The following is a 144,179-nucleotide window of genomic DNA, read 5'->3' as shown; positions in this document are numbered from 1 at the left end:
CACACATACTTATACGCATGGACGCAGGGTGAAATATTTAGTTGGCATTGTGGCGCAAAAGTTGGAAAAAATTAAATGAAAGCGTGAAGTGTTGAATACACAAGCGAGTGGGTCGGAGGAGCGGGAAAGTAGACAATAATAATAGGCGCAAGAATGCGGAAAATAATTTAATTAAGAAGATAAAGTGGGGAATGCATGCACATTTCTAGTTATATACATGTACATAGCGGAAAATTAAAGCTGCAACCGCAAATCTTGGAAAAATTAAATTAATTTTTTTGCATGTTTTGATGCTTATGAGTTGTACGCGGTAAATTAAATAACATTTCAACTTAAATTCGATTTTCTGAGTTGGTTCATTCGATGTTAAAATGAATTAAACTCTTGATCAGTCGAGGCTTGCTTTTTTAGGAGAATCTATTTAGAAATCTAAAAATACTTCAATGAACTAATTTTCTTTCGCTGAAAAACTGCAATATCCAGTCTGAAAATTACAAAATTTGTGTATTATGATATATCATTTTTTCAAGTTTTAGAACATAGCAAGCATTTATAAAAATATAAAAAATTTTATTTTAGTATTAGCTTAGTTATCCCCACTATACGTACAGAGGTCTCACATACCATAAAAGGACGGCTATGAACTCACTGGCATCGTTTCTCAGACGTAAGTAGAAAGAAGAGTTTTAAAGCAAATGAGCACATATTGTATATACTATACATGTATGCATATACCTTTATGCAGAGCATTGCGGTTCTAACGATGTGTCTGTCGTTTTGTGTCTTGTCATTTGTTGCTCATAATTACATATCAGCATATTTGCATAAATTACTGTTTAATAAGCCAGCTAGTAAAGCAGCCAGGCAGCTAACCAGCCATAACGGCAGTTAGCAGGTTGTTGGTTAGACGTGTTAAAACTGGCAGCTGACATTGCGTGACCCGTCTAACAACCACCAAAAAAAGTAGATTAAATAATTAAATTTATAATGAGTGTCTGACGGGACACACATATGTATGTATAAGGTCATATGCTGTTAAATATTTATGATGTGAATAGATATACATACACACATATATACACGAACGAGTGGGATCGAGAAAAAATGAATGAATAATTACTTTGGCCAAGTGATAGAAAATTACACGTTTGCTTTTAGAAAGTAACCCTATTTGGTACTAGACTTTGTTGATTCAACTTATACATATATACATACATATACAATATGCCTAACGGTGTTCTTAAAACTTTAAAAATATAGCGGTAGGTCATAAAGTTCTTTAGAGTTTCCAAAACTATTTAATTTATACTGCTCGGATCTCTTCCTAGGTTGGGTTAGGTTATGTGGCTGTTCAAATATCGCACGTGGACTACTATATGTTGTCTTCTGTGAGGTCACAGAAGAGAAAAACTCGTGGATTCGAATTTCTAGATTAACAAAACGCTTAGAAGCCAACACAAATATGCACAGGTGTCTAATTTACATGCCCGCCAGCTCGGTGAAATGTCTGAAGGTATGCGCTTCAAAGTGTTTATGTAAGTGTTGACTTCGTGAACTCGGCACAGTCAATAAGAAAGTGTTGAGTTGTTCTCACCTCATCTTCTTCGATATAGCTTCTGTATATGGGTGTCTGGTAAGATTCCCAGTTTCACTACGTAGACGCCATTAAGGCAATCAGCCGTTAAAAGTTCCAAACCAGGGGCAGGCTAGCCTTACTGAGGGCAAAGAGATAACTAGATCTCTTGCGTTTGATCTTGAACCAAAAAGCTTTTGCGACAGCGCATGCACCGATGGGGCTCCGATCTACTGATAGAGGCTCTAGAATGCCTTTTGTTGCTAGTTCATCGACTTAAGAATTTTTTGCGATTCCGCTGTGGCCTGGCACCCATACCAGTCTTATAATAAAGACACTTCATGCTATTGACACTTGTTGGACACTCTTTGACCAGTCCTGAATGCACTGTTAATGAGTTGAAGGCTAATATCGCAGTTTTCTTCCTAAGTCGGCTATTAAATGTTCAAAAATAAGTCCATAAGTATCTAAGTTAGGGGGATCCGGCTAAACTATAACTAATAGGAAAATTCACTCAGCATACAAAAAAGCAAAGAAAATCAAGGAAATCTTCGAAATTTATTGAAAATTGTTGAAGAAATATATATCTTAGGAGCAAAAATCTGTATTAATATTAGTGATCAGTATTATCACAGAACTTTATCGCGTCCTGTGAACAATGTAAAACATATATTCTAAAAACCGTTGTGAAGTGAAAATTATGAGATATTTCACCGATCATCATTTGAAACCTAAGTCAGTCCAAGTTTTTGAAAAAAATTACAAATGTTTTTTGGCTGAATGTACATTGTATTTAGTTAACGAAATTGTAAAGAAAATTTTAGGCTGATGTAGGATATTCCTTGACCGTGTTAGTCATTGGACATCTTGCATACCACACAAGAGTTAGTTGCTCCTTACACAAGTATATCGATTTTTTTTGTATGATTATAAGAAGTTTTGTTGAGCTCCATACAAATATCTTTAAGAGCCCCAAACTCGTTTCTGGTTCGGTGCGGAAACGATCGGCCAAGGCTATGTGACAGTTTTCCTACTTATCTATAAAAGCAATTAATTTTACTGGTAATTTACTAGTTTTGTTGAATAAGTTTTCTACTTAAAAGAGAAGCAACTTCCATGAGTGAAGTATTATACAAATTTGAAATATCTTCTGGTTAGTATCAATGAATTATTGCAATTTTAGCTATACTAAAATAACCACAATTTAATTATTTACGCCTGTAAACAAAATGTATAGTCAAGTATGCCAGGAAAGTTCGTCTTAGCAAGCAATAGCACACCTCTCAATATATTTCGGAAAAAAAGGCATTTTATAAACACCAATAGCCGATGGTAAGACTCTGTGGGTCGGCTTGCACCGGGATTTGCATTGAGTGGGGAAAAAACGAAAGTAAACTCTTAAAAGAAGTAATGATCTCTAAAATGTTCATGTGTAACGAAAAGCTTCAATATGATAGTATGAATCGAACGCGTTCACTTACTGATCTTTGCTATTATGTGCGGTAGAATTAAGCATGAAATTAACTGATATCTCTATTAAAATTTCAAATTTAATAACTTGTTCTAACTGTCGAGTAAGTATTTGCAAAACTGTTCGGATCAATCACAGACCTTGCCATATTTGTTGATAAAATTAATTTCCAATTAAGCTGACATAACTAAACCAAGCACAGTTTAACTTTTCTTTCGCTTTTAAATTCAAATTTAAAGACATTCGCATTGACGAAACAACAACACCGTTGCGTGTGCCGTTGTTGACGCCAACACTAGGCCACAAATTTATGCCAATGCTTTGTGGAGTTTCTACGCGTAGGCAGTTGGTTAACTATTTTTCTGGCATTTAAGCTGATGGTAAACTCGCGGGTGATTGCCATCACAGTAAGCATTATCCCTTGCAAATTGCACACCCTCACCACATTGCAACAACGCAGCGCACAGCCTGAGTCTCCTCCACACGTTCCATATTAGCCGTTACTTTGTATTCGCTGCCTTTGACGACTTTCGCTCATTCCTCCTTGCTTGCTTGCTTGCTCATTTGCTTACATAGCGCTGCTGCTACTGATGTTCGTTCGTTAAATTTTAATTTAATTACCCCTGCCCTGCTCTGCGTTGTAGCGTAACGTAGCAGCCGCAGTGAATGCGTTGAGCTTGAAGCTGCGCGTTTCCGAGCTTGTTATTATCCTTTCGCTGCCAGCTCTTATTGCCTGTCGTACAGTCGTGTTGGCTTGCCGCCCCTGACCGTTCCAGCGAAATATCTCATTTTTAATTGAAAAATCAATGTCAGCGCCTGCTCGTGTTTGTGCGCTGCGCCGCTATTTCGTTGATTAGTTGTATATTAATTATAGCCTAAAGTTATGCCAAGCGCTGCGCACATTTTCAGCCTGCCGCTGAGGCTTTCAAACTAAATTTGACCCTAAATTGCGCAAATATGTGTACCGTTCCGCTTGCGGTTTGACGCTTTGTGTTTCAGCGAAAAATATTTTGTCTTCAAATTTTGTTGCCCGTGTGGTTTGGGCGCGTGTGTTGACAATTGTGGATGAAATTGTGTATGTATAGATGATAGGCGCCGCATAACGCTCGGGGGCTCGCGGCAACATCCAACAATATAAATATGTCCATATGTATATTATGAAATTACAACAACTTTGAATTGGAATTTTCAGTTTTCGAAAATTCCTTTATAATCTATGTGCACCGCGAGCGTCATTACCGCGACCATGGTCGGAATTGTTATTAGGAATTTAATTAGTACCGTTATGTCAGTCTCACCATAGTTGGTCTATGAGAAATAGCAGTTTGCCTTGTAGCATATTGCAATGAAATTAAATTTCTGAGAAAAAAGCGCTGGATTATGTCCTTCAAAGCAAATATGTAGATTAGTTGGAATACTCATATACACCTACATACGTATATAACAGTGCTTGGTTTTAATTATAATAATTCTTAATTGAAGGGTATTGAAGACAGTGTGGACAATTTTGGAATCAATATCTCTCAATCTGTGCTCTTTATTTATTCATTATAACTAATTACAGTTTGATATAATGAGAGCTGGATTTATTGATTGATACTTATTAGCTTAACGTAGAGCTTTAAATAACAACTTTTGTGATCAAGGCTTTTGGGATTATTACTAATTAGTATAATAGTATATTTAACTATTTGGTATTAATAGTTAATTTTAGGAATTTGTAAGCACAACAACAATAGTTTTCTTTTCAATTAGTAGAGATTTCAAATATTTGCGGAGGCAGTGCCGTTAGCCATACCCAAAACTACATCAGAAAATATACCGAAAAGTATGCTAACTAAAACTATAACCAAAATTATACCCAAAACAATATAATACACAACAAAGTGACCACTTTTGTTTCTGTATAGTTCTCATCCACAAACACAGCTCAATACTACATTAGTTTGCCTTCATATCAAATCACTGCTCAATTCAACTTGGCATTGCCTTAATAGTCTTAGCCACTTAACAACTTATGTTCACAATTGGAAAATCACTCATTCATCATTAGCCAAGCGTAAACAATTTTCACATTCAACTATTTTCCTCAATGCCGCCAAGTTACTATAGTTGCACAGGTGTTTGCGTGTCTGGGAATGGCGTAAGGACATTGGTTCGTGTTTGACAACGCTGGCGAAGTATGCCAGAGCCTAATAAGTTTTATGAGCATTGTGCGCACACAACAAAGCATTTATGTTATTGGCAAAACAAAAACGGCCAAAGATTGAAATCATTATGTCACCAATACATACATAGTAGTGGATACTTGTACTTGAAGGTTCCATATTGGCGGCTAATAAAGTCTCACATAAACAGTTGCTTATGGGTGGCGGATAGTATAAGGCGGGCAGTCATCGGCTCTCATTAGTAATTTTATGCCGATTGACAGCGACTTCGTGAGCCCTCAATGACAGTCAAGCAAACGTGTGTGTGTGTTTCAAATATATGCAGACAATTGTGCGACCATGACGAGTGCCATTTATGAACTCGTGTATTATCTGTCATGTGAAGGTGTCATTGAAGTTGGGTGTTATGGTTGCCAATCAATCTGTAAATAATCGTACGTCCCCATCTTATGTTCCATTCCTGCATTTGTTTCCGAGTGCAGACTGTCGTATTTTATCTGACCCGTGCTAGAGCGGGAGAAAATAAAAAATTTAGACTCTTCCTTGTTTTTATACCCTGAACAGGGTATATTAGGTTTGTCACGAAATTTGTAACACCCAGAAGGAATACGTCGGAGATCCTATAAAGTATATATATAAATGATCAGTATGTTGAGCTGAGTCGATGCAGCCATGTCCGTCTGTCCGTCTGTCTGTCTGTGTGTCCGTCTGTACGTCTGTCAGTATACATACATATATACGAACTAGTCCCTCAGTTTTTAAGATATCGTTTTGAAATTTTGCAAACGTCATTTTCTCTTCACGAAGCTGCTCATTTGTCGGAACCGCCGATATCGGACCACTATAACATATAGCCGCCATACAAACTGAACGATCGGATTTAAGTTTTTGTATGGAAAACTTTCACATTTGACAAGATATCTTCACGAAATTTGGTAGGAGTTATTGTTCAAAGAAATAATGTAATATCGGAAGAAATTGTTTAGATCGGCTCACTATAGCATATAGCTGTCATACAAACTGAACGATCGGAATCAAGTTTTTGTATGGAAAACTTTCACATTTAACAAGATATATTCACGAAATTTGGTACAGACTATTTCCTAAGGCAACAATGTCATCTCCGAAGAAATTGTTCAGATCGGTTAATTATAGCATAAAGCTGCCATACAAACTGAACACATAGTTACTAAAAGAAATGCACCTGTGAAGGGTACATTAGCTTCGGTGCAGCCGAAGTTAACGTTTTTTCTTGTTTCTCACCAATATTTAAATAATATGCCAACATTTTGAAAATCATTCGAGTTTGTGACTCCAGCTCCAAGCTTAGCTTCCAACTAAATTTCTCAGAACACAATTGAGTGGTATACATTTATATATATATATTTGAGCGAAAAATAATCTGATTATATTCAAAAACTATAAATCATATTTCGTTTTTGTTCAAATCTCAAAGATAGTGCAAGTATATTGAGTAATCGGATTGCGACAAATTCTAAGCTTAGTAAAAACGGCTTCAAAAGTTTTAATATAATAAAATATGTAATAGATGTACGTTTTAGAGCGAAGTTGAAAATCAAGTGTGTCCACCATCTCTACAGTTTCCTCACCAACCATCGAATATGCCAGCTGCGATGACCCCAATCCCACTCACATACACGCAACAGTAAAATGTTGAAATAAAATTCTTAATTGCCTTAAACTGGCAAAAAAAATCTTTATTTTTATTTTCATGCTACTGTGTTAATTGGCAATCGGGTCATCGTCACGACTTCGTCGCATCAACGCCATTGTCTTCTTCAACATAGGCAACATGCAGCCATTGTTGGTGCAGCAAACAGAAAGAGCTCCAAATATCCAGCCATTCAGTTCAACTGTCAATGAGTGGCACACTTGCAGTCACACACACAAACATACATACATACATACCTCTTACATATATACATACATGAAAACTCAAGCGCGCTATACGGCTATGCCATTTCGAAAAGCGGAGGCTGTGAGTTGGTACTGCTGATTTTGACGCTAACCGTTATAGTTGTGGCAAAAAGCGTTGAGTGCCTGCTGGTGTAGCGCAACCTTCGCTTTGGTGCCTTGTACTTGGTGTGCTCTTTAATTTCTTCATTCCTGTTGTGAGTTGATTGCCGCCAAGCTGCAATTTGCCTGCTTGCATGGTTCGCTCTATTTTATTTCATCTTCATTGCCTTGCCTCCACTTTAGTTGATTTTATTTAATTTCTTCGTATATTTCTTGCTTTGTATTTACCTTACAGTAGCTGCTGCTGTTGTTGCTATTGTTGCTGCTGCGTGACGAAAAGCATGCGAGTGCGAATGCACAGAAAGTGAGGGAAAGAGAGGCAGATAGCGTGAGTGAGCGGGAGCAGAGTGGCAGTGGAGTGCACTGAAGTGCAATTATACAAACGGAAATTGCAGCAAACGGCTGTAGTTCGGGTAACGGTAAAGAATGCTGGTTGAGTATGCAGGTCCTACAGGCAATTGCAAATTGCAATGCTGCAAATGTAACAGTGCATATACAGCGGCATATACATATATACATATGTTCATCAAAACTATACACACATATAGTTTTAGCTTTGCATGTGTGTGTGGCTTTTGCCACAATATTCGTACTCCTTTGTGGCAGTTACATATACATATACATATATGTATAAGTACTCGCATGTTTATGTATGTGTGTGTGTGTGCGAAAACACTGCGCGGCTGTCGCAATAAAAACAAAGAGTTAATTAAAGCAAAACAAATTTTCAATTATCATATTGTATGTAGTTAAAGCCCTGCAGCTACGTAAAGCACATATCCACACTCACGCATATACACATACACTTCCAACGAAGCATATGTACATATATAATGACGTACACAAATTGGATCACTAGACAGATATGCCAGAAAAAATATCTGATTTTAAATTATAAAGCAGAAGCTAATACATATTTTGAGTGAGTTCACGTTGAGAAACACCACGTGGGAAATTGAAAATGTTGCGAACTAAATTTCAGAGTCGAGGATCTACTTTCTTAAAAATTCAATTTTCTTAGAATTTGTGGAAAAATCGATGTTCTGCCTCCTAAAAGTTGCATATTTCTGTTTTATTTTGGTTATTTGGAAGACCAGGGTTGCCTCATAAAAGCCAACGGATTTAACAGTGTGTTCTAGTCTAGAAAAAAAATATATTTTCAAAGCTTAACTATTCTAGAATATGTCTACGATAAAATTTTGCCAATTGCGTATTATTTTCGGAAATATTTGGCCCGGCATGCAAACTGGTTCGGCCGAAACTGAAACTTCAAATGCGTTTTTCGAGAAATTGCCTTTCAATACCGTACACTCGATTTCTCAGTTTTTCTGAACTGATTTACCTGAAGTTTTTAAAGAGTCTTCTATATAGTCTTGTCTATGTCTAAACTAGCCCCAAATTTCAATTAAAAATAAAATCGAAACAGTCAAAGAAGTGGTAGACATTTTTTTATTCCATGGAAGTATCTTCTTTCAATCTTTTTTATGGTTCCAGATATTGCGACTTTATTCTAGATCAATAATTTTTTTTGGTTTCAGCTTAACCCTGCAAGGGTTGAAATTATAGATATGGTAACGTGATAATTTTTTGAAACTCTTCTTTTTATCAGATGATAATTTATAAAAGTTTACCTTTTTTATTTTCTCCTGTATTGTTGTATGACATGCGTTTTGGAAATTTCGAAAATACGATTTACACTAATAAAAGATTCACACTAATGGATTAATCTCTCTAGCGAAAAAATGACAAAAAGTGGTCGACCAAAACGGTACATATTTGTTCACGTATTTATTAGTATAATTATATAGTAAGTTGAAGTTAGTTTACAAATACGAAAATACTTTTTCGACTACCCAATATTTGTACTTCTACGAACATTTATTTCGCTAAAATCGCTCAAAATTCAGTTCCTTTGTTTTGACGCAATAACTTTCCTAGTGGGTCACGTCGTTTCTACTAAATTAAATTTTTAACTAGCTATTGCTATACTTTTATCACAGCACTAGCATATATAGTATGTAGTATAAAACAACCAGACTTATGTGTATGTATTTCTAAAACAATGTGCCGTTGATCCTTTGGCAGGTATAACCAGAAGGCTGTTTTTATTTCCACTCGGTTCATCGGCCGCAGTGCAGTTATCATTATGGCCGTTGAGGCAAAAATAACACTAAAAGCAATGACATTTAATTGTGAAATGTCAGAAAGCAATTAACCCAACCCCTTCTATTGAGCTGGAAATTGCATTACTGTGAAATTTGATGGTGTTATAATGGTGGAAAGGCAACTTGTATGTTGTTGTTTTTAAATTGTTTTATATATTTACGTTTATGTGCGTTTGCTTATTTCGAAAAATAAATATTAGGTTTTATAGTGTCAATTAAGTGAAAATCGAATGCACTTTGCTATTAGTCTAGTAATTGAAGGGGTTTTTTCAATAATTTAGGGATACTTAGGGCAGTTTGGTGTTAAAGAATGCAGCAACAGCTGGAACTTATTAACTTAACTTATTATTATGATCACGATTCATTATCAATTTAGATATTGCCAAGTTGGCACTTAGAAATTAATTTTAATACACAAAATCGCAGGTTTAGAAAATTTAAAAAAAAAAACTTTTTTGTCAGCCAAAATTACCCTCAATAGTTATAAACCCAATACTTGCCAAGACCAAATACTCGTACAGCCGAAAATTACACTCAAAAGTTCGGCCATAATTGCGTAACCGGAGTCTACGCCAATAAGGAAGAAGAAGTTATAGACCCATAGAGCCGAGGAGGTAATAAATTTATTCAGAAATTGCAGTGATCGTGATATAGAAGCCCTGAAAGAGAGAAGAACATGGATAAATATTCGTTGAACATCAGTTTATGACATGAAACCAAAATTTGCTCATGCTGCGGTTACAGTTTTATTTGTACATGAATCATGTAGAGAAGTTAAAGAGAACTTTCGAGCTGCATGGCACCTTCGAATATCTGAAAAAGACTTTTGACTTTTAACTCACCACTAAAAAGAATGCCGCCATGTTCTTTTCATTATCACACAATTTTTTCTTAGATTTTTGGTTGCGGGACTAAAATTTAAGATATGCGCATAGTTTGGACTGGGCTCACTAAAGCCAGTGTTGTCCAAGCACCCTGATAACTTTCCATCAACTAAACGTTCACGATTATTCCATCCCCGTAAAAATTCCCTACTTCGTTTTTGCGCTAAGAGCGATTACTCAGATAGGCGAATAAAAGTGTGAGTGATTAAGTTGACTACTTTGTATATCCGACTTTTCTCCGACTACACATTCTTATTTTCTTATTGCTTTCTTTTGTTATTGTAATTAATTAATTCCACTCGTTTGTTTTTGCAGTTTTTGTTACTTTTTGCTACCTTGTAGAATGTATTGTTTTGTCGTTGCTGTTAATTAAAATGGACAACACTTAATCACGTTGATTGATAGCTGGATTGATTGATTGGCTGATTGGTTGCTTGCCAGCTTACCCACCTGTTCATTGCTATAGGCTGCAGACCACCTTTGAATGCGATTTATAGTACATACATATACATATACCGACAAACCTGAATACTCTCACTGCATACCGACATATGTATATATGTATGTATGTATGTAGTGCCACTGGTGCTCGTGCTCATATGTTAGCAATCGTTTATAAGTCCTACAAACTACGCGTAACCCAGTGAACGTTAAGAATCACGCTTTAAGTTCGTTTCATATTTAAAATAAGGTTATGTTGAAGTAGTTGGTCAATTAAAGGTATACATTTCACTATAACACTAGAAAAAAAGTTTAATTTAGCTGCACCGAAATTATAACTTTTAGTATATAAACCTTCAGTAGTGCATTTTTAAGAGAAAGAAGGGTATACAAATATCTCTGTCTCCATTTTGATTGAATGGTGTCGCACTATAAACTTTACTAAACACGACAATCCTTCAGATTTCTCTGGAACTTTCACAATAAAGAGTATTCTAGATTTTCTCTCTGGCTTTAGAAATTAATAATCCATACATTTTTAGCTATGGAAAGTGTTTCGATTTAACATTTTCACTTTGTTATCAATTTTATTTTGTTAACTGGGAGACTTTATATGTGTTTTCCCACGCACACGCATTCAGGAAGGCGTTGTATATCTACAAAGAGAAGGCAACATAAAAGCGCTGTCCATTTCCATGCGCCTTCGATGACGACGCATCAATAACGAAAGTCGAATAATTTATAGGCGCTATTTCATTACGACCTCACTAACGAGTGGCTCTTTGGTTGTGCAGTAAAAGCAAATTGCGCGAAACAACACAGCGGGGATACTGCCATATTTCCACACACACACGAATGTACGGTGCATATACAGAAGTATGCAGATAAGCTGGTACATTAGGGAGGCTCGTAAAAATTCCAATAATGAAAAAAGCTGTTATTCTCAGGTTTTATTCACTTTTTATATACTTGTAGTAGACCAATTTAATGAAGAAATGAAAAATGAAAATATTAATATTTTTATTATAGTATAACAAAAACATATAACACTTTGATTTGAATTCTATATGCAAACACAGAAATATATAGTAAATTCCTTTTATCAAAAATATAATATATATAATCACTGAAAATATTATGCTAATCCATTACTTTAATTGTTTTGTGTCCTGAAAGAGTGTTCAAAGTTGTATGTTGAGGAGTAGCCGCAGCAAAAAGTTAGGTTTGATGATTTTCGAGTTTCTCCACACAGTCGCTCGAGCAAGTATAAGTAATAAGCAATTGAGAAGTTACATGGGTTAATGGGTTTCATAAAATCTGTATTTTTGTTGTATCATTATGTTGTACAATACCTCTAGCATATTGTCCTCAATACTCAAGTTGATCCGAGTAAGAGTTTCGGGGATACAGCCTAAAGAACTTGCGCGCTCGAGGCTAGTCAGGCCAAGTGCGCTGTCTTTAAACGGGTTTTTCTCGAAACTGTGTTTTTGAAGTCAGTTGGCAAGATTTATCGAGAACTACTCAGCCGTTCTTAATGAAATGCACAGTTCTAATACAATTCTTAAATACTTGGACAAAGATTTTTTTTTCGATTACAACCTTTTATGGGGTCAGTAGGGTAATCTGGTCTGTTTTATTGGACATTATTTTATAGAAATTTTTATTCTACAATAGAATTTTTTTTCACATATCATGAGGTATATCAAGAAAAACGCGTTTAAAATTTGAGGTGTGCACTCCGAGCGCTCCGAACGTCGAGCGATATTATTATTTTTGTGCTTTTTTCGAAACCTTCTTCTTTCTACATTAATTCTAAGGGTATAGGGAACAGAAAATGCAAAAAAAATTTTTTTTTTTGAAAAAAGATTACCCTACTGACCCCTAACAAAATGTCGCGAAATTTTCACTTTTTTGTAAAAATGTCTGCCGAAAATACAATTTTCAGTTATTTTTCCTCTTCGTCCAAGTTCTAGGTTACGGTTTTAACTAAAACACGTAATTTTTCACTTTAATTTTTTTATATAAGAAAAAAAATGTGGATGTTTTTTGCCCGAAGAAACCCTTATTATCCGTTAAAAAAAAACAACAGTGATTAATATTTTCTAACGGCATGGTTTGCACAAAAAACTATAAGATTCTTCTTAATTACCCTAGCATACAATGTATACCTATGAACGTATTTAATTAATGCTGTTGAATACGTGAGTTTCTCCGTCAAAGCATGTCTCTCTCTTATTAATCTGCTTTCGTACAAAGATTGATACCACTTTATTTATTCATATCGAAAGAGAAGCTCTTTTAATATGTTATAAGGCATGACAGTCATCTGCAATATTGAAAATTCGATGCTCGAAAATGCCAAAGGCTGAACACTAACAAATCTCAGTTGAGTTTTGTAAAACGAATTTTAGCCAAGTCAAGCACCAGACATTTTATGTGATATTATTAGTATACTTATGTGACTCAGTTTTGTAAAATCACGCCTGTTGGAAGTTGTTTAGAGTTATGTTATATAGCTTTGGTTCGAGCATAAGCGTCGAATTTGTTTTGATGTCTTCAATTAACTCAAAACGGTATCCAGGGAAGAGCGGTTCTTTGAGTTACAAGAATAGCCAGAAGTCACATGGAGGTCAATCAGGTGAATATGGTGCTGGCTCAATGATATTTGTTGAGTGTTTGGCCAAAATTTAAATTTAACACAAATAAGTTAAAAATTTTTGGAAAATTCGACAAACACTACTGAGGTCGACTGACATAAACAGCTACTGTAAATACACTGGTTAACAGATCACGCTAATTTTTGGCATCATAATTAAGGACAGTTGTACAAACCTAGGAAAAAAATGTATCTGTCTTCCATACAAGCGGGAGATGAGAGGGGCAAATGAAGAATTCCTGGTGCTTTCTTGACAGGGTGTATGATGACTCCTTACAATTCATCTTTCAAAACTCTCAAAAACCCGCTTTTTTGCAGTGAAACATTAAAATTATGCGTTTTGCGTGGCCACAGTAAAAATTTTTACAATAAAAGCAATTTGTGGAAATCTGACAATCAAAATAATTGTATAATGTCTTTAGCTGCCATAACATTTTTTGAGACATATATTTTCTTATTGAATGGAATGGTAGAAAACTTACAACAGATATCAACTGACTCCGAAAACCATTTGGCCACCTTCGCATTCTATGTACATATGTATAGCGGCAACTATCAAGTGCTGTCCAAACGCGTTAAACTGTCTGCTGGCATTTAGTGAGATTTAAAATGCCGCAGCTGTAAAATCTACATACGCCACCGACAGCGTTAATGCCAGTGTCGGCATCGTCAAATGACTATATAATGAGACGTAGTGTGGAGAAACGCCAACACTGCTGGCTGGGCGTGCACAAATTACGGAATACACACGGTCGGCGGTAAATACGAAATGTCCAGTTTGGACAGCAGCGAAAGCAGGCAACGGGGCGCACGTAAACACGGGGTAAAAGCCTCATTAAAAGCAGCGCACTTGGATTAGGTATACCGCGATGAGGATAAAATTTCAGTTCATTGCTGTTAAGGTAGGCGAATATGAGGGCAATGCTAAATGACAGCTAAATGCTGTAGCATACCATTAGGCGCGCAGGATGAATGCAGTTTGAAATTGGATTGGGGTTAGTGGATTGCAGCATGCATTTATCTAGTGAGCAAAATTATTTCAACTATTTTCTGAATGCAAAAACAGAACCAGCAGTCAAGTAGCTTGGTTTATAAAAAGTATTTGCTTTGCATAAAAAATGCGGAAATAAATAAATAAGTTCAACTGTTCGTTCACCGCATTTTTGTGCCACCGGTGGCGGTTTGGCATAGCAGCATATGCAACCGCCGATTTCTGCTGCTTCTCACTTCATTCATTTAAAATTTTAATAATTTCCACGTTGTTTTCCTGGCGGATTACGTTTTTATTTCATGCGCACAGCCGCACAGCAGTGCCGTGGCAATTTTACGGTTCACTCATTTAGCAGAAATTCCAACAGATCTACAGCCGCGCAATACACGTCAGACCAAGTAAACACTTTAGAACAAATAAATAGCACAATCAGGCCCTTTCGCCGCGCGCAGGCAGTACAAGAGACCGTTAAGTAGTGATGGTGCCGGCTGGTGCTCGGCGCTTGGTTTGCTCAGTCGCAGCGCTTTGTTGGCGTTGTTGTGCATTCATTTGTGGCCCACTAATTTTTTCAAACCATTTCGTGAGCCTTACCGGAAACGGATATATTTGTTTAGTGCAGCTCGCTTCGTGCTCGCGATTGTTTGTATAGCTTTGGATCTTTGGAAGCGCATTTGTATTGGTGTGCGCTTAGGGCCTCGACAAGGTGTTGGTGTTTGTAGTGTGTAATATTGTTTTGCCACCGCTAAAGAAAAGAAAAACACCCAGCTGGCACTCATAAAACCTGGCAACCGGAAATTGTTGTGGCGCTCAGCGAAATCCTTGTGGAATTTCACCGCCAAGTGGCAGGAAGCAAATAAAATCCGGTCATAATTTGCATTTAAAAGAAGTCATCGGTTGAATAGGAAAAATTTGTGCTTAAAACGAATTACTTTACTGGAAAGTTTCGCTCACAAAACTCATTAAACTTAGCCAGATATTTTACTTAAAATATTTTATTAAAGCAAGGGGCTATTCATACTTTTCATTACTTTAGTGGTGATTTCAAAATATCCATAGAACTTCGTATACATATGTATAGCGAGAAATATGAACTTGCGATGCATTAGTATCTTGTTCGTGAAACCGACGAAAAGCCATGGATGCCAACTATACATTATAGTAACTATAAATATGTGTGCACTTTATATTTAAACCAATGAAGTTTTTGAAGAATTTAGGCATTATTTTCTCAGCACAATTTGGAAGTGTTATTATTTACTAGTCTAGCACATATTCTTAGCTGAAGTTTATATCAAGATTTTAACTACTGTCTAGCTGGGAATATTCGCTATAAGATAGCCAGGCTGGCAAAAGTCGCCTTGAAAAAGCATATTACTTACTTATATTAGAAAGTGATAAAAAAGTGGTTTTACGGTTTTCGACTAAATTAAGTCATGGTGGTTTCAGTTGTGATTCGACATGTTTTATACCTATTTCTGTGCAGGAGTTCATCATGCCAGTATTTTTTTCTAATTCGAACTAAAATCCTAACCCAGAGTTAAGAGACATAGAGTATAGTTAGTTATATTGAACTAACTTGAACTTTAGTTATAGAAACAAATCATAAATTTTCAAAGCATTTGTGACCAAGAAATTAGCTGAATTTCTGTTGTCATCCGTGACCTTACATTGGAAAAGTTAATATTGTGTGCGTAAATGGTTATAATAGCACCCAAATTATTTACCACGCTAAACTGCATGCCTTTTCATAGGGTTGAATAACATTTCGGAACACTTTTTTCAATCCGTCTGCGACAATTTCGAAAAATGAATTCTAAATGCATTCTAGGAAAAGACGCTTTATCTATTAGGTTCTGTGCTCAGAATTTTTTTAAACAATGTAAAAAAGTCTTGCGGTATGTTCGCTCGCTGGCGGTGAAAGCGCGTAGTTCTAGTTTTATTCGTCGCATCGGATCATGCTGTACCTTTTTGGAAAGCTCATTTCACGCGCTAACACGTGTTTGATTGATTGTCGTTTCTTTTAAGTCGTTCGTGAGTTATAGCGTCGCAAGCATGGAGCAAAATAAAGAGAAACTACGGCATATTTTACAGTACTGCTACGATAAAGGCAAAAATGCATCTCAAGCCGCCAAAAAAATTTGTGCAGTTTATGGACCCGATACAGTTTCCATTTCCACCGCACAACGATGGTTTCAACGTTTTCGTTCTGGTGTAGAAGTGGTCGAAGATGCGCCACTCTCCGGAAGGCCCGGAATTGGTCGAAAGAGACCGGCATAGTAGCAGCCGTAGCATCGGTCAAGAGCTGGGCATGATTCATCAAAAATTCATTTCAATTTCAATAAAAAAAAATTCAATAAAAATACCGCAAGACTTTTTTGACAACCCATTATATATACAAAAGCTTACATTTCAATGCTTTAAAGATAGGTCTCATGTAAAATGTGTCACCCTTTGCAGCGAGAACGGTCAACTTCTTCTGATAAGCCTTTATAAATCAAAAGCCATAACTATAAACAGAGAGAGAAATTGTTGTAACATGTTAATCAATATAGTAGGTTGGTGTGGAGTAAAGACATAACTTTGAAATTTAATAATTTCTGGCTTACAAGAAGGGGTTCACCTGACCACTTGGTCTTCTCAGCGTTGATCTCATGACATATCTCTAAAAGAAGCTATCTACTAGCTCAGAAGTCTAGATTGTTTCAAAATATGTCGACACAAGACATATAGCCATAAAGTGAATAACAAATAACCAAAATGTTATTAGATGTTGCCAATATGGTGCTTCATTTTACAAAACTGGTTTATCGAAAAATTTCAACGAGCTTGGCATATCTCATCTGTTACCGAACACGAAAAGACTTCCAAGCGAGTTTTTGCTTCAGATAAGTTTCCAAATAACTAGCGTTTCAAAGTCAGTTACAATTTCTTACTATTGACCATTTTTTTTTTTTACAGTAAATATTCATGCCGACACATGCTTGCTTAAAAAAAAAACCGACGCAATCGCTGCCCGCTTTACAAACTTTGCGAAATATTTACCAGCATATACGCTGGCAACTCGATTGTGCTGACATTTTCATTATTCGTTTGTGCAGTTGACTTCCGATAGAATATCTGTGCATGTGCATATGTGTGTATTTGTGCCGTTTTTGCTTTCTTTGCGCTGTCACCCTCTTCCATTGTTGCCACCAGCACACAATCAGTGGTCAACAACACGACTGAACAAAGCCATTGATGGAAATTATGTTAGTATATGTGTGTATGTATATGTGCAGCGCTGCGTGTACAATGGGTTGGCATGGATTGGCAACAGCTGGATGAACAACTGGCAAAGAAGTTGGTGCGAAAAAAATTGCTAAATTATAAAATAATTCAATGGCAGTGCTTTGGATCCGCATACAGTGTTTACACATATATATATACTTATATGTATGTGCATGTGTTAATATATGCATATGTATGTGTATTGTGGACGCGAGTGTGCGACTGTACCTCGTATTGTGGCGAAATTGACATTTTCCATTCGCACATAAGCGCCTTTTCATTTGTTCGCCTTCACATGTGCCACACACACATACGCACATACAAATACATGTGTATGTGTGTGTCAGTTTTTGCTCACAATAAACCGCAAAATATGCAATCGACAGTCTGGGACATTAAATTCAACTTTCAATTCTATTCATTTGCCCGCTGGCTAACCAGCGTTTTTGCTGTGCAACTGGCGGCAAGCGGCCAGCAAAGCAAAAGGAAAAAGTTCACCATTTGCTGTGCAAAAAATGCGACTAACCAAAAGGCAAGAACAACAACAAAATGCAAAGTGAACTGAAACAACAGCGCTCAAGCGCTATTTAGTAGACAAGAGCGCGTTGCCGGCGCAAATGGCAATCATAGTAATACTAACAGCGTGCATGGAACAACAATAACAACAGCAAGCATGTAGTAACTGTTTATCCGGCAGCCGTGAATATGTGCAAGCGAAAAAGAGGACATTAGGGAATTCAATGTGATGCTAAATTTCAAATTGCATGCCACACACACACATATATGTACATGTACATTCACATTTGTTTTTTACAATTGTACGAGTATGTGTGTATTTGCACGAGGAAAGTCGAAAAAACTGAGTTCAATTATTGCAATTGCCCAAGAACGTATGTTTCTTTATTGTTGTCGTCTGTTGGCCATTTGTGACTATTGAATATTTAGCAGTTGTTTTTTCAACATATACATACATATATTATGAACTAAGAATGCCTGCTTTTTGTTCGGAGTCAATTGAATGCGACATCGTTTTTGCAACTAGTTTGTGTTGTGTCGTTAGTTGTTTTATTGATTGTGCGTTTATATAGTATCTACTCATAGCAGTTGCATCTTTGGTTGTAAGGAGTAGCAAATCGATGGCTAAGCACTGATTAAATAATTTTAAGTTTATTTTCAATAATTTATAAATTGATATAGATAAGTATAAAACTGGTTTTTATATGCAATTTCTAAATTAATTTAAAATAATTTAGTTTAAAAATAGCTTGGCGGCATTTACTCTGTTAAAGAATGTTATGGGTTTCCTCAAAAAACAGCTTATTTCCAATTTTTTTTTTCATATAAAATATCAAATAATTTATGCAAGCAGTTAAATTTAGAGTAATTTATGTATACGTACATAAAAGAAAGTTGTGTTAGTTACACCATTTATAACTCAATAACCGCTGAACCGATTTGAAAATTGGTGGGGAGGCAGCTTAGAGCCACGGTAAATACATAGGATACTGTTTATCTTTTCATGTTAAAATTCAATACAATTCATAAATACAAAAATTATATTTCAAGTCATAAATGTTTGTTAAAAACTTATGCAAGAAAATTTTAGTAATTCAAATACAGAAAGAAACAAGTAAAAATTTTCATATCCATACATGCATTTCGTTATACTGATTGTGCTCCTGAACCAGGCAGTTTTTTAGTCATCCTCTAATCCCGTCGGATTTATTTAATACCACAACTAAAAATGGCATTGACATTTTCGTCGTCAAGGCATTGCGGATACTTTGCTAGATTATGGGCGAAGGACGCAAATGCATTCATAACAAACCAAATGCGATATCTAGCATAAAAATAAAAGGACTAATAGGAGTGTTGATGAGAAGGTCTATTATAATTTGATATATACAGAAATATTTAATAATATAAAGCTTGGTATTAGAGGGGACAAAAACAAAATAAAAAAATAAAAATAATAAAAAAGCAAATTCTTGGAGAAAGTTTTTCGACGTCTTTTTTCTTCATAAATAGTTGTAATTGAACAAAACAAAGAACCTTCTTTTAGGATCTTGTAAATTTTATTTCGAAGACTTGTCTAAATTTCATAAAGATCGGTTGAGTAATTCTTGACAACAGTTTGGAGGAAACGCGCTCAAGGTTTTATGTGACTCTATAGCTGACCGTGATGAAGCAAATTTTCAAAGCTGTATCTCCGAAACTGTTACACGCATGAACTTCAAAAAACTAAGACAATATGCTGGATATATTACAGAATTAAATGCGATAATAAAAAAAAAAAATTTTTGTTTTTGTTTTGTAAAAAAAAAAAAATTTTTGTTTTTTTTTTTTTTGGAAGCCTTAATTCGTTGTAAAATTGTTTTTGGCACATTTAGAGCCTTTCTCCACTTAAAGAAGAGGCGCGATGCATTTGTGCATCCGTCATAGAACATGCTAGTGCAAGGTTAGGGTGTAAGTGCTGACATTCGGACTGAACGCCGGGTATAGTTGATTCGATTCGCCACTCTCTAACCCGTGGTTAATCGAAGATAGTGTTTTTCTCTGGTATCTATTTTATGACACCTACATGTGGACATTTAATCATTGTTTTGAAAAATTCAAATTTTTTCGAAGTAGACTTTTCACATTTATTTTTGGGATTTGATTGTTATTTTTACAAATATGAAGAATTAATTTTGGAAATATATTTCATTCAGGAGAACTTTGTATTTCAAGTTATCGCTGCGGGCTCAAATCCAGTCAAAAGAGTAAACTTTATTATTGTTTGGATGATTTAATCTCCAATCCAGATAATATGTTGGATGAAGTGTCATACCTGAAAAATCACACTGAAATGCAAAAAATGAATATTTCGATTTTGAAGTGTGGTATATTTCAATTACTCCGTCTACTGAGCATTCCGTCCTTGATCTTGCATTTTTACAATAACCTGCTCCGCACAGCAGTAAATGAATTTTAAGTCAGCACTTCATTTCTGTTTACATGAAAAATGTTAAGGAGAAAGCCAGAACAGCCAGAGATGCGATTTTTTTCTAAAATAGGCCTGTATATATGTAGATAATGGAAATCGAAATTAGCTTGCAAAAATCAAAGTATAATATTGTCCATTATGGTTGCACTCACATTTCCACAATGTTCGTGACTTGCGTGTATTTAAGCTTTTGGTTGTCCAAAATTTAGCTCAACTAAAGTCTGCAACAAAAAGGCAAAAAACCATCCAGCTAATCTATTATCTTCGCACTTTATTATTTAATATTTAATATGGTGTCCATCCTTCCGCTATGTAATAAACATGTACATATAAGAAAATATCCCTTCCAATAGGTGTACTCTTCTTTGCCCCAGGGGTGTGACTTGATTTTCTCCGAAAATTAACATAGCAAAACTTCTGCAAAGTTTTCGAGTGAAGTTTTAGTTACGCACCAACTTAAGTCCTCTAACACTTTACGTTGCGCACATACATAAGCACACCTGAAACACCGTGCAGGAAAATTTTTCACTTCGCCATAGAGTACAAGTGGTATAATTTGACATATTGTTTGAGCTTTGAAAAGTCTGAGAGTCAATATTACTACAGTAAATGAGGAATAAAATCGCGCATGATTCATAAGACTAAATGGTTGAACTAGAATGGGTGTTTACTAGGTTGTTAATGATGATACGGGCATGGACGTATGACCCAAATCAGATTCCTCCATTCGATCATTCAAAAGTATTGGAGTGCATATTCGAGGCACCAGTGTTTTCCAGTACTGAACCCAAGTGAAAGGCTGGATTTCCCTACACGGTTGTCATTATAAACCCATGTCCATTAGTGCTCACACACATACATATATTGTTAGTATATAAGTGCGTTTCATACATCGTTAGCATTCACTTTTCTAATTTCATTCTCACAATCTAACCACGTACTTAAATATGTGCTTGGCCCCGTTGCTGTTCAGTTAAAGTTAGCACAAGTGTTTGTTACTTCTTGTTAGTTTTGCACATATGCTTGCTTGTATATGCGTAGGTATGTAATTTGTGGCAGTATATGATGCAGGTGCTGAGCAACACCTGCTGCAAAAACTTTTACGAAATGTAAATAAGGTAATTGACTCATAGATTTACCTATATGTGTGAATAAACGTTAAGAGAGCGTTGCACATATGCTCTCGCGTGACTGTAGAGACGAACATTCAGTACAACATTAAACTTAATATTCTTCTTTCGCACTATAATCGTGGGTCGGTCTGGCTCGAGAACTGAAAACCTTGCCATTTGACTCTATCCTTTGCGAGGTAGCTATGCTCGAAGTTCTTTCCTGGGATACGTGGGGACCATTTCTCCAGCCATGGATCTCGAGTCGTAAGAGCTTTTCGTTGGAACGTCATTTTCTACGTTAACAGCATATTATAAGCAGCGCATTTGTCGGATTTGTAAGCGCTTAACTATATCCTTGTCGCCGTAGACCTCAAACAGTTTCAGTTTCTTCGATATTCATGGATCACGTGGACACCTCTAATAATCTTGCACAGAACAGTTTTCTCGAATACGCCAAGTGCTTTCCCGGCTTATTTCGTCATCGTTCCTGTTTCTGCATTGTATAATTGGACGGAAATAATGAGAGACTGATCGAGCGTAGTTTTTGTTCGTCGAGAGATGGATCTGCATCTCAATTGCTTACAAATCTCAAAGTAGCGCCTGTTAACAAGAGTTATTCTGCGCTTGATTTTCAGGCTCAGATTATTGGTTGGTTGAAGTTAGTTTCTTAAAATATGTGGAAAAAATGCTATGTGGTAGTTAGCCATAGTTCTGCTACCATACTCAATATTTATACTTGCGTGCGTGTTGAACACCACCGGCCAACTTTGTGTGAGATGTGGTAAACAACCCGTGTGAATCTGAAGGTCACGTCTAAAAGAGAGGGAACCTTAATGGGGTCACTCCGAATCAACTAAGCGATTTCCAAAGACATCGGTGAGGATTTACGGCTCCTATCTGATGAGAAAAAAATGTTTTGTGGCATAGGTTATAAGGTTTGGTACTTAAGCATAAAGCAACCCCAATATCTATGTATTTAATAAGCAGCATAGTCACTGCTAAGGGATCTTCAACCAGATGATCGGCCAAATTATCTTAAAGAGTCGCTTAGTGCGAATAACTTATTTTCGCGACGCCATTGCATGGTTCCTCTCCTCAAGATGGATACTAATTTAATACAATTTTGACAAATTTGTACTAAAATTATTAAAAAGTTTAATTTATTTCATTTATATAGCTTGCTAACACGAATAAGTGTTGTTATTTTGAAGATTTGAAAAATGAATAATTTTGTAAAACAAAAAAAAAAAAAAATACGTTTACAAAGCAAAGCGACGAGTGTAATAGCATTCGACAAAAAATATTCAACGAGTGAATGCGTAAGTAAAGGCATCAACTTCCGCAGCACCGATTTACTTTTCGCTTTCAGGCATTACTAATGCCACCGACCGATTTGGCCAGCTATGGCATTAAAAGCAAATGGCATTGTGGTGGAGCTTATCTGCGTGCACACACACACACACATATCCATATCAGCGCAATGGTACAGAAACTGCGAGTATATATTATTTTCATTAATTAATCATGCCCCCGAGGAAGACCTCTTATCACCAGCCACGATTCGCGTAAATGTGCAGTGTAAGCCAAAAACGCACACAAACACCTTTATAACTTAGCGCATTTGTATGTACATATATATATATATATACTTGCTGTATATATAGCCTAGCACACATATACAATAACATTATTATTGTTGTTGATATCACATACATATTTAATAGATTAAAGAAAGCTGCAATGAAATTAGAAGAAAAATGTACGAAAACAACAACACAATGGGCTAAATAAAATAAATGAATCGCGAAAAAGCAGCAAAGCGGTGCAGCATTATTATTGTTTGCTTGCGGGTGTGTGTGAGCAGCGTGCGGGAGGGGGGATGTGCGCTTGTTGGTTTGCAAAAATCCCCGCAGTGACAATATAAATATGAAAGGAGATTTGCTGCAAGCTCGATTGTCGCTATAAAAAGCAATCTCACAAGCGCACTCACACACACACACACACACACACACATTCAATGTGTGTACGTATGTGCGCGCTCTAAATGAGAAATGACCCTGGTCTTGCTGTGTAATTATTTTCATTCTTTTTTTCGAATTTATTTACATTTTATTTCTTTGTTTTGCGAGGGGCTTTGACTTAATCGCTTTTTATGTCATATTCACCCTTTCTGCCATTGTTTTAACTCGTTGAAAAATATCTCTGCACACTTTCTGGCGTATTACGTTTGTTATTTATATTTTTTTTTGTAGTTAGCAGTTCCGTTATTTTGAATTTAATTATGGTGTTAGCGCACAGGTGACAACCTTCGTAAATAAGTACTTTTGTGAAATAAACAGTATATTTTTAGCAAACAAATAAGTACAACTTTTAGATTTAATGTTTTAAAACAGAAAAATAATATTTCTTAATATAGATACAATAATATTGACAACATACGAGGTATGTTCAAAAAGTTTTGCGAATTTTGTGTTTTTTCAAAAATTATTTATTTATTCATGAATATCTATTTTGTCCCCTTCAAAGTAATCCCCATGAGATATTATACACTTGTGCCAACGGTTTTTCCAATCTTCGAAGCACTTCAAAAAATCATTTTTTTTCTTCTTCAGCTCCTCCTTCGATGCCGCCTTTATCTCGTCAAGAGAAGCGTAACGTCGTTCTTTCATTGGCCTCTTCAGTTTAGGGAACAAGAAAAAGTCACAGGGGGCCAGATCTGGAGAATACGGTGGCTGCGGCATCATTAGTGTGTTGTTTTTGGCCAAAAAGTCGCGCACAAGCAACTATGTGTGAGCAGGGGCGTTATCATGGTGCAAAAGCCAATTTTTGTTCTTCCACAAATCCGGGCGTTTTTGGCGGATTGCTTCGCGCAAATTGTGCATACCTTGCAGGTAATATTCTTCCCTGTGGCTAGAACTCATGATGCACCACGCCCCTGTAATCGAAGAAAACTGTCAGCAAAACTTACGCGATACTTTTTGAACACACCTCGTATGTTTTTAATAAGTATTATCGGCACAAAGGTATTTAAATATTTTTCTTTTATTTATTTCCATAAATTCGCTTTTCAGCACTGACTTTTATTAATTGGTCTAACAAATACCTTTATCTTTCTTTACTTGCAGATTGCCGTACATTTTGATTGCGCAAACAATAACGCAAAGCGAACCAACGCATTTTCCAGCTTAACACTGCTTCAACAGCGCTCATACACATACATATTAGTGCAAATAAGTCCACCCACCAGATAGCATCGCTTGAAAAATATCAACACGCACGCGCATGTCAACGCTAATGGGCACCAGTGCAGTGAATGTGTTAATAAAAATTTCATTGTGTAATCAAAATGAAATTACGAAAGCTTACCGCTGTGACCATGCCATAGATTGGAGCTTTTGAATGTCGCAAATGCCTGAAGTTACGTGCGCCAAGGGTTGTGTGCTGCACCCTTTATAACAAAACAGCATTTCGTTATGCAAAACTTGCCTGCACGCATTTCTGTTGCATACCTTTAGTAGTGTTGGAGATCAGAATATGCGAAATGGTGCGGTATTTTGTATTTTGCTCCTTAATATTATGCGGAATATGAAAGGCTGGGTTGATGAATAGAACAACAACGTTTTAGAAATGCTATATTTTCGCTAAAACGACATATATGTATGTATCTCTGTAGGCTGGTATGCATATTTTGAAGTTAACACCTACCATATTTGTTAAAGGTTACTTGATTTTTTTAGAAAAGCTGTCGAAACTCAGATATGCAATAATGGGCGGAATGTAGGCAAAATAAATCGACTTTTTAGCGGTATTAATGAAACACACTTTCTGCACGATTTTTGGCAAAAAAAAGTATTATTATGAAAGTAGAGCAAAATTTTTTGTATGACGTCATTTTAGCATACTTCTACAGTGCGCTGTGAAAGCGATATTGATCAATCAATTTTTTAAATAAAACTGTGTGAACTTAAGATGTGAGTTTGATGTTGTACTTTAGTAGAGCTACTTCTTGCTCTACATTGTCATTTATATTTTGTAAGTTTGGGAACAGAAGTTCACTGGAGCGGGTCGATTTACTGGGAGCTAAAAAAAACGGAAACATCGTATAAGCGTGAAATATTCTACTGATCATTGTGAACAACTTTCCCGTAGAAATAATGGTGTTAAAATATTTCGGTTTCGAGCCAACGTTTTTTAAGGGAAAGTTTTACAGAGAATATACAAATCTGCTCAACGGTTTTTGAGACATCCCAATTTAATACAAAGGTGCATTTTGAGATTCTATTGATTGTTTGTGGGAATCGACCAGATGGAACATCTATACCACACATCTCCCATACAACCGATTATTGAGATTTTTAAAACTTTGCCCTAAAAATCGCTGGCTCAAAATCCGTTTTAGAGTCATAGTCTCTTAGTCAAAACTGTACAGCAATATTCGTAGAACGCTTCCAACATATGCGATTTTACAAACAAAAAAAATTGGCAATTCACCAACTTCTCCATATTAAAATTTCACAGAAAACTCGATTGAAAGCCTGATCTTCAGACTAAGGTTATGTATTTTGCAAACACCAGGTATTTAGGTATTCTTCTGTATATTTTTCTACAAATAATCGGTTCACCTTTCTTACACAAGATACAAATTTGTGAGCTGAAATTTTCCAATAGGTCCTGAACCATATTTACGTTTAGTAAAATGAAATCAGTGGAATGGACTTGAAAGAGTTGATGTTCGCTACAAATAAGCCACAAGACTTGAACAGTGTCAGGCTATAAACAATTATGAGTGGTAAAACAGTACATGCTTGTAGAGCAAGGTGGTGGAAGTTGTGTGGGTTTTTGTTTTATTTTGAGGTAAAAAGTAAAGCTAAAGGTCTTTTCACGAAGTATTAGACCCACATACAGATAATCGCACACATGCGGGGTGTCAGTTAACTTCAGGCTTTCGTTAAAGTTTAATTATTATGAGAATATGGGGAAATGAAAGTGGAGCAGTAACGTAAATGTATTAAGTGGAGGTGAAAACCTTTTCTGTGTTGCATATAAATACACATGTTCCTGTGTGTGTATGTGTCCCTGTGGTACCGCTGGGTGTATTGTGAAATTTATTTATGCATGTGTTAGTGCGATTACTGTGGCACGTGCGAATTTTTATGGGACATTTTCATGAGTGCCAACATTGCCACTGCCTGCCTGCCTGCCTGCCACATAACTTAAATGCCACATATACGGCATATGTAGCATTGCACCCGTTAGCCATAATATGTTAATATGTGTATGTTTTATTTCTTACAGCATGCAAGTGACAGCGACAGATGCACAGGCGGGCGTTTGCGCCACCTAAATGTTTACACTAAAAAGCCAGCAACAATGCGGTTGGTCGGACGGTGCAAAACGAGCAAGTAAAATTTGTGAAGAAGAGTAAAAAAAATTGTTGAAAAATAAATAAGATAATGTAAAGTGTGAACACATATTAAAAATTAACAATATTGTGCTGACACGTGCGCAGCACTGTCCCTTGTGGAACATAACTAAACCAAAGTAATGAGCGAGAGCAGAGGACCAGCTGTAAGCCAGGTGTGCCACAACACGTATGTGACATGTTGAACGCATGCGGCAACCCACAACCGTCCAGCAGTGCACTAACAATGCATTAATATTAAAATTTCAAGTAATAAAATAGAGCAAGAAGCAGCAGTGCATTGCAGTTGGGACACAAATTGTCGGATATAAATTTCAAAAATTTCATATAAAATATATTAATTGTATAAAGAGGAAAAATGTTGCATTAAATAATCACAGAAAAAAATTAATTTAATTACAATAGAAATTAGCGGTAAATGCGCAAGTGTGCATAATGCAACAGTAATCTCTAATATAAAATAAGTAAAATGCAATTAAATAAATTAGAAAATAAAGGCGTAACAAAAACACAAATTTAATTAATGTAAAAACACGATAATAACAACAACAACACAATTTAGTTAATTAAAATTGATGTAAACATAAAAATAAAGGCAAAGTAAATATTAAAACATACTAATATTAAATAAAAACAACACAAAGCTAATTAAGAATTCGGTTTGAAATTTCAGTCAGTTTTTAAAAAAGTTGCAAAAATTCAAGCTGCTACAATAACTTACACACATTTACAGCAACATACAATTTAAAATCCTGCTGACAGCGTGTATTTTTTGTGAAACGTCAACTTAACAGCAGCTAACAACAACAAGAGCAACATTACACGCAGTCATGGAGCGCGTTTTGTCCATTCTGTTGTGCCTCAGCCTAACAACTTTGCAGTTTATTTCGACACATGAGCATGGCGATGGCTTTAAACCAGGTGAGTGTGCCAAACGTATAAATAAATGTGTATGCCACATACCCTACATACCTATTCAGGGTGTTATATATAGTATATATTAGTGAAGTTAAAAAAATATATTTATTTTTCGCTTGGTACTCCCAAAATTATGTTCTTAGAAACCGCTATGAATATGTTATGAGCTCTTAGTTCTAACATGTTTCTATTTTTTCTTATTATCAGTTAGAAAAATTCCCATTTCTATTCCAACTACTTGAATATATGTATATCTCAGTTCATAGATTTTGTAAGATCGAAATGCTCTTTAAAATGATCTCTCATGTTTGAATATATTAACAGTTTTAATTTGATCAATTTCAGGTAATATTTTTTTTTTAATTTAATAACTCAATGAAAAAAACTTTTGATATTGCAAATTTCACAGTTTCGTAGAAAATTTACTCCATTTTTTTTTTATATTCTTTTATTATTTTTTTCGTTGATTTTGAATGCTGAATAACTTGTTAACGTTAACTTAATCGAAAAATTATCAAAGACGCTAATGTAACGTCAAAAAGAACGAAATGGTGCTATATGAACCATGAGAGAGGGAGAGTGACGTCACAGTCATCTATTAATATTGCTCTTCCAAGCTTTGAATTATAAATAATTTCAGCCTAAAAATGCTTTCCTGACTTTTGTATAAAATTACTAGTCTAGTTATTCTCAAATTATTCCTACCAAACCACATTGTTTTCCGCTGATAACCTTAGCTCATACAACACTGAAAACTTGAAAACCTCTAGCACTTGAAATAGCATGACATTTATATAGAAATATGCGATGTTTACAACATATTAAAAGTAAAGATGTATAAACCTGCCAAAGAAACTTGCCTTTGAATACACCCAAACTCCGACTGATGAAAGATCGTTATCGTCTGAAGCTCGTAACCATGTAATAGGACGATAAGAATAATTTCAGTTAAACATTTCTTTGATATACAAGGTGTTGTTGTTCTGGCAATGGCATAAAATTTTTCTCAAAACTTTGTAGAACAGGTATAAATCCCATTGCGTCACAATTACCCGACTGTCATGGCATGGAAACTCAAGTTGCTAATTACAGCGAATGAATATTACATGGATTATAAAATTATGGCTACGAAAGATTGCCATCTCTGATTTCTGTTTCTCCAAAGATTTAAGTTTTGAAAAAAAAAAACTATTCTATTCTGAATAAAAGTTTCTAGACTAAATTGTAGATAAAGGACTCGCAGACATTACTTTTTTCGAAAACATATCACCTTCGTCATTTAAAAATATTTTGTATTTAAGTCTTCTCAATACATATGCATTTATATGAAAATTTATGATTAAAAAAGTCAAAAATGTCTTTCTACAACACCGTTAACAAAAACTTTTCATATAAATCCCTTCTGGATACCCGCTCCAACTATGCGCACCTGCCTTTGCGCTGCCGCTCACACCGCGCATATTACCATATAATCATGAATTAAGTTAAAAATTGTTGCTTTTGACAACAAAATACGGTAAATAATATTGTGAATAAAGTCTCCCTTGTGAACGTTGCACTAAACCATTGCGTCTTCGCGCTGACAACAAAATCTAATTAACTCGGCTAATTCCCAAAGTGGTTGCAAAGGTTGCCATAACAGTATAACGGTAAACACACTGCACAACCGAGTGAAGGTAAAACAGTAATTTTGCGTTGTTGACCCTCGTTGCAAAGTGTTTGGAAAATATTGTGAAATTAAAATGAAAGTAGCAATGCGGGCCGACGGTGGGAGGCGATGGCGCCGCAGAAATTTACACTCGCCTCACCGAGTGTTGGAGACATTTTTAGTGCTATATAAAGCAGTTTGTGTTGTTGCGATGTGTAAAAAAAGATTTAATTATTTTCTAAAGTCTTTTGATCCACAATTTTAATTAAGTGCGTATTTAATATTTCGTAAGACAATTTCTTTTCTAAATTCTATGGTGCGCAAAATATGTATATATTTCATAAAATTTGTACTTTATTTTAGAAATTTGTGATTATAAAGAGTGGCTGTCTCTTGTTACTTACGATTTCATTATGATTTCACCTGGAATAGGTCGATTGAATTGCGTTCATATATTTATTTACATTTTAGTGGCAAACAGGCTTTAAAATGAATTAGATCAAGGAGGGTACATACATATATTAGGTAGTCGAAAAAGTCCTTTCGTATTTCTAACCAAACTTAAATTTTCTTTTATTTATTCAAAAAAATAAACAAATATGTAGCATTTTAGTCGACCACTTTTTGCCATTTTTTCACTAGAGACATTATTCCATCAGCGTGAAACTTTCATCAGTGTAAGTCGAAATTTCGTAATTTCCAGAACGGAAGCGAACCACTGTTGTGCTACACGAACTGATACAGCGTTGTCTTCGTACACTTCACAATTTCGTTGGTGGCTTGCGTGGCATTCTTCCCTTTTTTATACAAAAATTATAGCGAATTTCATTATTATTTTCACTCATTTTTGAGCAACTGTAACTTTTTCTCAACCTCCCCGAATTTAATATTTTTTTGTTAAATGAAGCTTAAGATCTCGCCTTTCCAACACTATATGGTATGACACAATTTGATTTGTAGCACTGGAGATATACGACTGCAACGACATATATTGACAAATACGAAAACTCTTTTTCGACTACTCAATAATAACGACTATACTAAGTTCCTTAGCGATGTCATGGCTGCTTATGTGACGGCCCTGGTGAATCTTTTTCATAATTTCATCGACTTTCACAACGATAGGCCGACCTGAGCGAGGTGCATTTTTCACCTTTCCAACACTATATGTTATGACACAGTACGGTTAGTAGCAATGGAGGTATACGACAAAATACGAAAAGAGTTTTTCGACTACCCAATATATATTATTTGCGTTCCTAAAAGTAAAAAACAAAAAACACTTCTGTGAGAGAAATACCAACTACACTGATCTACAAAAAATAATTGTGTGTGGTGAAGCTCTGTCCATATCTATAGTCGGTAAAGTCAGCTGAGAGCTCTGGTTTACATAAAATATAATATTTTCGTATCAGCTCACAAAATATAACCAAAGTCAGGTCTAAAATCTGTGTTATCAAAATGAGTGTAGTACAGTGCTATCTTTGAGGTCACAGTTTTCGCCTTACAAAGGATTTCTGGTTGTATGAGTAAAAAGAGATTATTTTTGAAAACTACCCCGTCGAACATGGTTGTAAAGCTGCTGCCAATCGAGAAATATTTTCCAAATATGCATGCATAAATAAATGTTAAAATGCAAAATATGTCTTTTTAATTAATTTCAATATTAAATTCGCTTTTGCGCTTGCAGCAAAAGCGCTTTTTGCTTTTAAAGGTAAAGCAGTTGAAAAATGACTTTGTCAATAAATAAAATCGCCAGAAAGGACACGTAGAAATATTCAAATAAATACGCGCATAGACTTACGTATGTAAGTTGAATGTGTGCGTGTATGAGAAAAATACATAAACCAAAGAAAAATATGGTTCGTTTATTTGGCATGCAAATAAAAGTACAACAAATGCCAACAAAAAAGTCGGAGAGCAGAGCATGCATGCATAACATATACAATATTTATGTACATAAGTACATGCAGTTATTTACCCAAGCAATATGTACAGTGCAAAACAAATAAGCAACGGGAATTCATAGCCCAAGCACGCACACAAACGCAAAAGGCAGCGCTGGGCAAACAGACGCACACACACACACACCGGGTTTATATGGGACACTGGAGACAATGCGATGCACAGGTTCCCTCAGCACACACACACACACACACACATACGTACACATAAATGCATATAGTGAGAGGCGCTTGTTGGGTTGTGGATTTGACATAAATACATATTTTTTCTTTTGTTGTGCTGTGTATTTGTGTGTGTGTGAGCATAAAGCACATGTCTAGCCAGGAAATTCATTTGTGCTGTAAATTTGATGCTCTGCACAAGAGACTGGCCAAGATGATTGCTTTGAAGATATTTACTCATGCTGTCTTTCTGTCATATGCTTGCGAGGTGTTAGAGATTATCTTAGTCTCACTCACAGATTTTTTGGAAACTTTCGAGACTCTCCAGCAATATATGAAGTTGTTGCATGCGCGTGGCGTTCAAAACATTCAGCCCCATTCACATACAACTTTCCACGCTTTGAGTGACAGTTCGCACTCAAACGATAAAGCGCACGCTTTGCTTTCACTACTTGCCTCTAATAAAAAATGGCCACTGTTGCTTGAGAATGCGTAAAAAGATGAGAGTTGACCAACATTTTGTTAGCTTCGAAAACTTTGTATGTATGGTAAACGTACTCTTAGAAAAGCGTATGTCGAAGTTTTCTGTAAAAACAAATGTCTGACGCGAAGCGAAGCAAAAGTTCTCAGTGAATTGGCCAAACGTTTTTGAATTCTTTGTAGTTTTGAGAGTTGTACTTATGGAATAAGAATAATGAAATGTGATTGCAGCTTTAAGTGAAAAGCGGTATTCGACCGTACAGTAGATTCCCAGGATTGTCACATATTTTTAAATTTAATCAGTGTGATCGCTATATACAATATTTTTTAGAAGAAGAAATTTATGTCTTATTCTCTTGCCCTTGTCTGCCTTTGTAGCACTTTTTATAGCACATTTTCTCGCAACAATTTTTAACATGTTATTCTTCATCTTAAGGGTTCCTACATATACTATATATATAATAATATATCTTCTTAAATAATCATTGACATTGCACTCCAAATTCTTCAATTTAAAATGTAACTTTTCACTGCAGGGTCATCTTCAGTGCAGGGGCACCATCATTGTTAAAACACTAAATAGCAGCAGTTTGGTAGCATTATTAATATTCGACATAGCGTTGGTACTTTTATTCCCAAACAGCCACAGAGGCACATCCACTACTCTGACACTGCAATGTCTCCACAACCTTCTCTCAAATTGTATGAGCGCCACAGCGCACTGAAAAATAATAGGCAACCATATACGTTGCCATGAATCATCAGAATAAACCAACAGTAATTCTGCCAGTAGAACCAAAAAGTAAAACTAAAACTATGTTTGTTAAAGGAACGAGGCGAGGGTTTGCTCGCATATATGTTTATGTATATGTATGTGTAAGTAAGTGTGGGTGCGCATCAAATAATACACAACCAGCATAAAAAATGACACAATTCACACAGAAAGTTTGCACTAAAAAGCGCTGGGGGTCCAGCAGCAGCCGGAGACACGTGGCAAGATGCACCACTATGTATGTGTACATGTGTGATTGTGTGGGAATACAAGCCAAAATATGATCTTCTCGTAAAATAGTGAAAAGTTGTAAATGGAAGCAACGGGAAATATGAAATGTGATATGACAAGGGAATGTTATGGAATATACGGTATAGCAGATTAGACAGCGCAGAAGCAGAAGGCGTGGTTGACTGTAAACTGCGGGTTACTCTTGTACGAAATGGTTACAACTTATTCTGGCTGTAATAGTTTCTATTACAGTAAACATTTCGCTTTTAAGAGTCTAGGTTTATGTACACTAAATACTTTAAATTTAAGATATTCTAAATACGGTTATTGTCTAAGAGTTATTTAATAATATTCAGCTTTCTCTAGGTGTAAATGCAACCAAAGATATCGTTGTTAAAAAAAGGCACTTCAATTTATTTTATCAACTGATAGGTGTTCCAAAAGTAGTACTACATATCTGTGATTCATTCGTCCAACATTGTGACAGTGAGGTTTGAAATATTAGTGGCATAATATCATCTGCTGCTGGCTTTCAGTTAAGAGCATAACCTGAATGAGTTTCCCCTGTTGACCTTCTATTTTCTATGAATTACCTCGGTAACCGATCAAGCATTTAGTAATACGATATAAGGCCGAAGCTGCCACTTTCTGCCTCTGGTATTATTAAATACTAATTATTTAATTAATTAATTGCTCTAGTGTTAGTTAACTTTAGCACAATTAGTTACTATCCAGTAACTACCCAGTTTGAAGAAGATATTAATGCAATTGGTATCAAAATAATTTCGGCTCCAGTTATAAATAGCAAAACGAGTGGCTACTGTGTACTAAAAGGCAAAACCAGTACAGTCTATCGAAAAGTGCAGTTCTTAAAATGTTTACGAGGAGCTTGTTAATATGACGCGCCCTTACTTTCTAACTCTTGGCGCATATTCACATTGACCTCAAGGCCCAGACTTACAATTCGGTAGTTCCTTTAAATGGCTGTACTTCTACTTGGCACTAAATGAAAAATAATTCCACTAAAGACACTTATGTGTGAAAATAAAAATGCTGCAATAAAAGGGATGAGATGCTCATATATATTTTTATTGGATTTTCGTTAACCCTAAATTAACGACACGCCCTTTAAAATACACACGCATTTAGGAATATATATTTCAAAAGCATAATAACAGGAAAAAATCATCGATTTTCAGCCCTTTTATTGCGTGACCAAATGCGCTAATTGCAAAATAATATTCAATAATTACAGGTTATACTTTCGTTTGAGATTTCCTTTGAGGTTGTCAGGCATTTATTATTTGTTATTTGATGAAAAGAAGTAACTAGGCCTATACAGAAAGCGCATAACGCGTGGGTTCGTTGGAAAACTTTCTTGCCTTGAGAAACCGTGGCGGAAATATTAGAACAAGCGTTCCAGCGTTGTCAGCACTTTTCTTACTCAGCTTATAACTTTTGAATTTGGTTTTAGAAAATATTGTCTACACCCTCGTAAGCACTAACAAATTGATCAGCTGCGTTTTCCCACATTCATCGCCCGCAGTAATGTCATGCAACAGTGGTTTGGAATATTTACTTCTGCAATAACAACAACCAAAACGTGATTTTACCGTTTTGTTTGTTTGAGAAATGTAAATAAAGCGAAAAAGTCAAATAAGAAATTGAAAAGCTGATGAGCTGTATGAAGAAAAACGGCTATCGCGAAAAGGTAACGAGAAGTTAGAAATAATTAAGATACACAGATAATTGGAGAAAGTGAAGAAAATAAAAGTTTTGTTTATTTTGCTTTTTAATATCTTGGCAGCGCAATTTATACTGAGGGTGCAAGTAATCAAAGGTTTTATTATATATTATATATATTATTATATATTTAAAAATACTATTTTATTTATTATTGGAGATTTATGAATTCTACTTAAAATCGAAGAAAAATCTGTGGAAATACATATTAAGTATTTAAATATATGTATTTCTACAAGGTCCATAATGTACAAAAATGGTTTTACTGACTTTTTACCTGTTCCTTTTTCGTCGAAGATCAGCCCTTTTCTAAGAAGATTCATGCTTTATAATCAAAAATCTAGAAAGTTCTCTAGAATTATTCATGCTTTATAATCTTCCTAGACAACGGCTAGTTTTCAACTAATAAGGACAGGTGTTCTCGGCTACTCACTTTGTAAATGAAAAGAGAAATATCGGCATGATTCTTAGAGCTGACAATGTTATATGGGCAGATTTTGAGGTAAGATGGGTGGTTACTCAACACTATCAACAACGGACACCTGGCAGTCCAGAAAGAAAAAAAGGTCATCAAAATGTGGAAATTTTTGAATATCAATAATTTAAAAATATGGAAGCAATAAAGCACATACCTTCACTTAAAAATTCCAGTCCTCACAGAAAAACAATCGATATTTTATGCAAAGCCATGCATCTTTCTTAAGCTCACATATACATTGTGACAAAAAAGTAGCCGGAAATTGTACATTAAGCGCAAAATATTTTCTTCTTCTTCATAATTGGCGTAGACACCGTTTACGCGATTATAGCCGAGTTAACAACAGCGCGCCAGTCGTTTCTCCTTTTCGCTACGTGGCGCCAATTGGATATTCCAAGCGTAGTCACTTGGTCCTTCCAACGGAGTGGAGGTCTTCCTCTTCCTCTGCTTCCCCCGGCGGATACAGCGTCGAGTACTTTATTATTCATTAATATTTAATTTTTTGCCTTCAAAGTAATCCCAACCAGGTGCAATACCCTTACGATAACGATATTTCCAGTTCTCAAAAAACTTTTCATAAGCAATTTTGGGTTGGCTTTCAGCTACTTCAGAGAATTTTTTTTTTATCGCTTCCATCGAATGAAAACGGATTCCATTCCAATGATTGTTGACTTGTTTGCATGTTGAACTCATAAATCCATGATTTATCGGCAGTTACAATGCTCTCCATGAATGTGGCATCGGAATTCACACGGTCAAGCATGTCAAAAGATATCTGTTTACGGTACACGCTTTGAAAAAAATTTAGCTTTATCAAGATTAGTGCAGCCAGAACGCGTTTCATACACAAAATGTCCAGCAAAATCATTCGAACTCGCGAGAGATGTTAAGCTCTCTTGTTATTTTTCTAACACTTGCACTACTGAGTATGCCGACTAAAGCAGCTGCTGTAAGCAAACTGATTCACAGATCCGCAGATCAAGTAAGGACAGTCCCACCAACTTAGCAAAATACAATTTTTTGAAAAATCATTAACCCGGGGAATTTAAGTACAATTTCCGGGTGTTTTTTTGTCATAACGTAAATATTACCAGGTTGAAGTCAGAGTATGGAAAAGTGTTAATAAATGTGGCATGTGGGCGTAGCTCAATATAAAAATTGCCGGAAAACTTTTGCTGGCATTGTAATAGAGCAAGTTGCCAAAAAGTGAATATAAAAATAGAAGAATGCTGGTGGAAATAGTTCTTGGGGAAGTGATAGTAAGCAACTACTATCTAGATTCTACAAGAAAGCAAATGCTGTTGAAAAGTTAAAGCTTCGAAAGCAAATAAGGAAACAAAACAGTATAATATACATATTTGAAAAAGTATCCTCAAGTTATCTAAAATTTCAGAAATTAATTTTAAAAATTGAATTACATTAGTGCTTTCTAAAATCGCTTCTTATTTAATCATGTTTCAACGAATAAAAATATGGCACTGTTAGCCAATGTAAAGTTGCGAAGTGATATTGAAAGCTGAAAGCTATTAGTCTTTTGCAATTTAAACGACGTCATTACACTTCCGGTTGCCGTAGCATACTTTCTTTAAGGCGTGTAAGCGCTATTAATGGTTTGAAACATATTTTTTAATCGAATGGTTACACCATTTCGTAATTTCAAGTCTAAAAATATGCCAAAAGGCTAATTGGTGTAAATAATATTTACTCTTCACCACGAAATCATACCGAAAGCATTCTATGGCTTAACGAAGACCGTGAAACCTGCTAATTCCATGAGCCAAATATTAAATTCAAAAACCAAAAAAAAAAAAACAAAAACATACTAGCACAACTGTATGTAACAAGGACCGCAACCAGTTTCACTTGAATTAAAACCTGTTTAGTCTGTGCCTTGCGGGGAAATGTGCTAAAATGCCAAATGCAGCAACAGCAGTGACGCTTCATATATGCCAAACTGATGGCAGTTCGGTGCCACACGAACAACTGCCATATGTGGCATGTAGACGTGTTTGTTTTTGTGGTATGTGTATTGTGAATTGCTGCTGGCAGGGCAAGGAGATGAGCGTCATGCTGCATGTGCTGAATGTCAATCAGGCAATGTGTGACTTTAAAGTGGTAAGGTGAGCTGGCTGCCAACGGATGAATAGGGAATTGACTCTCACCACCGGTGTTTATGGTTGAATATATTTCTGTTACATTTATGTTGCAATACAAAGAGACGAGTGTAAATACATACATATATATGTATGTATGTCTGATACATGAAAGTTGAACAGAAACATGCGGAATCAACAGCGAATATAATTTACAGTATTTTATGAGCACAACTCTGAGAGGAGGGTAAGTTAGGAAAAATGTTAGAGACATTTGTGCGGAGATCTCTGCGTAGCGCAGTTAATAGAAGTTGGTAGTAATTTGGGTGAGAGACATATTCTACTCCAGCGGCGGTTATAATACCACACACGACTTTTTTATTTTTGTTAACTTTGAAAATGACTGAAATATTGTTGAAAATTATACCCTGAACAGCGTTTATTATTTCATTAATTTGTCGCGCAGTTTGTAACAGCCAAAAGAAAACGTCGGAAACTTTATAACACATATATATATATATAAATGATCTTCGTTACGAGCTAAGTCGATATAGCCATATCCGTCTATCTACACAAACGCGAACTTTTTGAGATATCATCCTGAAATTTTGTAAATTGCCTTTCTTCACAAAAAGCTGCTCATTTCGGTCGAAATCGATAATATCGAATCACTAAAGCATATAGCTGCCATACAAACTGAACGATCGGTGTAAAGTGCTTGTATGGAAAACTTTTTCATTTGAAGAGATATCTTCACGAAATTTGACAAGGATTATTATCCAAAATATCGCAAAAACATTTGAAAATATTGTTCTGATCGGACCACTATATCATATATCTCCCGTATAAATTGACCGACCAGAATCAGAATAAAGATCTGTTTATATGCTTTTATGGTATAAAAAATGTACCTGTGAAGGATATTATTGCTTCTGTTTAGTCGAAATTAACATTTTTTCTTGCTTTCTTGAAAGGATACAGTCTTTTTGAAAATAAAATTTTATCCAATAGCCCTGAAATTGGAGAGTTAGCACTAAATATTTATTGCCACCAATAATGAATGAGAATTTCTTAAATTGTCTGGATCTTATGAATATATATATTTTTTTGATAAAAATATAATTTTGTATGCCATGTGGTTCACTAATCAATTACTCAAGTGTAGCAGAAAACCTTTCTAAAATAAGTTTTGACAAACTGTTTTCAATATTCTCCTTGAAAGGTTTGAAATTGTACAATCTGCGTAAATAAAACCTCAATAATATGCGACACCGTAAAAATACTTGCCATCGAAGCAGCTTGCATGTGGTAGTGTGTCGATTGCGTTTTAAAATAACATTCATACATTTGCATATCTCTGCATAAATTGCAACTATTTTCGACTTTTATTGCCAAGTAATTGGTGCAACATGCCAACTTGCAACAAAACGAATGCTTCATTTCATTTGGCTGCCAGAGCTGAGTACAGTTAGATGGGTGGTTATTTTAAATGTCATTTATAGTCTGGCATGCAAATTGTGCTATGAAAACTTGCAAATATTTGTATGTACTTCCATCAATATGATATGCAGTCAAAGCAATTATTTTACATGCCAGGACTTCTCGATTTAAAATTTTAGTTCATAGAAAATAGTCGAGATTGCTATTAAATTAACTCGTATGTGTTTGGTTGACTGATTGTGGGTTTATATATTAAATTACTTCTTGATATGTACGTATGTATTTGTAGGTATATTAAACAGACACACACACATATATATATATATAGTAGTTAAACCATGAAAGGTTGACATATAGTTACATTTATCTGTTTATTGGGCTTTATAAGTATTGGCTTTTAAAAGTAAAAATTGCAGCGCACAAAAGGACTGTAGAGAAATAAATTGAAATTAATATTAATATTGCACATCTGGCTCAAAGATAAAGATATAGGTAGTGCATACGTACGATAAGAATACAAACTTTATAAGAGAACTGCACAAAAAGGCAAAGCATATGAATGCCTGAATTTCTTGCTACTTACATTACACCAAACATTTCTAAACCATTCGCGAGATATACTTAAGAAATCAGTAGCAAACGTTTCAATATTCCACTCATACTTTCGATCATTATATTTCTGCACACACACATTAACACTCATCGTATTGCAAATTTCACCCTCAAATAGCGCTGCCAAGGCTTAAGTTGTAGACAAACAATAAGACTCACGCATTAAGGCAAATAAGTCGAGATTAGCACTAATGAAGTCTAACAATACACGAGAAAACGAAGCTTAAAGTAACTTGGTAGAGAGAACAACAAATAAGAAGCAAACAAGTAAGGAAGGGCTAAGTTCGGGTGTCACCGAACATTTTATACTCTCGCATGATAAAGTGGTAATCGAGATTTCATTATCCGCCATTTAAATATTTTTTTATTTTGTTGTAAAATTAATTAGATTAGATCAATTTGTGTACTTTGAGTATTGAATTGTATTTTCATTTCCTAATGTATATATTATACAGAGAAGGCAGCAACCGATTTCACCCATATTTCGTACATGTCATCAGGGTGTTAAGAAAATATTATATACGGAATTTCATTGAAATCGGTCTAGTAGTTCCTGAGATATGGTTTTTGGTCCATAAGTGGGCGACGCCGCGCCCATTTTCAATTTAAAAAAAAGCCTGGGTGCAGCTTCTTTCTGTCACTTCTTCCGTAAAATTTTGTGTTTCTGACGTTTTTTGTTAGTCGGTTAACGCACTTTTAGTGAGTTCAACATAACCTTTGTATGGGAGGTGGGCGTGGTTATTATCCTATTTCTTTCATTTTTGAACTGTATTTGGAAATACCTGAAAAAACGACTCTATGGAGTTTGGTTGACAAAAAACTTAGTAGGGGGCGGGGCCACGCCCACTTTCCCAAAAAAATTAAGTCCAAATATGCCCCTCCCTAATGCGATCCTTGTGTCCTTTATAGGTTTTTGGTTTTTGCCATTTTGTGGGCGTGGCAGTGGGCCGATTTTGTACATCTTCGAACTTAACCTTCTTATGGAGCCAAAAAATACGTTACCAAGTTTCATCATGATATCTCAATTTTTACTCAAGTTACAGCTTGCACGGACGGACGGACAGACAGACAACGGGATTTCAACCTTACTCGTCACCCTGATCACTTTGGTATATATAACCCTATATCTGACTCTTTTAGTTTTAGGACTTACAAACAACCGTTATGTGAACAAAACTATAATACTCTCCTTAGCAACTTTGTTGCGAGAGTATAAAAATAGATATAGAGAGAGAGTGCATAAATACGGTATGTGCTGAGCGTTTTATATCTAGCGTGTGTGCTATTAGTACAGATATTTTACTATGAATAGTTTTGGAGGATGGAGGATGGGGTCATGTGTAGAAGTTCACGCAAGTGAGGAAAGTTCTCTGAGCGCCATTCACTTGGGAATGGCCAGAAACGATTATTTTTCATATGGCTCAAGCAGCTCACGACTTCCGGTCTTTGACCAAGTGTCCTCTGGGTAGTCTGAAAACATCCGTTTGAAGGCGAGCTAAAGTGAGACGGCGAAACATCCCCCACGTAGGGTTGTGCGTTGGGTTTGGGAGCCGCCACGTAAAAAACACCCCCAATGAAAGGAAACAACAAGCCTCGGATGAGTGACCCCCCTTTTGATGACAACCATGGCAAACGTTGGAAGGACCAGGTGGAGAAGGATCTGGCTACGCTTAGAATATCCAATTGGCGAAACATAGCGAAAAGAAGAAACGACTGTCGCGCTGTTGTTAACTCGGCTATAAGCGGTGCCTACACCAATTACGAAGAAGAAGAAGTTTTGGCTACTCTAACAAGAAAACATTCGAGTTTAGAGCAATTTTCAACAACTTTATTTGGAAAATATTTTCTACATATTTAGTTATATTCCAAAACCTTACTTATAGACTATATTATGTTTGCCACGATGTATGTAACACCCAGAAGGAAACGTTGGAGACCAATGAAATATTTATGTAAACGAACAGCATGGCGAAATGAATCGATTTAGCCAAGTTCGTCTGACCATCTGTCTGTATATTCTCGAACTTCTCCCTCAGTTTTGAAGATAACGATCTGAAATTTTGAACACATTATTTTCTCTTGAAAAAGCTGCTTATTTGCCGGAACCGCAGCTATCGGATCAATATAGTATTCTAAACAAACTGAGCTGATCGGAATCAAGTGTTTGAATTGAAAATTATTTCATTTGACGAGATATATTCATGAAATTTGTCAATTTAAGGCAATAATAATTCAAAGAAATTGTTCAGACTGGATTACTAAAGCATATATGGTAGATGCCATATGAGCTGAAAAATTGGAATTAAGTTTTTGTAAAAAATCTTTTGTATTTCTGAAGGGAATTAAAGCTTCGCTTTTTTTTATTAAATTTGCTACCTTTTATCCTGTAACCGTTCCAGAAAAGTATCGGTATTTTCTCTAACGTTTTACTAAAACCTGAATCTTCTAAGCTTTTAGAAACAAATAATGAATCTGCAGCGCTATAGTATAATATCAAACTGTACTATAAAAACACCAACAGCAAACTATCTATTCAATCAGAAGCATAAAAATTTAGTACGTGTGTATGTATATGTGACGTCTGGTATTTGAGCGCGTGTGTTTAAATCCCAGCTAAACAAAACTCATTACTGAAAGCTGATACACACGAGCGATAATATTCGCTACACTTCGTGCGTGTGTGTGCGCATGTGTAATGATAATCTTAAGCTTGCAGCTTTGTTGAACAACCATGCTTGTGTACATTCATTCATGTACAACTTCGTATTTATTAAATAAATACCTGCAGATGTAGATATGTATGTTAGAACCGCTCTAATGTATGTATGTGTACATACGAAAATATAAATCTCGTACAGGTGCTTAAGCGCAGTTAATCCTACTTGTATTCGTAGCACAACTATAGACATACTCAAACCCACACGAAAGAGCAAACGTTCGTTTTGAGCTTTATAAATGACTTAAATTGCAATAGTTAATGAGCGCTTGAAGAAGTGTTGCTAAAAATTAGGAAAATTCATGAAAACTGGTTCCCAACTAAAACTAAACTAGAGATAGAGATCTAGATAGAGACAGAGATAGAGATATCTATAAAGATAGAGATGAATATAGAGATAGAAATAGAGTTAGACACAGAGACAGGGACAGAAATAGAAACAGAGTCAGATACACAAATAGACACAGAGATAGAGACAGAAATAGAGATAGAGATATATATATAGAGATAGGGATAGACATAGAAATAGAGACAGAGACAGCGAAGTGTAATTTTTTTGCCTTTCCAAATATGATTACACTCTAATACAGAAACTATTTAATTAACAAAAAATAAATAAATAAAATAGTCAGATCTAATGCTGCTTCTTCTCAACGATAAGTAAAACTTTAATTTTTTTCTCAAAGCTGCATAATAGTATTATATTTACAAGTTTCAATCATTCCTTCCTTTTTCGAAAATTCCTAACTTAACTAAGTTTGAACGCTTCTGTACCTTAAATTAGCAAAGTGTTTGGGCGGATATATTTAATATTTTTCCCGGGTGCTTGGATTACCGTTATAAATAACCTTTCATCCACATTTATGGACGGCAACTGTTCATCTTTCTTTACAAAATTCACCCTATTATTTTTATTTTTTGCAAAAATAACTTTTCACCTACGCAGCCACTTTAAAACACGCCGTGAGCTAAGAAAAAAAAACTTCCCCTCTATAGAAAGCTTTTAAACACAACGCATGTGGTGGATACTCTTCAGTTGATTGAAAATGTTGACAACACGAATGGGACATGAAGGTGAGGAGAAAGAAATAAAAAGAAATTTAATGAATGGCACACTACCAGAAGGTGGAATAAAGGTGCGAAAATCCCAAACCGAACAACACTTCAATAAATGCAGACATACAAACACACTCCAAGAAGAGAGAAAATTTTATATGTGCTGGCGCATGTTAGTCTTCACCCTCACCTTGTCTGTAATGCTCAAAAATTACTGAATTGCCTGAAGTGTACCATCTCAGCGAGAATCCGCAGTCATGAATGAACAAACCAAATTGACTTCAGTGTCTCTGCAGTGACTTCTCGGTGCACGCAACGCAGGTTGTGGCATCAAGCACTAAGCGCTGTGTAGGCAGTTGCCAACATGCGTGACGCTGACTACCATTGAGTACACACTACTGAATCCGCAGCGTACCATGAAAAGGAAATCAAAGTGCGACTCTTTAAGCTGGAGTTATTTAAGACATGGCGTCTCTGTTTCTTTACGATGATCCCTGTGCAATGGTGTGAGTTAGAGGGTATTCAACACCTGCTCACACAATGTACTGCGGTATTTGGTCACCCATATACCTATATAAGAATTTATGAATGTATGTACTTGTAAATGTATATTAAGCATTAACTTTCATGCGGGGAAGAATCCTCGGTAGTGTGTTCAAAAGATTGTGTTGTAATTTTCCTGAAAACATTTTTGGTGAATCGTTAAATAGCTACAGTTTAATAAATTTAATTTTTTTTCCTCACACAGTCTTGAAAGGTCTTTATTACGGTTGTTGCTCTAACAAATTATTATTTTCAGTGTAAAGGAAAATACAAATATTCTTTATTTATTATAGTGTTTTTTCTCAATTTGATATTTTAGAATCTTTTTGTAGGATGAGTAAACGCTTTTTTATGAATTGTCAGGGAAATAATTTTTGTTGTACTATTCTTCTGACAACGGAATAATGTGTTTAGATGCCAAAAGTATGCTTGAAGTAACGAAAAAAATATATATAGGTTGGAAAATATCTCCCTTCCACCTTTTTGTCTTTTGCATTTCGCTACTAGAGAAACGTTCCGTGAGATTAATGTTGTTTTGTGGGATGGTCCTCTATCACCTCGAACTGCGGAGGAATGGTTTCGAAGATTCAGAGCGGGTGAAAACGACGCCATGGATAAGCCAGTCGGAGAAGACCTGTGATCATGAATACCGATCAAATCATGTTAAACATCGAATTAGACCGACATGTGACATCTCGTGACATCGCCCAGAAGATGGGATACACAAAAAAGCTTGATGTTTGGGTGCCGCATGATTTGAAGCAAAGAAACCTTCTGGACCACACCAACGCCTGCGATATGCTGCTGAAACAGAACGAACTCGAGCCATTTTTGAAGCGGATGGTGACTGGCAACGAAAATTGGATCACATATGATAATATCAATATCGTTCTCGAAGGCTGGTGAAACGTCTCAAACAGTGGCCAAGCCGGGATTGACGGCCACGAAGAATTTGCTAAGTGTTTGGTGGGATTGAAAGAGAATCATCCAATATGAGCTGCACCCATATGGCCAGACACTTAAGTCTACCATCTACTTCGAACAACTGGACCGCTTGAAGCAGGCGATCGACCAGAAGCGTCCATAATTGGCCAACAGGAAGGGTGTAGTGTTCCACCAGGACAACGCCAGACCACACACTTCGTTGATGACTCGTTAGAAGTTACGGGAACTCGGATGGGAGGTTCTGTCGCATCCAACATATAGCCCGGACATAACGCCAAGTGATTACCACCTGTTTCTGACCATGGCGAACGCCCTTGTTGGTGTAAAGTTGAACTCAAAAGAGGCTTGTGAAGAGTGGGCTGTCCGAGTTCTTCGCAAATAAGGAGGGGGGCTTCTACGAGGGGGTATCATGTAGTTAAGTTGCTGTCTAGATGGAAACAGATTATCGAATGAAACGGTGCATATTTGAACTAAATCCGATCACTGTAAAACCTTTTCTAATGCATTGAATAAAGAGCAAAAAAGCGGAAGGGAGATATTTTCAAACCTAACCAGCCTAAAATATACAAGCCTTAAAGTATGTTTGGTTCAACATATGTAGTACCTAGTTTCAGGCATATACTACATATAATTCCGAAATTATATACTATCTATTGTTATAATATTTAATACTTTTTGGGCCAAGGTGTGAGCTTTTCATCAGTGTACACTCACTTTGGGTTGCTTATGTTTTCAAAAATATTGTATTTTTAACCTGTGTGCTAAACTTTTGATATCACAATCCGCCTTTATATGTAGTTTTTAATTTCATCACATGTATCTTAATTTAGGTATGTATAAGCAGATATTCTTAGTATTATTTTTAATCAGAAATGAAATCTGTGTAAAGAACTACATAACGTCGGTGGCTTACTCTTCATTTTGATATTCGTTGCAAGCTATGCCTCCTTTACTGCTCTTTCCAACTCATTCAAGTACATTCAATATTTCCTACCAGCCCTGCACTCTGCAGCTACATTGCCACCATATACTGCCAGCCGCATTCCTCAAAGGGTTAGTGCGGTAAATTCGTAATGGAAATTTTGTTTACCACAGCAGTTGGCTAGCAGTCTACCAGAAGCAAATCGAGAATTCTTCGGTTAAGCAAAGATGCCATGTTAGTGCAGACACATGAACGCACGCACGTGATATATGCATGTGTTGGTGCAGATCTTTGACAGAAGCATTGGTTGCGGTTGAACTGCTCTATTTGCTGGTGTCACCGTAACACGTGCACATCAGGCGAAAGGCATTTAGTGCAGATATTTATGTACATGTGTGTGTATGTATGTTTTTTGCATACCAATGCATCACACATATATACGGTTAGCTGCTTATTTGTGCCTGTGCACGAATGTGCTATTCGGTGGCGCTTTTGGTGTTTTTCTGCCGCCTACACTAGCTCCTACCTTTAGCCAGGCTTCTGTGCTTAACGAATTTGCAATAGGCCACTTTACAAATTTTGTAGTTTTACTTGCATGTTCTACTCTATTTTCATTTTACCACTTAACGGTATTTCAGTCGAACTTTTTATTAGTTCAACTAGCAGGCCTGCTTGGGCTCCGTAGGTTTGTGATAAGTACTAAAGTGGAGATTGTTGTTTTATCTGCAGCAGATAGTGTTAACTGTGAATATGTGAGGCAGATAGGTGCCAAAATGTACAACATGTCTGTACTTTATTACTGCTTAGTTAAGGTGTGATAGGTTTAGGGACTACAGCTCTCTTACTTAGAGTCACCAAGTTGCCATCTTATAAAACATTTTTGCAGAAAGTATAAACCGAAAGCACCGAATATACTGAAAATATTACCAGAAATTTCACCTTATGGTGAAATATATTTCTTACCGAAAAACTTAGCAAACAATTGAGCTGAAAGCGCAATTCAAAGTTTCTTGTTTGTAGTTTGTAAATTAAACAAATTGTTGGTGATTTAAACAATCTGAATATTCTTAAAAAATATAATTTTGCCTTTGACCCAATATCGTACAGAATCCATAATTTTTGATGAAATGGCAATTTGACAAATTTCTGTTAGTATTAGTGGCAAAAAGAGTTGGCTTGGGAATGCAAACACAAACTGGTTGAAAGTACAGTTCTTTATCAAGTATAACGTCATTTATGCTTTTATGGTTCTCCATAGAAAAATAATTATCTATGAGACTGTGCAAAAACTTCTATTTAATTGACAAATAATAAATAATACCAATCAATTGCAAATATAAAAATATAAAATATTCATATTTATCTGTAAATATTTGAACATTTCACAAAAAACAGCGTTATGTCAATGAAAATTCAGTTTAAGCACTTCAAGTGCGCTAAATTCAATCAGTTTCGAAATAAAAAATTTCGAATATTTTGCAAAATAAAAGTATCAGCCATTTTGTAGCCTATCAAAAGGCGCACAATCACTTTCACATGGTTTCTATCCACTTAAAATATAATAAAATATCAAATAGATGAAATTAAAAATTAAATATGTGAGCTTATACTGCTGACACACAAAATAAAAGGAGATACAAAAAAAATAAAAGAATGCGTCCAACGCCAAATTGATTTTAAATTGATGAACGATTTATAAGGCTTGTGCGACCACTCATCCATCTTGCTTTGTTGAAAGCAACGAATTTCACTGAAGCAGCAAAATCGCAAATGTTAGCGAAATGGCAGTCGTTCAAATTGTCTCCATTGACCGCCTCCGGCAAAATGAAGCAGCAGCAGAGAAAGCACAGCTGCGTCTTGCACATAATAATCATCATAATAAAGCGTTATTCAGAAAAATCAGTGAAATCTAATAAAAAAAAGAATTTATGCAATCAAAAGATTATTACTTTTTTGGGCTTTTCACTTGATATTTGGCAGCCAGTGTGTAATTTAAAAATTACTCGTGCGGAAAATTCAATGAGTGGCGACGAACACGTTGAAAATCGTATAAAAAACTGTTAGATGGTTTAGAGAGAGCCGTTTGGAGGCTGTCAAATTTTGAATGAGTCCAGGAGCTTGCAATGTAGCTGGCATTATGTACCTGTCTCTATATACATACATATGTATATAAGAAGTCTACAATATGTGTTGTATGTTTTCATAAATATGTAAAATATATAAAAAGTCAAAACTTAATTACCCATTACACAGAATATTCACACATAAAACAATTCCCGGTTTTAGTAAATTATCGCATCCCAGAGTAATTTCTTGGTATCATATCATTAATATTACTAATAATTATGTTCCGTCGCAGTAATATGCCTGCTTCTAGACACATAACATCACATGGCATTATGTAATACTAATTTAATACTAAGGCATATACTAAATTCAATCTAAACTATATCACATCATCTGCATATATCATATCGCACCACATCTTGACAATTGCAATACATATTCCATTTACATATATTATTATTGCATCATATTGAGGATTACTCAAGCTTTTCATATTGCACTCAAGCCTCTACATTCAGCACTGTTCAATATGTCTCACTCGATTATGTTACGTCAAACAACATCGCTTTGCATTTACTTGATCTTATCTCACTACAGCTCATTCAATCAAACTATCACATTAAGTCTGATATGACATAAGATATTGATTTTAACTTCACTACATGATGTAGGTAGGTAGGGTGGATGTCTGACAATGATGAATGTCACTTGGCATTACTTCAGCTATACGTGATCTTAAATGTACTATATACAACCTAACCTAAACTTACTAATTAGGTAGTATACATGTCTCAGCTAATCCTATCATGTCAAATCACATCTCCATTTTCTATATCATATCATACTTTGTATTATAATATATAGAACTCTGCCCGAGCGTGTCACTTCGCAACTTAATTGTTCATATCGCATCTAACATCACACCATGAAATGTCATATCAGTTCTGCATGAACACATCACATCCCTCGACATCACATCACAAATACATATTATGTGACATTATATCACGTCTTCCATTAATCAAATCTCAAAACCATCAAATCACACTCGATCGCATTTTATCACATCACATTACAATTCAAGTTAAATACAAACTCATTTATGATGGCCTCATTTCAATTTCACATCGCACTAATTTATATTATTTACAATTCATCACAATTTAAGCAAAAAACTCGTTATGATAGAAATTTTGCATTCATTGCTCTATAAAATAAAACCAAAAGAGGATAACGCCAACCTGAGAAAGAGAAAAAATTTCAAAATTCACATCTGAGTTCAAAGAAAGAGAATAAACATATTTGAGGCACAAGAATAGCAGCTTAAGAAAGAAATAAAAAAAAAACAATTATGCATTTGGTATTTTAATCCAGGAAATCCAAGATGCTTAACAAATATCTAACTGACCTTCGTGTTTATCATATACAATGCTGTTGTTACACATTTATGCCCGAGAAACTGCCTATGAGCTGGTAAATAATACATACAAAAGATGGCTCAGAAACAAATATGTACGTATTCAGATCTGTGCATATGTACTTCGACACATATACACATATTCCTGTGTTATATACTTTTCAAACCACATTTGTGTGATGCAATGTATCTTCTGCCATTTGTTGGCTATGCTAACTGCTAGTCTGACAGGCAATAGCTGACAAGCAAAAAGCAGAGCAAAAGATAAGAGTGAAAGAGAAAATTCTTTATAAAAGTTGCCAGCGACTAATGGCACAGCAACTTCAGTGATGGCAAAAAGAAAATAAAAGATTACAAACAAATGCGGAAAATGAAAAATGCTGATGGTTATGTCATTTCTCTAATACCCAACAACTTGAATTGAGGTAAACAAAATGGAGTTAACAACAATGACAACACGAATTATTCAGGTGACAGAGATGTTGAAAGATGGCTGAGCATAACTGAAATGTCACATCAACTCGTATTTGACCGAATAGTTTCACCAACTTCGTACATACCTTTATTCAAATATACATAGTTAAAGGGATTTGAGTAAATAAGAAAATATGTGTTGGTTTTGGTGTATATATTTTGTATATGTATATATAGTTCTAAGACAGTTAGCTTTATATCAAGCGTAATCGAGTTCAAGATAAGATAATAATTAAGTATTTATTGATATATAGTATATGAGAATATCTATGCAATGTGGAAAGAACTATATACAAAGATATATTGAGTTTGTGACCAGCTTCTTTGAATTTTAATATGGCCAGTTACGGCATTTTCAAAAGTGTTAAGAGATCCAGTTCTTATCGTGTACCTATTTATCACACTGTTAATCCAGAACCGTCACTACAGCACAAGGTATTTTGCAAATGAGTTTCGAATTTAAAAAACTTTGAACACTTTACCAAAAGCTTCTTTTCCGCAGTTCAATTTTTATCTCACAATATACCAAATATGAATAATTTCTCTGCTTTCAGCAAGAAATGTTTTAAAACTCGACTCTAAAACGTCACAGGCTCGATTTAAATGGCCTTTGAGAGGATAAAGGTGCTTTAATGAACATTCTCCAATCCTCTTCTATTCGCCATTTACCTACTCACTAAGCTTGAGCGCTGCTTTGTTGTCAAGACACAACTCGGCAAAGCAACAACAACATGATTCGGCTTTATGTAAAACAAGAGATACTCTCTGAGTGCTGCACTAAAGCGGCATAATGACTTACTATTTTACCGTTGTTTCAATTAAATCAGTTGCCTGTTCGATTCACCGCTTTTCAAACTTTGGCAAATCGAGGTCAGATTCAATTTGTGCTGAGCACACCAAATAATTCGCTTATCCCATGATATATATTTATATATATACAAACATGCAAAATACGCAAAAAATGTAGGATCGTTTATTTATTGTGAAAGCAAATAGTATAAAACGAAAATCGTTTGCGCACACGAGCCAAATTGCTTGTAAAAATAAAAACATAAATATCTCGATGAATTGCACCAAAACACCTGCAATAACCGCAAAACTTTAAATTGTTGCGCTGGAATGAATAAACAATGACACACTCCATGCATACATGTATAATTTTCATATGTATATGTGGTTGTATGTGTGCAGACATGCACCACACCGGCACTTGAGCCAAGAAATCGCTGTGACACATCGAAAGGACAACATGGCGACCTTAATAAATGAAAGCACACACAAACAGCGATGTACATAGATACAAATAAGCAATATAAAAGCATAATCGATTCGCAACAACGACAATAACAATGCAAAAAATATATATAAAAAAATGGAAAGTGGCAGCAGCAGCAAAGCTTAGACTTGAAATCGAATTGCAGCATGGCATAAAGTTATGTGCACTCCTATACACAAATATGTAGGTGTGTGTGTGTGTGTGTATAAATAAATGAATTCAAGCGTCTTGCCAGGTGCTTTGATGTACACCATACATGCAAGGATTTGTGTGCACGTGTGTGTGTGTTGTAAAACCAATTTTTCTTCGCAGCTTTATCGCACATTGTGCCCGCTTCCCAATTTTTCTTTTCCTTACAAATACCGTTTTTGGTCTTTTTGTTATTGCTGCACTGCCACACACAGTATTCTTCGTGCTAATATCGCCGATGTATGTATGTATTTACTATGTGCTTGATTTTGGTATTGTTGCTGTAGGTGCTGCGTTTGCGGTTACTGTCACCTTTTACATTCACTCATGTTAGCTGTTGTTGTTGTTTTAGTTATTTTCACACTGTCTTGTGCGCGGCATTACAATCCTCCAAGCAATTTACTTCTAAATTGATGAAATAAATTTTCCGACACACTTAGTTTTCTGAATTAAATTTCATTTCGTTTTCGCGTCGCTTTGACAATAGCCAGCGGAAATTCGAACAGACTTATATATACATATATATATATATGTATATATATGTATATACATATTAGGGTGGTTTTTTTTAACTATTCCTTTTTTCGGTCCCATCATGAAATTTCCTTGGAAATACCCTAACAAAATTTCCTAAAAGTTTGGCATGTACATTTTTTCTATAGCTCTTGTCATTTACGAGATATATACAAAAAAAAGCGAATTTCGTGGAAAAGTCAGGCTTAGAGCCTCGTAAAACCTCGCCGGTGTGAGTTTCGACTTTGTCGCAATGGGCACTTTTGTAGAGTGTTCAATTCTGAGGAATATGTGTCTAAAGTCTAAAGTCAAAGCGAATTTTTTTTAGGGTATTTCCAATAAAATTTCATGATGGGACTGAAAAAAATTAATAGTTCAAAAAAAAAAACACCCTAATGTACATATATGATATTTCTCTAAAAGCTTTCTTATATATATATTTCTAGACACTTTCAAAGCAATACAAGCAGCAGACAACTATAAAATGAAATTCTAAACAACTTGGCGCTTTTCGTTCGAAAAATAAATATTTTTTCTTTTACGGGCAGACGTTTATTTTAAAGCTTAAACATAGTCTGAAGCAAACGACAATGAACTGCGCTATGCAAAGTGGAAAGCTCCACTCAACATGCATTACCCAAACAGTCATGTGGTGCCTGGCTTAGCAGGGCAATGCCCTGTGACGTGCTGTCAATGTTGACAACTCCATTTGCCCACATTTGACACCTCGTTACATTTCCGGTGCTATTGGCAGTGATATACGAGCTCCTTCGCACAAGCACACACACTACTGGCTGCATGTTTAATTTTAAAAAACTGAATGCATTGTGTGTTTAAATTGTCAAAATTTTTATTTATTTTGTTGTTAAAATTAATATATGGTTTTGTGACCAATTGTAAAATTACATATAGTATAATTTGAAGTGGAAGAAGTTCAGATCACTTTAGCATAGAAGCTTTCTTTAACCAGAAAGTTGAAGGGTTGACATTTTTTTACGTTGCACTCCTCAGCTCCAAATATAACTAGAATAACTGAAGAAGAGCACGCTGAAACGCAAGTAGGAGATTGTGTCCAGTGTTATCTCAATAATGATTATTCTAATATTAGGATATTCTATAAAGGGTCGAAAGACCAAGTAGGCATAAGAGAAAGTTCAAGTTCGTCTGCGATTAAACACGATCAATGACTAGTTTCTAACTCTGTCTAAAGTCTGCTCAGCTCTCTATAAAAGGTGGTGTATAATCAAAGTTGGCTCACAATGAGTTCCTTTTTAAAAAACTTAACATATCAACAACGAAGTAAGCGAGCTTATTCCAGGTAGTAGGTCTAAACTGATGATAGTCCGCTGCTTAATTAAAACTAAGCAAAATAAATGTTACTCAGAACGTGCCAGGAGATGCTACTATAGAAAAAGAGATATACATTATAAATAAATTATAGGAAAAATTTCTGCCAGCATCATATTTAAATTTGAGGAGTACCACAACGACAACTAGCCTAGTGCCTGTCCTATCCAATACTTCAGTAAGGCTATTTGCTGTTCGAAAGTACTTAATTCCTCTAGAGGAAGGCACCTTGTACCTTATGTTGTTATGAGATTTGTTTAAAAAGTATTGCAAATTTTTTATTTCTTAAGAAAATGTTTATTTAATCACGAATATCCCTTTTTTATTCCCTTCCAAGTAATTTCTCCAATTTATTCAATTCTTAAAGCACTTAAAAAGTTATTTTTTGTGATCTTCTCTCCATGCAGACTTTATCTCCTCAATCGTATTACAGCGTCGTCCTTTTGTGGGCTTCGCCAGTTTGGGGAACAAAAAAGAAGTCACAGGGTGTCAAATATACCAAAAACGATGCCAGAGCAGGACGTTTTTACTTTGCCGTCTCTACACAGCAAACATCATTATTTCAATGCGATAGCATAATAATAAATAAATGATAACATAGCAAGTAGAATATAGAAGTTATTAGACCCAAGAGTACAACAAACGTGTGGCAAAAGCCTCAAAGCGACAAAAAATGTGCTTTTCTGAAATAAATCACAGAAGGGTTGAGTTGTCTCACTTAAAATAACTATTTTTAAAATTTCATAATAACCATAATAGTTTCTGGCAGCAGTGCTTGGCAGGTGAGCTACTTTTGTGGGGTTGCATACAATTTATATTTTTATATTGTATAATAAGTAAGTATACATGTGTGTGTGTGAGTGTATTTAGTTGCCCAACTAACCGAATAGAAAGCCACTTTGATTTATGAACCACTAATCGCGCAGTTTATGGCCTCAGCTTTACAACGACACCAAGGGTTATGCCACATAACGTTGCCAACGTAAATGTAACAGTTCATAGATAGGCGCTTGCATGAATGTATGTGACTAATTTTATTTCGAGAAAAAACTATCGTATTTCAGTTGAGCAGAGCAAATCCTGGTATAAACCATTGCATTTAGTGAAATTTGTTGCGAATAAACCCAAATAAAGTCACATATATACATACTATGTACATAAATATGTTTGTCGTTCTATTGTTGGGTGTGTATGTGTATTTGTTTAGACGATTACGCCATCTGCTTGCTGTTGCGGCTACTTTGGTGAGAAAAAAGGATAAAAGCAATCAGTTAGTTGAGCATTAAACGCATACGCTTAGTTGGCTAAAACACAAGCTAAGCTAAGCACACTTGCACACACACATGCATATATGTATGTATGTTATATAGATATAGATATATGTACGTAATAGCCGCTCTTGCCGTTGTGTAGCCAGCCTGACCAGTATGCTGAATTGACCTAGTTGAAAAATAAAAGGCATGAAAATAAATGCTGTGCCAGAGAAAATAAAATTATCCCCTTTCAATTGAACGCATACAGCTGGCTGATAGGCCTTGTTGCGCCTATGCCGCATACATATACTCAATCTGGAGTGGGCTCATCTATATATAGCCTACTGTAGCTAAATAATATTTACTGCAATTTCCAACGCAATTTTGAGCGCATTGTCATGTCATGACTTCCGCTTCCGTTCCAAACACCCAGCTGGTATAATTTGTATGTGCCTAGCTTTAGCAATAAACATAACATGCCTGTACATACGTGTGCATGTGTGTGTGCTTGAGTTAATACTGCTAGTGTTTGCGCGTTACTGTGCCGTAATAATTTCGCAAATGCAATAAATTTTGTTTAATGTGCAATTTATGGGACACCATTTAATTAGTTTAGCTGCCACCAATCTCTATCTATGTGTGTGTGTGTGCGGCTATTTGGTAGATTGCACAGTTGAATGTTTAGCTATGTGTCCGCCTGATAGCGGTCGACAACCGAAACCAGTATATTATTCACCGACACCTGGGAATAATAATATACTCAGGCACACACTGTGCTACATGGCGGATACGTAACATGCCTACAAATGCACGTATAATAATGTTGGCCAATACATGTGTTTGTACATATGTACATATGACTATTTGTAGCTGATGTTCTGCGCTTCAGCGTTGTATAAATGAAGTTTCTACGGCGCGGACACTTATCGTACATATTTATGTCATCCCAAGTCATTAGGCTTTCCAAGCACATACAAATAGCTGTGTATAAGTAAGTCCTTAAGTCCTTTAGTGGAAGGCTGAAAGCAAATACAAGTTAAGGAAGGAAAAGTAGAAATATTTCACATACTTTCGTAAATTTTTGTTGACAGCGATTATTGGCGCAATGCGTAATTATGAAAAGTGAAGCTTAGGGAAGCTGTTAGTGGCGTTAAGTTGATTGATGATAAATATATGTACTGGCCTTGGTACACGGTAGAGTACTTGTAGACGATTGGAGTATTTGTAGAAAAAAAATATTTTAGGTGCTTATTTGCTGCCTCGAAAACCGATATTCTTATACAATACAAAATTTTGTTCTAGCATCACTCTATCTAATTAGATTACAAATAAAATGATTTGAAAAGCTTAAAAGCTGGCAAGCTTTTACTTGATTTAAAAAGTAGAAAGACCTTGATTAATCAGGAGGTTAGCATATAATGCTAAAGTGGTCATTAATCCGCAAAATGTAAAAATAAACCGAAAGGCAAAGAAGTGGAAGTTCTGTCTGCTAAACTTCGAAAAATCGGAAAGCTGTTCGTTTCTCTTTCGAACGCATCGTGTCTTCTGTTAGGCACACAAATCACTGTTGAAATCAAAGCTGCTGTTCTTTCTGGCAAATCATAGGATCTACAAGCTTTAATTCATAATTTCATTAACTTATTGCTTTGCGAAAAGTTTTTAAAACCAAAATCGCATTTTTATGATGTCCAAGATAATATGTTCAGAGAAATTATTTAGTGAACTTAAAATGAGAACGGGTTTTGGAATATCTAATGATAAGCACGCTAAAGGCATAAACACCCTGTATAACAATAATACTTTTATAATTTTCGATCAGCTGATTGCTGAAAATGTAGCACTGACTGTGATAATATTGCTTATATTTTCGACGATTCCAAAAGCCGGTGTAGTAAAATATCAGATTCAAATTCTTGCTTTGTTGGCCTCGCAGGCAGGTTATGTATTTTAAGGCACCCAAAGCACTTCCGTCTCATTTTGTACAGTGTATGCAACCCATGTAACTGAAAAAATCGAAATACCACTAAGTATTAGTGTGTATTAGTATTCGCGCCACGCTAAGCTTTGTGTCTACATTAAAATTTAATGTGCGACCAAAAAACCAACAGCCGGAGAAATATGTGTTTTGTTCGTGCGCCTAAATGTGGGCTATGTTAAATTGTCTTGCCATTGCGCAGAGCGTATTTGTTTTTTCTTGACTATCTGTTGCCTGGAGACGAGACCAGCGACGACATTTGCGGCGTTGAAAAATTACAGACATTAAATTCGGGCGCTGTGATTATTTGTGTTTTGGTTTTTTGTTGCGCTTCGGTGTTCCCGCACCGCAGCTATGGTGCGGCTCAACTTCGACCGCTCAACTTGTTCTTTAGGTTTTTTCCAGACTTATTTGCAACTTTTGCTACACACTTCATTGTGTTGCTACTTTGCGTGCTTGCGGTTTGCCGTTATTGCTATTTATCTAGCAACTCAACAACTACGGAGACTTGATTCGGTGGCAAAGTTTTGCTTCAGTAATTTCAGCAAAGATTTTTCAAATTATTTCAGTTAAAAAGTGGGACAGTACTACAGATATTATACATCTAGATTGATTGAAATGGACGCTGTAACTCCGAATATTTCTAGAAACCAATCTTGTACTAATGATTGAGGTTTGCTTTAAAATAATAAGTGTTGTTGCTGTTGTTGTGCCAAATACATTACTATATTACTATATTTCGAAAAATGGTGGTGAGTTGGACGTATAAAAATCCAGCTTCATTCCGATTACTTAGACCGGAGTTTCTTGTGCACATTATATCTCTGTAGAAACATATATCAGATAGTTTGGTCAAAGAGAACGTAAACGTATTTGTACAAAATATTAATTAATAAATTTAAGTTATATTTTTTGATTTTATTAAACCATTGTAGAATATGACTTGCATTAAATCCTGAATTGCTTTTAAAAGTATGTGTTTTTCTAACTTTTTTGTTTTTTATCTCAAGAGTGATTTTTATTATAAGCACACATTTTATCCCATGAGATATTTTTGTTTTTAAAACCTCACAAATTATTATTATATTTCGAAGAAGTAATTCACCAACTCTCACAGTCCCTTATAATCTGTAAGAATTTTGCACAGATATGTTCCAAATTTCATATTTACTTTATTTGTCATATTTTCCACTGTATTATTTCCTCATACTCAGATATTCTTACCTTTGGTTATGGCAACAGCTGAGCTATTCATTCACTATTTATTATTACCTAATTGTTGTCATCCAACTTTAGCCATTACCTTTGTTTCTTTCACGCTTTGTTCTGGTATGGGTTGTGCCAAGCATTTGAATTTTCTGTGCAATCGGCTTTTCATTATGTGCCTTTGTTTTTGTTGCTTGGCTTTGTGTTTACTTATGATAATGACCGTGTTTATTACAACGAAATCAGCAATAAAGTGAAACAACAAGCCATACATACGCAATCAGGCATAAAACCAATGAGGCAAATACCTTTGTAGGTGTTGTTGTGTGGGTGTGTTTGTGCAAGTTCTTTGTTCTTGGTTAACTCGCAATTGAATGCTTTTGTTTATTGAGCTGAGGCGTGAACTTTCGATTTGCCTATTTAGATCAATTGCTGGAAAATTTTTATTTGGTGGTAACTATCCGGTATTGACATTTGGGCGTTAAATACTTAGCAAATTGTTTGCTTGCGTAAGTCGTGATAGTTTTTTACTTTTTACTTGCCATCGTTGGCCTCATTTACATCGATTAGTTGTCATTTTTGTATAAATGTATGTGTATGTAGTAGTAGTTCAGGAAAATTATCTACTTTTGTGGGAAAATGTGTGGAGATGGCGTGTTTTAATGTTAGTTACCCCATTTTATTGGCCTGTTGGCTATTTTTTCCACGAAGGATTATTAGATTTTCTTGTTTGGTCATTAATGTAGTTATTTTTGCTACAAAATTTGTTCTGATAGTGACTTATTATAACTTGAGGAAAACATGTGTCATTTTCGTAATCTTTTGGTAGAGAATTAGTGATTTAATGAAATACTAGTTAGTTGTTTTTATTTGTCTACAAATTTGTTTGTAATTGGTTTTAGAAGTAATTATATTAAGTTGTCGAAAAAGCCTTTTCGTATTTGCTACCAATCACATTGTGTCACACCATATAGTGTTGGAAAGGTGAGATTTTAAGCATCATTTAACAAAAGAAATTTAATTTGGCGAAGTTGAAAAAAAAAGTTACAGCTGTTCAAAAATGAGTGAAAATAATGATGAAATTCGCTCTATTTTGAATTGAAAACCACCAATGAAATGTGTGAAATTTACGGACACAATGCTGTATCAGTGCGTGTAGCACAACAATGGGTGCTCGCTTCCGTTCTGGAAATTTTGAAATTTCGATTTACACTGATGAAACAATATCTCTAACGAAAAAATAGCAAAAAGTGGTCGACTAAAATGTTACATATTTGTTTATTTTTTAGGATAAAGATAATATAAAAAAATAAGTAGCTGTTTTTATTAGGAATACGAAAAGACTTATTCCACTACCCAATATTATTCCTAATATTAACACAAATTGCTGTTTGATATCATAAATCAAAACCTAATTTCTTTCTTTCTCTCTCCTCCTCTGTCATTTCAGGTGAGTCACTGAAAACTAAATCGAAGAAATATCAACTCTGGCTTGCATATACCAATTCGTGATCAAGGCTTATACTTACATAAGTATATACTTCCTCTTATATATACATATATGTACTTAATCTGTTAGCTTTCTATTATAAAACAACGTTCAAATTTAAGCCCTGCTTTTCCTTGCACTTGCAAGCAAGTAGGCTTATTTGAAAGCCTATTAATTGGAAATATTGTTGCATGTTTTAGGGGTGCAACAGTTTTAACTTAAGTGATAGTACGAGTGTGTCGGCAGAGCTAACGCTGCAATTGTGTATCTCAAGTGTGCAGATAATTGCAAAACGCATACATATGCATATGAATTCATAGAAATACTAATAAATGGATGTGTGTGTGCTGTTAATGGGGACCTGTGCGCCAATTGTAGCTAATGCGAAACTCATGCTGCAACTAACTAGAACCCCTTGTAATTTATTACACACTTAATAGCATGTTGCATATTCATGTTTTCTTTCGCACACACACACACATATATATAAGTACAGACATGTGTAGTAGTGCTTGGAAGTGCAATTAAGTTGCGTTTACAAGAAGCACTCATATTGATTGCTAGTGGCATACACAGCTCATTGCGACAAGTGCCAATGTAGACATTCATTCCACTTATGCACCGACTCATACACTTACACATACACACACGCATATGAATAAACACAATATATAATATTATGTGTGGAAAAAAGCTAGAAAGCCTATTGTTTATGTGCTCGTATGCATGCGCAAATATGTTTCCAATTTTGTTATGGCGGGCTGCTGCATGCGAGCAAATGGGTAATTGCTACAATCAATGAATAATTAATGTCGCACATGAGTGTCTGGCTAGCACAATAAATTTACACAAATATTAATGTGCTAAAAGCGACAAGTGCAAAGTACATACACACATATGCATGTACATAAGTTGAGATGTGTGTTTACTTACTATAATTGCACAACAACTTTGTTACATTGCCCTCTCGTGTTTAAAGCCTAAAACCATTAACACTACATATGTCCATGCGCAGGCGTAGTTGGTGTTGTTTTAGGAGGGGCTTTACAGATTTCAAGTGTCAAATTTCGCAGACACCTTTTTTTAACATATGAAGTAATGTCATACTGCATTACTTACTTTGAAAAAAGAAAACTCTGCTTGAGATAAGCAATTTTCGAGTATCTAAAGACTTGCTATTTTATTTTCGTTTACCAGATTGGGCTTGAACTAGAGCCTACTTGTACTAGTATTGTTCTCTAAAAAATTCGAAACTGAATCTTAGAGTTTCTTTTAATTTTCTCAAGTAATAACAAAACTTCTATATCTGTCACTATGATGAATGTTCAGGGAGATGAATTGATAGCAAAGTTAAAATTTATATTTGTCAAATGTAACTACATACCTTTAATAATAACTTATACAGCGTTTTAAACGTTTCTGTATCTTCTTCTTCATTGCCGTAAACACCGCTTAAGTCGTTCCTTCCTTTCGCTATTTAGCATCAATTAGAGATTCTAAGTGCAGCCAGCACCTTCTTCACCTGATCTTTCCAACGGAGTATACGTCTTTCTCTACCTTTGCTTCACCCGGGGGGTACTGCATCGAATACTCTTAGAGCTAGAGTACCTTCAGCCATTCGGATGACATGACTTAGCCAGCGCAGCTGAACTATGACAATGTCGTCGCATATCTCGGTCAGCTCATTGCTCCATCGACTGCGGTATTTACAGTTGTCAATGCGCAAAGGACCATTAATCTTTCGCAGAACCTTTCTCTCCTAAACTCTTAACGTCGACTCATCACATGTTATCATCGTCCATGCCTCTACGCCATATAGCAGGACGTGAATAATGAGTGACATATAGAATTTGGTTTTTGTTCGTTGAGAGAGGACTTTGCTTCTCAATTGTCTACTCAGTCCGAAGTAGCACCTGTTGGCAAAGTTATTCTGCGTTGGATTTCCAGGCTGACATTGTTGTTGGTGTTGATACTGGTTTCAAGATAGGCGAAATTATCTACGAGCTCTATTAAGATTTAATAATAATTAGAATTATAAAGTTGTGAACCAATCGTATATTAAATATCTGGTTGGAGGTTACCTGTGGTTTTCTCCAAAACATTCACATGGGTTCGTGACTTTGCTAATATTATTTTGTCGGGTTATCGTACTTTAATTATATGATCGATATTTTCCTGTGGTTTTGCTAAAGTTTTATCGCTGTTCGTGTCCACGGTCTCAAGAATTTTGCGAACTTCCCGTTATACAAAGTGCGTTCCAAAGTAAACAACAAAACTTTTTGAATCTAGCGCCCCCAGGTGGCTATATGTCGACTGTTGCGTTAGAATCTGCTATCTTTATCGATTGTCCGGTGAGAATTTTTTGACATTTCATTGATTGGAAGTGAAGTTAGTTTATGTTATCGGTGCGAAAATGAGCTTCGAACAAACAGCCAACATTAAAGCTGTATTGAAGCAGAAGAAGAATAAAATAAATTGATTTTGCCGAAAAACCCATTTGTTCTGTTGTTTTTAAGTCCTGTTTACTTTGGAGCGCTCCTTGTAGCTTAAGGTTTCCTTTGAAGGGATAGTGAACAAGGCGGTAGAACAAGAAAATTTCTTTAAGTACCAGATGAATGTATTTATGCATGCAACAGAAAGTAATTTTACATGGACTCTCGGTTATATCGCTTAAGACTAGCTTCGCAGAATTTCAGCGAGTAAGTATTTGATACACAAATTTCGTTTTTGAAATTTTAAGCCTGCTTAATTTTGCCAACGCCACTGTGTCGGACATATACATATTCATATGACATAACACATTTATAAAAATGTGTGCTTCTATGTGTTTTATTTGTTCGGCTAATAGCGTTTCGTGTTACTTATTTTTTTATACACCAACTTTTTTGCTTTACTTGTTATCTTCATTTGTGGTGATTTGCATTGCAACATTTGCATGTTGCCACAATCTATATTCAGTGACAAATGAAAAAGTCAATATATTCTTGAGCCAATCGCGTCATTTAACGTACAAATACAGGCACCAGTCATTTATATATACACACGCAATGTTCTATGTTTGCAAATATAAACGGCATATATGCGATTATGTACACACACATAGACACGCGGGCACTCGTATATGCAACCTGTAGTTATTCCATCATATGCAAGTGGTATTAGTCTTGAAATATAATAGGACTCCATAACCATTTGGCCAGGTTCAAAAGTTCAGTGCAGCAAATTGATAGACATGAAATGTTATTAGCGTCAGCATTAATAATTTATGCTTATAGTATTGAAATGGAATATCTACAAGCATTTATAGCAAACTAAGGGTGCTCTAATGAACGCTACATGCAAGCCATGTGCAGATAATAAAAGGAGGCATCAGGAGGGAAATGAAATACTTTATATTAAACAAGGAATTGTGTTAATTAAGGAAGGCTAATTTCGAGCGTATGTATGTATGTGGCGGTTATACAGGAGTGTTTTCCTGGCTTTTTAAACAAATCTTAAATTTCATTTAAATAAATTTATACATTTGAACATTCAAGGAAGCAAGATCATTGAGACGCTATTTTCCCATTGTGTTCCTAAGATAACTTGTAATTATTTTTAAAGCCGAAAACAATCGACCTGGGTTCTCGAAAATTGTATTTACTATTTAAATTGTTTTATTTATTGTCATACGACTATGAGCAAACAATAGTAAGAGCATAATTTTGAATTTCTTAATTTATTCTTCAACATCTATGTCGTCCCCCTAAAGTAATCCCCTTGACCTCAATACACTTCAGCCAAGGAATTCGGAGCGTACCACAATTCGATAATCGGAGAAACCTGTCGACAAAACCTTTTTTTATTATCTGTTTTGCCTTGTTTTTTCGGAATCGGCTCACCTTTGTCACGACAGTCTGCCATTTGATCGTCTGTTTTTGGGTCATAAGCATCGATCCAAGACCCAACGCCAGCACTAATACGTTTTATGACGCTGTTTTTCGAAAAAGTGGGTGACTCTGGAACCAACTGTGCTTTCACTTTTCTTAGGCCTAACTGATCTTTAAAAATGGTTTTCGCAGGTCGTTCCGATATTCCAACGTAATTTCAAGCAACAATTCCTGTATTTAATTGAAGGGTTGATTGTCAGTTGTTATTGATGGCCGTTCTGAACGTTGTCTTCAATGACGGAAATCTGAAATTCCGGATAAGACCTTGATATGGAGGCTAGAACAATATTTATACTAATTTTATTCAATTATTGCGCTTAACCATATTGTTAACCAGAAAACATATTCACATATGATCTTTTAATATCGTTAATTAGTTGTATAGAAGCTAAGGAAGATGAACCGATGTTATAAATTTATAGCTCTAGGGCATATTGTTATTTTCAATCTCAGTTTTAGTTTCTCACTAATTTGCTGAGGTTTTTGATATAAAGTTAGAACTGACTTCAAATTCAGTATCTGAAAATTTGTTGTCAAATTTCGATTATTTTTAGATAACAAATATTAAGAGCAATATTTGTTTAAAGTTCCCAATCGATTTCTTCGTTGGTTGATTGGTTGTTTGATTGATGTATGGTAAAGTGAAGGAATTTGGTGGAACTCAAAAGTGTGTTATATTCAAATAAGGGCGCCAAGGAGCAAATTTATCAAGTTTCTATGGATATAATTACTTAAAAAAATAGCACTTAAAATTGAAAGCGTCTATCACGGCTTTAGAGACATCAATATCTCAATTTTCCATTTATAGAGAAGAGCCCTCAGTTAGGTATTTGAAATTATTAGACTGCAAAGGTCTCACACCTTCGCTTAAAATGAATTCTGTGGCTTTATACTATTGATTCGAATTTCATTGAAAAGTCTAGATCTGAAGGCAGCTCAACATGTAGTACTATGGCTACTACAGTCATAAAAAAAACTGTAGAATACAAATTTGGCTTCACAGATGTCGCTGCTGTTACCAGCGAACCGTTTCACTGTGTTTTTGCGTTATGTGATTTCTTGTAAAGTGCAAATTTTCTGAACCTCAAGATGGCAATTTAAAAACTCTTTGAAAAGTTATTTCTCTGGTTTCATGTAGAACAACATTGTTTGCGCTATAAAGCCGCCAATAGATATGACGAATTATGAAACATCCGAAAGTTATATGTATATTTTTCAAGCATTATCTTTACTAATCTATTTTATTATTTTCAAAACGATACCTGAAATTGTTCTTCGCTAGCAAACTGCATAAGTACAAGTCTTTATACCGTTTGAGCTCCATGAATTTACAATAGCAAGGCTCTTTATTCAATGCTTTATAAAAAGTGTTACAGTGATCGAATTGAGTTCAAATATGCGCGGTTGCGTAGAACTCCGACAGCCACTTTTCACAAGCCTCATTTGAGTTCCACTTTACACCACCAAGGGCGTTCGCCTTGGACAGGAACGGGTGGTAATCACTTGGCGCTATGTCCGGGCTATATGTTGGATGCGATAGAACCTCCCATCCGAGTTCCCGTAGCTTTTGACGAGTCATCAACGAAGTGTGTGGTCTGGCGTTGTCTTGGTGGAAGACTACACCTTTCCTGTTGGCCAATTCTGCATGCTTCTGGTCGATCGCTTCCTTCAAGCGGTCCAGTTGCTCGCAGTAGATGGTAGAATTAAGCGTCTGGCCATATGGGAGCAGCTCATAGTGCATGATTCCCTTCCAATCCCACCAAACACACAGCAATACCTTCTAGGCCGTCAATTCCGGCTTGGACACTGTATATATTTGACAACCAATATAATATGCAAGGCATATATAGTGTATCACAAGTGAAATATAATAAGTGAAGCAAGATGAGCGGCACATTCTTTATGCGGAGGCCATAATATTGAATATTTTAGCAAACCATTTTTTTTCAAGGTCCTCTTTATCTTCCGTTAATATAAAATTAACTTCCCACTGAAGGAAGCACACTATGTCACAGCTCAAATACTCACCACTTGCAAGCTTAAATACATTGGTCACTACTTTACTAAATTAAAAAATATGCGCCTAAGAACCAAGTTACATTGCATTTTTCTCGCAGCTTCTTGCTAAAAGACGAACTGTGTGGCAAAAACATCAAAAACAAATTAGTCTCAAATCTGCAATTAGCTGTGGAAAAAGTGTTTAGCTGCACTTAAATGGCAGCCAACATTTATTACTTAACACTCACCTGTGAATTGGGGAAGCTTCGCACTACCACAAACACACACTCACACATAATACATACAAACACCGGGCATAGTTGGTATTACAGTAGCGCGCTACTAGTATTTCAGCGCAACTATCTGTGTGCATGTATGCGTGTCTGTGTGTGAATGAGAAGTCTGCCAACTATGTGAAGTGTGGCGCAGTTGAAGAGAAAATTTTCATAATGGCTGCATTAGCGGCGGTTTTCGAAACTAAAAACTAAGGAACAGGAGTGCCAGCGTAACTAAAAACCACGCCAAGCACACAGCAACACAGCCACTTCTAAATACATGCATATGTATGTATAGTGTAAAAGAGCACCTAAACATGCACAGCTACTGACACATAAGCAACGAAGTGAGTGTTCACCAAAAGTAGTTGCGAAATACAAATTATACACATGCAATTACATACATACATACACTTGTTTGAGTGTGTTGCATGTTTGTAGATGTGTATGAGCGTCAATGCTTAAATGTGTCAGTGTGTTAGTGTGATGCAAGCTGTGTTCTCTTGAAAGGGTGTGCAAAATAATTTTCACCAAATGCACCGAAAAAAGTATGTCAGCGGCAACATTGGCATGAGAAGGGGGCGTACAGAGCAGAGGATGTGCACAAAGCTGCGCTCTTTCACTTGCATTCATTCACATTAGCACACTTGTTTACTGCCACACTTACACAAATGCATACAGGCATACAAGCTCAGCATGTACTTAGCCAATTGCTCGACATATTTTGCAGCTGCGCCATTGCTTTCGCCTTTGTAACGGTATTGTGTGTTTGTAGTTGCAGTTTTTCGGTGAGCTCTTGAAAAGGTGCAGTCTACGTAGACAACTACATATATGCATACGAACAAACATACTTACATACATACAAACATGCAAGCACATCTATAAGTATGTATTGGTGTTTCTGCTTAAAAAAGTATGTTTTAAATATTTTTGAGCGCACAGCATTTCGCAAGCAACTCGACGGCAGCTGCGCTGCATGAATGCGAAAGGATTGCTTTCATTTTTTCCGTAAGCAATTTTTTTCAGCACTCCTCTGCGCATTACATGTAACTGCGAGTGCATTGGCTTTTATGTTGTCGGCTGAAATAAAAACCTGAATAGACAGTTGGTGGCGCAAAAGGGTGGCAGACAGGCGGGTTTGTGTTCCACTTATTAATATTCCACTAAATGTACGAATAACGCCAAAAAAGTGCCCACTACCGTTATTAATTTTAAGAGCCGTAAATTGAATAATATCCGATATATGTGTTTTTAAATGGTTTGGCAGAATAATATAAATACAATCGCTTATTTAAGCGGAGACGATAAATATGGGCAATTATATCGCTTTTGATTGTGTTTTTTGTACGCACTTCCGGCAATTTTAACTGTTAACTAAAGTTAAAACTTTGTAATTCAATGAGGTAAATATGATTAAGTACTGTTTCACAGGGGGTCAACGAGTTTGCTAACTGAAATAGTAGATTCTTTCATAAGCTTTCAAGCTTTCACTAGCCCTGGAGCTTTCATTAACTGGTTGTTAGCACTGGAGCTTTTATTAGTACTGGAGCTTTTATTAACCGCGAAGCTTTTATTAACCCTGGAGCTTTTACTAACTTTCACCAAATTTTGAGCAAAATATGTATTTTTCAAGCAAATCACATTATATTATTATTGGTTTCAAAAAGCTTTATTTGTACGATTTTTTTTGTGAATTATGCACAGTTCTACACCTTTGGTTTCTACTTTCTACTTAGTAAAGGTCCCTCAAACTTACATAATGAAGTCGATTTAATTTATAGCAAATATCCCTACATTTTTCAATTGAGCGACTCTAAGCACTGTACTTAATGCGCTATTTTCAGGCTTTAGATCCCAAACAGACCTTCGAACTTTAAAAAATGTAAAAAAAAGTATATGGTCGTCATCAAAAGCGGGCTTTCTCGTCCGAGGCTGTCATTTATTTTTCATTGTTGCTGTTTTTTACGTGGCGGAACCCAAACCCAGCGCACAACCCTGAAGAGGGATGGTTCGACTTCTTACTTTAGCTAGCCTTCAAATGGATGTTCTTTCGCTTCCCAGAGATCCCTTGATCTAAGACTGGAAGTCGCGACCTGCTTGAAAGAAAAAGGAAGACCTCCACTTCGTTGGAAAGACTAGGTGGACTACCAATTGGCGCTACAGTGCGAAAAAAAGAAACGCTGTATTTTCGACCAATTATTTTACCGAGAAAATGAAAACCGGACTTAAAAAAAAAAAAACAGAACAAATAGTTTTTTCGGCAAAATCAATTTATTTTATTCAAAAGAGTCTCCGTCCGCTTCAATACAGCTTTTTGTATGGTCCGAAAGCATGTCGAACAAGTGTTTTAGATCGTTGGCCGGTATGGCCGCCAGTATGCAGGTGCAAGCCTTTTGAATGGCCTCTACGTCTGCATAACGCTTTCCTTTTATGGGCAAATGTATTTTTCCGAAAAGGAAGAAATCACGCAGTGCCATATCAGGTAAATACGGGGAGCGGTTAATGATTAAATGTGATTTTTGGTAAAATAATTTTTGGTCGTCAGTCAATTTGTGCGGAACAAACCGTGCACACACCTTTGGTAAGCCCAAATGTTCGGTCATAATCTGATAAATCGATGTTTTGGAGATCTTCAATTCCATTTCCATGAATTTCAATGATGATTTCGGCTGATTTTTGATGAATTCACTGATAGTTTCGATGGAATTTCCGGTGATCACGGTTTTTGATTGGCCCACATGTTGATCGTCATTTATGTCCTCGCGACCACTTTAAAACCATTGAAACCACTCGTGCACTCTGCTACGGGATAGCCAATCATCGCCATAAACTTGTTTCATCAATTAAGATGTTTCGCTAAAAGTTTTACCAATTTCGAAACATAATTTAATGTTGCCCCTTTGTTCGAAGCTCATTTTCGCACCGATAACACAAACATACTGACACTTAAAACGCAATAACTTCACTTCCAATTAATAGAATGTCATGAAATTCAGACTGGACAATTGATAAAAATAGCAGATTCTAAGGCACCAGTCGACATGTAGATGGCGCCACCAGGGTTAGCTAGATTCAAAAAGTCCTGTTTACTTTGGAACTCTCCTTGTAGTTAGTAAATAATATCATTACAAATAATAATTTTGCGAGATCTGTTTATAACAAGAACATAAATGTTAGATCTCTTGGAAAATGTCTAAGAAACATTAAAATATTAAAAAAAAAGATTAAGGACCTTATTAGCTGTTCGAATTAAAGTCTTCCGTGTATATTTTTATCTATGAAACCCAAACACAATAAGTTTCAACTTTCTCTTTGCCTATCTCTTTTTCATTACCCATTTCAAGCAAACATGCATAAATAAAAAAAACGGGCGAAATGACTAAAAATCCTCCGCAAGTAAAAGACTCGGTGCGAGCAAAATAAATTTTCATAAATCAACTTGTTGGCTTTCTATATGTCTCAAACCAACACATACAAAAATAACTATGTAAAATGATATTTTTATTTATATACATTGACACCATCTGAGAATAAAAAAAAATAATCGCACATTCAATCCATTTTTAATTAACTCTTGTCTATTTTTTGCCACATTTCGTTGTGATTTATCAATTGAACGTATCTATATCTATATCTAGTAGCATAAATAATCCGCCAGCTCAACCGCATCAAAATAAATCGATAAAAAATGTGGACACGTGTTAAATCTACCATTAAATGGAATCATTTCCTCAAAATTTATATGGTACACGCTTCCGTTAAGCACACATACACAGACGAATAGATACTTTCACTAAGCAACGGATTGCAGATTGGAAAATGATAGACTAACATACACATCAAATTCATGAAAAAATAAATATCACAGCAAAACTAAAATGACAGAAGTGGGTCTTAACGAAAATCCTCCAGATTTAAATTGTTTGTGTGTAATGATGAGCAAACAAATAAAAAAATAAACTGTGATGCTGTATAGGGGACAAGCATGAGGTATGGCCGAACGGACAGCAGGTTGCATATGGAATTCAGCATCTGTGTGAAGGGTGTTTTGCGAAGCATTGTCTAAAGTCGGAATGCGGTGGCTGAAGAGTCGGAAATACACTAGGGTTCCGCAAGCATTTCCGAACTGACATTTAAGTAGTTCGAAATGGTCTAGACGTGCATATGTGTGCTCTACGAACATTTCTACATAAAATTTGGTATTTATTGTATTTTAAACTTACAAATATTAAATAACTTAGAATTAAACTGAAATATGTAATACAAAATTTTAATATCAGCAATACTTCAATAATGTTTTCTATAGTAATTTTTAGTCTTTTTCATAACTTCTGGGAATTTTAAATCGAAAGAAATACAAATATTTTTTTTTGGTAATTATTTGAACTAGTCAGTCATCTTCTCAGAAAAATAAGTATATAGACATTAAACTTTTTTTAACACATCCATTGGTAAAGACATAAATTTCAACATTGTGAAATTAAAAAAAAAGTATCAAAAAATTATTAAAATTATGTATACACTTTCTTTTAATTATTTTTATAACCAAATTGGTTTGTTACATTTCAAATTACTTTTCTAATGCACATAAAGTAATAAAGTATAGCGATCCTAGCAAAAGGCAAACTTTTACTTGTCGCTTAGTGTATACAGAAAGAAGGGTTGCTAAACTTGAATCAAGTGAAAGCGTACTAGTATGTATGTTTGTTAATATACACATTATATAATGTGCATGGATTTAAGGCTAGAAGGATACCTTTATACTTGACCGCTTCACTATTGATTTGCTTGTCAATGAATAAACGTTTCGTCAAAGTTTCTTTGATGGCTAAATCTATATGTATATCAGTTTGTAAATTTTCCCTGCTAACTTCCACGTGCTTTAATCTTGTCGGCTTCGAAGCCTTAGCTATGCGAGCTACATAAACTCTATGACATATGGAATATTTATATACAAGCTTGCGTGCTTGTCCCCTGGGCTGGTCATTTCCGCAGCCTTTGTACAAATAAGTAAGTAAGTAAGTCAGTAGCGTGGCTGTTTTTTGTTACAAAGTTTATATATATATACATTTTTGGCTCATTGGCCATGCTTATCACTTACAACTTGCGGTTACACGGGTGTCTAGTCGCCTGGCTCGTAGCTGTGTGCTCTTTTGGGAGTACTTTCTTTTCATTTCGTTCGCACATTTTCCGCCAGCTTTGAGATTATTTTGCCTTTACTGCCTCATACCTTTACTTCATTTTGTGTTTGCAGAGCTTTGTGGACTTTGGCAAATTTCTATTGGCCCACAAAGTTAAACAACTACGTCCTGCCCTTAGCACGTCGCCGTAATCCTCTTATATTCAATACGTATATCCTGGCCGTTGGTTGACTATTTTAAGAAAAGTCTACAAAAAAATCTTGACTGTCGTTGTTGATTTGGAGTTGAAAATGCGCCATCGATTGTCTGGAGTGGGTCGTGATGAAGAACCTTACATCTTCTTGTGCTCGTACAGTCGTACTCATTGTACCAGATTTTTGATGAATCTGTATTTTTATGCTTTCTGTTGCTGGCAGAGGTCTACACAGTTGCATCAGTTGATGAAAGTTCAAGAGAAACAAACTGCCGGAGAAGGAATTGCTTGGATATTAATATGGTTTTTAATATGTATGAGAACTTCTTTCATTATTGGATAAAAAGAACTGTATTATAATATTCCTCAAACCTTTAAATAAAATGCATTCTTAACTACGAGAGATATCATTATCTGTACGGGAACTAATAAATGAAAAAAAAGTATATCCGATGCCATTATGCATGAAACTTGCATGGTTACCACGGGCACGCTTGCAGAAGTCCAGACGCTGAACCCAATTTCCGGCGGGTTTCAAGCATAAATCGGCCGATACTGCTGCAATTTCACGTTCGATATTCGTACGAAGTTCATCAATCGTCTCTGCTTTGTTGGCATAGACCATAAACTTGATATAGCCCTACCAAAAATAGTCACGTTCGCCAAATTCGTGGCGCCGTCCTGTTGAAACCACATATTGTCCGAGTTCATATAATCCAGTCACTGAGTGGTAGAGATTCCCATTCACAGTAACAGGCCCAATGACGCAAGCGGCCCTTTTTTTTTGGGATGCAATGGTGATTAATGGAATACGTGTGTTTTGCTGCCTGTCCAATATTTTGCTTTTTGACGAAGCCATTCAGCCAGAAATTAGTCTCATCGCTGAAGACTATTTTTCGATGAAAATCCGGATAATTTTCACGTTTTTCTGATACAAATTGTTCCACTCTATTGATCTGAAAGGACGATTAGGTGACTTAGGACTTTAGTTTATAATTTATTTAAGAATAATAAGAAATATATACCGTAATGTAATTAAAAATGTTTCTTATTTTAAAGGCAAAATAAATAAATCTCTTCATAAAAGAATTGTGAATGTGGCTTCCGAGCTGCTCCAATAAATGTTTTACCATGAACCATTAACTATTTTAAAAGCTTTCCAATAATTTATTTAGGATAAGACATACCATTATTATATAAGGCATTTTTTATAAATTGTTAACTTCCTTAGCATTCATTTAGAACTTCCTTAGCATGCTAGAACCATCACAAAACTATCATTGCGTCCAATTCCGCGAGTGTGTTGAAAAGTTGTTATTATGAGGGTGGTTGAAACCCTATAGCTTGACAAAATATATTTTTCTTCGAAAGTTTATTTTACTAAAATATTTTCGGTATGTAAATCTGAAAAGCAGTGACTTATTAAAAAGCTAATGGAAATTTAAACTCTAAAAAACACTAATGATTACCCTAGTATATTTATAATGCATGTCTATGCTATAATGTTTTATGATCGATTGAGGAATTAACAAAAAGCGTAAATGAGTTTGAGCACATACACGCCCACACAAAAATGGCTTTTAGCTTTCACTTATGACGCAAGCACGCCCATCGTGCCACAGTAGCGGAAAAGTCGCTTCATTTTCACTTTAGTGAAAATAGTTAAACGAAATCACTAGCATTATATAAAAATAACTGACCTATATAAACAGCGTTCACCGCGCGGCGCCAAAAAAACAGTAAGCAACGCTTATCATCACAAAAAGTTGCGCTGCACTCATGTGCCTCTTTTTCCCACGCAACGTCATCAATGTAATAACAACAATAATATGCGCGCTCACACATGCAAAATTAAAATGAATTTGCTTTCATGTGTGGCAACAAGTATAACGCGTAGCATGACAGCGCACGATGTGTTGCCACGTAATGGCTGACTGAATAATTACAAGTGCACACATACACACACACATTTATTTTATACACAAATTGATATATATGTAGTAGCTGCTAACAGCTATTGTTACAGCGTGCACAAGCGTCGATCACACACTGCCCTTCACACACACACACACACACATGTGCAAGCAAGTGCGTAAATTTGTATTTAGGAGGTAGGCGGGAGTATGCTTGTTGTCGAAAATTTGTTGCCATCTGTGCTATTCGGCATTCGCCATTTGTTCGGAACTTTCATTTCGTTCACGCAATTTAAAATATTCATGAAAACAATTTCATCTGGCGTAGGTGTCAAATCTGTATGAATGCATTTGCAGCCGGAAAATATAGTGTTTTAAGCTCGACAAATGTTGCAAGCAGCAACTGTGTGTGTACATAAACAAATACCTATTGACTGTCATAAAGAATCGACCTTGCAGGCGCGCACAGATTATAAATTGAAATTCTATGTATGTAAATAAATAGAGATTTGTTTACAAACACAATTTCCTTTGCCCAGCTCTTTGCGGATCTCGGCATCTACATATATGCATAAGTATATGTGTCAGCTATAAGCTATATTGCATAAATTAATGAGTTTTTGCTTTTTTCTGGATATTTTGAATAGTGTATACTCTTATGCTATATAAAATATATATATTGGTTAGTCTAAAAAGTCTTTTCGTATTTCTAATCAAACTTCAACTTATTTTTTTTTTATTTATAATGAACTTTAATGAACCAAATATGTACCATTTTGGTCCACCACTTTTGCTATATTTCCGCTCGAGACATTATTTCATCAGTGTAAAACTTTTCTGGTTTCTCGGCGAAAAACTGTGACAAGTAATTTTCATAGACTACCTTTGGAGCCAACTTTGCTCCATTAAGGGAGTTCTGCATTGACCGAAACAAATAGTAGTCCGATGGCGCAAGGTCAGGGCTATGTGGTGGATGCATCAAAACTTCCCAGCCAAGTTCTCCCAGTTTTTGCCGAGTCATCAAAGATACCACACACATCTTTGATGCGTTGTCTTGATGTAAGACGAAGCCCTTTCTGTTCATCAGTTCTGGCCGTTTTTTTCGATTGCTTGCTTCAATCTCACCAGTAGTTGACTTTATAATGTAGAATTAGTTGTTCTACCCGGCTGGAGCAGCTCCCAGTTCATGGTTCCTTTTCAATCCAGCTTCAGAAATGGTTCACTTTCATTTCGTTTCAGCAAAGAATCGCAGATGTTAATTCGCTTCATTACATTTTTCACAGACAATTCATGTGGTACCCAGACATCGAGCTTCTTTTTCTAACCAGCCTTTTTTTAAATGGTTCAAAACCGTTTGATCATAATTGTTAAGTACCTCAGCGATGTCATGGCCATAACTTCATCGAATTTTTTAATGATAGGTCGACCAGAGCGAAGTGCATCTTTCACATCGAAATTTCTAGACCGGAAGCGAGCGAACCATTGTTGTGCTACACGAACTGATGCAGAATTGTCGTCGTAAACTTCAAAAGTTTTATTGGTGACTCCCTTTTTAAACAAAAATTTCAAAATATAGCGAATTTCTTCATTTTTTTCTCACACTTTTGAACAGTAACTTTTTTCAACTTTCCCGAATTTATTTTTTTTGAATTAAATAAAGCTAAATGTCACCTTTCCTACGCTATATGGTATGACACAATGTGGTTGGTAGCACTGGATGTATACGACTGCAACGACATCTATTGACAAATTACGAAAATACTTTTTCGACTACCTAATATCATATGAAATCTAAGCATTAACTCAAAGAAATTTTTATAAAAAATTTAAATTTTTACAGAAAGTGTGAACAAAATGTGTAAAACTGAACATGCCCGTATTAGTTAAAAGACGTTTAATATAATACTGTTATGTTGTGTAGTGCAAGCACGAAAATCGCTAAAAATGCGGAATGGCGTGTATTTGTGGGTCGCTGCGTCACGCACTAAAATGTACATATTAATTAACTTTAATTAAATCTGTGTCTATTCTTTACCATAACTAAATTAAATTCAAAATATTTATCCCGGAAGCATAAATTCATAAATTGATCTAAACTTTATCACAGCAACTTTGTGAAATTTATCACTCACATAACGGTTATGGCGGTAGTAGAAGCTTTGTGGCAAATTTCCAAAAGCAACTGGGAGGTGGCAAAATATTCTAACCGCCTACATGCACATGTACTGGCGTATATGTACAAACATTTGATAAAATGTCATGGTAAATTTAATGCAAAACCAGCAAAACTAATTCAATTACATTTCATTTACAGTTTTATTACCACTACTACACACGTACACACACACCTCCGCGTAATAATATAAATGTCAAGAGGTTTTGTATTGTTTTGGGCATATATATGGGGTATATGGTTATAAGAGCGCAACAAAGCGTACGTAAACGACAAGCATTCAACATCTGGCTAATTAATCTAATTACCACAACTTTGCAATGCACATAAACACTCACACATACACAGAAGCAAACAAGCGCACATAAACCGCCAGCGAACAACAAAATCCGAGAGGCAGCAGCGGGAGGCGAAGACGGTAACAGCGTGTCAAGTGAAAAAGCTGAGATATACTGTTGTATACAAAGCCACACTTCCGCACTTACACACACATTGATATGTGCTATGGCAATATGTTGTAACCGAACCGGCGCAGCAGCACACCTATGGCCACCGGAAGACTCCGTGTAACACTTACATACACATATACATATAAATACGTGTATGTAGCATATAGTTCAACTCCCCTGTGCTCTGCGCACGTACAAGCCACATACATATGTATACATCTATGCATGTAAGTTTCGTTGTAGCTGCAAGTTTTTCTGCTATTGTCATGTCGGTTTTTAATTGTCAACTCTTTGTAGGAGTTTCTTTTTAATGCCACATTCTCTGCCATTTACGTTGCTTCATCTCTGCTCTTATTTGCCGATGTTTACTCTCATGTCACGTTCTTTGTTGAACATTAAAAATATAATTACAACGCATTTACTTCAACATTAATTTCAATTTTCTCACCTACTGTAATGCACTAAGGGCTTTGTTTCACTTCTATGTGCTCCTTACTGTGTCTATACATATGTATTGGTGTTTGTGTGAACTAAAGTTAACTATGTGATATACTTGTATCTATTAGCAACTATGGGATGACTCTAGAGTCCTATGAGCTGTTAGTTAGTTGGCCGTTGCATACTTCTAGGCGTTTCAGGAAAATTAATTTTCAAACAGACCGCAAACCTTGAAACTTTCGTAAGCCAAAATAAATGAATGAAAATATGTACATGTATGTACACACATACATTTACAAAAATACAGTTAACCGCATACAGTTTTTTGGTAACGCCTTGATTTTGCTGTTATTTGTCGCATATTATTTTCAAGAATTTTGACTTTAACCTAAAGGGATATCTTTAGGAAATATTTTTTTGTTCTTAAAAGATTTTTGATAAAAATGAAAGTATCGAAAATCTAAAAACAATGCAGTACTTTACAAAATATTGCAAACAAATTTTTAAATTTTAGAAAACCACGATTTTTTGTCGTTGCCATTTTATGTGATTTTGCGATATTGTTGCCACAGCAGTACACTATTTAATATCTAGTGATAAATTTCGATATCTCTTCCACATTCGAAACTTGCGATTATTCTACTGAATACATATTTATGACCTAAAGTACTTGACAGAACCGCTGCTTATTATTATTATTGTCATAAAACTTGGCTTGATGATGAGTTTCCGGACACTGCCCCTGCAAAATCAACCGTCAAGGATTAATGTGCTAAGTTTAGACGTGGTGAAAAGAGCATCGAAAACAGTGAACGCGGTGGATGCCCGAAAGAGGTTGTTACCGACGAGAACATTAAAAAGGTCCACAAAATAATTTTGGATGACCGGAAAGTGACGTTGGTGGAAATAGCAGATATTCTAAACGTATCAACTGAACGTGTACACCATATCATTCACGAATATCTTGATATGAGAAAGTTCTGTGCAAAGCTCACTTTTGACCAAAAACAACGACGAGTTGATGATTCGGGGCGGTGTTTGGAAATACACAAGCGAAATAAATCCGATTTTTGCATCGATATGTGACAATGGATGAAACATGGTTCCATCATTTCACTTTGAAGTCCAATCGACAATCAACCGAGTCAACTATACACAATGAAGCCGCTTCGAAGATTGAAGAAGCGCAACAGTCGGCTGGCAAGGTTATGGAGGCTGTATTATGGGATGGGCATGGAATTTTTTGACTTATTACTTTGAAAAATAAATGACTACCAACAGCAACTATTCCATCCATATTTCATATTCCATATTCCATAGCTTTATCCGACCATTTGACAAAAAAAACGGCTGCTTTTGAAGAAAAATAAAGAACTGTTTCACCAAGAAAGTACAACGTGTCATACTAAGTCAGAGTAAAATATGGCAAAAATCTTTGAATTGGGCTTCGAATCGCTTCAGCATCGACCGTATTCTCCAAATCTGTCCCACAGCGACTACTTTCGGTTCTCGGATCTCAAAAGAATGTTCGCTGGGAAGCAATTTTCGTCGCATGAAGAGATGTTCGTCGAAACTGTGAGCTATTTTGAAGCAAAAGAGAAATCGTACTGCAAAACCGGTATCGAAAAGTTGGAGGGTTGCCATAATCAGTGTATCACCCTTGAAGGGAACGATGTTGAATAAAAAAACAAACGAATTTTGCGAAAAATTGGTACGGCTGTGACTTTTCAATTGTCAGGCGAAAAATAGATGTAAAATGCTACCAGAATAAATGACTGCTTTTGTTATCGCTTCTATAGTGGCGGCTCACATGAAGGCCTGTATTGAAATTTGACTCAGAATCAATGAGGTTTAGCTAGTATATATCTGCTAATTCGATCTAAAGAGAATATTCATCTCGCTTCCAGCAGTAATTTAAATGCGAAAAGCTCTGGCATTTTTAACATCAATAGACAATGGCGTCATGCTCACATTCAATAACTCTCTTTTGTGATTTAAAAATTCCTTGAACCTCAGTAAATGCTGCATGTTTTCATTTATTGAATTTCCTTAAGCACAACAACTATTAGTTATCTTTGCACGGCAGCATCCTTACAAATTGGCCAGTTGAGTGCATTCATAAGACTTGTGTCGACTACAGTCCTCAGCTCCTGCTTCTGAGTAATATTCTTACCACTGCTTTGGCTGCTATTTATGGAACCATTTGATGGCCCGAACTCTTTCGAAATGGCGCTATTAGCTTTTAAACGAATACAGACACTGTTGCTCACACAATAATCACACCTGTCCAACAGCAAGCAAGCAGATTAATTACGAAATCAATTTAGAATCACAACTTAATGCCAGGCAAAGTGATTTTTTTCATTAAAATTGAGCTAAGCTTCCTGTGCACTTAACGCTGATTTATGATGGCGAGGAATGGGGCAATCAGCACTGTGTATACGTAGCCGCATATACTCATGGTACCGCAGGCAGGTATGTTTGTGCCTGTGTATGTGCTGCATGTGTGTGAGCAAAGTAGAGCATGGGGAAGACAATACAACATCAATTGCGGCGCAACACTCTGGCATTGACATTAGCGATTGCAGTAGTAAAATGAATGGATGAAACGTGCAACAAAACAATAATAGCTGTGCTTGACGTTGCGTCTTGTGTGCATGGTTGATACAGTGAGCTTTGGTTTTAGCTTTGCAAGCATTGCACCTTTGCAGCGCAACACTTTGGCTGACGATAAATAGATTCTGCGCTGCTTTATTGCCACCAGAAACAATAGCAGCTTACTGTAAGGCGGCAGGTGCGGCAGGTGCAGTGTGGCATAGAGTTCTGTGAATAAAGGATGTTGTTTACGAAATGCAGCTCACCTATGCAGCCTCTTTGCATGCGCACACATTTATAGGCAAATAACAACAGCTCGCAAAATGTTGGCAGAATTTCGGTTTGCGCGCTTCAGCAAATCTGTGTTATAGCTTATCCAAATAGCTGTGCTGTGGCAGTGGTGCTTGGCAAGTTGGGGAAGCAGAGTAGTGCCAGAAGCAAATAGCATAACTGCCAGTTGCAACATTGGCACAAAGCTATAGAAATATATAGCCATATAACCGTAATGATTTTGCGTTCTCTATTTTTATATATAAACGGGTTTTTGTGCTGACTGGTTGTACCCTGTAGGAAAAACTAGTAAACAGTCACATGAAATTAAACAAGCAAAAGAAATTAAGGATAAAAATATTAGAAAATAAAAAAGTTGACTCGGTTGTACCGAAGTTATGATAAATTTGTTCGCAAATTCCTGAACCATAATCTATGCAAAATTTCATGAAGATATCTCCTCAAATAAGAAGCTTTCCAAAAGACGGAGACCCCACAATCTGCGCCAACTACCGTGGGATAAGCTTCCTCAACATCGCGTATAAGGTTCTATCGAGCGTATTGTGTGAAAGATAAAAGCCCACTGTCAACAAACTGATTGGACTTTATCAGTGTGGCTTTAGACCTGGCAAATCAACAATCGACTAGATATTCACCATGCGTCAAATTTCGGAAATGACCCGCGAAAGGAGAATCGGCACACACCACCTCTTCGTCGATTTCAAAGCTGCTTTCGACAGCATGAAAAAGAGCTGCCTTTATGCCGCGATGTCTGAATTAGGTATCTCCGCGAAACTAATACGGCTGTGTTAACTGACGTTGAGCAATACTAAAAGCTCCGTCAGAATCAGGAAGGACCTCTCCGAACCGTTCGATACCAAACGAGATTTCAGACAAGGCGACCCTTTTTCGTGTGACTTCTTCAACCTACTTTTAGCGAAAATAAAGTTGATCAGCGCCCTGAGAATGCTAAGCATTTTCAGTACCAATTGGCAGTGTGGAATGGACACACTAACCATCTTGGTCGGGTTCGAGGCCCATCTAAATCTTCTGCCGTGCTTTGGGTCCGGCACCCGGTTGCAATGCAACTCCACATTCAACCGACAAAGTCAGTTCTTCCCGCATTAGGGTTTTAACCACAACCACCACGATACTCCCCGAGGGGCCAGTCCGCAAGAGCAGGTTGGAGTAAACTCCGAGGGCTCCTGCTCCCCGTGGTACCAGAATTAAGTCTCAGGTCAGAGCTCTTAGCCGAAGCAACTACCAGTTGAGCTTCCATACGGCTCTGGGCTGGTGGCCAGGGGTTGGACTCCATACATATATATATCAAACACACACACACCACTCATACAAAATCTAACCCAAATTCCCAGCTAACCGCCTTCGCCGCTTAAATAATTCACGCGCAAATGCCACCAACTGTTCGGTATTCCGACTAGTGGAGATCACACCACTAACATCTAATCGTCCATCAGTCCAGCTAATCAACATTCCACCCAGAAGAAGAGGAAGACCATCGCTCCATTGGAAAGACCAGGTGGATAAGGCCCTGCCTTCGCTTGGCATTTCCAATTGGCGCCTAATAGAGAAAAGAAGAAACGACTGGCGCGCTGTTGGTAACTCGGCTATAATCGGGTAAGCGGTGTCTACGCCAGAAAAGAAAAAGAAAAGCCATTGAAGAGGAAGTCCTTTCATATAAAATCCGATGTGGGTTCGAGTAGGTGAATCAGATAACGAATATGATGCCAACTTTCGTTAGTTATGCTCTTTTCTATTGTATTTGCAGCTGGGCAGAATTGACTAACTCTATAAACAGTTGACATTAATCAAGCACTTCACTGTCGCTGTCTAGGTAGTTTTTAATTTGTTGTTATTAATTTCAAAAACATTTTCTCAAATACCTCAGAAGCCTTTATATCAACAGCAATAAAATAGTCATAAATTTCTTTATAACTTCTCTTAAAAATAAATTTAAACATAACACAGCTTTCACCTACACAGCTTTTAACCAATTTATTTTCTTCATCTTAAATTTTGTCGCGCATCTAGTGCGAGCAAAACTTTTACAAACGTCCAGACATACATATTAATAAAATGGCGCGTTTAACCAAAATATTTTCAAACAAGTTGAGTAGTAAGTACACAAAACTTTTAGCATTTCATAAAAGTTTTCAAAAATTAAGTAAATGTCAGGCAAATTAATACCAATCACCTGCGAAGCACACACTCGACCCTTTTAAATGCCCAATAACGTGCTGACTGAAAGCGGCGAGAAAGCGAGTGACGCGCCCACCACTTCACGGCCACGGCAATTTCGCGCGCATTCAACAAAATATAGCCTATCGTGAGGCGCGCTTAAGCGCTTCAACATTCTGCTTAGCTGTCTAATATAATAATTGAGTTTATTCGGCCGTGCACGTATACTGAGCAGGCGAGGTGAAAGAGCGTGTGAATGTGGGTGTTGGCAACAGCGGGGTAAAATGTCTGTCTTGACTCGGTATTAAATGCGCTGCTTAACTACTCAACGACTCAAAGCAAACAAAACAGGGACGGGAGTGAGGAGTAAGAGCGGTCTTGGGGGTTAGTGGGTGATGGCAAGCGTCAAGGCTGCCGTCGGCGTCGTCTAGTAATTGACGTCTATTCTCACAGCAATTTTTTCTTATTTTTTTACTTTGTTTTTTGCTTTTACGTTCTCTGTCAAGCCATTTATTTGCTCATTTTGACAGTTAGAGCTAATTAATTATATTCGAGTTATTCTCTATTCCACTCACTTTTTATGCTGGATGATTATTTCTCCTTACTCCTTCATGCGGCAATTTGATGTTGCCCACTCGTATTTATTATACGCATAGTTAAATTTGGTTTTCCCTCTGCCCCGTTTGTCTTCATCGTGCATTAGCGTTGATGCGGCGGCGACGCCACTGACATTATGCCACTTGAATGCCAGCTCGAAAATTGCTTGCTTGACTGCCTATCTTGCTGGCTTAATTGAATGACAGCAGGCAAGCAGCTAGAAGTAGCGGCGGTGTGGTTGGCTAGCGGGTGTTGGGGAGACGAGTGCCTTAAGCATATTAGTAGCGTAAAAATAATCTCGGAGAAAACTGTGGAGGCGAAAAATAAAGTTAGGGAAAATTTGCTTTTAATAGAAATAATTAATGGAATTAACAGATACTAAATACAGGCCGAAGGGGTAAGCTAATATGTGAGTGCATCAATAAAGGTGAGTGAGCAATTTTTTCAGAAGAGTTTTCTTAATATAGAGAATTTCCCTTGCATTCTATAAATAAGGTATTCAAATGCATTTGCTGCTTTGGTTCATTATAGTATATTGAAGCATAAGGTCAGTCACACATCCACTCAATTCTTTTGCATAACTATCAAACTTGCTCTAGTAATAGTAATACTTAAGATATATTATTTCATTGGCTGAGTACAAGAATATAATAGGCTGGGAGACACTGGAAGGGAATATAGTTCAGTTTAGTTTCAGTTTTAATTTACTTTTATCTGATTTAAGAATTATTTGCTCTTATTACAGTGAGAAGAGAGGAAGATCGAGTTTTATAATTATAATGTTATGTAATAGTTGTAAAATTGTCTGTTCTTTTGTTGCCTATACATTTGTTATGTCAATTTGAAAAGTATGGTATATTACATCTGATCCAGAAGATCCATTGATGCAGAAAAAAGAAAAGAGATCTCGCTAGTGCTAGTGGTTTTGCACCAATCAAAAAATATGAAGAACTCTGCTGCTCAGTGATTTGAGCACAGTTTTGCTCACTGCTCACGACATTAGCAACGATTTGATTGACCTTAATGGATTTGCTTATCAGTTAGTTGATTTATTTTTAGTACAGAAGTATACAGGGCCTGCTCACTTACTATGGCTCAATCCTCAAGGTCAGGTTCATAGAATATTGGTTTGATAACATCGCTTCGTTTATTATTGGCGATTTCAGTCACTTTTTTCTATTTTTCAAACACTTAAAATTAACCGATAAGTTAGTTACATAACCAGTTTAAGATATATGTGTTCATTTGGTTTTAATTAGACTGAAGTTATAACGATTTGATTCAATGTCCTTATTTGAGTCAATAAAATCGAAAAACTGCATTTTTATGGTAAATTTATTGAAACGTTTTATGAAGCAAAAAACTCACAACTATAAAACTTGTCGATGTTAATCTTATCCAATACATATTTGTAAATTTCCATGACAGTGGTTAATTTAGGCAGTCAATTTGATAACTATTCTTCAAGCATATTTTTTCTCTGTAAAAAAGAGCAAAATGCGTACAGCTATCGATTTTCATCTGTGTTGACTACGAATATTATACGCTTAAAGGCAAATAAAAGCTGATTTCAACTTCTAAAAGGGCTTGTCAATATGTCTATGTCCTCAAAATATATAAGAGTATATTGAAGCATATAAAACAGTAAAATTTATTATTGGATGCAAACATAATTTTGATCCACAATTGGTCAGAATTTCGTACTTTATAAAATCTACGCGATTGGCGCTTATGTGCTTACATAGCTTAACCCTTGACCTATGTGTGCTCCCTGTCTCGGCATATCTATTGATTGACACCTGGCCGTTCGTGTACATTCATTTATGACTTTAACTTTGCTCTACTTTATTTTACATTTTTGTTTACGTATTGCAATTTAGCTGAGGTTTATTAAAATGAAGAGCAACCTTATTTAAAGGTTCGAAATTTTTGAACACTTAAGGTAGTTATATATTCATGTGTACTTGTTGTGCATACCCTTATCGCAATATGTTCAAAAAATTGTATCAAACGCTTTCATTACCTTCAAAAATATATATACGCATATTTGTATGCGAATATTAACTTCCACTTCCCGCTTTCCTCTCTTCATTTGCAGATGGCGAGATCCTCCGTGTGCTGGTCAATACTTCAGCGCAAATTAAGTGTGATGTCGGTTCCAGTTTGCCGGACGATAAAGTTTTACTGGTCGTTTGGTATAAGAATAATCTTCCAATTTATAGGTGAGTAAATTAATTTTTACTTCACTCTTAACATATACAGTATTATTTTACTTTAATTTGTGTTTTTAAACCACATACGGACATACTAGTAAGGCAGGTAAATCGCTGTGGATAATTTTAATTCTTTAACAGTAAAAGTGTTAAGTGAAAAATGAAGTGCCCCGAAAAGTGAAGAAGCAAGGGAAACCAATTATTGGGGCAAGGTGGCTGGCCATTCATTATTTTGACAATTTCGGATTTTCGAAAAGATCAAATAATACTTTAAAAACTTCCAGATTATTAACTTTGAATTCTTCAAATATTCACTGCGACAAGTCTATCACTTACTGTTGAACCATCAGCGTCAAAATACAAGTATTATTAGATTTTTTAATATATTTTCATAAATTTTCTTCTTACAGCTATGATACACGCGGTGCGCATGCGGGCACGCCATCCCATTGGCGGGATGAGGACGTGCTAGAAGATCGCGCCGTCTTTCGCACACATAAAGAGCCAGCTGAATTGATAATAAATCCTCTGAAGGTATGTGCAAGTTATTTTTGCATTTATATAATTTAATTGAAATGTCGGCAAATTTAAATCTTGCTTTCATTTTGGGACTCACTTTCAAAATATTAACTATGTAATAAAAATCTGTCAACAACTTAAATGTACTACCCAAAATATATTTTTATACCATGAGCAGGGCGTATTAAGTTTGCATGACGAGCTGTGCCGATGAAACCATGTTCGCCTGAATGTTTGTCTGTCTGTTTGCTTGATCTGTTCCGATCTGAAATTGTGCATACGTCATTTTCTCACCAAGAAGCTCAACACAAACAAACTAAACTAATGAAATAAAGTACTTGTATAGAAAACTTTTTCATTTGCCGAGATATCTTCAAAAATTTTGGATTGAGTTTTTGTTCAGAGCAAACAAGAAATCTCCGAAGGCATTGTTCAGATCAGATATGTACTATATATCATACAGCTACCATACAAACTGAACGATCGGAATCGAGTGCTCGAACGTGTTTTTATAAAATTTGGCCTGAGTTATTGTCCAAGGCAACGGTGCAATCTGACCGATCAAAGGTGTTCTGAGAAATTTTTGTAATAGCGTTGCTTAGGTGGAAAGGAAGTTAACGTTTTTTCCTGTCTTGGACTACTAAAGTTACAAAAAAACTTTGAGATCCACAGTAATTAATACCTTAACTTCTTTTTTGAAAACGTGCATTTATAGATATATTTACTCATCAAATTAGCCAATCTATGCCGAGTACATAATTAGTATTGTCAACTGTAATCTTTCAAGTATGCTCTCATCGAAGATAATGGTGAATATAGCTTAATTATTGTCGACAGTTTCAAGCAGATTAACCACTTAGATCAAGATTTGTAAAATTAAATTTTTACTATTCTTATTTATACTTACTATGAAGAGTTCAACATTTTCTAAATTTTTTACTTTCTTTTTTCAGGAAAAAGATGCAGGGAATTTTCGTTGCAGAGTGGACTTCAAGCTCTCGCAAACTAGAAATAGTAATGTTAACTTGGAAGTAGTCGGTAAGTTTCGCTTGATAAATAATACATAGGTGAGAAAGGTAAAAATGAAATTTAATGCAAAATGTAGTAAAGAATTAAACATTTTATTTCGAATTTATTTATCATTCGCAAATACTTTACTGTTTCCAATTTTTCTTATATTAAAAATATTTAATCATTAAATATCAACCAAAAATTCTCAAGCTCATTAGTTATTATAAAATAAAACTAAACAAATGGTACTTGAAAAAAATATACCACAAAAGCAAATTAATCACACCTTTTTCAAAGCTGTTTTTTGTTATCATTTTTGCTTAATTTCTTTAACACTTTCACACGTTGATTTAATTAATAATTCATAAGTTCATAAGTTATTGTTTGATTTTCATTTCAGTGCCACCGCAGCAGCCGGCGATTGTTAGTAATTCGGATGGCAGGTCGGATACACGTGCCGGTCCATATGAGGAAGGCGGTCAACTGGATCTGACATGTGTGGTGTACGGCGGTAAGTTACACAGTAAACCCTTTCAAAATACTGCAGGCAAAAATTTCCACGAATTTGTCATTTTTCTTTTCTCGCTCAACTTTGCGAATATATTGCACTTCGAACTTTTGTTATTGTATCGATACAGGTTTATTGTGGCGCTAGAAATTCACCAAATTATTCGCTATTTATGAGGTGTATTATGTACACCAACAAAATCTTAAACATATGTCTTTAGGAGAGTTCTTACTTAAGCTTCAAGAATGGCTTATTAAAATCGCAAATTTCTCACGCAATTTTCGTAGAAACACTACTATAATAGAATTACAAATTCGCAGAAAATGTTAAATAAATTTGTGGAAGTCGCAAATATAATAAATATAAGTATTTGTGGTTCTCACAAGCTAAGCAAACTAATGGATTGCGACAGTATAAAAATTTATCAAAAACTTTATAGCAGAATTGTGAATTTTTGCAAATGTTCAGAGTTACATGTATATGTATTTTACGCTTCGAATTTAAATGCTTTTTTCTTGTTATATGTGTGAAATAAAATTAAGTTGCCGTTTTAAAGCAGCATGGCTAAGCAGTCTGCGGTTTTGACGGCAATCAACATGAACCACTTAGCAATAAATTCGCTTAGCTATCGCAAAATCAGATCGTCCCAATGTTTTTAAAGGCGCACACCTACAAATGTGCACTCGAGTGAAGAACTTTAATGCAAGTGCATTTTATATATATGTATATTTAAGTGTTGGTGAGACATTACCCATATACAATATAGAGGGAGATTAACATTTCATATTAGTAAATTTGCTTAGAAAAGTTTTGAAAGTTGAAAGATGAAGCAAACGCCGAATTCTACAATGGTCCGACCTGGCAACGCTTATAAATAGCAGTGCCATAATTAAGGAACCGAAAATTCAATTCACAAAGTATCTCGAAATTGTCAAAAAAATACTATTTGAACCGTTCGACAAAAAAATATTACCTTGGCTGCGCTCCCAGAACTCCAAATTTTCTTTTCTCTTATTTATTTTTGCCCAATTCCGGTCAAAATTTCTTCCTTACAGTTTATGTTTTTGCTTCGGCAATCAATTTCAGAAAATATAATATTGCATGAATAAAATATTAAAAAAAACATCGAAAAAGCAATACAGTAGCAAATAGAAAATTATGAAATATAAGAACATTAAGAAAAATGTAATTAAAGTAAACACCTATCTTAGAAATATATTCACTGTACTAATATAAAAACTGGTGTAAGTGACTAGTTTAGCTACTGCAGCAACACACAAACTTCAAGTGCCTTACCAAAATGTTACTTCTGACGTGGCATTGTCAGTTTCAGTTGTACAAATACTGCCGGCGAACGGAAACATAAGCGCCAATGAATAGTCTAACATGTCAACGTTGACATAAATCAAATGTAGCACAGTTGTTGTGGCAAATTTTGCAAATGTCTTGAAGAACCCAACAAGAAATTCTGGCGATATATTTGATGTGTTTTAGAAATTGTAGCAACAGCATAAAACAAAAACATAAAAGTTACTCATACGCCATGGAGGAAAAAGTTATTTAATTTTTAACTTATTTGGCGTTGGTAATAATATTAGGAAATAGCTACTTAGCTACAAGTAACGTACCTAAAATATAACATCATATTGTAAAATGGTCAATTTCGATTTATTTCAGCGCTCGAGAGTTTTAACCCTCTTACAATGAAGTCGTGCAGTAATTCCGATTTTTAGGCACAATATATGAAACTAAAGAGATATTTGATAATACTATTACCAATGCCATATACAAATGTACTTTTGAAAAATAATTTAATTATTTTTTGCCCTGGCGTAGAGTATGATTTATGTGTTTGCGCACCTGGCATTTAATATTACAAAATAAACTAATGTTGCTCATACGCCATGACAAATAAACGGCAGATGTACAAGGAAATGCACAGTAAAGCGATTGAAGAAAGCAAAAAACAGACAACTTCAAAACTTCATGCTGCTGACAATTTGCAGCACTAGATTAAGTCTTAGATAGTAACTAGTTAGATAATTGATTCATAAGCAACGATGGCAGGCCACTTCAGCGTTTATACTATTTTCAAATATTAAGAAATTTCCTTCAAGGCTATCATTTTCATATACATGTGGAATATGTGAATACATATACGCTCGACGATACTGTCGAAATACAGTTATGCATAGTAGCATATAAGCGTTCATGCGGTAGCTAATAACCCGTTTACACGTTCTTTCCATGAAATTTAGTTAGTTATCGCATAAAACGACGAAAGTAATTAAACTAAGTAAAATTTCAGTTATTCTTGCGTGTTGAAATAAATGTAGTTATGTTTGTGTATGAAAAGTGTTATAGTATGCTAGCGGTATGAAATAAGGGGTTTTCTCTGGCGGATTTTGAGAAAGGATTTGGGCTTGCATCTGTATAAAATTGCTCTCACGCAATAACTGAAACCACGGGTCCACCTAGAACTTCGTGAATTTGCTGATTTGCCTTGGAAACGATAAGAATTTTTTTAAGTAAATAATCTTCTTCTACTTGTATAAGGCTCACTTTCGGCTAAGTGATGCGGTAAATAAACAAAATTGTCGACGCTGGTGCAAAGAAAATCCACAAATTTTTCATGAACAACCATTACAATCACCTAAATTGTCATGTCGGTGTGATTTTTGGTCTGTTGGAATCATCGGTCCGCATTTATTTTGAAATGAAGTTGGTGACACCGTGACTGTCAATGGAGAGCGGTATACAGGTATACCTGTACATTGAAGTTAACCAACTTTTATGGCCGTATTTGAAAGAAATTAATCTTGACAGCATCTAGTTGCAACAAGACGGGAATACGTGCCACACAGCACGTGCAATAACCGCCTTATTGTGAAAAAAGTTTGGAAATTCGATTATTTCAAGAAATTGGGACCTTCAATGGCCTTCAAGAAGTTGTGATTTAACAACATTAGATTATTTGTTGTGGGCTTATTTGTAGTCATTGATCTGAGGCAATAAACCAGACTCTCTTTATGTTTTAGACGACAATATTCCTGACACACGACTTGATTTATTGATAAAAGTACACGAAGCTTGAGTTCATTGAATTTATTTCTGCAAAAGAAGACGTGGGGCCATTTAAATGAGGTTTTTTACATTCAGTTCTTAATTATATCGATTGTACTTCAAACTAAAGTAAAAGCATTTGAATTTCCTTGACATGTAGCGTATTTTTTCTTAAAGAAATCCTATCACTCTTATTGGAAACCCCTGTATTTCGAAGAGCGTAATACCAAGTAATATATTATATATATAATTTATAACATGAAAGTTCATTTACTTCTGCGAGCTGGCTTGTGTACGCTATATGTGTGCGCTAAAGCTCGCAATAAAGACATTTCCTATAAAAATGTTAGTGGCACTTAAAAAGGCCACTTAAACTGAATTAATATGCATGTGCATAATAAATAATATGCCTTTACGATTATTATGAATATGCGAAGAATTGTGTTTATTTGTGAATAACGCATATATGGTTGATCATTAAATATATATGTGAATATATAAGTTCTGTATACATTATATTAGCTCAGGCACATTAAGTTGTGGAGTAGTAATGATTTTATTAAGTACTCAGCTGCTTACTGCTTTCATAAAGCATTTATTTTAATAAGCAAATAATATGAAAATAGTCAAGTTACAGTTATAAGTGTATAGTATATAATAGTATGTGTATAAAAATGCATAGACTTTAATAATTTGCGCAATAATTACTGTTATTTATTAATAATATTAATAATATTAGTAATGACTCGCAAAATATGTAACGCTGTCTACGAAGCTTCTTCTGCAATCTTTAAAATCGCTGATTCGTTGTTTTCACGTGCAGAATTCCCTTTGTTGTTCGCTACACAACAAGACATTTCGCACCAATTCTGACTCGCTGTGATTAGAAGTCTTCAAATTTCAATGCCTAGGTAAAAGTAGGCTAACGAAGCTTTTGTAAAACGACGCTGCCACGCACCTTCGCTTCATCACAGCCAATAGCTTACTGCACTCTACTCATAAGAGTGTTTCACGCACACATGCACACACAGACACACACACTCAAAAAGCTGCATTTTGTGTTACTACTGGCAGCAATCAAGTTAACGCCAATATGCGCCTAAAAGTATGCCGTCAACACAGAAGAAGACACCCGACCCTATGCGGACTTCGCAAACACAAAGGTATATACATATGTATGTACAGACGGCCGAAGTAGGCCAGTGGAGCAGGCGAAACAAATAGTTTGCGCAATTGTGCAACAAAAGCTAAAACTGTAAAAATAACAACAACTTTGGCAATAACCAAGAAAGCGTGCGATAAAAGCAACATGCACGCAGCCACACACACGTGCTTATTAAACGCACAGGGTGCCACATAAAACAGAAAACCATAACAGTTTCAACGGTAATGCTTGCGGCAAGTTGCGCTGCATTTGTTGGCGGTGTGTAGATTGCGAAACAAATGTGCTTGGTGGTGTTGAAGGAGTGTAAAATTATTGCACCGAGTTGCTTGAAAGCGTCCAGCTAGTAGCGTCAACAGACCCTCAGGCAAGTCGGTGCGTTATGGTGTGTTTCTAGATTGTATTTTCGGTGACATGCAATTTGGCAATAAAATGCACGCTCGTGTAAGCAAATACATAAGTGCACATACATATATGTATTTATATGTTTGGATACAGTCATCATAGAATAGCAATTGGCCACTTGGGTTAGTTTACAGATAAATAGTTTTACTGTTATCGCTATGCAAATTGTGGGAGTGACGGCTTGACCATTTTAGAAATTTTTAGCAATATTTGATTTCCAAAATAGTTGGGATTTCGGGTCATCTTACCTGAAGCGTTATGGATTCTGTAAGGCGATAAGCAATCAAATATTAAAGGAGTGGTTCCGTAAAGAAAATTTAAGAAATCGTTTTATATTCTCAGGTTTAATCAACTTTTTAATTAATTCGGGCAAGCGAATTTTAGAAATTACTTGCAAAAACTAAACTCAAAGAATTATCTAGCTATAGCACAATTTCATTTTCAGACTCAAAAACTTAACTGAAATTATTTTTTTAAGCAGTTTTTATTTATTGTAGATCTAAAGACAATATTTTGATGAAAATATTTGTTGCTTCAAGGCCTGAATCGAGGCAGGATTTTCCGCATAGGCCTTAAACTTTACAAATCCCCACGTAAAAAAGTCTATCAGTGTGATATCACTCGATCTTAGTGGCCGATCGACCGGTTCAAGTCGTGAAATTATCTGCTCGCCGAAGTTTTCTCTCAACAAATCCACTGATTGATGCGATATATGTGAAATGCCGCCGTCTCGTTAAAATCAAATATCGCCGAAATCACAAGCTTCAATTTTAGGCAAAATTAGTCGGTTATCAATGCGCGATAACGGTCGCCGTTGACAGTTACGTTCTTACGAACATACCGGCACACAAACGTCCCCAAACCGTTTTCTGTATGAAATGGTAGTTCTTGAAATCTTCAGGTTGCTCTTCATCCCAAATGCGGAAACTTTGCTTTTTACATACCCATTGAGCTAGAAATGGGCCTCTGCGCTGAATAAAATTTACTTCAAAATCGTCGGATCTTCTTGGGACATTTAAAGAGCCCATATGACGAAGCGATGTTGCTTGGGAAAGTCGAGTGGCTTCAGTTCTCGCACAAGATGTATTTGCTACGCTTACAATTTAAGATGTCGACGTAAAATGCGCCAAGTCATTCCATACGTCAGTTCGAGTTGCTGCGAACGGCTACTAGGATAAATAAAGTCAGGGATATTGAATTTTAAAGTATTGAGATTTTGTCTAAATAAAATCAGTATCCACAAGCCTACCAGTTTAGATTTTTTTCTGAAATTCTTGTTTGTTAAATATAAGCTGTGTGCCAAACTACGGCAGCATCTAACTATCCAGTTTTACAATCAACAAAACTTCACCGATTCGCTGTTATTTTTAGCTTTCGGTTGGCTTCTTGGTATGCTTCAAACCTTATCATTTGTCTTTCAGAAGCGAAATTTCAACTGACTGTGGAACAGTCAATGACAGAGCTACGAATTATTGACATTTCGTTCAACCATTGATGCAATCTTCATTCCTGTTTCTTTTCGGCACACTGTCTTTCATATACACCGAGTACTGCGCTCGCATATGAACCAATGGCTTTACGATTTCATTTTATGCCACTCTTTACATATACTGCACTCGTAATTTTGGCGACTTTTCGGCAAGCGCTTAAGCCGCATATTATGGCAATTTGTCGTTGGCGTCCCGATCCCATGAAGAGCGGTCAGGCAGCGCTTCGACAAGCAAGTCAAATCGCGTAGAACGTTAGCTTTTGCCAATCTTTCGGCATATGTGTGTCGCAGTGTTCGTTGTGCTTAAAGGTTGCCAAGGTCTGCCGTTTGGCTGCAAATGTATTTACCAACTTCGTTTGCTTTCTTTCCTGGTTCCATCCAGTACTAACCGTTAGCTTCGCACTTCCTACTTGAAGCGTAACTGCCTGCAAGGCTTCTTGTTGCTGGTAGGTGTATTTTATTTGGGTCCATCAACACAACCCCGCCATTTCGGCTTATTGTTATAGCCAGCTCTTACTGTTTGGCAGTCAAATTGTTGTTGCTGTTATTGTTTGTGCTTTATGTTATAGACCATTTTTTCACTCGACACAAAATTGGCTTTCTGATTCTACTTAGTTTGTCTGCCTTTTTCACGTTTTTTCACAAAATATTTCCTCTAAAGAGGCTACTTGGCCGCTGCAGCAAATTGTCTGCCAACGAAAAACTCATCGCAAATACAAACCTACATAGGTAGGTATGGTATGTTGCTTGTAATATGACATAAATTCTTATTCCTTAACGAGTATAGAAATTCAACTTGCCTTTGCTGGTATGTGTGCGCTTGTTTACAGTACAGTTTTTGTACACAAAACTTTTATGCCGAATCCTCCGCCACTTCATTGCGCAGATCTGTCGTATGAAGCTCATTTGTCCCTACGTTGTACTCATTTTCTCGCCAAGCGTTCAGTTTTTGCTCCATTTTGTCATTTGTATATTTTTTGATTGCACTTTGTAAAGCGATTACTCCAAGTTCCAAAATATAAATAAAATGCAATTTCCTTAATGGACGTGCACATTTCTGGCAGACACGGCGGCCGGACGAAAATTTGCAAAAACATACTTTCGCAGCGGAAAAAGGAGTAAATACCGAACGCAGAGTAGATAGCTGGTGCAAATTTGGCACTTCTAATATTTTTGACATATTGAGCTGCTTTTCGTACGGTAGTAACTAGTTGACACTGTGAAGAAGGGTTTGCGAAGACAAACGGCTGCAAGAAATCTTAATGTTGAAAGTGTGTTTTAGAGAAACGACAGCTTCTCTTAAGAAAAACGATTTTATTTAGATATAGTATAATGTTCTGAATTTATTATCTTTGGTTAATTGGTGAACCATGGCGTATGAGAAACATCTTAAATTTATTTCCAAAAATAAATGCTGCGTTTATAGCCGATATCAGACCGCTATAGCAATAGCTGCCATATAAACTGCACGTTCGGAATAAAGCGCTTGTATGGAAAAAATTTTCATTTGACGAGATATATTCACAAAATTTGGCGTCAATAATCCATGAAGAATTATTCAGATTGGATAACTAAAATTTGTTAAGGTTGTCATAGCTGTTGGTAAACCCATGTTAACGCTTTTTCTTGTTATTGTCATTATTTAAAATACTTCACAAAAAGTAATTGTAAAGATTCTCTTGGAGTTTTAACATTTTCATGGGTCTAGCTCATAATGACCAAAGAAAGCTTAGCTTAAATTTTTATTTCTAGAATTTTCTTAAATTTCCAGTTACGTCAGTTCATTCCTTGAAAGAGTTCTTTAATATTTTTTAATCCTTTAAAAATGAAATAGCTAAACACTAATCTACATATAAACCAATTCTCACTATTTGCACGAAAGCGCTTAGAAAACAGTCTACACAACAAACTATTACTTTCCAAATGGTTTATCACTGCTAATGGAGTCAAACTTAATTGACCTAAAACAACAAGAACATTACAAATAAACATAAATAATCTTGATGTGCCCGTTTGTAGACAACCGGTAGCATAAATCACTTTTATATAATTTGTGTCATGAGCAAAAATGTGAGATATGTTGCTTTAATAGTTTGGTATAAATGGTATTTAGTGAGACAGATATGTGAAATATATTTATTGCAGCAACACATTACATACAAGATACTACTGCCTTAACAATAATAAATATATATAATATAACATTATTTTATTTGAAGAAGAATTTCTCACATTTATGCTTAATTTATGTATTTTATTTTTCATTTTTAACTTGCAGGCTCACCACCGCCCACAGTGACTTGGCTCTGGAATGGCCACATTCAGAATAGTGTTGTGGATTTCACAGCAGATGGCACCATCAAGAGCAGATTGTTGGTGAAGAATTTGTCACGCATACACCAACATGCTGTGTTCACGTGTCAAGCGAGTAACTTTCACAAGAAATATGTCTCCACCAATATCACCATTGAATTGTATTGTAAGTATAGAGTGGATTTATCCTGTATGCAGATGTTTATAGCAATTTAAAGATATTTGATAGAATAGCTTTGAGTGAGCTAAATAAATTATGCCATTAGTTTAGTATTCCATTTTGTGCGCCACTGCGAATCATAGGTGCCACTGCGGATGAGTAACACATGCCTCTATGAGAAAGTGTAAGCAGTATTTTTGCATAGGCAGCTGGAAAACACTAACGTGGAATCAAACGTTACACATAATGACATATTTTGCACATTTACGTAAATATATGTATATATAAAACTTTGAAAAAATCACTATCCCAACATCAGTACGAGTCGTCAACAGCCAAGCTCAACTATTTGGTCACAAAACCAATAAACAAATAAAAAAACTTCCACAGTCAGTGTTTGTTATATAAGTATAATAAAATATTGGTATTACGTGATAATATGTATTTATAGGGTAAATATGCTAGAATTTTTGGAGCGCATAGATTTCCATACTTCTTTTCTTCTTCTACAACATTGACTATATATTGGGATTCTATAACTAAAACAAAAATTAAACAAAATGTCTTCAATTGACTCAAAACGATTTCTCTGAAGAGCCAGAAGTCACATGGCGCTAAATCAGGTGAAAACGGTGGTTGCTGCACGATATTGGTTGAAAATTTGACGAAGAACTCGCGAATAATCAAAGCAGCTTGCGGCCCACAAACAAAGCACTCAAATAGTATTACTTGTTGAGAGTTTGGCCGGTAGGAGAGAATTCAGAGTAACATATCCTTGATTTTTGGCCTGCTTTGAAATGTTTTTTCGTCTTCGGCTCACCTTTGCCACGATATTAAGTCGGTTCGGGTTGTAAGCATAGATCTAAAACTCAATGCCAGTAATAATACGTTAGATGACTTCCCAGTAGATGGAGAACATTGTTTCTCAGAAACGTCCTCGATCCTCTTTTCAATAATTTGTAGCAATAAAAAACACCTTCTCGTGAAAAAAAAATCACCCAAAGCCTTTTACAACATTCTGTACGTTTCAGCACCAGAATTCTGATTCAACACACAAAACTTTTTTGATTAATTTCACTCATCGTAAAACTCGCCGAACGCACTTATTGTACTTCAGAAAGCCGAGCGTATACTAAACACTAATGATTATTTTGTTGTGAAATTTCGCGCAGATATCATTGGCAGTCATACCCACCAAGAAAAAAATATTTTCGAAGAATGGGTTTTCACGTGAAATTTAAATTTAAAAGTCTTACTAATTTTTGCACAAAGCAGTATTTCTTTTCTCTATTTGGTATTTACACCAATTATATAATATTAAAAAGCTGTAAAGTTAAAATAGCATTCTCAGATATGTATTTATGTTGGAAAATATTTTGTAGAAATATCTGCTGGAGAATGTCAAACTGCGCCTTTTAACATGTTGTTTATTATTTATTTATAGTAAGAGATCCGTGTTTATTTATTTCCTCAGCTTTTTGCTGGTTTGATTGAAGATAGCGCCAACATTCACTTGTCTGTCGGCTGCTGACCTCTGCCATCTTCGTCATAATCCCTATATATGCTTGGCATTTGTTGTTTGTTTAATAAATGCAAAGAATAACGGAAATGCGTAAAGCAAAATATCAAAATACAATTTATATCGAACTTTAGTTGCTTTACAGTTATAAGCAAATATAAGTAAGCAATAACAGCAACTAATCTACGAAGTGCACATTCAGGAAGCGTCGAACGTGTGAAACAAAAAGTTGTGTGAAATTTAAACGATTTTGGAACTGAGCAATGATTATCACACTAAATGAAATATTGCTGTATCTGTGCTTATAGCTACATAAGTGACACTTTTTGTGATGGTAAATATAAATTTTTAATGAACTCTATTTACATATGGAGATTACCATTACTAATTAAAGATAATTTTTTTCACAAACTTCGCAATACTTTTTTTGTAAACCTTCAATTAAGAATTTAGTAGAGTTTAGCCTACAGAGCTTTCATGGAAGTAATATAATTAAATCGGTTTGATATCTCCTACATGTTTTTTTTTACTTCTCACGCACTTCACTTATTTTCACTACTTTTGTGATTTGGCTGCAGTTTGCTTGCTGTCAACCAAATTTGGCTGGTACCTAAAATCGGCAACACGGTTTACATTTAATTAATTTTATAACTGAGACACAATCATTCAGAGGTATTAGCACTCAAATTAATACGAGTTTATACAGAATATGTCAGTAGCGATAGTGTATTTTGTTAGAATGTGAGTTGGTTTAATAAAATGTTTATACAATCGCATTTAGTTGCCCAAAAGTCGGTTATTTTCGTTGTGTTATCTCAGTAAGTGCTAATCAGCATAAGCGTGCCACGGCGCTAATGTGGGAAGCAGCACAACTATTGCGTTTATATTTACCTTGCCAGCTATTTCGATTTTCCTGCAGGATTACATATAAATATTCGTTTAATTATATTTAACAATTTTGCATTAAGTTCGAAAATTGTATGCAACAATTTCGTAACATTTGCATGTATACCGCCACAGCTTTGCCAACCACCGCTTAGATAGCAATTTTTCATGTTAACAAAAACCCTCAACAGTGGCAGTGTTTCGGTGCTGTGAGTGTGCGCTTGTGTGGTATTATGTGTAACGGTCGACTTCGAACATAACCTTTTGGTGATCTTTTTGATTTTAATTAAATATTTTAAATTTTAATGGTACACTAATGTTGGAACTAATGCCACAACCACGGCCACCACACGCACAACCAACCGGGATTTTGGCATGCTTAGTAAGCGCATTAAATATTTTCATTATGTAAAATGTTTAATATGAAACAAATGTATACGTAGTGCTGCTATTCCACTTCGCTGGAATTTGGTTGAAAATTTGCAAATTAATTATATGAACGGATGGATTATGAAATCAGTGGGGCGCGTCTTTATGCGCGAAAATGCAACAAAAATTACACAGCCTTCACGGTACATGTACATTTAAACACACGTATGCGTAAGCACTTCGCTGGTGAAAAAAATATTAATATGATTCAATTTTCGTTATTTATACACCATTGTGAATAAAGGCAGTTATTCAATAATTAATATCCTATTCATTTTAAAATTTAACAATTGCAATTAGCACTAGTATGCAGAATAGCTCTTATATATTTTGTGCATATACCGGTTTTGCCATAGGCATGATAGGATTTCTAAGTGTCATTTCGGCCGTTTGTTATATGTCATTATCTTTAATTTTTTTCATTGTATTCATCAATGTTTACAATTTCATGATGGAAAGATATTTGCAAGAACAACGTTTACTAATTACTCAATTTTATCATTAAAATAATCGTTCTCCAATTGCAACTTTTCGTGCACTTTTGCCATTTCATGATCCAACTGTGCCCACTATTCGTCGAATTGTTGAAAATTTCGAGCCAAAATTTTCCTTACATAATGATCAAGTACTAATAAGACAAAGAACCGCTCGAAGTAATGAAAATATTGCTGCCGTTCAGCCAAGTGTTTGTTGAAGGCCGCGATTTGTCGATTTCAAGACGTTCTCGAGGTTTGGGACTATCTACAACCACTAACTGGCAGATTTTGAGAAAGCAGTGGGTATTATATTCATATTTAGTTGTTCTCACTCAAAAATTGAAGCTTTTGGACTGCCGTAAATGTCGTGAATTTGTTGATTTTGCTTTGGAAAAACTTGAAAACGGTAACATTTTTTTTTTAAGAAAATCATCTTCTCCGATGCGGTTCACTTTCATATAAGTGGTGTGGTAAATACAAAACTGTCGATTCTGGTGCGATAAAAATCAACATATTATTTATGAACAACCATTAAATTCACCTGATCACAGTTTGGTGTGGTGTTTCGGTTTGGTGTGATCATCGGTCCGTACCTCTTTCGAAATGGAGCTTGCGATACCGTTATTATCAATGGAAAACGGTATGGATCGATGATACGTATGTTTTAATGGCCGCAATGGGAAGAAGTTCATCTTGGCAACATCTAGTTGTAATAAAGCAAGGGGCTACGTGCCACACAGCACGTTCAGTGACGGAATCATTGCTAGTAATGTTTAGAGATTATCTCAAGAAATTGTGACAATGAATGGCCTTCAAAAAGTTGTGATTTGACACCGTAAGACTAATTAAAAATAGCTAATTTGTAGCATTCTCAGTTTTATATGAACTTTGGATACCAATAAAAATGCCATCCTTTTAAATTGGTAAAGTATTCAATGCTTTTTATAAATTTTTAAACTAGCACTTAGCAAATAAAATGTACGTGGTACTTATTCTCATTTCATATATATTCATTTGTTATGCTTGTTTCGGTTTTTTATTAAATTTTTACTTGCAACTCCACTGCCATGTGTCCAATAAAACGCTACACCTGTCATCGTTAACAAATTTTAAGCGGTGAAAGGCTATCATTTATCAAATTAGCATTATACTTACCCCACGAAACCGTTAATCTGAATTTGTAACATGTATGCGAGAAGGACATAGATCATTGCAGATACCTACACACACAGGCGGTCTTAAGGCCGCAATTCACACCTCACTGATTCATATTCTACGCATGTATGTACATACACTGAAGTATCCAGCGAAGAAGCACACTTTATTTGAAATATATCCCAAAACTCAAGGCATTTATTGGAACGCAAATGTATGGAAAAATATTCCATCTGTTTAGCGCTTTTGTTTTGAACATTTCATCATTGATCTGGTTACTGTGAACAAGCGTACAATGCCACCGCCAGCGCTGTGATATTTCATGACATTTTTTATAACGTGGATTAAAGTATTCAGTCCACTCTTGACCATCCGCATGTTATTGTTTTTGTTACGCCACAATTAATAGCAACAATGTCGAGATTTTAACGCACCACAAATAATACTATTTAATTATTGTAGTTTAAGCTTATAAATTAATGGTGGAAAATATCGAATGAAAAACGAAATAAATTAACACCAAGCATAATATATGCTATGTTTTATGCATAAGGCTGTATCATGTTACCAACTGCAGCAAAGTTGAAAACAGCGTTAATTTTTTGTTGACAGTTTGCTTTACGCTACTTTTAGTATGCTAACTCAAGCTGCCTTGCGGCCGGGTGTGTTATAGTTTTATATTAAAACTAGCTGACCCCGCAGCCGTTGTCTTGCGTGAAATTAAGTGTTTTGAAATGAAAAGAAAGTTAAATTTATCATTTCATTTTTGCTTTTTCAATGTAACGCAGCTTGATAAACACCTTTTGATTTCCGTACCGATGTACAGAAAAGATGGTTTTCCAACTCGTGAGCATGCCACGTATATCTGACCGTGTGAAAAACATAGCATTTCCAAATTTATGCCACACTCTTCTAGCGACTATCCTTGTGTCCTGTTGATTGTCCTCTCAAATGCAATTTTCACTGGAAACGGAATACGTTTGAACTTAAATGGCAAATCGTTAGAACTCAACGGAATTCTTAGAATCAAGCATTCTGCCTCCTTGTATTCGATAGCGCAGATAGCGGAACAACATAAAGACAGATCCAATTTTTTGACGCAAATGATATGGTGGCATACCAAGCCTGTCCAAAGAATTTAGAAATTCCATTGGATAATTCACGGCGTTGTCTTTATTGTCAAGACGATCGATCGATTTATACGAGCGCAAGTCTCCCGAAATTTGAATTTGAATCTTTCAGTCTAAGTCAACAACATCGGTATTTTTGGCAGCTAACATGGCGCGTGCACTTAAGGAAGTATCAACCGGAATTTACCCATTTCCAATTTTTAGCAAAGACGATGTAAAATGTCTTCGGCAATGTCATTTTTGTTCGTATCTCACAATTGTCACGGATTTGAAGGCTGATATGTCGAAATGTTTTCGCGAAAAGTGTGCGAACATCATTTTCATTCCAGTGATTCACATGTTCCAGCAATTGTAATTGTAATGCTCAACATTGAAATGAGTTTTGAATGTGAATTAGACAATAATGGTGACTATAGTACGATCTGTGTGTTGTAAACTTCGATCTTCACTATTCTAAATTGAATGCTGGATTTTCTAACATTGTCGTCTGGTGAACGACGCCGGTAGAGTGGATATCCATCATTTCTAGTTTGTGTTTCTGAAAGAAAAACAGATGGATAGTGTTTGGTGCATTTATTGTCAGATTTACAAACCGAAGTGGGATTGTGGTGTCCGTAAGGCCCATGAACCATACTAGTTTTCATCACTTTGTATAATACTGGATCTTTCTCTGCATCAGGAATTTCAGCAGAAATGATTTTATCAATTTGATCTGGTGTAACCATTATCCACCACCCAAAGAAGAATGTGTGCGTGCGGCAAACCTCCCTTTTTGCCACTCAACAGAGTACATCTAGCATCTAACAGCACTACTAACCATTGCTTCAAGATAAAGGCCATCAAACATCGTATCTGTTATTTGAAAAGTCGTGCTGTGACATCGTGACGATTGCTTGCTGATTGACCGTGATCCATAATTCCACATGTACATATGCCATCGCATCCTGGGAGTACTTCTTGCCTTGCCTTGCCTTGGGCTACCATACGTTGATGGCAAAAAGAACGCCGGCCGATATTAGGGCGACCTCTTCGCAATTGATCACTTTGTGTGAAACACACGTAAAGGTTGCACTGAATAATTTTCAATAATTTTTCTTTTGAATAGCCGAAATAAAAAAGTAAGCGACCGAAATTGAACGATTCAAATAATTCAAAAATCAAAATATTGAAAAACAAAACTAACAAAAATTTAAAAAAAAATTTTATGGAAAAAAGTTACTTTTGAAATTATCAAATTTTCCGACTTTTCCTCTCAAAAAGTAAAAGGTATTTTTATTTCTGAACCTTCCCCAATCCACAAAGAACAACCTCTGAAAATTTTATCAAGATTGGTGCAGCCGTTCTCTTAGCCCAATTTTTTGTATATTTATACTAATACCACCTTTTGCAATTATCCGCTATAGACATTATTCCATCGGTGTAAATCGAAATTTCAAAATTTCCAGAACGGAAGCGAACGAACCATTGTTGTGCTACACGAACTGATACAGCATTGTATTCGTAAACTTCACAAATTTCATTGGTGTCTGGCGTGGTATTTTTCCCTATTTTATACAAAGATTTCAAAATATAGCAATTTTTTTCATTATTTCCACTCATTTTTTAACCGCTGTAACTTTTTTCATCTTACCCGAATTTGATTTCCTGGGTAAATGAAGCTTAAAATCTCACCTTCCCAACACTATATGGTATGACACAATGTGATTGGTAGTACTGGAGATATACGACTGCAACAACATCTATTGACAAAATACGAAAAGACTTTTTCGACTACCCAATATTTGTTATAGACTTACTTTTCTTCATTTTCATATTTTTCTTCATGTAAAAATAATGAGAGGTATATAACAATTAAACCAAAGCCTGGATATATTCAGAAAAAAAATCGTAAAAATATCATAAACAGTTTAACGAATATTTCAATAAATTTCAATATAATCGTGAAAGCCATTTTTAATAATTTTAATTATAAATATTTACATCTTAACATAAGACAGTCAGAATTGGCGTACGAAGAACATATCTACACTTTATTTTATCTTATAACCTCAAACGTCTCAAAATTATTATGATTTTAATATTTCTTTAATCTCAATATAATTGCAGTGCGGCCGCTTATGGTTGAGATTTCCTTCAACAATCAACCGATGTCTGCTGACCGGAAATACGAAATTGAATGTCAAGCCATCGGCTCGAGACCACCATCCAAAATTACTTGGTGGATGGGAAATATGGAGCTGTTGGGACACAGTCAGAAGGTAAATAAAAGTATTTTTCGAAACCAAAAATCATGTTGCTGCAATGCAAATGCTGCAGAAAATACAAAACATTCAAAAGCTTTTTGGAAATTGAAACAGTAATCTACTAAAATGATATAGTACAAACATTTTAACATTTGTTTAATGAAAAGTGCAATATAATAACTTTTAATTAGATCACAGTTAGTATATTTTTACCTTGAAAAGATCGATTAAGTCATATCGGTCTTTCTGTCCGTCGCGGCTTACACAAACTAATCGCTCAGTTTTTGAGATTCCGAACTGAAATTCTACAAACGTCCCTTTCTTAACAAGAAGCTGCCCCTTTTTCGAATATCGCACCACTATAGCATATAGCTGCCATTAAATTGAATGATGGAAAGTGCTTGCATGGAAAGCTTTTTCATTTGACAAAATATGTCCAAGACATTCGGCATGGATTATTGAAAAAAGTGACCGTCCAATCTCCGAGAAAACTGTTCGTTTCGATATAGCTGCTGTATATACTGACTGATCAAAGCTTTTGTAAGAAATCTTTTACAGTTGGGTCGGGTATTATAGCATCGGTTCAACCGGAGTTAAATTTTTTCTCTTGTTTTGAATAAGATATTGTAATAAATTTATTATTTTAGTTTTTCTAAGGAAAATTTGTAAGAAAGAAATTGCGTTTTTCTTCTTTTTTTACTTTAAAATAAATAAATATTTTGCTTTTCTTTGTAATCAACTTTTTTTTGCTGTATTTTCATATTCTTTAAAGGTTTCAGAAGATGGCAATGTCAGCCTTTCCGTACTCAGCATTACACCGACGCGTGCTGATCATGGCAAAGCGTTGTCCTGTCGTGCGACGAATGAGCTGGTGCGCAGCGGCATACGTGAGACGGCGATGAAACTTAATGTATTCTGTAAGTAGCATTGATATTATTTAAAATTCCTAACTTTTTTTATGAATATGTGGTACCTATAAAGCATTGTTTCACTAACGTAAACTTCATCTAGAAACTCTGAGTGTTAAACAAATTTCCACAAATAATATTTTCAAGGTTCCCGTAAGCAGTATATAAATGTATACTAGAAGAGTAGAAATATGTGTCCGATATTTTTGTTATTAGTAGTAAAAATCTTTTTGAATGTGCTTTTGCAAACATTTTAACATTTGAAGTGAGATGAACTTTGGTAGAGGTCAAATCAGTCAATGCCGGTAGGAAGAGTAAGAAGCGCCGTTCTGAGGCTCAAAGTATATTTGGCGAGATAAGTTAACAAGATTTTTCCATATCACCATTTTTTGGTGGAATAAATAATACATTTTCATACAAATCCATTTTGTCAAGTTTCTCTATAATATTTACGTTAGAAACGATTTCGATAACGTTTCACCACAAAAAGAAATGAAACCAAATTATTTTCAGTTTGTTTAATGCAAAAGTTTATATTCAAATCAATTTCACTAAATTTGTATTGGACTTATACTACATATACACATATTGACACATTGCTTTAGACGTGTAAGTATATATAATATTATTATTTTCTCAACTACATACCTGCATACACACATTTAAGTAAGCCACAATGATGCTCTGCCAAATTTTGTGTTACAAAGACAAAATCCATATAAAAATATATATGTAAATATGCATAAGAGAGATGAAGCACTCAACTTGATTGGCTATAAAATGCATTGTTATGGCGCAGCCGCGTCGTTGCTTTGCTAACAATGAAAAAATCTGAAAGCCAAACAAAGGAAAAATACAGAAACTCAAAGCAGCGACGTTGGCAAACAAAATACGAGCGGAATATGTGTAAAAAAGCTAGATTTTCTAAGACGCTCTGAGCATTATAAAAGAAGACGAGCAACATAGAGCTAAAGAAAAATAGATACTGTTAAACGTACTGGTGTCCTTATAGTATAAATGCATGTACACATAAGCTTTGCAATATTTTCGGGGCATAAAGAGCTTGTTAAATTGAGACATATATGTACGTTCTCAGGCAGATTTTTGCTCTATGTGTGCATGTTTGCGTACTTTTAGCTACAAACTGTTGACGACGAAGAAAGTCATTAAACGGAGAAAGTAGAAAAAAGAACCGTTTCACACTTTTGCAAGCACCCTTTACTCGACGACTTGCCGTTATCACTTAAATCGAATGTTTTCGTTATACAACGAACATTTCGCCGCGCACATATAAAGCAATAACAATGAATCATGAAAAAACTCGAAAAAACTTCAACCAAATTGTACACCGACAACCAAACCTGCTCCTTGCATATAGATAGCTGTGAATTTTACGTATCACAACTGCATTTTTTTGTTTAAATTATAACATACTTTTTGGCATTTTCACACTTCATTCTTTACACACACCCACACCCACACACGCTCAAAGCATAACCACTGCATGCCACCACATACCGATGTGTGCAGAACATGCGTGTGTCCTCTGCTTGTGTGTGTGAGCGCTCATAAGCATCTGTAAACTATGCTTGCTCACTTCGACAACTCGCCTGCCTTGTCTTCGCAGATATTAAATTAGATAACATTTTCAATTTCCTTGCTCATTTACATGAACATTCCGCTTTACACAACCTCCAATGTGCTAGGGAAACTGTAGTGAGCCGAAACACAAAGGCACGAAGAAAAAATTATAAAAAAAAAAAATATTTGCATTGAAAACAGTGCCAACCAGGCACACATAAGGCGCCGATTGTGACACGAGAAACTTGCAAGACACATATGCTCTTCGATATGAACTAGCACACAATAGGCAATCAGTCGTTGTTGAGTTTTATAAAAATTATATTAGAAAATTAATTTTCAGATGTTCGAATGGCTTTGCACCTACATTATTTCGCAAAATCGAAGGATTTTATGTTATTATATAAACTTTTTACAAATTTCTTTTTTTATGACATTTAATTCTACTTTTAGCAAGCTCTGTTGCTGTTGCTTTTTAATGTCTATCGTTCTAGAGAAAATCATATTTTTGAGAAAAATTTTTAATATATTATTGTAGCGATTGCCCCACTTTTTAAACCAGTTTTGTGGTACGATTGAAGCCTTCAACCAATGGCCATTCCGCCTTTCTATCTTGAGTTCTGAGAGCTGAAGAACGTTGCTGGAGGCTTAACAGAATCAATAGTGATTAGAAGCAAAGCAAAAATAAAACTTTTCATTCTTAGTTATTTTGGTGAATTGATCGATTGTGAGCTTGCTTAGGTGTGACCTGCTTAACATGTTTTTTAAAACTGTTGAAGATACACATAGTATTGTAAGTGTATTTACAATATTTCAATGCAAAGAAAAACTTTTCAATTTCATAATCTTAAAATCGAATCATTCTTATTCGCCACACTGTAAAACAACAATGAAAATATACGAAACATAATACAAATAAATTTGTTGCTACGTTTATTTGCCTGTATAAATAGCAATTAAAAATATCTACTACAATTTGATTACTGCAATCGTTTTGTAGCAAGCAGTAAATATTTAATAGCACAAAAAGCAATAACAAAATACTTTGCTCAATATTACCCGGCAAGAGAGTTTCACTTTGAAGTGCATTTCACCTAAAAATCAACTATAATAACTTTGTATTTCTTTTGACATTGATTTTATCTACATATTGCCACTACACACACACACTTGCTGGTGCAATTAAACATTGTGGCAACATATCTGGTAGTACCAAAGAATATCGATATGCATGAATGAAACCAAAAGCCAATTAGGATTGAGTTAAAGTGATTGACAATTTCATGTATTTTCGAATTTAGTAAAAACACAAGAACACACATATATATATATATATCTATGTGTGTATATACAAACATATCTATACAGCATATCTATTATATATATTTGATATATTTACATATATAATAAATAGTGAGGCTTAAAATTGAATTTCCTTTGATTTGCAACCGCAGGGCTTAGTTAGTAAATTGAGTTTCCGTTAACTTTTTCTAATTTTAGCTTTACATATCTTTACTTGCAGTTATACCAACGCTTCAGCTGGACTTGGGTTCGAATTTGAATCCGGAAGACATTGAAGAAGGCGATGATGTCTATTTCGAGTGCAAAGTACATGCGAATCCGGCAGCCTACAAAGTTGTGTGGAAGCATAATGTGAGTGTTTTAAGAAAATTTATGAAAAAATTATATATAAATAAATATGCATAAAGATATAGATCAGTTTCAAGTCATAATTAATGTCGGCTTACTATTCTTAGCGAATAATAATTGAAAATTTACAACACACAAAATAGAATTGTTTACTTAGTATAGCAGTTTAAATGGAAAAATTTAGAAATATCAATTTAAGGCCTCTTATTATTGGAAATATACCACTCTAGTGCCTGCTTCTCACTTCCATTTCTGCAACCAACATTATGTTATTATCGGTAGTCGGTAGTAGCTTCAACCATATAAATACACATCGTCGCCTAAAATGCAAAACAACGCATCATCAAAAAATCGAAAGTGAGTTTTTTTATTTCTTACGATTCATTGTTACAAATATATAGCCTAAAATTTTGAGCTTCCGCTGTCAGATATAACCAATACATAACCAATGTTTAACCAATATATAACCATTTTATAACCATTTCATAACCATTTCATAACCAAAACTCAAATTTTGTTTCAATATGAGCGGTTTCTATTTTATCGTTTTCTTTACCCTGTAAACTTATGAAAAGTGATGTTAAGTTATTTTGCATTTTAGGTAACGTTATGTACTTGTAAAATTCATATTGAATCTGAACTAAATTGACCGATAGCTTTACTGCAGTAAAATTGCGATTAAAATAGAATTAATTTTTACTTTGAAGGAATGTATTTAATTTCCAGATAAATTTGTTTGCTGTTGTTACTGATTGCATTGCTGATGCATGCATGCAGGCGTATTATTACAAATCACTGACTCAGTGATAGAATCTTGCGCATATGTTGCATATTGAGTGACTCTTCTGTAGCTATGCATCTAAAGACTACTGAGCATTAATAACTGACAAGTTGGCCGATATATGCGGTATAAAGTTGGCCGTTAGTTTGATAACCGTTATCTTGACCGAATTTGGCTATTGTAGCTTTAGTAGTATTGGAAAAAATCAAAATCAAAATCAAAATCAAAATCAAGATGAAAATCAAAATCAAAATCGAAATTAAAATCAAAATCAAAATCAAAATCAATATAAAAATCAAAATCAAAATCAAAACTAAAATCAAAATTAAAATCAAAATCAAAATCAAAATTAAAATCAAAATCAAAATCAAAATCAAAATCAAAATCAAAATCAAAATCAAAATCAAAATCAAAATCAAAATTAAAATTAAAATCAAAAATAAAATGAAAATCAAAATCAAAATGAAAATCAAAATCAAAATCAAGGAAGGTACGCCAAAATTCTTAGTTATTTGTTCCAAAAAATGCCAACAATATTAAAAGATTTAAGTACGCAGTTAAAGCGTTCACATGTGAAATGAGTGCAATACCGAATGAAACATCCCTAATAGTAGAAGACAAAACATATAGAAGTTCCATTAAGTCCGCCGCAAAATATGCCACTAAAGCTTGTTTTGACTGCTTTGCACTCTTTTTCTAAAGAACGGAAAAACTGATAAGCGAAACCTCTTGTGCGCCTAGAACAAAGCATACTTCTCAGCTCATCAACATACATATCTAGACCATGCCTTAGTGCTTTCTCCCTACCGCTGTTCGGTGCTTCGTGCGGTTATTTTGCTGTCAGCTTCACATTGTGTTCATCTGTTTAAACTTGCCACCGCCACTTGGCATAATGCGTTTGTTGAAATGTAACTAAGCAAATAAATAAGAGCAAGCGACTGTGCAAATGGGCGCGCACAAAAGTATACCCTGCAATTAGTGTGCTACATGACAATTTCATTACGAAATGCGGTCAGGGTCACTTAGCTGGTTGCGTTTATTGCGGTCACTTTTAAAGTTGTCTTCTTTAGAAATATACAGAGACAGCGCACGATTTTATAATTTTAATTTCAACACTTTTTAATTTTATGGTAGGGTTCCATGGCGTTTATTTATTCACAGAAATTAACAAGATCGATATTGTAGTACGTTCTAAAACTTATTATTTTTATATCGCTAAGTTCTTATTGTTCTAATTTTTAATCTGCAGCAAACTGCATCTTAGCTTCAAAATAGTTCTTCAAGGCTCTTAATTAACTTAAAATACCTTTCGGAAGTAAACACTTTTTTATGCAGATATATTATTTCGCCTTAGCACATTCGTGCTACAACTTACTTCATAGCAATGACCGATTTTTAAGTAAGACAAATTATAACTGTTTAAGTGCAAAAACTGTTCCGCAGCCAGTGTTGGTTGCCGCGCAATTAGTGCCTGCTAATTTTGTAAATGACAGCACTTTTAAATGCGCCACCTTTGGTTTTCCTACACCAAACCACTAAACACTCTTTTGCTAATGGCTTGCTCCAAATAAAGTGCAATGAAAAATTTAAAAGATGTGGCACTGGCGTGACAGAATGAAGTACGTATGCATAGCATAGTAAGGCAAGCAAGCCACTTTGGACGCACCGCAATTAAGTTTGATGTAGCTGAACTAGCGCTGCTTCAAATTTAAAATGCTTGGAAGTGGGAGTTCTGTGCAGAAGTGTTTCGAAATTAAACAAGTTCAATTGAATGAAGTTGAATGCGACACATTTAAATTTAATAAGTATTAATTGAACTCAATTAAGTAAAAGCAAGAAAAAATGTTAACTTCGGCTTCACTGAAGCTATAATACCATCCGATGGTATATTTTTTATTTCACAACAGGATTTATAGAGATATTTGTTCTGATTTTAATCGGTCAATTTGGATAACAGCTGGTCCAATCTGAAAAATATGTGCGGAAACTGTGCCAATGTCTTGGATAATAATTCGTTCAAAATTTTATGAAGATACCACTTCAGATTAAACATAATTCCATACAAGCACTTGATTCCGGTCCTTCAGTTTATAAGGCACACGCTATAGTCGCCACAATATCTCATAAAACTCAGAGACTAACATCCCGGGCATTGCTTAATTGTCACAGCTAGTCACGGTTATCATTTATACATATATATTATATATGAATTTATATTGAATAGTCGAAAAAGTATTTTCGTACTTTGTTGGAAAGGTGAGCTTTTAAGCTTCATTTTATCAAAAAAATTAAAAATTAAATTAGGGGAAGTTGAAAAAAGTTACAGCTGTTCCAAAAATAGTAAAAATAATGAAGAAATTCGCTATATTTTGAAATTGTTGTATAAAAAAGAGAAGAATGCCACGAAAGCAACCAAAAAGTGGTCGACCAAAATGGTATAATTTTTTTTCTTTATTTTTTAGTACAAATATAAAAAAAAATCCGTCGAAGTGTGATTAGATATTATTCGTAAGGGCCTCCCAGCCAAGTACTTTGATAGCATCATGAACCGATTGTGCTGTGTGTGCAGATGCATTATCGTGTAACAAAATTATTGTACCATGTCTTTTGTCCCATTCAATGAAATTGATCTCTTGTTGTCTGTAGCGATTTCACCAGGTTTTAGAGCTCTTGATATACTTCACTGCTCTGATCCCACCTAACACAGAGCATTGTCTTCTTACCAAATGGATCTGTTTTTGCAGCCGTTTAAGATTCTTAAAATAAATTAATTTTTCATCGCCAGTGACAATTCGATGCAAAATTTCACAAGTGGTTTTTCATTTCGGTTTTCCATTTGCCTTTCATTGAATTCATGTGGCGTCCATTTTCTTCACTTCTGAAAAAAACATTTTGACATTTTCGACACAATAAAAATATATGATGTTGTTTTTTCAATCACTGTAAATTTATTGAATATGTTTGACAACCAAAAAAGGCTCGTTCACAACAACTATTCCCTACCAACACATTTGTATCTTAACGCTCACTTAATACCGGTATTTTACATATAATGGCTTCGGCGTTTCCTTCTGAGTGACTCGTGGTTAAAGTAAACTGCCTTCTGTATATGTAAGCTACCTTCTATAAGCAAACCTAGGAGAGTGACAGATCTTGCAAGCAATACCAGTTATTCATATGAGCCGTTCATTTGTTAAACTTGGTCTGAAATATTTAAAAGGAAACTTGGTAGTATTGAAGATAGTAGTTATATCACTTTACTTGTGGATCCGAATACTCACTTGTATTGAATTAAACTCGATCACGCTGTTGTTGCTTTTTCAAGCATGTTTTTGAGAAGGGTGTAACGATGATAGCTATTATGTAACTGAATTAAGTTAATTGAAGCAAAATGAAATATGATATTTTTATTTTAAATATTTCAATACAATAAAGCGAATTATATTTTATTAAAAAATTTAAAGTTAATTTCAATTTGAATTATATGGACCAAATAAATATCTTTTAAACAAGAATTATTGTTGTAAGAAACTTCTAAAATGAATTCTGATTGACTAAACTAGCTCACACTAATACTATGCCAATTAGATTTAATTATTTCAGACTAAATTTATTTTATAAATTTTTAAATATAATAACTTTTTTATTAGTTATTATTATTTAATTATATGTTATAAGGTGTTTGAAATGTGCAAATCGCCTAGTTTATATCGTTAAGTGGATGCCTAATTAGTACTCACTAACGAATGTCGACTTTGCAAATATTTGGTAGTTCCACAAACCTTTTCACACCCGACGTTATCTTGGCAATATTTGCACGAAATATAAATACAAATAGGCACAAGAATACTACATGTATTTGTACACAATTGTGCTGCCGGATCCACTGAACTTTTCATTTGTTTATGCAGGAGCGAGAGTGTGTTGGCAACACCAAAATTTCACACGCGCATTAAAACTTACTCTCATTACACTCTTACCCACACATTCACACATATAAACATGTACATATATATGTACAAATCTATATACACAGCGATGCATATGTGTATGTGTGTGTGTGCTCGTTGTATGTGCTGACAATTTTGATCAAACTAATTGTTAATTTAATTTGCGTGCACGTTAATTGTGCAGCATGAATATTTAATTAAAAAGGTGGCAGCCATGGCAGTTAGTTAAACTTGTTAGACTCAACTCAAACAAATTCTACGACATTGTGACACTACTAACAATGTCGGCATGTCAACGGCATGTTAATTTAGTTAAGCACAGAGAAGGAAAAGACACACACACACATACATTTGTGTGAGCTTCTCGAATATTAAAGTTTTTCAAAAAAAAAATAAAATAAAATTTATTAATAAGCGAACTAGCGAATTGGATGGTTAAATGTTGGTACATGCTTTTATATAATATTTTAATGACCAATTTTGTTAACTTTTCTTGTGAGAGTGGAGGAATTACATAAATGAGTCCATTGGTTCATGTGAGTTTCACACAGTTTGTTGGCATTAGCGTGGAGCAAAGTAAGACTCACCGAGTAGCCGTGGAATTATTGAAGAAAAAAGATCTAACGAGTGAAATTGCATTAAACTTTCGAAAAGTACCGTTACAACAACGACTCCCGGGTCCCAAACCCAGCACACAACCCTGCGGAGGGATGGTTCGCCTCTCCCTTTAGCTCGCCTTCAAACGGATGCTTTTTGGCTACCCAGAGAATACTTGGGCTAAGACCGGAAGCCGTGAGCTGCTTTAGCTATATGTAAAAGAATCGTTTCTGGTCACTTCCAAGTGAATCGCGCTCAGAGAACTTTCTTCACTTGCGTGAACTTCTAAGCATGGCTTCATGTGCCACTATATATTGAAAAAGTCGTTGAAATAGCAAAAGAAATTAAGTGGCTGAAAAGGTCCATTATCTGACTGCGTTAGTAAGTAAAAGTGGCGTTTTTGAGGCGATCAAAATAGCCTTTCGCAAGCTATGAAATACTATAAAATATGCACAACCCTTGTATTTGAGTCGTTTATGAGAAAAGTGACCCACAGCTCTTCCGATTTTAATATACATAAAATTTTTGTAGATTATTGGAAAAGCGTAGAGCATGTGACGAATTCTCGAAATATCGATACGAGTATAAGTGAAATCGACCTCGCCTTAACCTTATACCCCAAAAATAATGATTTCTAATTTGAATTTTTCCACATTTGCTCGATATTTCAAAATTAGATTTTATGGTAGAGTTTATATAGCATATACATACATATATGTATTGGGTTAAGCAGGTTGACTTTAATAAAATATCGCAGGCACGAAGCAAACTATAGTAATGATACCTGTAAGTATAAGTGTCCTATAAGAAACTTTTTCAAAGCAAATATATATATGTAGAGGTGCGATACTGCTTCCCAAGATTATATTATTATTAGAAAATTTACTAATTTATCTTAAAAATCATGAAACTTGTATTTATATATATTTTTCTGCCGTTCGCGCAACAAATAAAAATGCTACAATTAAACTCGCTCGAACAAAAAGCATATAATGTGGAAGTAAGCGCAAAATAAGAAATAGTAAAACAAACAAATAAGCAAATAAGCAAATAACAATAAATGCACGCCATTGAATTGAACTTTATTAGCGGTGACAATGCATGACTTTGACATAGTTTACGAAATGATGAGCACGCATGCATTCACACGCACATAAAAGCAAACACCATGAAATACTACAATCACACGCCCGCAAATGCACATAGCGTGTTTAGAAGAATAGAATAGAAATGAAAAGTGAGCGAAATAAGCAAACAAACGCTCTGTGTACAAAAGAACGCAAGCGAACAAAAGAAACAAACCGCATCAAATAAATACAATAGTCGCCTGAAAGCACGCAACGAAGTGAGATTATTACAGCTTTTGCATAGCACAACATAGCACATAATGCTGGCATTTGGCGCGCTTACGCACATACATATGTACTTATTAAAAATGAATTGCATAAGTGAACGTATCTGGAGAGCTATGTATTGTTTGCTTAAGCTATATACTCACTCTGGTATGCTTGTGCGACATGTGGCACGTGAGACATATGTGATAAATACAAATAATAGCGCGTCAACTATTTTGCGGATAACTGCTTCATTTGTTTAGAATTCTGTATTGTAAGCACAAATGTAGCAAAAGCATTATTCATCTGTATTTGTATCGATGTGTGTGCACAAATACCCCGTTGGAAAATTCAGTGGCTGCTTAGATTGAATTCTGATCGTTGGTTAAATTGAAGCCAGGAAATTCGATTCTACGAAAAATGTAATATTGGCCTTACGTTTTTATTTACAAAACGGAAAATGTGTGAAAAATTTTTAGATTTGGTCGTCTGGACCTGAGGATAAAGTTTTATATTACACTAGACTAGAACTAGACGACTAACCATAGTTATTTTTTGGTCACCGTTGCTAATGTAACTGTACACATATTTTTGGAATATGTTAATGAGGTGAGATGCAGAGGTGACAAATAAAACCTATTACATCTGGTTACTTCCACCAAAGCAGCTGGAAACAGCAGTCTTATAGATCATGACATTGTTATGAAGGGTGAAGTCCTATAATAAATATTGGAAGAGAATAACTGTCGACTCAGGAAAAAGGTTTTTCATTTTCGAATTAAAGATAAAAAATGTGATCGCAGCCAGGCTACTTTTAAGGAATAGTTTTCAAAAATTCAATTTTGATTACAGTGATCAAATAAATCAGTGATAAAACAGAAGCCGCAAAAAATACCCCATAGTCAGAAATGCTGGATACAGTAGTACAGCCAATATAGACCAGTTTATTCATTAAGTTATGCATAATGCTGTTCTAATATACTACGGATAACGGAATAACTGAACAGCTAATGTGATAATAGATTGTCAAACTTAGTCGCGGAATTATCATTTTTTATAGTATGAAGTATTTGCTTTTATATACTAATATTAAATACAAGTATATATAGTTTCTGATAAATATTGATCTTATTTGTTTGGAGCTAGTGCTCATGTTTGGAAATGTATCAGTACGGTGTCTTATAGTAACGTCATGTCCTGCAGGGTATACATTAATATGGCTAAATATGAGTATTTACATAAGGGCTGCAATTACTGCCAAACTTGGCAATGGTCACAAAAGAATACTAAAATTAGCTTGCGTTGGGAGCGACGTGTTCGATGATTAATAATACGAAAGGAGTGAGATTTCACTTTAGGGTATATTTCATATATTAACAGTTAAAGTGTGGAAATTGTCTTCAATAATTCGAAGGGATATATTGTTATTGGTCTCATCATCATCTTATGCTTCCTTACAATTAATATAAAATCAACGCATATACTTATAATTAAAACTCTGCTCATATGCTACCGTTACTGAATGGATTTTAACATCTTTAATTCAGCTATATATTTTGCATTAATTGAGTACTTTATTCGCATCCTTTTCAGAATCAAATCATTCAACACAATCAGCGTGCTGGCGTCATTGTGAGTAGTGGCGATTTGGCGTTGCAAGGCGTGACTCGGCATCAAGCGGGCAACTACACCTGCACGGCATCGAATGTTGAGGGCGACGGTGATAGCAACGTTGTTGAGCTGAAAGTGATGTGTAAGTAAACACCACGGGTATACAGATAAAAAGGATAAAAATATAATTTTAATATATGGTAATCTGAACGTTTGAAAAGTATTTGAGTTAATTGGCAAGCACTTTATTAATTAAATAAATTAATTGCGAATTACACCTTCTTTTTTGTTTTTTCATATATTACTAATTGATCTGAATGATGTAGCTTAATACAACCAAACCGAACTGACTCGAAACTGCTTGGCTTTCCTGCTGGTCACAATCCCTACTGCATTCCTTATACTTATATACTCTCATATGTATGTGTACATGTTGTGCCACTGTTTGTTTTGCTACAGCAAGTGAAAAGTCAAGAGAAAAGCATCTTTCCTTTGGCACAAAGCACAAACATATATGCGCATTTCCTTGCTCTACTTCGGTTCAGGACTTCAAATAGTGCTCATAGTTTTCCCAGAAACCCAGATTCCTACTTTTAAAGTTTTGCCAAAGGCAAAGAATGCCGAGAGCGCTAAGCGAGAAATGTTGCTGAGCAACGCGAAATGAAGCGAAAGTTCTGTGTCAGCAGTGGGGAACCGTGGAGACAATTGTAGCGTTGGGAATTCAATTAAATGCTAAGGAAGAAATTGAAGCAGGAGATTTCTTCTATTTTTCATATATATGTGCTCTTATAACATGGTGTCGCAGCTGTCGAATTTTAGTTTCTATTAATTTTTGTTTGTTGCTAGACAGATTATATTTGGGTTTATTCTTTGGTATGATACAGTACTTTAAAATAGCTTAAGTTAACTTTAGCTGAGCTGACATCGAAATTTTTAGAAAAGTTTAGGTAAATACTCTATCACTATTTCATGCTAGTCTGAAGCGTAAGCTGTAAGCTATTGTTGGATATGAAAGTTATGGTGGAGACCCACATAATATGGTGGTAATAAGGGAAAATACAACTAACAGGCCTTAAGTGCCTGCAGGTAGTTCCCTAGCATTAATCCTCGCAAATTGCAAGAATACGAAATGCTCCGTTCTACCCGAACTTAGCTCTTCCTTACTTGTTTTATTTAAATTATTTTCTCCGTTCCCATTCCAGCTTTTATTATGAGCAAATATTTTTACACTAGATCACCTTTAATCCCTTAAGGATTTTTTAAATTTTTGACCGATATTTTCATTACTATGTTCAAAAACACTAGTTTACAGTCATTTTGGGACTTTCATGTTAGCTGCTGTTTCCTGTGTGATGGAACAATATTAAACTCAAAATCGTAACCAGGACACTTCAAATACCCTCCTCACACATCAGTCGCAAACTGTTTCTGCAGATTTTTTGAGTAGTATAATTACTATAGTATAATATACATATATATTCCTCTAAAACTGCTTTCTTTGAACATTTCCGATGAAAACATTTAATAAAATTAGATTTGCAGCTTAACAAGAAGCAAGCAGCGGCCAAAGAGCGTCCAAAAAGTTGCAACATTTTTGTCGTGTAAACCTTTTTATAACTCAAAAAGCGGATTCTAAATGTTAAATGACTCAGCCAACGGCACAAAAACTACCGCTGACGGATTTGAGCGCGTGAGTTTGTCTGTACAAATATACTATGTATATGTGAGCTATCGTCGTTGTTCGCCCGTTGCCCGAGCAAAAAATTAAAGGTTTATGCTCTCCTTAGAATTTTTACCCTTTTCGCTTCACTTGTGGGCAAAGAAAAAGTTTCTGGACACGCTCAAAGTAGCTGAGTAAATAAACTTATAAATTTAAACTTTTCAACTTTACTTCGCTGTGTTATTATTCCTGAGTGAAAGATGTGGCGATGGGTTGCGTCAGATACTTGGTATAGGTGGGAGTGTGTGTTGATAGATTTGAATGTAGTCAGGACGGGGATGGCTAAGCTGATAAACTCTATCGATGCAATTAGAACTATTTCCTTCTTCACTCGCCCCGCCACTGATCTGGCCTACAGATTAGAGCAAATATAATTTTTCCGTAGTAAATATTAACAACCATAGCCAAAACAAAAGCAAAAAAATAACATAAAAAGTCAGTTTAAAGCCAAGTAGAAGTGCTGCTCTTATTCTAACGGCATTTCTATTGGCACTCAATGCACGATTATGTTCGCTACGTAATATGTACACTCTAGTGCCGAGCATAACTCACTTTGATAGTCCGGCTACTTTTGCCCGTAAACTCTAACTTCAACTTTCGCTGGGCGGTACGGTAAGCTCGTGAGTTATGGATATACAGCGCAGTGTAATGTGTGTGGTGGAGAAAGCTTTATTCTGCCAATATTTAGCTGTAGTTAATAAAGTTTTTTTTCTTATTGCTTGCATCACCATCCCTTTTTGACGGACTTGCTTGCATATTTGCCTCTCTCCATCTCTCTCCGCTACTTACTCGGAATTTTGATGGAAAATTGCATTATTTATTAGTCGAAGTGGCGTTTATACCAACATATATACTCAGAGTAAGAGGAAGAGAAAGAGTAGCCAACGCTTAGAGTTTACTTTAATGATGCGCTATAAACTCAATTATGTAGGAACCTTTCTAAACTACAAAGAGTGTAGTCGCTGCTGCGCAACACAAATAAAAAAGAAAACTCTATATAATAACTATTTTAATAAGCACTCTAATAGTTTATTATTGAAAGCACAAAACTTTAGCGAACCCTCGATTATTAGATTTTATGTGTACGAAAGCTTTGTTCATACTTGTAATGGAAGCTCTTTGAAGAGTTTTGCTCTCTCAAATTTTTGTACTTTGTTTACAATGTTACTCCAAATTATGGCAAAATTTTATAGAGATATGCAAAAATTCGAAGCTGTATGTATTATTTTTTAAGTTCTCTGTGTTTGAAATATGAAATACAAATTGAGCTTTTGCAATAAAGCTTAGATATCAGGTATTTTCATACTTTTCTTGGAATATTTATGCCAAATTTTATTCTGATTAGCAACATATGTGGCACTAAATACAACTATGTGCTTATAGAGACTCTTCAAAATAAAGAGCTTTTTAATTAGGCATTAATATTAAAAGTTTTCATGAAAGACATCAATTTAAGACCCATTTAAAAATGAGTTATGTATAGTATAACCAAATATTCTAGCGGAACTTATACTAAAATGAAGCTCATTGACGAATAACAGGTATATAATTTACCGTTAATTTACAAAAGAATTTAGGAGTCAGTGTTATTTTTTAAAAAATGTTGATGACAAAAGCGTTTTCGAATATTTTTATTTATCTCCTTTTAAAGACGCAACTCAAAATGAAATTTCAAATAACAGTATTAGCATTTAAAGAGATAGATAATAAAAATGGTAAAACTAAAACTAAGTGAATTGTCTCTAAAAACCAGAAGAAACTTTAACTTCGAAGATTATATTACTACCCTAAGCAGTAATCCAGGTCAAATTTCGTGAAGATATCACGTCAAATGCGAAGGTTTTCCATACAAGCTTTTCCGATTGTTCGGTTTGTATGGCAGCTATATGCTATAGGGAGCCAATCTGAACAATTTCTACCGATATTACATTATTTCTATGAACAATAACTCATACCAAATTTCGTGAAGATATATCGTCAAATGAGGAAGGTTCCCTTGCAAGCATTTGACTCCGATTATATGGCATATATATATATATATACTATAGTTAACCGGTCTGAACAATTTCTTCGGAGTTTACATAGTTGTCTTAGAAAATAATCTATACCAAATTTCGTGGAGATATCCCGTCAAATGCAAAAGTTTTCCATACCAGAACTATGTAGATTCCGATCGTTTAGTTTGTATGGAAGCTATAAGCTATAGTTAACCGACCTGTCAATTTCTTCGTATATTAAATTGTTGCCTTAGAAAATAAATATAAATAATAAATGTGCCAACTTTTGTGAAGATACATTGTCAAATGTGAAAGTTTTCCATACAAGAACTTGATTCCGAACGTTCAGTTTGTATGGCAGCTATATGACATAGCGATCCGATATCGGCAGTTCCGACAAAAGAGCAGCTTCTTGAAAATGACGTTTCCAAAATTTCAAAACGATATCTTAAAAACTGAGGGATTAGTTCGTATATAAACAGACAGACGAACATGGCTAAATCGACTCAGCTCAAGATACTGATCATTTATATACATACTTTATAGTGTCTCCGACGCTTCCATCTGGGTGTTACAAACTTTGTGGCAAACTTAATATACCCAGGGCATGTTCAGGGCATACTAATTCTTAAAAAGCTTCTACCATATAAAATCATGTAAAAGCTGGGACTAAACTGTTATTAGTACTTATGTACATATATTTTACGAAGACATGAAAATTAAGACAGAGATTTCAAAAATTTTTAAAGTTTAGATAAAGCTCAAAAGCTCCTATCTTCTGTAAACCTTTTGAAGATGATATTACAAACATTTATCAACAAATAAAAATTTGTAAAGTTTAGGTAAAGCGCAAAAGCTCCTATCTTCTGTGACGCTTTTAAGGATGATATTACAAACATTTATCAAAAAACATATTGCAATTTGCTTTTCACTCATATATCGCTTTGAAATACAACGAAAAGATAAAACACATCTTATAAGTCCTGGGTAAACTTGACGAAAATCAAGCTAATATAACCACGTTAGGACTTCACATGGCAGATAATATTTAAAAGTAATGTCACTATTTTTGCTGCAAAATATTTTCGCAAATAATGTCCGCTTTTTTTCTAAATACCAACAATTGTACATTTAAGGCATACCAACATACAAAAACATTGCTGCATTTCGCAGCGTAAAAGTATGCTATGAGAAATTTTACCCAAAGCTAAGCTACAATTTATTAGTCCCAGTTAGCTTGGGGGCACGTGGGTGTCCGTACATACCAACACATACATACATACGCAAGTAGCTACGTATATCCAGCGCTGCTTGCATTGTTTTGTGTAAACAATGCAAAAAATGCGCCTGCAAGCGTTTGCTGTTGTATGTGTACACAAATGCCAACGTTAAAAGTGCCCTCATTTCTGCCAACAAAATGGAGAAATATAACTAAAGAAACGCCAACGAAAAGAATTAAATTGTAAAAATGCAGTTGCAAGTAAATAAAACAGCGAAAAACTGAAAATAAAGCTCGAATAAAGAATAAAAAAAATTGTAAAAGCCTATCTTGACTCAGTTTCTGTGCAAGTATGCAGCTCGCGCGTGGTCGAAAGCGAAAGAAGTCACTGCTGAGATTTTTACATCGCATTTTCTTTGGAATTCCGTTGCACTATTAGTAGGGAATCTTTTTTGTGCTAGCATTTAGTCTTCACTGATATTTATTTACTTCAACTTAGTGCATCGCAGGAGCATCAAAAAGCTTTCATAATGCTGGGATTATACTTAAAGGTAGCTAGGTGTTGGTTGCTACGGGTGGCCAGCTGGTAACAGTATAAAAATATCCTCAATATGTAAACAAATATATTTATATATGTACAAATATATATATATATACAAATATATAGACATGTCTCTTTACTCAACGGATCGTCACTGGCTTACCACTTCCTTTTTTAAACACAACCACAATCCGCAGCACCTTATTTACGTATTCACACACAGTTGCACATTGCCTGCTATATATGTACTATATTCATGTGTTATAGTTGTAAAAAAAATAGAATCTTTTCACATTGTTGTTGTTTATTTTTTATATTTTCTACAGACAAACCCATTTGCCGTCCGGATCAGAAGAAAATTTATGGTGTGGCGCGTAATGAGGCCGCCGAGATTTTATGTGAAGTTGATGCATTTCCACCGCCGGAAAATTTCAAATGGTCCTTCAATAATACGGCAGAGACATTTGATATGCCGCAGAGTGGTTTCCGTGCACATTCAGCGCAGGGATCGACATTGACCTACACGCCGGTCAAGGTGAGTGCACACACACACACATATACTTACATATAGACTAAGGCGGCATAAATTATTCTTATGCATTTGGAACTTATGTTTACCACATTTCACTCAGTTACCAAGCTACATGCATATATGATGATGCGCATACACATGTCAGCAAATGCATATTTATTTATCGAGGCGAATGGCTGACACTCTTAACTTTACTTTTATTTCGAAGTGTTTGAGAGGTTTTTTGAGCAATATAAAGTTTTGGTTTTACTGAAGGTACTTAAGCACCGCTCGTAAGAGGTTAGAACTGAATGGGAGGTATATTTTATGGAAGTTACAAATCTACAACTGAAAATAAAAGTCTTAGACATTGAAGATTGATGCTGAAATGACGCACAAGTGGACTTTCGTCTCAGTAAAGTCTGCTCTGCATTAACTTCTCGATAACGTCACTTTTCTAAGGCTAAGGTAAAATAAGTTTGACTAACATTGCTTTAGCCCTCCAAAAAAACAACATGACATCAAAATTAGGCCACAAGGTTGATCAAATATTGCCTCTTTGGATATAGCTCTGGGATTACGCTTGGATAGCTGCGGGCTACTGTGTTGTGTTGAAGCGCTTTGATCATATTACAAACCAATTCAGACGCCTAACTTCGATTCCAGTCGATTCGTCTGAATAATGAAAGTGTTGAGATCATTTTTATCGCTTTCCTCCAAACAACTTTAGCCATTGGCGTCTAGCAAAACCACTATACTTTCACAACTAACCTGTTGACGAACTGCGACTTTAAGACACTCATAGAAAAATGTAGTTGGTATTTGAGTCTGTCAGTCATGTATCTCTTGCATCCTCTTATCAAACCTCTATGCATTGCGAAAATTACTGGATTCAATACATTTTTTATTTCTTTGTTGTTTCTTTTGGAATCAAAGAAAACTACTTTTAATATTTTTCTTCGAACTAGCGATGCATTCCTGATGTTTTTGATAAAACTGTGCAAATTTATTTCTCCCGCACTACTTTCCAAAAAAAAATTAAAGTTTTCAGCCATCTGTCGCCAGATATATTTGCGTACCTCTTCTGCATTAATATTAAAAAATATTGGATAACGTCAAGCTAAAAGCTAAGCCCGAAATCATTTTCTTCAACTTTTAACATTTCTTCCTCTTGCTCGGCGATAAATTATAAATTATTCCCCCTAAAAGGTTCACATGTCGCTGTATGTGATATAAACTGGAAAGTTTCTTTCCGCTTCGATGACATATTTGCCGCTTCCGGTTTCCGTTTATTTATGTGAATATAATATTTTAAAATGAAGCACTTCACACAAATATATGTAATCCTTTCGTATACTTGTATATATGCATGAAAGAGAATCAGCTACGTCTTGCCTTCTTCAGCTGTGTATGGGGTGAGGCGGCGCGACAGCATTTATATTGTTACATTTACATTCACTTGAATTTGTGTTTTTGCAAACATATGTTTGTTTAAGTAAGCTCTACTATGCCTACATTTTTATTATCTATCATCTAAAGCGAAGAAAGAATTTCTAGTAAGTGCTCATAACTTTTTTTAAGCTCTCTAGCAACAATACCTAGATTCCAATTACCTATAGATGATTCACGTATAACCAAAGAATATAACCTTTTTCTGCTTTGAGATTGCTCTACCGGTGTTCTAATCTACCACGTCTTCTTCCACCCCATTATCCGCCTTTTAAGAGCTTTGAAAAATACTAGTAATAAATGACTTACTAAATGTTCCTTTTTTTACTGCTAGGTTCTTATATTAGATCTCTCTCACAATAGCTATATTTTCAACCACTGGTGAGTTCTCTGAAAGTTTAGTACTTGTGCTTTCGTTAGAAACAACATATCAGGATTTTCTTCATAGAGTATTCATAAATCATATTCTTAAACCATTTTTTTTTGTATAAAGCTATTGCAGATAAGATCAGATGAGGCAGCACAGCTTATTTGACCTGTGATATCTGATAGAACAAGTAGTTGAGTTCAGCTTTAGACTTTCCTTGGTCGTTTTTAAACGTAAAATCTGGCAGAAAAATATTTAGAATTTGTTCTAATAACACACATACAAAGAAAGGGAAAAGTTTATTCAAATAGCTTCTATACGCAATTCAAAAGCTCAATATTAAATATTTCAGAACTGTATAATCTTATGTGGCTTTTCGAAAGAATTGCATATATTTACAAAATTCAATTTACAAAAGTAAAAATTAAATTTTCGAACCAGATTTTTTGGGTGAAATTTCGTTAAATCTGAAAAGTTTCGAAACAGAAGTGAAAGCATTCACACGACTTTATACAATATAGTATATACAATATAAGTATTTACATGCCAACAAAATCCTCTCTCCCAAGTGTCGAGGAAGTCAGCTGAACATCGACGTTGCTGGGCAAAAGCAACAAAACTATTTTAGACATCTGTTACTTTCGGAAACACACATACTTAAACTAATAAAGAAACTTTTTTGTTGTTGTTGCTAGTATTTGGACTGTTTATTATTTCTACCATTTTATGTCATTTGCCGTCGGGCAGTTGGCTCATACACGCTCACCAACACGATACCATTTAGAGATGCGTGTGTGTGTGTCGTCGGCTCAGTGGACAAGTGAGTGACAAGCCACACTCTGTTGAGTTTGAAGAAGGAAAGAGTTTCAAAAGATGTTGGCGGTGGCTAAATTAGTAATTTGTTTGCACAAATTTTTGTCAATTTGGATTCTATTAGAGTTTATCGCTTCAATCGTTTCGGGTAAGAAGCCTTGAAGGGAAGTTCTATTGTTCTTCTAAAGCAAAGCCTCAGAAAGATCAAATGAGAGAAATTTTATTTGACTTTACTACTCGATTTGGAAACATGCATTAAACAAAACTAGAGAGTTGAAGGTTGGAAACCAGCACAAATTATTTCAATGGCGGCCGGTCACTCTAGTCTATTTTATTAATGGTTAAAATAACCGAAATTTTATTGTTCACTTTTTCAAGAACTTTCTGCATATTGTGTTTCCTTACATAACTTCAGTCCAAGTATTTGCTTTCTGCCTTCTTTACCAAAACTATTGCCATCTCGTAGAATTTATTACTCTTGGCAGTGATTTATTTTCGCCTCTCTATTTCTCTTCTATCCTCATACCAACCCATCCATACCAGTCCGACAATTGGTAATCTTGTAATCTGATAAAATGTAGTTTCTTTTACTTTACCTGCAACTTCTATACTATGTGAAACCCAGCGGATGGGTTGATTATATTCTTAAAGGATAACAATTGTTTACTGACACATTCTAATTTTGAATTTTCTCAACCAATGGCTGGATTATATAAATTTAAAGCAGTTTCTGAGTGTACAAAATGTTCTTGATAACTTTCTTAATATCAACCTGAGTCAAAAATCAAAAATTTTAATAACAGTAAATCAGCATTTCTTTTCCAAGTGAGTTTATTACTCAGTTAAGGTCTTAGATACTGCCTAGAACCATTACGGGTCAACACGAAGTGTTAATACGAACCTGTTTTTTGAAGAATACTATTCAAGGTACTTTTCAGTCACACCTTCTATATTTCTAATGCAAATCATCACACCCTATACGTTTTCTTAAGCACACGATTCGCCAGATAATAAAATATACCGCACACCCGTGCTCGGAGAAAAAAAAGTTCTTTTTCTGCTGGGCAACTAAAGGAGACCAGCTCTGTGAAGTTTCGTGTGTTTTAACTGCAATGCATTACTTGTATGTGGTATATGATATGTATACATACATATATATATATATGTATGTATTATTATATATATGTATATATGTATGTAAATGGCTTCTGTGTTGCAATGCGTGAGATTCAGAACAAATAAATGTCTTTCATTGAGTTTGTAAATAAATAAAATCAGAGAACACTACTTCGAGTACGAGTGACATATATGCATGTGAGTACGTCTTTATGTACGCAGAATTGTATACATACATATGTGCGTCATTCTTTGGTTTGTATGTATGTTGCATGCGTCTGCTGACAACTAAAAAAGTACGAGGGTGTATAATTTATGTATATGTATGTATGTGTCTTCGGAAAAAAGAGAAACACATTTTCTGTTTGTAAATTTGCTATTTTACGAGCATCTGTCAAATTGAATCCACTGCAAAGCTTCGTTAACGAGAAGTTAACTTTGTTGGAAACATGTCAGAAGAAATTGAAGCTTCCATTGTAGCATCTAGATATAATGCCGACAGGTGAGAAAATACAGTGGGGAGTTAGAGAAATTGTAGTTGTAATACTTCTACTGTTTCAAAAATGTGTTGAATTTTTAAATACAATTTAATATTTATTTCATTTTAATATTATTTTTTAATAATCTATTAACTCATTCATTTGGTTTGGCCATGTTAGAATTTATTGCCTTTGCTTGGTTTAAGTAAGTGATATTTTCTTTCAGGAAATGGACTTCGGCACCATCATGTGTTGGGCAGATAACAATGTTGGTCAGCAGAGAGAACCCTGCGTCTTTCATTTGATTGCGGCTGGAAAGCCAGAAATGCCAGCCAATTGCACCATATTCAATCAGACATCCGACTCGTTGGAGGTCTATTGTATGGAAGGTAAGTGGAATTGTCTGAATTGTCCTTTCAAGAAATAGTGATCTACACGAATAAATAATTTGAACGCATTTGCTTCAATGTAAGCTCAATGCATCACATGGTTTTCCTGAGAATCAATGCCAACAATCAAATATACTGCTTATAGCTGATATACGGAGGATCAAAAACAAGTAGGCTTTATAGGACGACTTATCTTCAACATAAAAATTGTCAGTTAATCAGTTTAAATTAACTTGACAACCCTTTATTTGTACCTGAATAATAATTATAAGCTATAATTAGAGAAAAAACATCTATAAAAAATGAAGGAAAGCTTGCCAGTCAAAATGCTTCAACGTAGAAAAACATTCTTCAAAGGATTTCAGATGCTACAATCAAGAAAAATCAATAAGAGTTTGTGATTATAGTGTTGTGATCACATGATGGAACGTGTATATATAATGTGTTGGTTAAATTAAGAATAGGAATAAGAATCCTCTCAGTCCCAAAATATTTATCATTGTGTAGCTTGAAATTTCATGGTGTGCTCGCTGATAGATTCTTTAATAGAATTCTTATAATGGGGGGTAGTAAAAGCTGAAAAAAAATTGGCAAGTCAATCAGATTGCCTTAAATAATAAGACCATTTTAAAAGATAATGGTAATTTAAACAAGTTCGTTTTAGGCAATATACAAATCCATTATACTTCGACACACTACTCACAAGCGTAATTAAGTTAGTAGAGAGTATAGAAAGCAGGTCAGCTTATACTCTACTATATTCATTTAAAATACTGCAACACTTTCAGCTTACTTATCTTCCTGCTACGCTCATTTCTTGATAAATCCTTGGCAAAGCTCACATAGCTTTAACTTTACCCCGTTGGTTTGGCAGGACAAAAAAGAAACGCATTGTAAAAACTCAGCTAATAAGCTCATGGCAGAAGAAATGAAAACAATAAGAAAGAAAACAAAAGTAGAATGTGCAGCAAGTTAAAGTTTCTGCAAGTTAAAACTGTGGATTGATTAACTAAAGTGGCCACTTCTCTGGCTCATCAAAGTTGTTTAAGACTTTTGCTTGCTTCTTTTGTTTCTTTTCTTACTCACTCTCCTGGCGCATACTCTGCTTTTGTGTTTTTATTTGCGTGTTATGTACCAGTATTTTCTTTTAATTAAAAGACTACTAACTAATAAAACCGCATTATGAGTTAGAGTGTAAATGAATAAGTCAAGTCGAGTAAAGTTTTGTCAAAAGAAACAAAAAGCCAATAAATACGAATGAACTGGACACTTGCTGGGAATAGATTAACCTTCATTGAGTTGAGTGCAGTTGTTTAGCTTCGTTTCATATTCCATTATACTACTGTGCCAAAAAAATAAGGTGACATTGTATTTATTTTGAAAATTCTTTATTTATTCTTGCAAATCAATTTGATACCCTTCAAAGTAATCCCCTCCCGATGCAGTGCACTTATGCCAACGGAGTTTCCAATTTTCGAAACACTGTAGTGACTTTAGATGATGGCCTTCAGTTCCGTCTTCGCTGTGGCTTGAATCTCCTCTATCGGATAAAAACGGTGTCCCCGGAACGGTCTTTTGAGCTTGGTGAACAGCCAGAAGTCGCACGGCGCCAGATTCGGTGAATATGTACGGTGGTTGCGGAACGATATGGGTTGAGTTTTCGGCGAAATGACCACGAATTTCGAGGGCAGTATGGGATGGTGCATTATCGTGGTGTAAAAACCAAGAATTGTCTTTCCACAATTCCGGCCTTTTTAGGCGGATAGCGTTACGCAAACGACGCATAACGTTCAAATAAGATTCCTTGTTGACTGTTTGACCGGTTGGAAGAAATTCATAATGTACAACACCACGATAATCGAAGAAAACAGTCAACATGACCTTGATTTTTGAGCGACTTTGGCGCGATTTTTTTGGTCTCGGGTCTCTTTTGGTACGAAAGCATAGATCCAAGCCTCATCGCCAGTTATAATGCATTTCATTACACCCTGGTAGTCGGAAAGCATCGTTTCACACACTTCAACGCGACGCCTTTTTTCCAAAAAATTCAATGTTTTCGGTACCAGTCGAAATTTAACGCGCTTTAGGCCCAAAACATCCTTCAAAATGGTATTGGCTGAGCCTTTCGATATACCAACTTCATCAGCAAGATCTCTAATTGTTAATCGACGGTTTTTCAACACCAAATCTTTGATTTGTTGAACGTGAGCTTCGTGGGTTGAGGTTGATGGTCGCCCTGGACGCTCTTCGTCTTCGACACGCTCACGACCGGCTTGAAACTCACTATACCACTTGTAAACATTTTTTTAGACATAGCCTCATCACGGAAGGCTTTCTGCACCATCCTCAACGTATCCGCAGCAGAAAATTGATTCCATAAACAAAATTTAATGCAAATTCTTTGCTTAACAAATTTCGACATACCAAAAATCAAAAAACTCACTTTTAACAGCTCACAAAACGACTCGTATCTCAAACACTAATGAATATTTTGACATGAAATTTGACATAAATGTGACTGACAGTACTACCAACCTAAAATCCTTCCAAATCCTTCGACGCGCGCAGTTTAAATTCAAATGTCACCTTATCCGTTCAAGCGAATTTTTCAGCCATATCTTCTTCCAGTAAACAGGTCATCACTTTGTCGTACTTGCAATGACCACTATCCATTATTCCTTGGAAGTTTATTTAAACAGCTATGCCCGATGTTTAGAAACTTCCTTCTTTACTCTCCCAGTTTGCAAGATCTTCATCCCTTTCGGACGCATTCCTAATTCATTTAAAGGTAGTGAGACAGAAATTTTTAGTAACATGCCGCCCTCCGTAATTACCGTCCGTATCCAACGAAATTTGTCAAAAGTTATTTCCGTAACGTAGTAGAAATCCGTTGTTCTCTTTTGTTCGCATGGTTTTGCACATATCTAGCTTTTCCTCTTTAATTTTTCATAATATTCACGTTACGGACGATAGAAGCGGCGGCGAGTTTTCATTTACATTGCGCTCTCATAAGATAGGTAGTGTCAACTGATACGTATACGGTTTTGCGTCATTCACTAATCGAAGTACGACACTGACTGCGTTGGCGAGTGAACTCATAAAGTATTGATATACGTATTATTGTGAATACTACTCTATAAATTTGATTCACTAACTGCATCGCAATATACATATACTTATCAATGTTGAAACGCTGAGTAAGTGGCACTTTACACGAAATAACTTAGGTGAGGTATTCTCGTGCATAACGGAGGATGCTCATAATATTGGCAACATCCACTGGGAAAGCATTCGAGAAATTATTGCGCTGCAAACGAATATGGTAGATTGACACAGTCAGGTTGTCCAAATGTTGGACAATTACGACACTGTTACCCATTTACGCTTGCCGACACATACATGCAGACATAACTCAATACATTTACAAATTGCTAGTGCCAGCAATTTTTCATGAATTTCTGAAATTTTTGTCAATTTCAAGGTGAAAATGTTGCAACTTTCACATACGTACATATATGCCGACACTAACTTATATGGTGAATATTGGTAAAAACAAGAAAAAATAAAAAGAAAACTACATTCTGATATAGTACAATCGGTTTAACGTATACCTGTACGAGTGTGTGTGCGTGCAATGTGAAGCGTTGCAAAACTGCATTCAAATGTGAGTGAGTCAGAGTGTGCGCGAGCGTGTGAGTGAGTGTCGCATACATAATGCAAGAGTGCACTCAAGTTGTCCATGATTTTTAAATGAGACTCAGATGGTGCAGTAGTAAACGTACGGGGGGAAGAATGGGGCGGCACTCATGCCACATTGCGGTACAGTTCATAAGCTTGCGAATATGTTACGCAAATGTAGGCATGCATGTATGTATGTATGAGTTTGCTGCACTTCCAGCTGTAGTTACAGTTATTTAGTTGCTTTACGCTACCGCCAAGTATACGAACATACATACATACTTAAAAGGTAGTTATGCATGTGTGTTAGAGAGGGTCGCATCGGTCTAAAACCAGTTTCGCGTTAGGGATTTTTAAGGTAAAGCTTAAACAATTTTAATAATGGGCTGTAGGGGAGTTATGTAATAAAGTTATCCAATCTACGTATTAAATTTCATTCGGACATCTGTAAAACTGGCAAACAAATTTCTACGATCCCTAAAACAACACGCCTCCAATATTGCTGGCTCGAAACCGGTTTTAGACTCAAAGTCTCTTCGCCAAAGTCCCGCATAAAGACATACGTAATTTTTCTGTTTTTTGGCTCCCTGTAAATCGACCCGCTCTAATGTATTTATGCACATATATACACTCACTGTCTTCTACCTTTCCATCAACCCGCTTGCTGTTGCCCCAATTTCGCTAAAGTGTTGCTGTACTTATTGTAGCTGTCAATAATTTTGTTGCTATTGTTATACCCTTTGTATATGTGTATGTATGTACATATAAAATGCAGGCAAGTGTAGGGTAAGCAGCTCTCCAACCCGGCAGTCAGCCAGCCAACCAGTGGGCGAGTCTATATGCAGCTACCTTTCCGGTGAGAACATCGAGAGCTTTACTGTACCCTTGTACGTGTAGTTGGAATTTAAGCTGTCAGTCTGTCCGTCTGTTGGTATGTAGGTGTTTGTTTATAGTTCGCCGTCTTGGTTGTTCGATTTAGTGTCGAGTTTTGGGGTTAATAAGGCCAACAAGTCGAAAAGTTTGCTTCAACTACTTGACTTGTCTTGGCTGCTTGAATTTCCTATTTGTATTGGTATGCACAAATGTATGTATATTTCTATGTGCATAGCACTTTTGTTGTTAGTTGGAACAAAGTTCTGTTGCTGCTGATTGCCTTATTGTTGAGTTGTTTTATTTGGGCTTTGATATTCTCTATAGTTCTTTTCGTTCGATTTTCTGCTGCTAGCATTGTCAGCTTGATATTCGATATCAACTTCTTTGTATATTTATATATATATGTATATATGGACAATCTACATATAAGTCCCTACGAAAACGTAAACGAATTTATTTATTTATTTGCCTTGCATTCAACTTTTTCTCTCGTAAATCAAATTTGTTCGATTCAAGTTTATCATTGCACTGCTGTAAATCAGAATATTTACAGTTTTCATTCAGCTTTGTGCATATGGCGCGTCCGCTGACAAACTCATTGACGCAGCATTTCAAGGGACGAGTGTTAAAAATTTACAAATTAATAAAAATAAGGAGAGAACGTTGGAAAATTGTATAAAAGCATATCATAAAGTGCAGATGTAGTGAGACATTTTATACTTTCTCAAACAGATTTTTTGTTAACTCATCCATTTGGAAGTTATTGAAGGTTGAAGTTCGACTTTTGTAAGGCAAACTTAGTTTATCTTTTTATGTTTTATAACTCAATGAGAAAAATAATCTTAAACTGCAAAGCTCAAAGTCTTCTAGAAAAATTTCTGCTTTATAAATTCAAGAAAGGCAGAGCAAACACTTTTTACATTTTTTTTTCATCAGCTGGGTAGATTGTGAAGCATTACGATTTTAATATGAAATAATTTTCATTATAGTCCTTGTTAGGTAACCGTGATATTTTTCTACTGAGATTTGTTGTTCCTTTTAAACCTGCTACTTTAATCTTAGATATTATTTTCATCCTATAATTGAATGCTTTACTCTAATGCAGGCTTTGACGGCGGCTTACGACAATGGTTCCTAATGGAAATTTTCGATCAGCATAGTGGCCAGTTACAAGCCAATATCTCATCAAAATATCCACTTTTAAGTGTCACTGGATTGGACTCTGGCCGTCTCTTTCGCATATTTGTTTATGCAGTGAATTTGCGCGGACGTAGCGAAGCGGTGCAGGTGGAAGGCTATACGCTGAAAGCGGCGGAGAAGCAAACAGGTACTTGCGAAATTATTTGGATTTATTTGGATAGCATTATTCGGATAATATACGAGTATAAAATAGAGCGTAGGATTTTTAATAAATTTCGAAGGCTCAATATGTGGTATATAACCGAAAGGAAAGCCCGGAACAACTCGTTGATCAATTTATGTATTTACTGAGGCACTAGCTGTGATCAATTTAAAAGAATACTAGATCCATAGAATTTGACTTTATTCCCTCTTATTAATATGTCATTCAGACTAACAAAGTAAATTCATAGGAAATTAAGGAAAGTCAAATATTTTAAATATGCAAGTGTTAAGATGAATAATGTAATCTAGCCAACATACAAGCGATCCGATAGGTTTCTACAGCTCACAACACTGAATGATTTTTTTTTGCCAAACATATTATCGTATTACACTTTGGTATAATTCTCGCAAAGTCAAATCATCCCTTAAGCATTGAATTTGTCAAAACGATACTATGAAAGCACAAACTATAAAAATATATTGCGAAAAATTATTTTTACACAAATCGCGACATCTGCGGTATAGTTGCCATTGGAAAACCTTCCATATCTAACGAGGATATCGTATCTGGCCTCTTAGTATAGGTATTAGATTTGTTCGTGTACCAGCAACCAAACTGGGCACAGATTTTGAATCTTCATTTATTTACTTTATACTTTAAAAATCGAAGTTTTGAGTTTTTCAAGAGACCGGTTTCATTTTGCATACAGCACTAACTTACCTAAATATAAATCATATAGCTAGTCTGATTTATTTCCAATTCTCCGCAAACCTTTCCGCCACCATTTACTTTAAAAGTAAATTTGTTACTAAATTTCGAACACTTGTGTGCTATAAAGAACACCTCTTTAAGAGTTGAGATCAAAAACCGCTCTCTTTAAAAATTCAAGCGGTATTTATGTATTTAATTCAAGCGCTGCAACATGAAAACCCTACTCGTTGAATCATGTAAACCAATTTTTCTGACATAATTGAAATTAAGACATTTTCTTCGCATAACAATGCAGACTTAACAAATTGACAGGCAACTAAATGTACGCTTGTAGAAATGTGTAATGGGAAAATGAAGAAAAAATGTGAGCAATCCTTTTTTATTACCCCAACTGCGTCTAACCCGATATTTCAAAATATATTTTTTACATTTTCTCGGGTTGCTTACTCGTCAAGTAAGTCTTCGTTTTTCTTACCCTTTGAAAAGGTAGCATTTGCTGTGTAGTTTGGGTTATGGCAGCTTATAAGCGTTATTTGTGCTACAAGAAAAGAAAAAAATTGCGATGAGAACCAAAAAGCTGAAAAAAGAAAGTTCAGAAAAATTGGAACCTAGAACTCATTTCAATTTATGCGCTTATATACTTATTTCCCAAGTTTATTTTTTTTTTTTGCTGGTGTAAGTAGCACTTCACCTTAAATTATGCAGAAGAAAGTGTCCGAAAAGATAGTAAACGTTAAGACCGCAAAAACGCCTAGGTAGCAGCGCACAAGCGTGGCTCGGCTAAACGCCTGAGTGTACACTTAAGTGCGCTGGCGTATAATTTAGAATAGAAAATTGGATTTTGCCGAGACTTAAGTAGCTGTCGAGCGAGTGAGGAAGGATTGAAGCATATCTTTATATACGTGTATATATCGGGTGATTTTTTAAGAGCTTGATAACTTTTTTTTAAAAAAAAACGCATAAAATTTGCAAAATCTCATCGGTTCTTTATTTGAAACGTTAGATTGGTTCATGACATTTACTTTTTGAAGATAATTTCATTTAAATGTTGACCGCGGCTGCGTCTTAGGTGGTCCATTCGGAAAGTCCAATTTTGGGCAACTTTTTCGAGCATTTCGGCCGGAATAGCCCGAATTTCTTCGGAAATGTTGTCTTCCAAAGCTGGAATAGTTGCTGGCTTATTTCTGTAGACTTTAGACTTGACGTAGCCCCACAAAAAATAGTCTAAAGGCGTTAAAGGCGCCATTTTTTCAAAGATGCTGTTGGACGCAACGTTACGGTGAATGGCGATCGCTATCGTTCGATGCTAACAAACTTTTTGTTGCCAAAAATGGAAGAACTGAACTTGGTTGACATGTGGTTTCAACAAGATGGCGCTACATGCCACACAGCTCGCGATTCTATGGCCATTTTGAGGGAAAACTTCGGAGAACAATTCATCTCAAGAAATGGACCCGTAAGTTGGCCACCAAGATCATGCGATTTAACGCCTTTAGACTATTTTTTGTGTGAGGCTACGTCAAGTCTAAAGTCTACAGAAATAAGCCAGCAACTATTCCAGCTTTGGAAGACAACATTTCCGAAGAAATTCGGGCTATTCCGGCCGAAATGCTCGAAAAAGTTGCCCAAAATTGGACTTTCCGAATGGACCACCTAAGACGCAGCCGCGGTCAACATTTAAATGAAATTATCTTCAAAAAGTAAATGTCATGAACCAATCTAACGTTTCAAATAAAGAACCGATGAGATTTTGCAAATTTTATGCGTTTTTTTTAAAAAAAAGTTATCAAGCTCTTAAAAAATCACCCGATACATGTTAGCCCATCCGCTGTGCAAACGGCAGAAAAGGAGATAAATTGCAAGGTGATCGCCCCGACAAAGAGCTGTAGGAAGTGGAAAATTTAAAATGATTAGGTTTAATGAAAATGACGGAAACCCTTAGCGTCAGTGGAATAAAAAAATGGCACAAATTTGAAAGCAAAAACATATAAAAAGTAGAACTAAATGGTGAAGTAAAGGCGCTGAAATGTGTGAAAGAAGAGCGTATAAAATAATGTAAATTGCAATACTAATTAGATGCCGCAGCGGCGAAGTTGCAAAACGATGACCGCCACAACAACACATACTTTCGCTTTAAATATTGTAATTTAAAGAGTCTTGTCTTGCAAAAGGAGACCTGGTACGCGTAGACTTGTTTTTATAAAATTATTTCTTCAAAGTGCGCCTTTTGTTTTTCATTAGGTAAGTAAAGCGTTGCCATTTCCTTAAACCTTGAGAAGATCCCCTAAGTCTGACTTAAAGAGCTAGTTGTCAATCAATTCGGTTTGATCATATTTTCAATGAAAACAATTATACAAAAACTATGAGAAACGAATTATACCTACCTACCACTTTCAAGGCACAAAGCTTTTAGCTCTCTTCTTTCAGAAGAAATGGGCGGAGAGTAAGCAATTTCAACTTACCAATGAATTTGATTACATTCTTACTTAAATGGTTTTGGAGCAGAAATGTTTTCCAATTAATCAATTAATTTCTGCCTCTGAGCCGCTATACCAGACTTGGCACCTTCATTTCGAAAGTAGAACGGACCGATAATCCCTCCAGACCAAATTGTCATTTTTGTTGAATGTAATAGTTCACGAAAAATTTGTGGATCTTCTTCACACCAGAATCGAAAGCTTTGTTTATTTACCGCACCACTCAGATGAAAGTAAGTGTCATCGGTGAAGACGACTTTCTTAAAAAAATCGTTATTGCTTTCAAGTTTTTCCAAGACATAATCAGTAAATTCACGACTTTCACTACTCGCCTTCAGACCAAATCCGATCCTGCCTGTTATCATGGAAAAACCTTTGTTTTACCATAACCTTGCTTGTGCTTGAGTTACTGTTCCCTCTTTTATGTTAACCTCTGGTCATCTTATGTATGCATTTGCAGTGCAGTATTCATAATAAGCTTATCTTTACAATGTTCTTTCTCTTTTTCTTCTTCTTTATAGTTGCGCTCACGTCCTACAAGGGTACACAATCCAATTTCGAACTCACACCCATACTGTCGGTGGGCATTTTCGTTGGCATTTTGGTGGCATTGGTCTGCATTACCATCGGTACCATTGCAGCATTGAAATTACGTTCACACAAACAACAGCAAAAATATCAACATCAAAATGCGAAATTCTCACGACCAGGCAATTTACAAATTAAGGACAAAATCTCTTTGCCATTAAGTCATTCGGAGGAGATGTACGACGAGAAGAATCCCGATGTTGTGCCATACAATGAAGGTGAGTAAGCAAAACCAACAAAAACAAAGAGTCAACTGACTGCAATGCATGTGAGTGTGTTAATGCAGAGAGAAGGAGGAGTGCATTTTCAGACAGTCTTCACACATAAATATTTGTGTATTTGCATATAAGTAGATCACGATAAATGCCTGACCGGCAAAGTGCACAGTGAAGAAAGCATTTAACTTATGGTAAGAGTTGTCGTATTTCAGATGTCACAATGTTTGTGTGCCATCAAATGAAAACACAGACGAGCTTCAGGTGATTGGGCCCGCAGCACAGTTGTATGTAGGCCAAGAGGTTGCCGGCATTACAAGTGGCAGGAATATTCATTCATTCGTACGCAACACTTTGTTGTAGACTCACAGCTAGCCAAACGTCACGTTACTGTAGGAACTTGGGTACACATACGTATATGTTTAAATGCAAACGAAATATTTTTTAAAGGCGTTTACTGAAAATGTGTGGTCGCAATTAATTGAAAATGTTTCCAGTAAAATCAATCAAGCAAAAGGTAGGCGGCTTAAGCCGATATCATTCTCTCTTTGTCAAATGACATTAAAACGCAGATAAAGAAGAAACGGGAAACGAATTCGGTATTATAGTCATTAAAGCTCAGATAATAAAAATTTAGCAAATTCTTTAATATTGCGATGTCGAAAAAGTATTTTCGTATTTTGTCAATAAATGTTGTTGCAGTCGTATATCTCCAATGGTACCAATCACATTGTATCATAACATATGGTGTTGGAAAGATGAGATTTCAAGCTTCATTTAACCAAAAAAGAACTAGTTTCGGGGAAGTCGAAAAAAGTTGTAGCTGTTGAGTATAAAAAGGGAAGAATGCTATGCAAGCCACCAACGAAATTTGTGAAGTTTACGGAGACGATGCGGTATCAGTTCATGTAGCACAACAATGGTTCGTTCGGCTCCGTTCTGAAAATTTCAATGTGAAAGATACACCTCGATCTGGTCAACCTATCCTTGAAAAAGTCGATGAAATTATGGAAAAAATTAACCAGGACCGTCACATAAGCAGCCATGACATCGCTAAGGTACTTAACTTTCATCATCAAACGGTTTTGAACCATTTAAAAAAGGCTGGCTACAATAAGAAGCTCGATGTTTGGGTACCACATGAATTGTCTGTGAAAAATTTAATGAAGCGAATTAACATCGGCGATTCTTTGCTGAAACAAAATGAATTCAAACCATTTCTGAAGCTGGATTGAAAAGGAACTATCCACTGTGAGCTGCTCTAACCGGGTAGAACAATTAATTATACATTTTAAAGTCAACTACTGATGAGATTGAAGCAAGCCATTGGAAAAAACGGCAGGAACTGATCAAGAGAAAGGGCTTCGTCTTCTATCAAAACAACGCTAGACCACACACATCTTTGGCGACTCGACAAAAACTGGGAGACTTGGCTGAGAAGTTTTGAAGCATCTACCATATAGCTCTGACCTTGCACCATCGGACTACTATTTGTTTCGGTCAATGCAGAACTCCCTTAATGGAGTAAAGTTCGCTCCAAAGGGAGTCTGTGCAAATTACTTGTCGCTGATTTTCGCCGAGAAACCAGAAAGGTTTTACACTGATGGAATAATGTCTCTAGTGGGAAAAATGACAAAAAGTGTTCGACCAAAATGGTACATATTTGGTTCATTAAAGTTCATTATAAATAAAAAAAAAAATAGTTGAAGTTTGATTGGAAATACGAAAAGACTTTTTCGACTACCCTCAACACACCACCCTTATATTATAATAAGCATGAATATTAATATAGAAGGAAAGGCAAAGTTCCGGCGAAGGTACACACTTTATACTATCGCAAGCTGAGAGCTCCAAGGACACAGGAATATTTTCAGGTATTGGTAAAACTTTAGAGGTATTAAAAAGCATAAAGGAAATCTTTATATGTAGGTTCTTCTTAGACTAATTCCAACCCATTAACAGCACGTCAGTCAATTTTGGTGAAATTAGACGTGGTTGTAGAGCGATTAGGCGCACTTTTTAACTGTAAATAACTGTGAACATAAGTGTGTTTAATTACTATATTACAATAAATATGATTTAAACTGAATAGTTAAAATGGGCGATGTTCTGCAGGAAACGCTTAAAGAAAAAAGTTTTTAGCATATTTTCTTTTTTGTATTACGATAAGATATGTAACACCGAATTCAATTTATCTTCGCCTCAAGCTCGATGAGCATCATATATTACATACAAGCCACTGTTGGGAAAACAAAAATGTTATAAGCTGTACACAATGCTACGGGAATATACATAAAACAAATTTTTTTTTCAGCAGATTTATTGGGCATAGATAGATTCCTCCTATGTTCGAACCGCGTGTCTGTTTTACGAACTGACCTGGCTAGAAAATCTTGCAACATCTTAGCAGACAAGTTCATGATTATTCATAATTGGTAAACTTTTAAGCAAAATTAGAAATCTGGCAACTTCCGAAAATTTCCTAAAATATGTCAAATTCTAAACTTGCAAGTGATACGCCAACACAGAGACGCACACAAAATTATGCGATAATTTAAAAAGTGCCTTTCTTTGCAGTCGATGGTGAATACAAACAGAAATCAGCAACACAAACACCATCCGGCCATCTGTCCACGACAAGTGAAGCGGAAATTAGCTGTAAACCACTAACGGACGAGCTTGGCGCATACAAAAGCAATAAGGTGAGTAGCAACCGCACGCACATGCGCTCTCCTATAACGCACAGACACCGTGTAGATGCTTTTTTGTCTTAAAATTAATTCATCAATGTTGTGTGTAAGTGAGTGCTTTTGTTATCATTCTCTTGAGGAAACTCTTACGACTTTCTTTTGCTTTTTTTCGAATTTAGATTCGAAAGTTTTTATTTATTTTTGTCTTCCTCGACTTTGCTACATTTCCTTTCTCTTTTGTACACTTTTCTGCATCGGTTGTGGCTTGAGTTGGCCTGGTAATGTTCACACACACACACACTCACACACACACATTTACATGCCTAAGGATTCCGGACAAGTTAGCAGTGGGTCTTTGTTTTGCCAAAGACACCGTCAACTGGTGCGTCGATAATGAAGATAGAAAACGCCGTGAATGGCTGAGAAAATGTTGGAAGATATGCCGTTACAATGGTGTTAAGATGGCAGCCTATAGAAGTATAGATGTATGTACATATGTTCATGGCTGTAGGTATAGGTGTATGCCCAGCGCTCAAGTTGGCTGGTAACTACACGTGCTAGCGCGAGGATGATTTCTTGTAGACAATCAACCAAAGTTTTAATTACTTTGTTTTACAACAAAATTGAATGTTTAATAACTTCGTGGAATTACTTTGCATTAATTGTGCATGAAAAGTGTCAATCGACTTTGCTTGACGTAATTTTATTCATATACTTTTTTATGCTCCGGACTTTTATCTGCTCAAAGAAAAGTTTGCTCAAAGCATAAGAAGCCAACAAAATAATGGAAAAGAAAGAGAATGTGAGTTTAGAATAAACAATTTTAAACTATCTGTGAAAATTGAGGTTATGTGGAAAAAAAAACTTTTCAAGTAGAATTACTCGATTTGTTAAACTGGGAAGAAACTTTAAAGAAACCTGAGTAACTCATACTTGCCAAAGCATTCTAGATTTGTTACTTCCATTTTCCAGTAATATTAGTTATAAAACTACAGATCCCCTTGAAGATTGCTTAAATGATAGAGATTTAGTTTAAGACCTTATTTCTAAATATATAGCTGAAAGATAAGAATTAAAGCCCTTAGATCGTAATGATCTTTTCACGTTTTATATTCCCTCCTTATATACTGAACAGGGGTTTGGCACGATGTTTGTAATACGCAAAAGGAAACGCCGGGGAAGCTATAAAGTATATGAGCGTGAGGAGCTGAGTGAATTCAGCAATGCCCATCTGCTTATATATATGCCAATTAGTCTCTCGGTTATTGAGATATCGGTCTGCAATTTAGCAATCATGCGTTTCTTATCAAGAAGCTACTCATTGTTCACATCGAGAGTGTGTAGCTTATAGCTGACCGATCAAAATCAGAATAAAGATCTTTTTATACTTTGTTATGCAGTAAAACGTGCAATTGTGAAGAGTATTAGCTTCGGTGCAGCCAAAAATAATGTTGTATATTGTTTTAGTTTCAGATTTGTTCAAAATAATATTCACAGCTGCTGATGTTACAGAGTAATACATATAATACAATTTATTTCACAATTAAATACATATTTAAATTTTCATTAAAAACTGTATGAGCAAGAAATCTCTATTCACACCCTACACAGTGATAGTTAATCTGAAATGAAAAATGTTTCTAACACTTTCCAAACTCCACTTTCATTGTAGGATGATGAGCTGCACTATGCCGAGCTAACACTGGCGCCCGGCAGCGCCAGCACCAGTGGCATACCTAAAAAGTCCATTTCGGTCGATTGCAGCAGCAGCATGTTGCTACAAGGCGCCGGCATAAATACAAACAACATGTCCGTCACTATCGGCGGCACACTGCCGCACGGCTCCAGCGTACGCAAGATGTTGCCCAACATTCCGGCCAATGCTGGTGCGAGTACATTACAACGCCTCAAGCAGCAGCCAACGGCGTCGGCGCAACAAACACCACCACCACCACCATCATACGATTACTTTGAAGAGCCGACGATATACGCGCAGATAGATCACTACAAAACAACAACGACGGGTGGCACGGCAAATGCTGGCTGCTCGTCATCGGCATCTGTATCCCCCTTCCCGCCAAGCATTTCTTCGCCTGCCTCACAGGGCACACCATCGACGGTGTCGCCCGGCGCAGTGCAGATGTACACAATGCCCTCGCATCCGGGCGGTTATCATACGCTGCCGCACAACCATCATCATCAGCTGCAGCAGCAACAACAACAGCAACACCTACAACAGCAACAACAACAACAGCAGCAGCAACAACAAGCCCATCAACAACACAATACGTCCGCCTCGTCGATGCTGCAAATGATGGCGGCTGCGGGTGTGGTGCATGGCGCTGCTGGCAATATTTATCATCATCATGGCACTCTGCCAATGCCGCCCACATATCAGCAGCACCAGCAGCAGCAGCAACAGCAATTGCAGCAACAGCAAGTCACCGGTCAAATGTTGGTGTCGAGCAATAGCAGCGGTCTGGGCTCGGCTACAACAACAGCGGCCGTGACAAGCCCGAGCAGTTCGCTGTCCGGTCTCTCGGCCATTGGCAAATCGTATTCGCGTGAAATTGTGACGGTCCGAACGCCGCTCATGTACTCGCAGCAGGAGAGTTGCGTCTAAAAGCGTGTGGCGCAAGCGCATGGCATGCTTTCGGCATACTTAAGCCTACTCGGGGTTCAATTATATCACAAGAGACTGGGTATGAGTTGTGGGAAATTGGAAAGTATAACTTTTACATTTAAATTGGTCTGATTGGGTTTCTGATACAATGTTATAGCGAGTTGCGCGTGTAGTAGTTTTTTCGTATATAGAAAAACGTTGAAACATGGGTTTTTAATTTTTGAGAAATTTTTGTGATACTTGTTGTAATTAATCTTTCAATTGTCTATTAATGATACCAGTTAATTTTCACTATCAAATAATTCAATTACTATTCTTTAGTTGTCCGACTCGTGTTTTCTAACTCTTCGTCGGTGTCAGTATATTTTTACTTCTCTTGTTGCCTACATGCAGGCGCAAAGCTACATAAAAATGTGCAAATTTAATATTCGCAGATGTTCAACTCAGTTTTGAAATGGTCAAACTTTTTTCTTAAATTTGTTTTATAATCTTAATCATTTATATTTTCTTTTATATGACAAAACTTATTATTTTATAAAAAACTATTTCTAACAAAATTCAATACTTTCAAATTGTTACTATTGAAATTCATAAAAATTTATTGCATAAGCCAATCTAGCTGGCAAACAAAAAATATTTTTTATTTACTGCGTTAAATGTAAAAAAGTCAAGTACTTAATTAAAAACTACATTTTATTAATTTTTAAACTTTCAAATTCTGAACAAAGAATTTTTAATGAAAGTTTGAAATATGCGCACACATATCATGAAATAAAAGTTATTAACAAAGGCACAGATATAAGACAATAAATATAATGAATGTGCAGTTATGTAAGAAAATCAAATTTTTAGAAATTCCATTTATTTCCTTTATTCATACTGATATTTATTTTTTATTTAATTTATAATAAATGAATATTTTAAAAATTCTTATGAATTCTCGACAACATTAAAGCAATGTGCGCTACATATCATAAAAGCACATATTAAATGGTTTTAAGCCAACATGGCGTATACGTAACGTGTGCGCCGAGGAATTCTCTGAGAAATCGACTGCTCACATTTGAATAAAATTAATACGCATTAAAACAATAATTAATCTGAATATTTTTCGCTTAAGTTACTAGCGCGATTCACATATCTAATTCTTATATTCTAGTATTACTTCCAGAATTTGTCATAAGTGCTGCATTAAATCTCTTGATCGTATGCCAAATTTTATTTTTTTGCAAAATTTTTAAAAAATTGTCGCACAACTACAAATATTTAAAGAGATTTAAGAAGTTCTTTTTATGCGCTCAAACCATCCCCCGCTTCGATATGATAAAATTCAGTACGGTCAGGTACATATGAATCAAATGTATTCTATTACTTGGAAAGCCAGCAGTCGAAGGTCATGGGATGAATGTACATAGCAGAGAATTGTACAGTAATGTATATAAACTTAATTACTTTTTCTAAATTCTAGTGCATAGGCAAGTTATTTAAACACAAATACTTAGGTAATTAGAATAATTAGATAAATGCATAGAAAGTAAAATTTAGGCGAGTAGTACTCGAATATCTTCAAGAAATTACAAAAAAAAATCATCTTAGATATGTATAAAATCGAATATAAAACTGCAAATTACTGAAGTAAATCGCGACTAAATGAAAGACGCTGTAGAAAAGCGAAACTGCAAAACTCTAAAAAAGAACTGAATGCGTTCGAGATAATTAAGTGTCACGATACCAACTAAACAACTAAATACATTTGAAATCAAGCTAAAATCCAACAGATTTCGAATGCAATAGATAGAGTTCAATAGCACAATTATGGAAGAACAAATAATTCGTTTCGGTATTTACACTTTTTTCTCGTGTTTGTAATTAGATCTGAATGAAGCGCTGCTTGTGTGTCTAGAGAGCAGCAAACATACTCGTTCACTGCAATTTTTTTGTTGAATAAAAGTTCGTCAATCAATTAAATCTCTATATTTGTTGGAAACCATCACAAAGCTCTAGCAATACTAGGTTAAAGACATACGTTAGCCAAATTGGCCGAGCACATCAGTAAAACTCTTTCGAAGCAAAAATAAATGCAATTTAAACACTACCGTCTCTCTCCAATATATTAGCTTGTCTTGCTACTGAATTTAGTTTAACGAGACCTTGTAAGAACTCATAATGAAATTTTGTTGCGTTTTTCCATGCTAGGTTTGCTAATTTTGTGATAGAAATGCTAAAATGAATAGTTTTGAGTTAAAATGTCGATATGATTCTGCAAATTGTGCCTAATCTTTCAACAGTAATCATTTCTGCCATTTGAATTTCATCGTTTTATCAATAACCTAGTCTTCATAATGCTTGAAGATCTTAATCAGCTAATATCAGTATCAAAAACTATTCATTCAAATAAAATTTTTTTAAAGTGGACCTTTGTTTTGCAATTTTCTACTACCAAGGTCATAAAAACTACCGTTTTCACAGTTCTTGATGGTTTTGAAATTCGAAATATTTTCGAATATTAGAATATCTCCTAAAATTTTAGTTTCATTTTCAGATTAGCCTTTAAATTACATCTAGTGATGCCTTTAAAACGATTTTTCAAAAGACCAAACTAATTATTTTTATATGTTTTATTAAAATTATATATTTCCGTGTCCCCGACTTACAACGTTGAGTGTTTAAAAACTATATTTCGAGCTATTTCACATTACCGTTGCGTAGACCGACAAAGTTATATTAAATTATATAGATGACTATAAACACGGTATTTCAGTAAATTCCCCGAATTCAATGAATTAAATATATAATAACTCGATGAACTGCATAGACTACGTCCGCCATCAATATCTAAAAGTCTTCATCGTTTTAGCTCAATAACAAATACAAAATGAATTAGAGACTTAAACAGAATTTCTAAAACAAATTAACAGTATAAGCCAACTGTGCTCCATAAACTCCCTTGAATACTACCATAGATCCAGACTTGAACTTAATTACACTACCGATGGATAGCAGGGGAATTGAGATATCTGTATGCAATCTGAAAGCCAACTTGATAGTATATTACTATTTACATGTTCCTTTCTGTGTAAATTTCATAATTGTATAAATAACTACTAGAGAAACCAATTGTGTAATTAAGAAAACACAAATACAAACAGAAATAGAGAAATACACAATGTACAAAGGTGTAAATTATTGTAAATAAACAGATCTCTATGTAAACATATAAATAGGTATGTAGCTAAATGTACTAATAATATGCATATGCATGAGAACTTTCCATTTCATGAATAACAATTCATATAAAACGTCAAATTCTTAAACAAAAAATTATAAAAATTTAATCAAAAGCAATTGCGACACAACAAACTTGCACAAATATGTGTGTGTATATATATGAAAGTAGACGGCCAAAAACGGAATTCACTTCGCAATTGCAAAACTCAACACAAACTCACTTCTTCCAGCATTCAATTCGCTAAATTGGCACTGCACACGTACATACGCACACTTTACCAACAAATTTATTGCACACATGCAAACCACAATATTTCCAAATCATAGTTACTAATTACCTTTAATTGTAAATTTTGTATGCCAATATTTCATGTAAACTGTGTAAATAGTGTTAGCGAAGTGAAGGATGGTCAATTTAAAGTTCTCTTGACGAAAGACAACAGTTTTGTATACCAAATTGTTTGCTAATATTTTTTTTTACTTTGCTCACTTCATGGAATTATGGAAAATACTTCAAATATTTTTACGCGCTCCTTTTGAATTTTTCAATGGCGTTTCTGCAGAACTCTATATTAAGAACTTTTCTAGTGAAGTTGCTATGTTTTGAAAAGTTGAACTGAACATCGAAAATATATTTTTATTTGTTATTTGTTTTTTACTGTAAGCATCTGGGGTCCCCACGGTTTGATACGCTGGAGGAGGTATCGATAGTGAGGCCGCAGAGTCTGTTGAAATTCGCGTCAAGCGCAGGCATCCTAAAGGATGACTACTTCTCAGTATAAAGTTCCT

At 35.4% G+C, this 144,179-nt stretch overlaps 1 protein-coding gene and 1 long non-coding RNA gene across 2 annotated transcripts; one reads left to right on the top strand and one right to left on the bottom strand.

The window, feature by feature from the left end:
- The first annotated feature begins 28,003 nt into the window (after window positions 1-28,003).
- Window positions 28,004-140,801, top strand: LOC120782288. Its single transcript, XM_040114492.1, has 16 exons — window positions 28,004-28,094; window positions 83,368-83,491; window positions 83,893-84,016; window positions 84,955-85,039; window positions 85,413-85,523; window positions 93,918-94,118; window positions 101,813-101,964; window positions 102,722-102,866; window positions 105,961-106,091; window positions 114,344-114,503; window positions 120,165-120,373; window positions 124,800-124,962; window positions 130,619-130,840; window positions 134,568-134,852; window positions 137,427-137,551; window positions 139,212-140,801. Exons 1-16 carry the CDS (start codon window positions 28,004-28,006, stop codon window positions 140,160-140,162), a joined length of 3,279 nt encoding a protein of 1,092 aa, XP_039970426.1. The 3' UTR covers window positions 140,163-140,801.
- Window positions 109,847-110,716, bottom strand: LOC120782289. The gene is made up of 3 exons (XR_005706242.1): window positions 110,610-110,716; window positions 110,151-110,236; window positions 109,847-110,073 (listed from the first exon to the last, which is right to left on the bottom strand). It is a non-coding gene; the product is annotated as an uncharacterized LOC120782289 (long non-coding RNA).
- Window positions 140,802-144,179: the final 3,378 nt, after the last annotated feature.

This window comes from Bactrocera tryoni, chromosome 1 (genome assembly GCF_016617805.1).
Source record: "Bactrocera tryoni isolate S06 chromosome 1, CSIRO_BtryS06_freeze2, whole genome shotgun sequence".
Lineage (NCBI taxonomy): Eukaryota > Metazoa > Arthropoda > Insecta > Diptera > Tephritidae > Bactrocera > Bactrocera tryoni.
The sequence above is the reverse complement of the archived record's forward strand: the minus strand, read 5'-3'. Positions and strand labels throughout refer to the sequence as shown.

What these genes read in the sequence shown, in the direction of transcription:
- LOC120782288 (XM_040114492.1), top strand. Translation starts at nt 28,004, where the DNA reads ATGGAGCGCGTTTTGTCCATTCTGTTGTGCCTCAGCCTAACAACTTTG. An exon ending in TGTTAACTTGGAAGTAGTCG is followed by an intron (nt 85,040 to 85,412) that starts GTAAGTTTCGCT and finishes TTTTCATTTCAG; the next exon opens with TGCCACCGCAGCAGCCGGCG. An exon ending in GACATGTGTGGTGTACGGCG is followed by an intron (nt 85,524 to 93,917) that starts GTAAGTTACACA and finishes TTTAACTTGCAG; the next exon opens with GCTCACCACCGCCCACAGTG.